This window comes from Mustelus asterias, chromosome 18, assembly GCF_964213995.1.
Source record: "Mustelus asterias chromosome 18, sMusAst1.hap1.1, whole genome shotgun sequence".
NCBI lineage: Eukaryota > Metazoa > Chordata > Chondrichthyes > Carcharhiniformes > Triakidae > Mustelus > Mustelus asterias.
Genome location: NC_135818.1, coordinates 51,141,032 through 51,262,927, shown reverse-complemented (window position 1 = coordinate 51,262,927; position 121,896 = coordinate 51,141,032). Strand labels below are relative to the sequence as shown.

The 121,896-nt window shown below is 43.3% G+C and overlaps 1 protein-coding gene across 4 annotated transcripts; it reads right to left on the bottom strand.

Annotated features, from left to right (window-relative positions):
• Nucleotides 1–7,235: 7,235 nt before the first annotated feature.
• On the bottom strand, nt 7,236–83,917 carry ddhd1b (DDHD domain containing 1b). Of its 4 annotated transcripts, none has more exons than XM_078233913.1 (13): nt 82,787–83,913; nt 71,047–71,220; nt 64,496–64,597; nt 63,249–63,377; nt 61,546–61,693; nt 44,299–44,411; nt 37,660–37,766; nt 30,903–31,162; nt 24,764–24,839; nt 23,229–23,378; nt 19,962–20,235; nt 10,588–10,755; nt 7,236–8,114 (listed from the first exon to the last, which is right to left on the bottom strand). In XM_078233913.1, exons 1-13 carry the CDS (start codon nt 83,319–83,321, stop codon nt 7,909–7,911), a joined length of 2,442 nt encoding a protein of 813 aa, XP_078090039.1. In that variant the 5' UTR covers nt 83,322–83,913; the 3' UTR covers nt 7,236–7,908. The 4 variants fall into 4 exon arrangements, 3 of the variants coding, with proteins under 3 accessions (XP_078090039.1, XP_078090040.1, XP_078090041.1); XM_078233915.1 differs by lacking the exon at nt 7,236–8,114 and adding an exon at nt 10,009–10,148 and having other exon boundaries at nt 82,787–83,915; XR_013500034.1 differs by lacking the exon at nt 7,236–8,114 and adding an exon at nt 15,717–15,858 and having other exon boundaries at nt 10,654–10,755; nt 82,787–83,917.
• Between the last annotated feature and the right edge of the window lie 37,979 nt (nt 83,918–121,896).

The window sequence follows — 121,896 nt, the reverse complement described above, 5'->3', positions numbered from 1 at the left end:
ATGAGATAGCAGAGCCTTTGGCTTTGATCTTTGCGTCCTCACTGTCCACGGGGGTGGTGCCAGAGGACTGGAGACTGGCGAATGTGGTTCCTCTGTTTAAGAAAGGGAAAAGAAATGACCCTGGTAATTATAGGCCGGTTAGTCTTACTTCGGTGGTCGGTAAGTTGATGGAAAAGGTCCTTAGGGATAGGATTTACGACCATTTAGAAAGATGCAGCTTATCCGGGATAGTCAGCACGGATTTGTGAGGGGCAAGTCTTGCCTCACAAATTTGATAGAATTTTTTGAGGAGGGAACTAAGTGTGTCGATGAAGGTAGTGCAGTTGATGTCATATACATGGATTTTAGTAAGGCGTTTGATAAAGTCCCCCACGGTCGGCTTATGAAGAAAGTAAGGATGTGTGGGATAGAGGGAAGTTTGGCCGATTGGATAGGTAACTGGCTATCTAACAGAAGACAGAGGGTGGTGGTGGATGGAAAATTTTCGGACTGGAAACCGGTCACCAGCGGAGTGCCACAGGGATCAGTGCTTGGTTCTCTGCTATTTGTAATTTTTATAAATGACTTGGAGGAGGGGGCTGAAGGGTGGATCAGTAAATTTGCTGATGACACCAAGATTGGTGGAATAGTGGATGAGGTGGAGGGCTGTTGTAGGCTGCAAAGAGATATAGATAGGATGCAGAGCTGGGCTGAAAAATGGCAAATGGAGTTTAACCCTGATAAATGTGAGGTGATTCATTTTGGTAGGACAAATTTAAATGTGGATTACAGGGTTAAAGGTAGGGTTCTGAAGAATGTGGAGGAACAGAGAGATCTTGGGGTTCATATCCATAGATCTCTGAAGGTTGCCACTCAAGTGGATAGAGCCGTGAAGAAGGCCTATAGTGTGTTGGCGTTCATTAACAGGGGGTTTGAGTTTAAGAGCTGTGGGGTTATGCTGCAACTGTACAGGACCTTGGTGAGACCACATTTGGAATATTGTGTGCAGTTCTCGTTACCTCACTACAAGAAGGACGTGGAGACACTGGAAAGAGTGCAAAGGAGATTTACCAGGATGCTGCCTGGTTTGGAGGGTAGGTCTTATGAGGAAAGGTTGAGGGAACTTGGGCTTTTCTCTTTGGAGCGGAGGAGGTTGAGAGGAGACTTGATAGAGGTTTATAAGATGATGAGGGGGATAGATAGAGTGAATGTTCAAAGACTATTTCCTCGGGTGAGTGGAGCGGTAACTAGGGGGCATAGCTATAGGGTTCATGGTGGGAGATATAGGAAGGATGTCCGAGGTAGTTTTTTTACTCAGAGAGTGGTTGGGGTGTGGAATGGACTGCCTGCAGGGATAGTGGAGTCAGAAACTTTAGGAACATTTAAGAAGCTATTGGATAGGCACATGGAGTACTTCGGGATGATAGGGAGGAAATAGCTTGATCTGGGTTTCAGACAAAGCTCGGCACAACATCGTGGGCCGAAGGGCCTGTTCTGTGCTGTACTGTTCTATTTCCACTTCATCCCCATTGATATAGACAGGGGCATGTCCTCCACTGCACTTCCTGAAGTTGATGACTATCTCCTTTGTTGAGATTGTTGTTGCGTCATTTCACCAGATTCTCTCTCTCTTTCCTGTACTCTCTCATCGTTGTTTGAGATCCAACCCACTACAGTGGTGTCATCAGCAAACCTGAAAATGGAGTTGGAGCGGAATTTGACCATACAGTTCTAAGTGTATAAGGAGTATCTTAAAGGGCTGAGGACACAGCCTTGTGGGGCACCGGTGTTGAGGATAATCGTGGAGCTGTCATTGCCTATCCTTACCGATTGCGGTCTGTGGGTTAGGAAGTCTAGGATCCAGTAGCAGAGGGAGGAGCACAGCCCTAGGCCACAGAGTTTTGTAGGGATAATGGTGTTGAAGGTTGAGCTGTAGTCAATAAATAGGAGTCTGACTTAAGTGTCATTATTATCCAGGTGTTCCAGGGTTGAGTATTTTAAGGAACAGTTGTTAGGGCTACAGGACAGGCATGTGCCTGTAAAAAAGGATAGGAAGGGTAGGATTCGAGAACCGTGGATAACCAGGGAAATTGAGGGACTGGTCAAAAAGAAAAGAGAGGTGTATGTTAGGTCCAGGCAACTAAAAACGGAGGAGTACAAAGAAAGTAGGAAAGAACTCAAACGGGGAATTAGAAGGGCAAAAAGGGGTCACGAAATGTCCTTGGCAGACAGGATTAAGGAGAATCCCAAGGCATTTTATTCATACGTTAGGAACAAAAGGGTTGTCAGGGAAAAAAATCGGACCTCTCAGGGACAAAAGTGGGGAATTATGCTTAGAGCCCAAAGAAGTAGGGGAGATCCTAAATGAATACTTTGCGTCGGTATTCACAAAGGAGAGGGATGTGTTGACTGGGAGTGTCTCGGAGGGGAGAGTTGAACCGTTGGAGAAAATCTCCATTACAAGGGAGGAAGTGTTAGGTTTGTTAGAGAATATAAAGACTGACAAATCCTCAGGGCCTGATGGAATCTATCCAAGGCTGCTCAGGGAGACGAGAGATGAAATTGCTGGGCCTCTGACACAAATCTTTGTCTCGTCACTGGACACAGATGAGGTCCCAGAGGATTGGAGGATAGCTAATGTGGTCCCGCTATTTAAGAAGGGTAGGAAGGATAACCCGGGTAATTATAGGCCGGTGAGCTTGACGTCCGTGGTAGGGAAGTTGGTGGAGAGGATTCTTAGAGATAGGATTCTTAGAGATAGGATGTATGCGCATTTAGAAAGGAATAAACTCATTAACGATAGTCAGCATGGTTTTGTGAGAGGGAGGTCAGGCCTCACTAACCTGGTGGAGTTTTTTGAAGAAGTGACCAGAATGGTTGACGAGGGAAGGGCCGTGGATGTCGTCTATATGGACTTTAGTAAAGCGTTTGACAAAGTCCCTCATGGTAGGCTGGTGCAAAAGGTTGGATCTCATGGGATAAAGGGGGAGGTGGCTAGATGGGTGGAGAACTGGCTTGGTCACAGAAGACAGAGGGTGGTAGTGGAAGGGTCTTTTTCCGGCTGGAGGCCTGTGACTAGTGATGTTCCGCAGGGCTCTGTATTGGGTCCTCTGCTGTTTGTGATTTATATAAACAATCTGGTAGAAGGTGTAACTGTGGTGATCAGTAAGTTTGCGGACGACACAAAATTGGCAGGACTTGCAGATAGTGAGGAGCATTGCCAGAGGCTACAGAAGGATATAGATAGGCTGGAAATTTGGGCAAAGAAATGGCAGATGGAGTTCAATCCTGATAAATGCGAAGTGATGCATTTTGGTAGAAATAATGTAGGGAGGAGCTATACGATAAATGGCAGAACCATAAAGGGTGTAGATACGCAGAGGGACCTGGGTGTGCAAGTCCACAGATCCTTGAAGGTGACGTCACAGGTGGAGAAGGTGGTGAAGAAGGCATATGGCATGCTTGCCTTTATAGGACGGGGCATAGAGTATAAAAGTTGGGGTCTGATGTTGCAGATGTATAGAACGTTGGTTCGGCCGCATCTGGAATACTGCGTCCAGTTCTGGTCGCCACACTACCAGAAGGACGTGGAGGCTTTGGAGAGAGTACAGAGGAGGTTTACCAGGATGTTGCCTGGTATGGAGGGGCTTAGTTATGAGGAGAGATTGGGTAAACTGGGGTTGTTCTCCCTGGAAAGACGGAGGATGAGGGGAGACTTAATAGAGGTGTATTAAATTATGAAAGGCATAGATAGGGTGAACGGCGGGAAGCTTTTCCCCAGGTCGGTGGTGACGTTCACGAGGGGTCATCGGTTCAAGGTGAAGGAGGGGGGGAGGTTTAACACAGATATCAGAAGGACATATTTTACACAGAGGGTGGTGAGGGCCTGGAATGCGCTGCCAGGCAAGGTGGTGGAGGCAGACACACTGGGAACGTTTAAGACTTATCTAGATAGCCACATGAACGGAGTGGGAATGGAAGGATACAAAAGAATGGTCTAGTTTGGACCAGGGAGCGGCACCGGCTTGGAGGGCCGAAGGGCCTGTTCCTGTGCTGTATTGTTCTTTGAGTGTAGCGCCAGGGAGATGGCGTCTGCTGTGGCCCTGTTATGGTGAAAGGGAACTGTAGTGGATCCAGGCAATTTGTGGGGGCTGAAGTTGAAACTCAGTTGAACAGAGTTTCGAAACTCAGCCAAACATTTGTAATAATCACAGTTGTCAAAAGATAGCCTTGGAAATGCAAACAATAGAGTCTAATGATGCCTCCTTTTTCTCAACTACACCATATGTTACGTCAATCAAAGTGGTCCAGGAGCAGGTGTCTGTTATTTTACTTGAAATGAAAGCGGCAGATCAGTTTTTTTTGTTAGACTAAAGGGCTGTGGACATTTGACTAAATAATCCAGTGGGATTATTTTCCAATGGGATAAGTATGATAATGCATCTGAACACTTACACAATGCTGATCAATGTAATGGTCAACTTACCTTTACAAGACAGAACACTATAAATCAGTAAAAACACAACAATTTGCAATATATCACCTAAAGTCCAAATGTGAAGCTATCAAAACGTTTAATACTTACCTGTTAGAATGTTCCTTTCTGCTCAGCAGACTTTGCCCAAGTTTCCTAAACTGTCAAACAGGGCGGGTTTTCAAAAGCTTCCCAAAACTCACATTGGGCAGTCAATAGTGACCCTGATAACAGGATCTGCTTGCGGGGTTGCAGCCAGAACCTAACCCCACCTCTTCCCACCTATGGGAAGTTTGAGTGGGCTATTTTTCCAATCGGAAATTCAAAATTGTGGTCCCACACTCATTTTATGTTGCACCCACACCATTCCTTACTCTTTGAGGACATGAAAATCTGGCCAATATAGTGTCATGTTTCACATATATGCTGATATTTGCTCTACCCTTCCACTATCTATATAGTCAGATTGTTTGTCTAACATTCAGTCCAGGAAGAGCTGCAATTTTTTCTAAAGATTGGGAAGAATGAAACCATTGTCTTCACACTAGCCACAAACTTTGTATCTTCGCCAATGATTCCATCCACCGTGCTTGTTGATCCATGTTAGCACTTAGTTCTCCAATGGCTCAAACCTAAAAATTCTCATCTTCATATTTAAATCCCTTCATAGTCTTGCCCCCTTCTTATATCTCCATAACCTCCATAAAACTTCCATGATCACTATGCTCAACTAATGTTGGCTTCTCGTGCACTGCACATTCCTTTTGCTATATATTTGGCAGTCACACCTTCAGCAGTCTAAGTCTTAAGATCTGGAATTCCCACCCTGAACTCCTCTATCCTTCTTTACGTTCTTCCTTAAAATAGTTTCTCTGATCAAACTTCAAGTCAACCCTCATAATATCTGCTTCTTGGGTTCATCAATTTTTAGGCTTCTGTAATGTACCATGGGATCTTTTTTGATATCAAAAGGCACAAAATAAATCGTTAATTGATGAATGTAAATTATTCTTAGACTAAATAGAAGGTGGTTGTACACCTTGTAAATTTAAACCAATTTCATTTGAACATAAAATATACTTAAAAGCAGTAAGTCAACTTTTCTTCTTGATCATTATCTTTGACACATAATAGATTGTTCTTCCAAGCTGGTATCCTTCAGTGATCTGTTCGCGTAGTGCCCAAGGTAAAGATATATTTGCGACTTCTTTCTACAACCAAGTCCAAACTGAAGTTATCATGAATGTATTAAAACTATTCAGCAGAGATAATAAGATATCAAAAGCAACATAGTTAAAGAGACCTTACACAATAGCAACTGATGGTTGGAATTTCTTTCTTCATTACAGGGATGGTTAGTCTAGCAACACATCTGAACGTTGAGCTTCCCCAAAATACTAGTTAGAGCAGCCATTTTGTTCACTGCACCTGCAACACTGAAAGAGGTGTCCACCAAGTTCCATTCCACAGTAAGAAAGTCTCTCTTTACATTTATCAATGGAACAGACTATTTCTGATTTGAGTGAGTCAAGAAGGAAACTTGTAATGATGCCCTCCTGAAACAGTCCGCTTACAAATAATTTTGAATGTGGATTATACATTTTTCAGTCATTGAATGAGACAAGTTAGGAAATTGAGCAATTACATTCATGAGGTTCACTCATCATTTATGGCTACTGGAAACACCAATATCAGAATTTCCCCACACACCACACAGCTAACAAGTTTTAAAATTGGTTATTAGGAACATGGTAGGGATTCTTTGGTAAATACTTTTGCAACGTAACATGGGCAGTTTGAAGTTGGCTAGTTTTAAGATTTGAAGTTCCGGTACATTAATGAACCTTTTAAGTAGTATTGCCAGTCTCAATGCTCACTGGCATTCAGAAATATTTCCAGTTAGAATTATTATGGTGCAAGAAACTAGTGACCACTTCAATGGCTACTTGTCTATTCTTTCCCCCCCCTCACGGATTTCTATTTGTACAAATGCTCAAAAGACATTGCTCAAACCAAATCTAAAAAAGTGATGCAAACATAACTCAGGGATATATCATTTTCTTTATTTTTATTCACAGGATGTGGGTTAGCATTTATTGCCCATCCTTAATTGCCCATGATAAGGTGATGGTGAGCTGTCTTCTTAAACCACTGCAGCCCTTGTCTTTAATGTGGTTACATCTTGTGGTTTCTTAATTCATATGTGCAAGTTCTGAGCATGTTTTGAGTTTAATTGTGAAAGGAGTCTGTTTTATCTTGATTTGGAGATTGTTTGAAATGTGATCTGCGGCTTTGGACTGATTGAAGACACTGAATATGGCACTTGCCGGAAAAGGTTGATGTACATTTCGAAATCAGACAAACTGGATTAGAAGGTTTTAAATTAAAAATGGGAACCAACTGGTTATCTTTGTTGTAAACAGGCCACTGTTCCTCTCATTTGTCAGATAATGATGGCAGATATGTAAAAAATGAGAGAGAGCAAATATTGAAGAGTACAAGGAAGAGTGATCATGTGGTAGGATAAGAAGCAAGATACTAGTTTAGAAATTGTCTCGATTATCGTAGTACCAAAGCTGTTGAATTACAAGGTTAAGGGAGCTGAAAAGTTAACACATTAAAATTCACGAGGGGGAAGCAAGTGGAAGGAGGTTTGAAAGTTGAACAGTTTTACTAAGAACACTAGAAAATGACCTGTAGCTTAGTCCTAATGGTTTTTTTTAAATATAAAAACCTCTCAGCAGCAACATCTGAAATTACACAATATTGACCACATTATTTTATAAAACCACCAGGGCTTTTATTGACTGAAAAAAAAACAACACAAAGCACTGAGAAAATGACAACGCAATGCCTCCTGCACTATACAATAGCACAGTGTAGCTTTCAGTGCTGGCAAAATTAAAAGATATATGAACTAGAACAAAAAAAAAGTGAAAAACATTAGTGATATTGTGTTAACAAAATTATAAGCACCAAATATACATTTTTATACTTCAAATGTGTAAACAGTTCATAGTTAGCCATATTGACTAGCTGTTAGAGGAGGACGAGAGGTTGGAGATATAAAGTGCAAACTTCAAGTCAACATTCATAGTGGGTTATACTCCTAGTACAAAACATTTTAAAGTATTTGTATATAGTTTGCACATTTGAAACATAAATAAAAAAGTTTTTAAAATTATAAGTTCCAGCCTAGGTGTTAATTGCCATATATGTAAAGTAGTACTTTGCATTCCTATTATACAGTGAATAATGACAAACTGTTCAAGGGGTAGGAAAGGAAGATGGTTGACTCAAGTACGAGTACTTTATTTAGAAATCGGTTGATCATACTCCAGTATTCATTGTGGATTCTAGAAAATAAATTTAAAAAAACACAAACAAAATTGTGATTCCCTTAGTTTTTCATTGCACTTTAAGCAGCAGTACCAATAGTCTCTCTAAACAATTCTTCATTTGTACACAGGGTCTCCTGGCATTCTGGTGCTTTCCGATTGGTCTACACTCCCAGGTGGTCTCTGTGTGTACAAAAACGAGAGGAGAAAAAGAGCGACGTCTAGGGATGACCAATAAGAAGTGTGTGATGTTACAGCAGACCAATACCTGCTTTCTACAAGGCCCTCCCGCAGTTCAAAATCAAGGCGATGCTCTAACTCCACTAAACAGAGAGAAAAGAAAATAGTCAATGCTTCAGAATTGGAATAGAAATTCAATAATACAAACTTCACACAAAACTGACACCATTTTCTTACATACATAAGTTGCACGTTACATGCCCATCTAGATCTCAACTACATCTTGCTGGACAAGAGGGATTAAAACCTAACTCACTGAAGACCAGCAAGCTGAATAACTGCATAAGTGATCTCCAAGAGCTGTCCGAACTGCTTAGTTTACTGGAAGTCAGAAAAGACAGAGGCCTCAGCCAACTTTATATTGATATTGTGGCATTTTTCCATCAAGGTATTGTGAAACCCACTTCTTTCAGCACCTTCCATTAACTTTCAACCAGCAGTACAAGACAAAATAAATAAGGCAATAATTCCACTTATATTTTAAAAACTTCAGACAAGCAAAGCTCATTATGTTACCCAATGTGGGTGATTCTCTTGAATGCAAGTTATCCTTCATGTACCAATGCCATTGATCAAGAGCAATGCTTTGACTTGGCTTTGTATTCACAATATCAGCACATTCAACATCACAGAAGCATTCTAAAGCAATATTGGAAACAGGGGCACATTAGGCAATATTACGGCAGACCAAAAGGTTGGTCAAAGAGTTAGGTTTTAAGGAACATCTTAAAGGGAGGGAGAGAGATAAACGGGCAGAGAGATTTAGAATAGGAATTCCTGAGCTTAAGGCCTGGGCAGTTGAAGGCATGGCCATTAGTGGGAGAGCAATTAAAACTGGGAGGTTCAAGATGCCTGGATTAGACAAGTGCAGGTACATCAGGAGAGAATGGGGACTGGACAAGATCAGAGAGATAGGAAGGAGTGAGGACATGGATTATTTTGAAATCAAGGATGAGAATTTTAAAATAAAGACATTGTTTAACCAGAAGCAATGTAGGTCAGCAAACATAGGGATGAAAAGTGAGTAAGTACACTGGCAGCAGAGTTTTGGATTATCTCAATTTTACGGAAGAGTAGAATGTGGGCGGCCAGGCCAGCCAAGAGTGTATCAGAACTGTCAAGTCTACAGATACCAAAAGAATGAGTGAGGGCCATTCTACACCCTACAAGATCCATGTTTGAAGGTCATTTGAAAACGACCATTAAAAAAAAAGCTTTCAAATGAAAAGCAGTCTCACAACACCAGATCAAAGTCCAACAGGTTTATTTGGAATCACAAGCCTTCGGAGCACTGCTCCTTCATCAGGTGATGAAGGAGCAGTGCTCTGAAAGCTCGTGATTCCAAATAAACTTGTTGGACTTTAACCTGGTGTTGTGAGACTTCTTACTGTGCCCATCCCAACCCAACGCCGGCATCTCCACATCAAGTGAAAAGGGCTTAAGCATGATTGATAACCTTAATCACAACCTTTTTTATTTCAAAGACTCAAGGAATGTTCATCAATAGTGATATAACCAACAAAGTAATGCACAGGCAGATTACTTCTGAAGCACTTCTCGCCAATCGGTTCCTATTTCAGCCGTGTTACCTTAATTAACATTTTTCACGTCACTATTTAAATAAAATTGCTGTCACATTTTTAGTGATGTTGTTCAATTTTGTTAGCATAGGCAATTTAGACAGATCGACTCTTTCATAGTAGCATAAAAAAATAGTGCAGTTAACTTACTATTCCCCATATTCAAGCAGGAGGCAGAAGGATCTAAATCCAGAATGGATGTTGTTCAAGGAAAGACATTGAAAAACATGTACCAAAGAGTTAATAAACTAGGGATCATTTCAAACATCAAATGCTTGTTAAGCACTTGATGGGCTAAACCAGCATGTCACTCTTTGGAATGCTCAGAGCTCCCTCGGAACTGTCCTCCGGTTTTTCTAGAAGGGTAGCACTTACAGGTCAAATCTAAATATGGCAGTTTTCCCTTCAGTTCAGAGCAGAGTAGGTTTTGTTCTTCAAAGCTGTCCATCCCATTCTCTCAGTGTCATCGCATGTTTATTTGATCACTGGCCAAACAGGCTGGCAGAAGAGAAGCATGCCACAGTTCAGCTTAGAAGACTGTTGAGAAACAAGCCTGTCACTGGAGGGGTTCATTCAGTTGGATTTGGAGAACACAAAGTTATAGCTATTTCTTTTAGCCCACTATGACCGTAGTATTAAATACTTGAAGCCCAGATTCAGCACGAGACCCAATTTAAACAAAAATATTTCCCCCGTATTCCTTGCAAATTGTCAACTTTGTGACTGCAATTTTCTGGCCCCGACACTGGCAGGCATCGCAACAGGCAGGATGGGAAAATTTGGAGAGCTGTCGACTTTTAGTAGGTCTCCAAATTTTCTCGTTCATCCATGACGATGCCCGCCAGTGTCGGGGCCATAAAATCTCATCCATTGGGAAAACAGATTGAGTAATTACAGTTTATCAAATACAATACAAATTAAGGATAGACATTATTTACTTTGCGAGAAGCTTTAATAAAAACTTTCATATACTAACCTGTACCATACAAAAGACCAGAATTATTGCGTGACAGCACCCTTGGACTGTGCGGAGTTTCAGTTGCTCTCCTCTCTTCTATCACTGTTTCTTCTTCAGCATTGGAACTGGAACGTGTGAATCTTGCAAACAGTATTCCACCAATACCTTTTCCTATGTGTGCAGCTCCTAATGGGAAGGCAAAAATAAGAATTCAGCTGGGAAAGTGTAATACTTATGAAAGACGTGTACAGTCCACACACAAGCTTTTATTGCCCTTGGGAAACCACGCTCACCATTTTCAGTTGCATGTAAAATATTTAGTCGTTAGGCTTAAGCCACGGTTTGGAACCTCACAGATTAAAAGGCTTTGAATTTGAAATGGCCGGTCTGCTCAACACTGAAAGAAAAACATAACATACCAGAAACACTCAGTTTAGGCAGCATCTAGTGAGAGAAAAATAATTTGCGTTTCAAGTCAAATGGTCTGAAATGAAGAAAGGCCATCAACGGGAAATGCTAACTCTGCTTTTCTCTCCACAGATGCTGCCTGAGCTGTTGAGTATTTCCAACATTTTCAGTTTTGTTTTAATTTCAGGTTTTCAGCATCTGCAGGACTTTGCTTTTGTTTCTCTTCCAGTTTCAAAACGGACAGAAGGTCACAAATATTGTAAGTAATCCAGTTGAAGGGTGATATGGTCTGCATTGTTAGGGCAGGCAGATTTAACAGTAGAATAAAAATCAAATGGAAGTCTAAATTTAGATTAAAAACAGAATCATAGAAATGATACCGTGCAGGAAAGGTCCTTTGGCCCATCTGCAACAACACGCGAGAAACACCTGACCTCCCCTCTAATCCTATTTACCAGCAGCTGCCCATAGCCTTGAATGTTTCGACATGCCAAGTGCTCATTCAGGTACGTTTTAAATGATGCGAGTCAAGGTCCTTTTGTTCCACAGAACTTCCTAGTGTCATACTGTTGATTGAATACTTCCTTCTCAAATTACTCCTTCCAAAGGTTACAGGAAAACGTGGGAGAACGGGGTTGAGAAACTTATCAGCCATGATTGAATGCAGAGCAGACTCGATGGGCCGAATTACTTAATTCTGCTCCTATATCTTATGGTCTTAAATTGTATCATCCCTCATCTTTTGGGGTTAAATTCTATCTGCTACTTATCTGCCCATCTTCTTGTAGCCCAAGACACAGTCTCACTGTTAACCACCTGGCCAATTTTTGGTCAAGAACTTCTCAAAAAACGTTGAAATTCAATGTGGATTTCTTTCACCGGCAGAGCCAAGTAGGAATGATAAAAGCTTGATTTTAAAAAAGAATCAAGCCACAGATGGGAGGGCAGAGGCACTTCTTTCTCTACTATTTCTTCCAGTTCTTGATAAAAATGGAGAGGACTCTGTTGTAATTCAACCAAATGCCAGTTTCCCAACACCAACACCCTTTATTGTGCACCAAAGGAAAGGGCCGTGCCTGTAGCTTACAGCCAGGTGGTCTTCACCTCGGGATCTACAAGGCTGGACCAGGTAAAGTTCAGGCTCAATAAGACAGCTCATACTCCATGATGCCCAAGGGGAAAACTATTGATGATCCCTCATGGCCTTGGTGGTCATCATATCAGCCCCCACCCCCCAGGTCCAAGTCTCTTCCAGCATCCCCACTGCGAGATCTTTTCTGTCGCTTTCCGCTTGGTTGGAGGTCCGTTGAAGGCAGGGCTGGGTGAGGCAGTGTAAACCGAACAGGGGACCTTCTCTTTCGGAGGGAGCGCCGCACGGTTACTGATGCGGGTTCCTCCTCTGGTTCCGCTTCAGCCCAGAGGTCCACTTCATCAGCCTCCGTCTCCGAGTATGTACCTTCATACCCAAGGCTGGAAATGAACCCGGGTCCCTGGCGCTGTGAGGCAGCAGTGCTAACTGCTGTGCCAACCGAGAAGGGCTGGATGGATGGATAGTATCAGAAGCTTGATAGAGGGAGAAATAACAGTGGCATCCATAATTACAGTGGGGAGAGGCAATGCCTTCAGCCCATGTGGATGATGGCTAATTCTGGATGGACCAACAGAAGATCCGTGGTCATGATGCAAGATCAGTTCCTGTAATATAAATTCTGGCTTCAGATAATCATAGTACTGGGAAAAATTCTTATCCAGCGTGAACATTTGTTTAAAAAGAATATAAAATTCTTGGAATTGTCAATATTTGTATAACAAATAAATGCTGAATTGGTTACGCAGGGCAGCAGTAAAACCTTTGATTAAAGGCATTCCATAAAAAACAAAGTTTAAACATTCACTCCTTTAGTGGTCGGTAAGAATTCCGAGCTCAATACTGCATTCAAGTTGCTGCTCCAGAACACTGAGCCAGATACTTTTCACACTGGGAGTAGGGCAGAGCATTACTAAATTTAACACCACGAAGCAGGCTGTCAACTGGGAGCTTTATACACTGCAAAATGCTTTTCTCATAATCAAGGATCAGAAATGTTAATCAGTTCTCATTTTGGGGCACAGTTAAATATGAACTGGTTTAATAGAATGAGCACTGACATTCCTAAACTTCCTGATCTCCATTCTTTTGAACTGAACTCATTTAAACAGACACCCATGTCTACAATGCCACCTTGTGGACCAATAGTATAATGGGATCAGATCACTCAGACATGAACACAAGGACCCAAGAATTAGGAGCAGTAGGCCGTTCAGCTCCTTGTGTCTGTTCCATCATTCGATAAGACCATGGCTGATCTGACTGCGGCCTCAACTCCACTTTCCTGCCTGTTCCCCGTAACGTAACCCTGGACTCCCCTGTAGATCAAAAGTCTGTCTAACTCAGTCTTCGACCACATTGAACAAAGAACAATACAGCACAGGAACAGGCCCTTCGGCCCTCCAAGCCCGTGCCACTCCCTGGTCCAAACTAGACCATTCTTTTGTATCCCTCCATTCCCACTCCGTTCATATGGCTGGCTAGATAAGTCTTAAACGTTCCCAGTGTGTCCGCCTCCACCACCTTGCCTGGCAGCGCATTCCAGGCCCCCACCGCCCTCTGTGTAAAATATGTCCTTCTGATATCTGTGTTAAACCTCCCCCCCTTCACCCTGAACCTATGACCCCTCGTGAACGTCACCACCGACCTGGGGAAAAGCTTCCCACTGTTCACCCTATCTATGCCTTTCATAATTTTATACACCTCTATTAAGTCTCCCCTCATCCTCTGTCTTTCCAGGGGTTGTGGGTCTGGAGGCACATATAGGTTAGGCCAGGTAAGGACGTTAGATTTCCTTCCATCAAGAATATTAATAAGTCAGCTTGGGTGAGGAACTCGTTTCACCTTTAATCTCTGGTGCCAGACAGGAAATTTGAAAGGCTTCACCTGGCTCCATCAATCATACATGTCCTTGTCCCTTCCCATCTATTCCAGTCCTATAATCGAACTGATCCTCCAAACTCTCCACCTCTTTCTCAACTTCGTGCACAAGTTCCACCTTTTGTTAAAATCTTACAACGGTGATTGTGCTTTTTGATACCCAAGTACCAAGTTGTAAAATTATCCCCCTAAATCTCTGCTCCTCCAGCTCCTTTTGCTCAGCATCTATTTTGGTCCGACTAAACATCCCCAAACTATCTTGGGTTGTTTTCTACATTTAAGCTGCTTTATAAATGAGTGTTCCTTTGGTAATGGAAAGAATTGCAAAAAACAAAAGATAGCAAAGCATTCTACAAATATGACAGTAAAAGGAGAATTGCTAAATGTGAAAAGGAATCAAAGAGAGGATGGATACTATTAGTGCAGCGCTTAACCTGCACTTTGGATAGGGATAGGAGATAAGGTGCCCTCCGAGGTATATGTAGGCATGGATGTTCAGCAACCTGCAAGATATTGCTGTTCACAATTTGCCCGAGTTTAAAAATTGTATGCATGGCCATTAAAACAAATTTACAGATACCACCCATTGAAATGAGCAGGCCACGCCCAACAAATAACAGTTCGAGAGAACATTAGTAGAAGGTTACTCCTAAAATTGATTATCAGTGAGTAAAGAACAAAAAGCGGTACAGCACAGGAACAGGCCCTTCAGTCCACCAAGTCTTGCTGACACAGATGCCTCTCTGATATTTTCTTGCCTCTCCGTGGTCCATATCCCTCTATCCCCTGCCTATTCATGTATCTATCCAGATGTCTCTTGAACTTGTTATAGAATTTGCTTTCACCACCTCCACTGGCAGCGCGTTCCAGACATTTACCACCCTCTGTGTGAAAGACTTTCCCACTTACATCTCTTTTAAACTTTCCCCCTCTCACTTTCAAACTATGCCCTCGAGTAATTGACCCTTCAACCCTGGGAAAAAGACTCTGACTATCCACTCTTTCCAAGCCTGTCATAATCTTGTAGACCTCTATCAGGTCCTCCCTCAACCTCTGACGCTCCAATGAAAACAATCCAAGTTTGTTCAACTTTTCTTCATAGTCTATATCCTCCAAACCAGGCAACATCCTGGTAAATCTCTTCTACACCCTTAATAATGCATCAACATCCTTCCGGGAGTGTGGTGACCAGAATTGTACACAATACTCCAAATGCAGCCTAACTGAAGTCTTATACAGCTGCAACATGACTTTCCAATTCCTATACTCAATGCCCTGACCGATGAAGGCCAGTATGCCATATGCCTTTTTGACCACCTTATCCACCAGAGTTGCCACCTTCAGGGAACCCTGGATCTGCATGCCTAGATCCCTCTCTGCATGCTAATATCTCTAAGGGCTCTACCAATTACTGTATATTTTCCTACTGCAGTAGACTTTCCAAGTCGGATCACCTCACATTTGTCTGGGTTAAATTCCATCTGCCATCTTTCGGCCCAGTTCTCCAGCTGATTTATATTCTGCTGTATCCTCTGACAATCCTCCTCACTATCTGCTACTCCCCCAATTTTTATATCATCTGCAAATTTACTAATCAGACCACCTGCATTTTCCTCCAAATCATTTATATATATTACAAACTGCAGAGGCCCCAGCACTGAGCCTTGGGGAACACCGCTTGTCACAGACCTCCAGTTAGAAAAGTACCCTTCCACTGCTGCGCTCTGCTCTCTATGCCCAAGCCAGTTTTGTATCCATCTTACCAGCTCACCTTGGATCCCATATGACTTCACCTTCTGGATCAGTCTGCCATGAGGAACCTTATCGATGGGAGATACCACGAGTTAAAGGAATGCATTGGAGTTTTCAAAGAAGGACAAAGTGCCAGGATCTGATGAGATCTATCCAATGATCTGATGGGAATTAGAAAAGGAAATAGTGGAGCCACGAGAAAGTATGCTTCGGGATTCTATTGAAAGAAAATGTATATCAGTGAACTGGAGAGAAATTAATGTAATCTCCATTTTCAAAGAGGAACAGAGCTCCAAAAGATAATTACAGACCCATTAGTTTAACATTCATGGTGTGGAAAATCTTGGCATTTTTAGTTATAAAGATGAAATTGTGGAAAAAGATATGAAACAGTGTAATCAGAAGCCGTCAACACAGAGGGAGTGATGTTTAGAATTGAAAATACCACCAAAATAGGAAGTTAAGTCAATCTGATAGCCAAAGGAAGTTGCAAGGGGATATTGCCAAGATGATAGAATTATTGAACTTTCTATATTTTGGTTAAGCAAAATTAAAGATTTTAATTTGAATAGGAGAAAACTGGGTATAGAAGAACATGATGTGGAGATGCCGGCGTTGGACTGGGGTAAGCACAGTAAGAAGTCTCACAACACCAGGTTAAAGTCCAACAGGTTTATTTGGTAGCAAATACCATAAGAAGAACAGACAGATTTGAAAGTTTAGGTTTACCAATCATTCTCTCAACAGGATAAGATTTAAAATAAGAAAAACAGAAATCCTGGATTTCTAGCAAGAGTTAAGGAACATAAAAGGCAAGATATTAATGGCAAAATAAGACCATAGTTGGAGAGATTACTGCATAGAGAAAGGACACCAAGACCACAGAGATAGTGCATTTTACTCAGGATGCTGGTTATGATGAAGTGGAAGTACAAAAGAAAGATTTGAAATAATTGAGGCAGTATTTGTTGGAACATTGCGAGACAGAGGCCACTTCATCAACAAGAGGCTCATATACTGAAGTGGAGCAGTCAGTTACCTTCGATTGCAATTATGGAAAGAGTAGACTCAGGGCCCGATTTTACCAAAACTTCGTGCTTAATCGTGGTAAAGTTGGGCGTCGGGCCTATACCGCAATCTGCACCCGATTCCGAGCAGACTGCGGCTTTACCGACACCCGATTCGGGCGCGGGTCCGGCCCGTGCCCGAATCGGGCGGCCCGACGATGTAAATGCATTAGCATGCATTTAAATCGACTTAATGAACCGTGTGCCCAACTCTACCACCAAATCCCACTTTACTGTCTTCTGGCCCGATCCGTATCCGCGCCTTTAGCGACCGGCAGAATAAAAGTCCAAAGCAGATTTCTATTTTGCAGGGGAACCTCCGAAGCCCTCCCTGTCCTTGTGAAGTCACCATCCTCATCGACCATCCTTCGCGGACCCCCCCGCTAACCACCACGGCAGACCCCCCCCCCGGGATCGGACCCCCCTGGGAGGCAGGCCCCCCTCGGCAGAGCATACCCCCAACCTACCTCGATCGCTGGTCTCCCTCCACCATCCTTCCTTTAGCAAGATAAGCTGTATGTTCCTCAGCTAGATCCACTTTGGTCAACACAAAGATGGTCCTTCTGCCTTGTGGGTCCATCTGGCTCACTAAGTCAGTTACAATACTGCGTTCAGCATCTACTGAACCATCTTGGATACAAAAGGATAATGAATGGTACTGGTCGAGCTTCCTGGTGCTATCAGTACTGTAACACCAGGAATGGCTGCCGACACGAAGGATATAATCTTTAGCATAAGCAAGGCTTACATGCAGAACCCTAATGCCATTATCCTTTGTATCCAAGATGGTTCAGTAGATGCTGAACGCAGTATTGTAACTGACTTGGTGAGCCAGATGGACCCGTCACCCCCCTCCTCCCCCTCGATGATCTGGGTCAGAGAGCCGCTCTCTCGGCTTTTTTCTCCCCACCCAGGAGCGCTGCTTCGGATTTTTTTCGAACCGCGCATGCACAGTTCAGAGCTCGGATCGGTCCGGCAGTGCTAAGCCCCGCCCTCAGCGTGAATCGGACCGGAGCCGGCAAAACGCGTATGGGCGCGCTGGAAAGAGGATTCCAGGCTCGGATCTATTGGACGCCCGGATTCGGCACTTAGACTCAAAATGGTAAAATCGGGCCCTCAGTCTGCAGGGTGGGAAAGCATAAACTGGCACCAAGGGAAACAGTGCTGCTAAAAAAAATAAAGTATCAATGCACTGCATTTTATGGATAGAATTTATGGTAGCAGCGATACTGAAGTGGCTACAAACATTCTTTATGAGTAGCTTTGGAAAGGGATTTGAAAAGTGTCTTCAGGGAACTCTCAGTACATAAATGAGTCTGTTGGAAAAGATGTTCACAGGACTACTTATGGAGCGACCCAGTCAGGTTTTTAAAATGAAATTTCTATGGGTCTGTGTGGCCAACTGTTGCCTCTTGCCTCCTTTATGTGCTGCTGTGGACTCTGTTCGATCACTTTGCTCCTCTCCTCTTTCACCTCCTCTACATCCATGAGTAGAACTCTTTAAAAGGCAAAGCTGCAAACAAGTGGTGCACAACCTTTAATACTTTAGCTGGACTACATTATAGAGCTTCCTCTCCCCACAGCAAGCCTCAGAATAGACCTCAATGTCATTTGTCTGGTCTAAGGTCATGCTGTTGGTTGCTGGAGTTTATAAATGCACCTGTCATAAGCCATTGTTGCTGAGAGTACTGTTGGCCTCAATTTAGTAACTCCCAGGAAACTGTGCATGTTTTGTTTCGCTACTGAAAAGACAAGACTACACGTATATATATATATATATACACACACACATTATATATATATATATAGCACCTTTCATGTTCCAAACCAATTAAGTTCTTTGAAGTGTAGTCACTGATGTAACCTAGGAAACACAGCAGCCAACCGGGACACCGAGCTGTCACAAAAGCAATGCGATAATGATCTGTTTTGGTGATGTCGATTGAAGGATAAATATTGGTCAGGACAGCAGGGCCAGGATTTTATGGTCCCTCCTGCCCAGTGGGATATTACAGTCTCGCTGAAGTAAAGGGAATTTCAATTGATTGCCAAATGGCCTGCAGGAAAGGTCTTGTGGCATAAATCTCAAATGAATTTTCTCAATTATTGTAGTCACTAAAGCCACGGCTCCTGGGACAAGTGGAGGTTCTAACACACTGGCCTGTATATCCTGATGTAAAATACCAGCAAGCTGTGCCAAAAATGCTTGTGTTTCTGCCTGAACAACCGTATCTTCCTTCCTGGCCCTATCATTCTTTTCCAAAAATCATAAGGGACTGGGTTTTTAAGCCCCTGAAGGGGATGGAAACAGAGGCAGGCGGGCCCAGGATTTTACATCACTGGGGTGGGCAGCAGGGCCACCCGCCTGCAAGTAGAGGGTAGCCTATTAACCCACTTAAAGATCTTAAAGACCCTGCCTGCCTGGGGGGTGAAGAAGGCATCCTATTCCCTTCCCACCCCCCCATCCGCACAATGGTGGTTTAATCTATTTTCATCCTTAAATTTGAAAAGGTTAGAGAGGATGCCTCCATCTTGGTGTGTCCTCTTCCTCACCGAGCTGCAGCAGCATCCTGTTATTGCTTTCAAACTGGGAAGTGGATTATCAGGCCCTGTTTTACAGCAGCATGCACAATGTTATATGGAAAACAAGCAATGAAAGTCACAAAACAGGATGTCTGAAATTAGTATTCGATTTCCTTGTTGCTTAGATTTGCTCTTCTGCCAGTTTATAGCAGAAAATTTTCGTGGGTCGCACAACATGGAGTCCTTCCATTTTTCATTCCTGCCCTAATACCGCAACTCAAAATCATGGTCAGAATTATTCCGAAACACACAGCCGATGGATTTATCAGCTGTACGACTAGAAAACACTAACTTTTTAAAATCACTCAATAGCAAATGCACCAACATACTTGCTGCTCAATGTTCTTATTCTTAAATGATATTCCAGCGAATAAGCAGGTTAATTTAGCTAATTTGCAAATCAGTACGGTAAAAAAAAATCCATTTTGTAGTTGGGACGTAGAAAAATTAACATCTTAGTTATTTTTAATGTTTATAATGCCCTATAACTTTATGATACAAATACATTATATGCTAATAATAAATGCCTTTTAACATCCACTAAAAGAATCACATTTCTTCATTGCCCTCTCCAGCTATTTAAGTTTAAAACAGATATGTTTTTAATATCTCACCCATTATACTTGCTTTTCCTAGGCTGGTTATTGATTCCCCATAGTTTCGTCGAGGCATAACTGGTGAGGTACTTGGACTTGGCATATTGTCCACTTCTGTATGTGAGGTAGATGCTGAGGGAGCCATTGACGGATTCACTGACTCTTTGGCAGGCTTGATATAGGTTGGCCTTACATCATCGTACTTTGTTAAGACAGTTGTGTTGTACCAATGGATTTGGAGGGGTGCAATATTACTGTAATGTTTCAGGATCAGAGGTTCTAGTCGATAGGCCTACAAATAAATTAAGATTTCACACTCGTCAAGTCTCTGACTCTCATCATCTTTTAGTGCTTTGCACACTTAAAATGGCAAAACATTAACGAGAAATTACTAAGCATGAGAACTAGAAATGAGAGTTGAGAAATGGATCAAGTACGAGGTTAAATAGAAGCATAAGAAACTTGTCATCACTACCTATCACAGAAACCACCGAAGCCAAAAAGGCTACTACTTAATTATATTTTATACTTTGCTTTCATCAAGCTAAAACATGTTCATTCAACATATTTAACTTTTGAAATAAGCACGCTTTGCTTTTCATTCACCCATTGCCAATATTATCAATTTTTCCAGTTCAGATGCTGAGGCAAGGAGAGATGGAATACACCGCATTTTTCTTTTTCTTATATTCAGCAGAAAGAAGAATGAGTGTGCCTGCCATTTCACTAAGAATCTCTACTGACAACAAAGAGGGCCATTCATCTAACTTACATTGAAGCCCAGCTTATAAAGTAAAATAAATGCTGAAATTGCTGCGCCATCTGGGAGACAAAAGCTTCCACTTTGGTTTAACTTTTTTATACAAATCAGAGTAAGTAATCAAGAAATGAAATGTTTGGCATTTTTGGGCACATTGTACACATTCCTAGGTCAAATATAGTACAGTTTGATACAGGGTAAAGCTTCCTTTAGTCTGCTTCCATTCCACTCCGTCAGTGTGATATTTGTCTAAATTGCAACCCCAACAATCGGCAATGGGCAGCACAGTGGTTAGCACTGCTGCCCCACAGCGTCAGAGACCCGGGTTCAATTCCGGCCTTGGGTCACTGTGTGGAGTCTGCACGTTTCCTCCAGGTGCTCCAGTTTCCTCCCACTCTCCAAAGATGTCCGAGTTAGGTTGATTGGCCATGTTAAATTGCCCTTTGTGTCAGGGGGACTAGCTAGGGTAAATACATGGGGTTATGGGGATAGGGTCTGAGTGGGATTGTGGTTGGTGCAGATTTGATGGGCTAAATGGCCTCCTTCTGCACTGTGGGGATTCTATAATCATCTATTTTATAGGATTTCACACCAAGATCAAACAAGACTTGCATACCATCAACATGCATCAGATTTGAAACAAGATAAAAGGCCAATATATAATCAGCTGTTCTGCAATGGACTTGTTTCATTTTAGCATACAGAATGTTTTGTGCCACATGACTATTCAATTCCTCTCAGACCCTTTACTATCAATGGTATTTATTTATTTATCAATGGTATTGTGAAGGTCTGGGAGGGAGTTGCTTAAACTTTTGACTGGGAAAGAGGACACAAGAGATGGGAAAGCAATGTAGGTTTGGTGTTATAGCAATCGGGCAAGGACGAGGACCCCAAGGCAGGCAAACAGCAGTTATCCAATCTGTGACGTTCCGAGGAAAATTGAGTGTAATGTCACAGGAAAACAGGTCATTGAATGTAAATATCATGTTGAAAGATTTGTGTAATGTAATTTTATAAATAAAGTATATTTTTGGGAAAAAAGGTTGATTGGTTGGTGAGTATTTTTTCACATTTATCTTTCAAAACACAAATAATTTTAGTAATTTTAAGTTACGTGAGGCTCTCCAATATTGGTAAAGCTTATCAGGTTGACTGGTGAGTATTTCCTTTTTTCCGTAACCAGGATATTTCAATTAGGGTAATAAGAATATAAGCACAGACAAGACTAGAGACAGTAATTAAAATATAACTAGTAAAATAATTAATTACTTAAGCACTATCAAGATGGCAGGACAGGAGATTTGTGGCAGCTGCAGAATGTGGGAGTTCATTTACACCAGCGTGATCCAAGACAAACACATTTACAGTAAATATCTGCAGCAGGAGGAACTTTGGCTCAAGAGTCATTGAGCTGGATGTCAAGTTGAAGACACTGCAACGCATCAGGGAGGGAGAAAGTTACTTGCACACTTTGTTCCAGGAGACAGTCACACTTCTTAGGGCAGAGTCAATGATTGGGGTCCATGGCTAGAGAGAGGAAGGTGTGATTATAAGTGGGGCAGGTATGGGGATCAAGGTAGAAATGGACCGAGCAATTGCCTAATGGGTTTGAGGTTTTTGCGGCTTGTGCAGATGAAAGCAGGGGTTGCAGGGTGGATGGGCAAACTGACTATGGTGCCTTGGTACAGAAAGCCAATCTTGGGGTGGGGGAGAGGGTGGGAAGAATTAATAGGAACGTAGTGGTAGTAGGGGACAATATGATCGGGGACAGACTGCTCTGCAGCCAAAGCACGTGTCAGGAAGGCTGTGTTGCCTGTAGACTGGGAAGGAACTTGCTATTTGGGGGCAGTGGCCGGGGGGGACTATGGTGGTTGGATCCAATTGTTGTGGACCGTGTAGGTACCGAAACGAAGGTTAGAAAGGTTAGAAGGTTAGAAAAAGAGGTTTCTCCTTAGAGAGTATGAACAGCTAGGCACTAAATTAAAAAGCAGAACTTCAAAGGTAAAAATATCTGGATTATTACATGAGCCACAAGCAAATTGGAGTAGGGTAAGTAAGTTTTGAGAGTTAAATGCATGGCTCATAGTTTTGGAGAAATGAGGTTCAATTCGTGAGGCATTGGCAAAGTGGGAGCTGTACCTTTTGGATGGTCTTCATCTGAACTGTGCTGAGACAAGGTGTTATGGGGTAGAGAGGGCTTTAAGCTAAATAGTTGGGGTGAGAGATCAAGTGATGAAGGATGTGATAAATTAAAGAGAGCGGACAAGGCAAAAGAGCAAGATAGCAATAAGAGAATTGATAATCTGAGCGTGGCAGAAAGAGTCAGAGCATTTAAACCTAAGAGTGTGCCAGCGTACAAGGCCAGAGGTTACGAAAATAATAAAAAGACAGAATTAAAGGCGGTCTATCTGAATGTACATGAGGTCGATGAATTGATGGCTCAAATTCATGTAAAAATGTGTAATATAATTGCCATTACGGAGATGTGGTTAAGGTGCAATACATATAGAATGAAAACTCACCACAGGGTCAGTTGGGTGAAATATATTGTACAACCGGCCACAGATACTTCTCGGTAGAATGTGATCCTGATTACCACTATGTTGAGGACGTATGCCACGTAATGCTAGGAAAACAGCTAGAGGGGATCCCATACAGAAGAAATTTTCAACCTGAAATAAATTAAATTTATTGTCTATTTGACAGATAGTATTAAAATTAAACGGCACAAAACAAAAAGCAGAAGAATCTCATTTATTTGGAATTCATATCCTGAAAATTATAATCACAATGATCACAAAAACTCTGCGCTAATATGAAAATTCAGCTGGTTATTTTTCAACATTAGAATAGATACTTCTTTTTTTAATATTTGCATACTCAACATTGGTTCAAGTCTCAAATTTAAATAATCCCAAGAATCCAAAGCAATTTCTTTCTAAGCCAGCTATGATGAATGAACTGCACCATCTAACAAGCGGAAGGACTGTCTGGACTTCTTTGTCATAAGACGGGGTCTGAACTTTCTGTCCCGCAGTGATGAGACACGTCATAGGAGATTAGGCGGCCCAGCCAAAAGTCCATTGATTGTTGGCGAGTCTGGACGATCCTGGCAATGGTCAGGGCCAGAAAATCCCACCCAGAGGTTATTCATTCTGTCCTTTCCACTTGCACATCAAGCCAAACCTTCTCCAAGGCTGCTGCTTTTCCTAGCATATTATTCTAGTTGGAACTAGGACTGGAAACAGGCTCACAACCAATATCAGACTAGCAGCTGAAGTATAAATGTACCAGAAATAATCTGAATTCCATGAATGTCTATGACCTATGTAAAGCTCTAGTTGCGGACGGAGAGAACTCAGAGAATAAAACAATTCAGCTGTTGCTGACGTCTGTAACTGTTATCAGATGGTGCAAAACCGTCATCACTGAGGATTATTTTTAATTAAAGATTTGTTACCTGTGGCTCTGCCTACCAGATTAGGCAGGGAAAGGAAAACATACAGGCTACAGATACTTTTGCCTTAACTGCTGCTTTAAACTCAAACTCAGCAGAGCTGAAATTATGTTTGAGGGGAAAGCATTGCAGGCAGTTTTATTAACACAAACTATCAAAAAACATACACCGTCAAAATACAAAGACATGCTGCACCAGTCACCAAAAGTACAGTGCTGTTGAGAACAATATAAATACATTCTCAAATGAACTTAAATGATTTAGTCTATTTTTTTTACCAATAAGGGACATCCCCTCGATTTTAGTTATGCAAATTTTACATTGCAGGTTAACAAATATTCTTCTCGTGTCTGCGTGGGTTTCCTCCGGGTGCTCCGGTTTCCTCCCACAGTCCAAAGATGTGCGGGTTAGGTTGATTGGCCATGCTAAAATTGCCCTTAGTGTCCTGGGATGTGTGGATTAGTGGGTAAAATATGTAGGGATATGGGGGTAGTGCCTGGGTGGGATTGTGGTCGGTGCAGACTCGATGGGCCGAATGGCCTCTTTCTGTACTGTAGGGTTTCTATGATATTTCTATGATAAATCTACTTCTACACTCACCTTAAATTTCAAAGCAGGTAATCTGAATGGAGCTGATGCTTTTACTTGAAGCAATTGGTGCTCTAATTGTTTTAATCTGTAAAATGAAATTCAAATATCAATGGATGCCACGGTAGAATTGTACTGTAAACAGACATTTTCACAAAAAACAAACATTATAAAAGCACCTCTAATCTTCAGCTGCATTTTTGTTCCCCGGTCCAATTACCATGCCAGAAGGAATAGTTAAAGTTGGATATTAAAATAAATTTATCTGTATCCTTTTCACAGGGATATCAGAGTTGGTAGGCAAATATAATCTGATGCATACTTTTGAAATAGACACGCACGTACACACACACACACAGCCGCCCACCCTAGCCTTTAGGCAACTTCTTAGTAAACTCTAGCTGCATCACTGTTGGCTTCCTATCTCTGACTGACACAGTCTGCAACAATATTTGCGACAACCACCCGCCCACACAGCAAAGTCACAATGTCACGAGAAGAAACTTTGTAGAGCAAGTAAAAATCAAAAAGCACGTCACTCTGGGTCACTTCAATCACCTTATCAATGGCCTGGAGTCAGCATTTAGAAGGAACATCGGAGGTCAGTTGCCAAGTGATGGGGTACATGGCAAAGAGACCTAAAGGAAGCAAACAATTAAAACAAATGGGGGGAAACAGTGGCAATGAGTACCTTTCCCCCACTATCAGATAAAGTGCTACTTTGCGTTACTTATTATAGATTTGTGGCATAGTACCAGATAATTATTTTAACATGTAACCAACTATAATAATTCCAGATGGCAAAGCAAGTCTCAATGTTTATACAGAGGAGACAAGTCAGGAAAGTGAAGGTGGAAGGAGATAAAGGGAAAGAGAGAGAGAGAGAGAGACAAGAATGGATACAAAGTACAAGAGACAGGGACTGCTGAGGGCTGCAATTCAAAAAGAGAGAAATGCCATGATGACGAGATGAATTTTCTTCACTTTTTCTTTTTGAGATCATACAGAATTATACAGAGCACAAGACGATACAGACTAATGCATAGCGATTGTTTTAGAAAGAACTATCCACTTCCTATTCTGTGTCCTTTTCCATATCCTTGTTTTTAAAGAATTTATTCATGGCATTGGGAGGGCACGAGGTTAGCATTTGGTGCCCATCTTCAACTGCCCTTCGAGAAGGCCATCATGAGTCATCTTCAACTGCTGCAGTCCTTGTGGTGCAGATACACCACAGTGCTGTGGGGATTGGAGTTCCAGGTTTTTGGTCTGGTGAGTGAAGGAACAGCAATTCATTGCGAGTCAGGAAGCAGAACCCGCAGGTGGTCATGTTCCTCTATATGTCTGCTGCCCTTGTTCTTCTTGATGGTACAGGTCACGGGTTTGGAAGGTGCCGAAGGAGACTTGCCGAGCTGATGCAGCGTATCTTACGGATAGGACATACTGCTGTCACTCTGGGCAAATGGGGAAGTGTGTGAAAGGTCAAGATGGTGGATTTGGCGCTGAACAAGCCGGTTGTGTTTTCTTGGATGGTGTAACGATTCTTGAGCGTTACTGGAGCTACACCCATCCAGGCAAGTGGAGAATATTTCATCGCTCTTCAGACTGTACCTTGTAGATGGCGGAAAGGCTTTGGGGGCGAGTTATTTGCTGCAGAATAACCAGCCTCTGAATTATTCTTGTAGCCACAGCATGGTTGATCTAGTTAAGGTGCTCTTTAATGGCAACATCATAATTATTGATGGCAGGGATTTAACAATGGTAATGCTGTTGAAAGTCATGGGGAGATGGTGAGATATGGTCGATGCCTGGCACTTGTGTCACTCTCCACTCATCAGCCGAAGATTGATTGTTGTCCAAGTTCTGCTGCACGTGAGCCTGGACTGCTTCAGTATCTGAGGAGTTATAACAGTACTGAACACTGTGTAAGCAAAGGACATTCCCTCTTCTGACATTATGATAGAGGGAAGGTTGTTGATGAAGCAGCTGTAGATGGTCGGGTCTACCCTGAGGGACTCCTCTGGTGATGTCCGGGGGCTGAAATGAATGGACTCTAACAACCACAACCATTTTCTTTTGCTGCATCAAAACTCATCTATATTGGTTTTAAAAGCTTTATTCCCTCCATTTGTACTTCAGGTAGCGCATTGTATGTCCAAACAACACTTAATGTCAAAGCATTTCTAACAACTCCCCATCGCCACCCTCCTTTTCACTCCTTGTTGATCCTCAATTTATGCGCTCTAGATACTGACTAATTGGTCAGTGGAAATAGTTTTTCCATAACTTACATTATTAATATCCTTCATATTTCAAAAATCTGCTTCAGATTTTTTGTTTTAATAAAAAGAACCTCAGTTGCTGTAGGCTAGCTGCGCAGTGCTAAACTGCTCACTGCTCCTGGTATAACTTCAATAAATCCTGCTTTATCATCATGGCCTTCAGGTTAATATCTTCTCCGAGTTCAGAAACAAAGGCCCATTTATAAAACATCTCACATTGCACAAGTTTGCCTTTTTGACAGCTTTATCTACATGTCTACATGTAAATATTGTGCATCTGAATCTCTCTGCTTTGCTGCAGCTTTAAAACTGTTGTTTAGAGTATGTTGACTCCCCATTTCCTCCCAAAATTTAGCCCCACAAAGTCCTCGACATTAAATTTCAGCCAATCTGTCTACATCGTCCTGAAGTTGCATAATTCCCTTCACAGTGCACTTCATCTACAAACTCTTTATCTACAAACCTTGGCCTGGGTTCTCAGGCCTCTGCTCGTGTCAGAATGGATGCAAAAAGGACTTCTAAAAATGACGGTTGAGACCTGACTCAGGGAATCCTGCCCCCATTTCAGTTTCTGTGAATTTTCTGGTGCAGGAAAGGGTGTGGGTAACAAGCCCACACATAGCACTCCCTTCCATTGAGGAGACCCCCTGTAACTTTGATGGAGTTGAGCCAGCCTCTGTAGGGATGCGGTTTATGACTTTTCAGGGGAATCATGAACCATGGAGCAAGTCTACCCCGGAGTTGGGAACCAGAGAATGCCACAGGCATTCAATATTCCCTTTGAAAAAAAACACCCTCTTACTTTCTGATAAAACTGCCAAACACAACCAATGCCTGTGTATTTATTTGGAATCCATTAATCCTTTCCAAATAAATGCACAGGCATTGCAAAAACAGATGATCAAAAAAATAATAAAAATGTCAATGAAGCAAAGTTAGCAGTTTGCTTGCAACTACATAAACAACCACACACAGAACTGAATGCATTTGTTATTGCTGGAGTTCAGCCTAACTTCGATAATGAGGCCATCTATCAATTTTATCAACAAAGGCAAACTGAACAGATAGCCAGATATCTGGCAAAGTGGTTAACATTGCTGCCTCACAGCGCCAGGGACGGAGGTTCAATTCTAGCCTTGGGTGACTGCCTGTGGAGTTTGCATGTTCTTCCTGTGTCTGCATTGGTTCCCTCTGGGTGCTCCATTTCCTCCCACAGTCCAAAGGTGTGCTGGTTAGGTGGATTGGCCATGCTAAATTTCCCCTTAGCGTATAGTTTGGGGAATTAGTGGGGTAAATATGTGGGGATAGGACCTGGGTAAGATACTCTGTTGGAGAGTCAGTGCAGACTCAATGAGCCGAAGGGCCTTGTTCTGCATTGTAGGGATTCTATGATCTATTCTGCCAGATGGACTTGTACTAAATTAATAAATATTTAGTTGAGCTCCAAGACTGACTAAGAGGATCTGTTACAGTCAAAGTGCACTGCTTGCTTTGTTGTAGTGAGTTCTTGCCTTGAAGTGATTTTTCGATGCCTGTGTGTTTATTTGGATAGAATTGGAGATTTCTTAAATGGGACTTTCACTGGCTGTGTTCGACTGACAGTTTTATGTATTTGTAATGGACCATTTTTTAAATAGGATGTTGTTGCCCAATTCATTTTATATTTCCTAAGCATTTCAAAGACTTCCATTGTTACGATATGGCTCTCAAATTCTGTACCTAGTGGATACTGTGTGAGTGGACATGGAAGATGCATGGGAGAGTGAGGGCAAGAGGATGAATAAAGCCCAATCTTTGTCTCAGTAAATGGAAGCAGATCTTCTAACATGTCAGCCTGGCCATCTATCAGCCTTATTTGCCACCTCTGTAGGCAGCAGGCTCGATCCCAGCTCCTGCCCACTCCCGCGACATAAGAAATAGAGTGGATGTTTCCATGACGGAGGTAAAAGGACAGAGCCGGGAAAATTCCCAACTCCAGATACCTGTCTCAAATGAAAATTCGGCCTGTTGATACCATGTTCTCAATGTTCTACTCCAGTATCTTCCTGTGTTGGGAAGGATAATGATTCCAACAGTGTCTTTGGAATCAGTACTTCTTATATTCTAGTCTGAAAAACATCCATTAACCACTACGCTCTGCTTACTGTCCTTTTACCAACTTTCCATTAATGCTGTCATATTCTCTTCAATATTGTAACATCCAAATTTGTAATTAATGCTGTTTTGAAAATGAAAACTGCATCTCCTTTATCCATAGATATTTTCTCAAGGAAGTTGATTGAACTTATCATACAACACTTATCTTTTAAAAATGTATGTTAGTGACCTTTAATTAGTCCACCTCCTTCTACATGGGTTTTAATTTTATTCCACATTATGGTTTCTAGAAGCTGCCCCAGTACAGCTGTTAAGCTGACTAGTCTATCATTATCCAATTTATACTTTCTCCCTTCTTGAATCAATGTAAAACTTGCAAAATTGACCAATCTTCTGGTAGGTACAATTTCCATTTCCTACGATACTTAGAAAACTCTAGTTAAAGCCTCAATTATTTTTTCCTCTCCAATCCTCCTTAACATTCCAATATCAATGCCATCAAGTTCTGGTGCCTTTCTACAGAGTTGCACAAATCATTTCAATCCGGCTGCCTAAACTAGTTATTTCATCTAATTTCTCCATCTCCTCCTGATGGATCCTTCCATTCTGTGAAAAACAAGACAAAGCATTCATCTAGTATCTCTGCTATCCCTGCAAGCTTCATGAAAGATTTCCTTTGTTTCTAGTTGCTTCTAACTTTTCAGCAACAATTCTTTTACTATTTTTGTTGATGACACCCATTTCTGGGGCGAATGCAGAAGCCAAATCTGTGGCTAAGTTGTAGCATTCTCAGCTCTTAGTCAGATGATTGCGGGTTCCAGTCCCACTTCAGAAACTTCAGCACATAATCTTGCCTGCCATTCCAGAGTGGTACTGAAGAACTGCAGCACGGCAGAGGTGCTGTCTTCCTGATGAGGTGTTAAATCACGCCCCAGGGTCTCAGCTGGATGTAAAAGATCAGACTGCTCTATTCCCAGAACAGCGTAGTGAGGAAAAGGACTGGTTCTCCTGGTGTCCTGACTCATGTTTATCCCTCAAGTCAATGTCCAGAAAGAGATGATCTGGTCACTTATTTTCTCACTCTTTCTGGGAGATTGTATTGTGCAAAATGGTTACTATACATCCTACAGGATAAACACACTTCATTGGTTGTTGAGGCTTTTGTGATGTCAGATATCATGAAAGCAACTCAAGAAATACTTCTATCTACTTATTAGACAAGGGACAGGCAAATGACAGCAATGATGGCAGATACCAAGAGTTGGGAGGATTGTCTGAACAGTTGATCTCAAATTCATCTTTACATCAGCCTCAGACATATTTAGACTGATTGAAGTTATTTGTTTCATTTGCAAAGCCAGCACCCAGGTAATGCAGTCTTCACATGTATACATTCTGACTTTAACGATCAAATGCTTTTCTCAGCCTTTTGCCATAAGAAGAAACCAACTACTGCCAGAAGCCAACAAAAAACAAACATGCATTTGACACAAGTAAACAAAGTTCTAGGGTCTTCTCTTCCCTTCCACAGTCTACGTGCCTTTTGGAATTCTGATGATCTTTGCTACATTCTGGTTAAGCAAACAAAGACACAGCCCTTTTCCTACATTGTGCCACATAAACCAAAGATTCAAAAGCATCATTGTCAAAAATCTGAATTAATTCATCAGTATTACACTTCATGCAAGCTTAAGTATCTTTATGCATGTAAATTTGATAACAACGTGGCTAGGCACCATGATTTTAACATTATACCATGCATAAATCCTTACCGTTGTTTGGTCTTGAGAATATCATCCAGTAGCTCACGCTCCTCAAAACTCATGGAAGTCTCTGTCATCTCTTCTTCTTCTTGGACCATTTTGTCAAAAAATCGCACTGGATACCATCCAGTCATAATGTCATATGTGATGACACAGCCCAGCGAGTGGGCTACTATTGAAACCTTGCCGCCTTGCATTTCAAAATCTGGGTTCCGAGAACAGAAAAGCGCATATAACCGATTTAACTCCTGCTGAAGACCTTTCACAATCTGAAACAAGAAAAATATAAAAATATTTAATGATCTACCTAGCTCTCACTATGGTATACATAAAAGCTGGATTAAAAGTATAGCCACATGATGAATAGACATGGAATTTTATGCTAATTTACATTTGGATAATTCGTGCAGATAGCAGACACAGACATGATGGGTCGAATGACTCCCTTCTGTGCTGCAACCATTCTGTAATTCTATGAATTCCATGCATGCCATGTAAGATGCAAATTTATACTGGAATTATAATTGGATTCAAAAAAGCAGTGTATATCCACTTCAAAAGATTCCTACTGCAAGTTGAATAATAGTCAGCACGTGAAGTGCAAGTCGTGCCTCACAAACTGATACAGTGTTACTTCTACTTTTGGCCTAATTCATGAACAGGAAAGATTATTAGAATTATTAGAAGACTATATGAGTTATTGAACTAAATAGGCCGACAAGAGGTGAGGCCACATTGGATTTGGTACTGGGAAATGAACCGGGCCAAGTGTTAGATTTGGTTGTGGGAGAGCACTTTGGAGATAGTGACCACAATTCGGTGTCTTTTGTTATTGCAATGGAGGGGGACAAGGCCGTACGGCAAGGCAAGGTTTACAATTGGGGGAGAGGTAATTATGATGCGATAAGGCAAGAATTAGGGGGCATAAGATGGGAACAGAAACTGTCAGGGAAAGGCACTGATGAAAAGTGGAACTTTTTCAAGGAACAAATACTGGGTGTCTTTGATAGGTATGTTCCTGTCAGGCAGGGAGGAAACGGCCGAGTGAGGGAACCATGGTTCACGAAAGAGGTGGAATGTCTTGTGAAAAGGAAGAGGGAAGCTTATGTAGGGATGAGGAAACAAGGTTCAGATGGCTCGATTGAGGGTTACAAGTTAGCAAGGAATGAGCTGAAAAAGGGGCTTAGGAGAACTAGAAGGGGACATGAGAAGTCCTTGGCGGGTCGGATCAAGGAAAACCCCAAGGCTTTTTACTCTTATGTGAGGAATAAAAGAATGACCAGGGTGAGGTTAGGACCAGTCAAGGACAGTAGTGGGAACTTGTGAATGGAGTCAGTAGAGATAGGCGAGGTGATGAATGAATACTTTTCTTCAGTGTTCACCAAGGAGAGGGGCCATGTTTTTGAGGAAGCGAAGGTGTTACAGGCTAATAGGCTGGAGGAAATAGATGTTCGGAGGGAGGATGTACTGGCAGTTTTGAATAAACTGAAGGTCGATAAGTCCCCTGGGCCTTATGAAATATATCCTAGGATTCTTTGGGAGGCAAGGGATGAGATTGCAGAGCCTTTGGCTTTGATCTTTGGGTCCTCACTTTCCATGGGGATGGTGGCAGAGGACTGGAGAGTGGCGAATGTTGTTCCTCTGTTTAAGAAAGGGAATAGAAATGACCCTGGTAATTATAGACCGGTTAGTCTTACTTCGGTGGTTGGTAAATTGATGGAAAAGGTCCTTAGGGATGGGATTTACGACCATTTAGAAAGATGCGGATTAATCCGGGATAGTCAGCACGGATTCGTGAAGGGCAAGTCGTGCCTCACAAATTTGATTGAATTTTTGAGGAGGTAACTAAGTGTGTTGATGAAGGTAGGGCAGTTGATGTCATATACATGGATTTTAGTAAGGCGTTTGATAAGGTCCCCCATGGTCGGCTTATGATGAAAGTAAGGAGGTGTGGGATAGAGGGAAAGTTGGCCGATTGGATAGGTAACTGGCTATCTGATCGAAGATAGAGGGTGGTGGTGGATGGAAAATTTTCGGACTGGAGGCAGGTTGCTAGCGGAGTGCCACAGGGATCAGTGCTTGGTCCTCTGCTCTTTGTGATTTTTATTAATGACTTAGAGGAGGGGGCTGAAGGGTGGATCAGTAAATTTGCTGATGACACCAGGAGTAGTGGATGAGGTGGAGGGCTGTTGTAGGCTGCAAAGAGACATAGATAGGATGCAAAGCTGGGCTGAAAAATGGCAAATGGAGTTTAGCCCTGATAAATGTGAGGTGATTAATTTTGGTAGGACTAATTTAAATGTGGATTACAGGGTCAAAGGTAGGGTTCTGAAGACTGTGGAGAAACAGAGAGATCTTGGGGTCCATATCCACAGATCTCCAAAGGTTGCCACTCAAGTGGATAGAGCTGTGAAGAAGGCCTATAGTGTGTTAGCTTTTATTAACAGGGGGTTGGAGTTTAAGAGCCGTGGGGTTATGCTGCAACTGTACAGGACCTTGGTGAGACCACATTTGGAATATTGTGTGCAGTTCTGGTCACCTCACTATAAGAAGGATGTGGAAGCGCTGGAAAGAGTGCAGAGGAGATTTACCAGGATGCTGCCTGGTTTGGAGGGTAGGTCTTATGAGGAAAGGTTGAGGGAGCTAGGGCTGTTCTCTCTGGAGCGGAGGAGGCTGAGGGGAGACTTAATAGAGGTTTATAAAATGATGAAGGGGATAGATAGAGTGAACGTTCAAAGACTATTTCCTCGTGTGGATGGAGCTATTACAAGGGGGCATAACTATAGGGTTCATGGTGGGAGATATGGGAAGGATATCAGAGGTAGGTTCTTTACGCAGAGAGTGGTTGGGGTGTGGAATGGACTGCCTGCAGTGATAGTGGAGTCAGACACTTTAGGAACATTTAAGCGGTTATTGGATAGGCACATGGAGCACACCAGGATGATAGGGAGTGGGATAGCTTGATCTTGGTTTCAGATAAAGCTCGGCACAACATCGTGGGCCGAAGGGCCTGTTCTGTGCTGTACTGTTCTATGTTCTATGATGCAGTGAGAAAATTGCTGATCAAGTTACCGATGTGGAATCTGGACTCATGCATGCTGCTTTAAAACAAATTCTGATGAACACTTTAATGTTAAAATTAGTTGATGCATTTTGAAGCTACTGTGGTGATATTACTTAGATGTGAACTATGAGCTGCACAGGGAACTCCTATTTTTAAACATCCAACTTGGGAGTGAAGTTTTACTGCAAAGCTTTATAATCCGTGAATTCACAACCTTCCGGCTTTAGTTTTTGTAAGAATCTCAATTTTTCTCTATTTCAGTGCACCACATTTGTGGGATTTAACACTCCACTGCCAGCAGGTCTGAAGTGGGAGGGAGGCGGGGGGCATACAAGATCCAGTGGCAGCCTTGCCTGCCATATTGATTTGCCAAAGTGGCCAGTAGTACCCACTTAAGGCCTTATACCATTGCCGCTACGATTTAACCAGCAGCAGGAGAGGCTCACGCTAAGCGTCCATGCAGTCAACTTTATCTGCGTGGGCTAGTGGCAGGCAGGATGTGGCCCTTTAACAGGCCCACTAGACTTAATGGGGCACTCACCCCAAGGTACAACCTCCCCAAGATATTTCAACCCTGGCCAGCCACAACAGCCTACCCGCCTTGACCTCATCAAAACCCTCAGACTTAACTCTGGTCCTGGTTTGACAGCAGCTCGCCTTCCTGCATGTGTCACCGCGGTGCTGACAGTGGCCACCGCTCCCGATAGCACTGTCAATATGGAGGCACTGTCAGTGCTGGAAAGCTGCTGGCCTCCAGCTCTGAAGGATGGACATCCTGTTGCTGATGTGCAGAAGTCATGGATGTCTCAAGCCAGTTAATGGCTGGGGACCACAGCGCTCTGTTAAATCCAGCCCTATCTCATCACCTCCTCAACCCCATTGGTCTAGCCCTCCAACCAGTGTTAAAAAGAGTCCCAAAACACCAACCAAACAAAAGCTTTTCAGAATTAACAACAAGGTTACACATCTTCATGCATTAATTACTTGCCTACCAGGAGTTTTGAATGAAAACTATTATTAAGTCATTAACACGGGCAAAATAGGTGCATCTTATGTGCCAATATTAGAGAGATCTAAATCAAACTTCTGATATGCTTTTACCAGAAGCTAGTAGAATCATTGGTAACATCACTGCTGCTGTTGCGTCATAGGGAATTAGAGACAGCATGGAAAGCAGATATACCCACTCCCGCACAAACCAGCATCAGTTCCACCCAAACCCTAATTACTGTCTAACCCCCAAGTCCAAGCTCCACTTACTTTCGTGTGCATGTGGAATCTTAATTGTGTTCTTCCTCCCTCAGTGTCACATGACCTACTGCAATTGGTCTCAAATCTACAGTAGTATTGTATTAAATCTTGCCCTAAATTATGATAAGAGTTCTAATATAACTGTGTAGGAATGCGTGTTAACATTTCATTCATATACAATTTCCACCCATCTCTGCAGCTTGAATTGAAGCAGTTTCCACTTTTATTTACATTCATTCTGCACTTCACCTCATTAGTTGTGTGTAAGATAGGGACATATATGTCTGATAAATCTACAAATGCTACAATTGAAATTCCATCAATTTAATGTCAAGATGCTATTTAAGTGTTTCTTTAAAATATATTCTTAAACACATATAATTTAATTGCTATCCCCATCTGAGCCACGACCCCCCTATCCCCATTTTAAAGTTTAAAAAATGCATTATGAAAATATGATGATGTTATCAGCAATGTAGAGGGGTAAAACCTTGTCTTTTATGGTAGCACCAAAGAGCACATCTATTGATGGGGCATCTGTTAACACATTCCACCCAGTACTTAGTTTCACAGATTTTAATGGTGTTGAATTTTCAATGGTATGTTATAGAGAGAGCAAAAGTTGCTTTTTCTATGAGATGCCTCTACAAAATTTGGCCTGGAATTTGCTTTTGCAGTCAATACCCTACTGAAACTGACAGCAACTTCTGAAGCTTGCACATACGTAGCATAAAGTGGGAAATGTAGAGGATTCTACAATTCTCCAGAGAATGCACTGTTGAAGTCTTCCCATTCAATAATCCCTTAGCAATCAGAGGTGATGAAAATTTCCACTTTGATCCTGTTAGCTTCACTGTAAAAACTTGTTAAATAAGGTTCAACTGGAGCAGCATCCTAATTTCATGATCACTGTTAAACAACTTCACTGGCTAATTTTGTATCTGTGGGATGTCAAATTTCTCCATTATGAATTAAAACAATCCTTCATGTTTTTAATATAACTGTTTTTAGAGTTTATTCTTAATCCAATCATAATTTATTTCACTATTTGAAAATTTAAATTAAAAGGGGCAATATTGATGCTTTTAAATTTGGGGATTTCTATTTCAATGTGATTGGCTGCTTCCCCTGCTTGCTGGCATTACTGCTAATGTGTGCCTGGAGATCTCCTTGGTGTGCCATCAGATTAAAACTGATTATTAAGGGAAATTCCTACCAGAGATATCTTTGGGGTCAACCTTCTTCGAGATTAGCAGCAAATGCCATTGCTCCGTTGCTGACTGCAAAATCTGGCCCTTTTTTTTTAAGACAGCGATACGTGTATTCTGCCTTTATTGCCTATTTACATTGAATGCCATTAGAATACAAGGGGAAAGATGGAATCTTCCAGACTTCACACATTAAACAAAGTGCACTCCATCAACCCAACATGAACCTCAATACGAGGTGCATTTACGAAGTTTCCAGTTCTGCTCAGTTAATTTTAGAGCATTTGTTTCTCTTACACCAAATCAATAAGTGGAAACCTTTTTTCAATTCCAGTTCTATGTTTTTGTAAAAGCTTTAATGTCAGTAAATAATAAAGCTGTATATAGGTAATGAGCCTTTGTCAAATCAGAGACAGGGTCTGTCGCATGATTATGGAACTGCGAAGTTGATGTATGAGATTCATTATATTTCTTGTATTTTTCACGTCAATCTAATTTCGACTGCACCCTGCTATTCCCTGCTTTCTTTCGACATAGCTGCGATATATCATATTGCACATTCCCTGACTTATTACTCTAAACCCAACTGTCCCATCAGTGTGACCTTGCTCACCTTAACCTTGCTCGAAACTCACGCTAGAATATTCAACTTGGATTCTATTATCTTTCAAATGTGTTTATTGACTAATTTTGTCACTTGTCAGGTACTGCCATTTAAGTTGTACAATACTGGTTTATTCAACATTAGCACATGCTAGAATGTTCTTCTCCCTTATTTCTTTATCTTCCTAATGCTTTTCCTCTCAACCTTGCAGCGTTTACATGTTATTAAAATATTCCACAAGGACAAAAATGATGCCAGATATAAACAGCTTGTAAGATAAACAATTAAGGTAGGAAGGCCATACATCATCTGATTGTTGACTTTCAAGCAGTCAAATTGATATCTTTATTTGCTGTACTAATCGGGTGACCAGAGATTTGTTTACAATAGCTGAAAGAATTGCAATCTTAAAAAAATACACACACTATATATATATAAAAAATCAATTCGATTTGCAGCAAAATATAAGTGGCATTCTGTACCCCATAGTCACTAGCAGCAAGTAGAATGCACTTTTGTGTGAAAACTAATGAAATCTAGTATTGTACTCTAAAAAATTAACTCAAAAACCCACATAAATAAACCATGATCATTATGCCTACTTAAAACTATTTACAACAAGATGAGCAATAGACAGACCTCATCCCTGTAAAGGGGGCTAGTGTAGTACATGATGTCCATAGCACTGCTGTTTAACATGTCTCTAAGTCCACGTACTTTATCTGGAGTTATAGATTCAACAGTATCTAGAAACATAGAAAGTTGAAAAAGATCCATTTTCATTAATTCAGCAAGGCAACATTTGAAAATAAATCTCATTCTACCTGAACACTGATGCCACAGATCTAAGGCAACATGTTTGAATCCTGTCCCCAGTGATGCCACTGACTGCCTCCAGCACCTTGCTGAAGCGACCATTCTTCAGCAAACCCCATTGTTGTTCTCATCTGGTACTGGCACACAACACACTTCCAGACAGGAGTGCAACTTGCACTATATGCTCCCTTCCCTTGACCAGAGGTTTCAGTGTCAGTTCTAGGTCCCTCAACATAGCTCAGTTTACTTAGCACGAATGTGGAACTGCCCTTTCCTGGTCTGTACAGCTCAGTATTACAGCAGCATCTACCACTGTGCTAACAGAGGAGTTATACTACGCTTTTTCCAGGTAACAGTTGCCTTTGGTGGGCTGGAGCAAGTCTGATGTCAGCAACCATATGAGAAAACAGTTAAAATTTTCTTTAAAAAAAACAATGAGTTTTAGTAGCAAAAAAGGACACGTTTGTTAGAAGAATAGAATGCCTATTTTTACACTATTATTCAAGTAACACTATTTCTCACTGTTTTAAGAATTCTAAAAGAGATTGCTGCTAATATCAAAATACATGAAAAACAAGGTCCCCAAACTCTGAAAACCAATTACTTGTTAGGCATCAGCCTCGGCAGCGTAATAGCATTCTCAACTCAGTCAGAAATTGTGGGTTTAAACCCCATTCCAGACATTGGAGCACACCATCCAGGCTGACACTCCAGTGCAACACTAAAGTGTGTTGCACTGTCACGGGAACCAGAGTTCGGATGAGACATTAGCAGAGTCTCTGTCTTCCCTCTCAGTTAGATGCAAAAGATCCAAGGCACTACTTTGAAGACCAGCAGGGAGTCTTCCTTGGCCAACATTTATATCCCTCAACCCAAATCAAAAACAGATGACCTACTTATTTCAGATGGTGGGAGCTTGCTTTGTGCAAATTGGCTGTCAGAGTTTCTAATTTACATCAGTGTGCATGCCTCAAAAATATTTCATTTGCTCTAAATTGTTTTGGTACGTAAAAGGCACTATCATAAATGCAAGTCTGTCTTTCTTTTACTTCCTTCCCTTGACTCAAATGTCTATGCGTATTCACAAGTTGAAAAACAATCCAAGTATAAGAACTGGCTACAGTATAGCTAATTCAGCAGCTCATTCTTGTCTAGAGCCAAGGACTGAAAAATAATTTAATCATTGCCAATTGGTTTGATGCGTAGTTGCTCATGTTTATGAAAAAGAGAAAATATATTTCTCTCGATCTTCTTGTAACCGTGGCTGTCTCCCCAATTCTTTGCTTCTCTATTTCCATCTTCTGTTCTGTCTCCCTCTTTTTCTCTTTCGATAGTTGAGACACTTTCTCCTGTTATTGTTACCTGTCTTCCAACCCTTTATCCTTTCTCTCATTCTTTTGTAAATCCTTCTTTCCCACATCTCACTAGATTTCTACTCATGTCATACGATTTGCATTGGTATGTCTAACCAGATTGCATGCCCAGCATTCAAACCGTTCCTGAATATTTTCTGATTGTTTCCTTCTTTACAGTGGGTCACACGGAGTTGGGGGTAGGGTGTTAGCGTGGATTGGGGATTGGCTATCCAACAGGAAGCAGAGAGTCGGAATAAATGGGTGTTTTTCTGGTTGGCAGACGGTAACCAGTGGCGTGCCGCAGGGATCGGTACTGGGGCCTCAACTATTTACCATTTATATAGACGATCTGGAGGAGGGGACTGAGTGTAGGATAACAAAGTTTGCAGACGACACAAAGATAAGTGGAAAAGTGAATCGTGTGGAGGGTGTAGAAGGTCTGCAGAGAGATTTGGACAAGCTGAGTGAGTGGGCGAGGATCTGGCAGATGGAGTATAACGTTGACAAATGCGAGGTTATTCACTTTGGAAGAAATAATAGCAAATTGGATTATCTAAATGGAAAAGAATTACAACATGCGGCTGTGCAGAGAGACCTGGGGGTCCTTGTGCATGAGACGCAAAAACCCAGTCTGCAGGTGCAACAGGTGATCAAGAAGGCAAATGGGATGTTGGCCTATATCGCAAGGGGGATAGAATATAAAAGCAGAGATGTCTTGCTGCATCTGTACAGGGCATTGGTGAGGCCGCAGCTGGAATACTGTGTGCAGTATTGGTCCCCTTATTTGCAGAAGGATATATTGGCCTTGGAGGGAGTGCAGAGAAGGTTCACCAGGTTGATACCAGAGATTAGGGGTGTTGATTATGAGGAGAGACTGAGCAGATTGGGTTTGTACTCGTTGGAATTTAGAAGGCTGAGGGGGGATCTTATAGAGACCTATAAGATAATGAAGGGGCTGGATAGGGTAGAGGTGGAGAGATTCTTTCCACTTAGAAAGGAAACTAGAACTAGAGGGCACAGCCTCAAAATAAAGGGGGGTCAGTTTAGGACAGAGTTGAGGAGGAACTTCTTCTCTCAGAGGGTGGTGAATCTCTGGAATTCTCTGCCCACTGAAGTGGTGGAGGCTACCTCGTTGAATATGTTTAAACTATGGATAGATGGATTCCTGATCGGTAAGGGAATTAGGGGTTATAGGGATCAGGCAGGTAAGTGGAACTGATCCACTTTAGATCAGCCATGATCTTATTGAATGGCGGGGCAGGCTCGAGGGGCTAGATGGCCTACTCCTGCTCCTATTTCTTATGTTCTTACAGCAGCATGGTGGCACAGTGGTTAGCACTGCTGCCTCACAGCACCAGGGACCTGGGTTTGATTCCAGCCTTGGGTGACTGTCTGTGTAGTGTTTGCACATTCTCCCCATGTCTGTGCGGGTTTCTTCCCACAGTCCAAAGATGTGCAGGTTAGGTGGATTGGCCATGCTAAATTGCCCCTTAGTGTCCCAAGATGTGTAGATTAGATGGATTAGCCATGGTGAATGTGCGGGGTTACCGGGATAGGGCGGGGGAAAAAGACCTGGGTAGGACACCCTGGGACCAATTTTACCATTGCGTCGTGTTACTTGGTAAAGACGGGCGTGAGGCCATTAACGCAATCCGGCGTCCACGCAGATGCCCACTTTACCAAAGCCCGAAAATGGCCACGAACTGATTCACGCCCAAAACGGGTGCAATGGCAATTTAAATGCATTTGCATGCATTTAAATTGAATTAATGGACTGTCCCTCCAACTTTACCAGCATTTCCCTCTTTACCATCACATTGGCACGTTGAGATTCGGCGCGAAACAGACCTGCTCAGTCTGTTTCGGGCGCTCCAGCTTCTAAAGAGGTAAGTTCAGAGCTTCCAATGGCTCTCTGACTAGGTCCGATTGTTGTCTGGTGGGGGAGAGGGAAGAGGGAGGCCAGATCATTCTCAGGTTGGGGGGAGGGAGGCCAGATTGTTGTCTGGTGAGGGAGGAGGGCGGGGGGTGCGTGATCGTTGTCTGGTGGGGGAGGGGGGGGGGGGTGGAGACACGGGACGGGATACCAGCAAGTTCAGAAGTAGAAATGGTCTTATTACCATTTCCCAAATTATCTTCTAAACTTGGAAATGCAGCTTTTAGAATTTACTGCAAGTTGACTGTTGCTAAACACAATTGCAACGGTTGTTGAATCAAGCAATGGTCATTTGTACACGCACCAATATGTTTCATTACACAGCTTCAGTAAAGGCCTGGATATGTACCTCTGTGGACTTTGCAAGTACAGGCAGCAGAGAGAAGGGATTCCACAGCTATAATAGTGCACTTGCACTTAATTAGTGAATCTGTCAAAGTACTCGGCTGTGAGTATGTGAAATATACTGGGAGAGGGGCCAGATGGATCTCTGGTGGTGGTGGGGGGTGGGGAATCTACTGCCACTCTGTGGCGATCGGTGAAGGGGAAAGGGGGCGGGTCGCAATCGGTCTGGGTAGTAGGGGGGTGGATAAGGGAGAAAGTTATGTTGTAGGGGTGGGGGTGATGTCTGTGGGGACCATCGCTCCTGGGCCGCTTTATCCATTTTTTGCGGGGCCCGGGATCGATGTGACAGGGGCGCGATTTTCAATTTTTTTTCCCTCACTGCGCACGCGCAGTTCAGAGCTCCGATCGTTTCGGGCGTGCTAAGCCCCGCCCACAGTGCAATTCAGACTCGCAATTTTTTTTTCAGGTTAAGTGCGTATGGGGGAGCCTGAGAGCAGATTTCCAAGTCAGATCTGAATTGCGCCCAGATTCAGCACTTAGAATTAAAATGGTAAAATCGGGCCCTCTGTCAGAGAGTTGATGCAGACTCAATGGACCGAATCATCTCCTTATGCACTACAGGGATTCTATGATTCTAATTCTCATTCGTTTCTTGCAAATCAAGTATTCAAATTTGATTTCTTGTGAACTTTATTTTAATTTGGCTGCTGAGCTACCAGCAGAAGTTTACAAGCATCCACCAGTCTGCTAACTTTCCTCACCAACAGTAATCCTATTTACTTTAAAGGGGCAGGCCATGTTAGGCATAACTGCATCTTAGCAGCAGAATATATTACACGTTACATGATCTAATACTCATGGTCGTAAAATAGCACATCATCTTTCTCACTGAGATCAGTGCCACTGCAAGTGAATTGATCAGGCAATTTGCAAAGATTTGGTTCAAGAATTGCATAGCGAAAGGGATGAGATTGGATTAAATTTGAGCGGCAGGGTGGAACAGTGGTTAGCACTGCTGCCTCACAGCGCCAGGGACTCTGGTTCGATTCCTGGCTTGGGTCACTGTGTGGAGTTTGCACATTCTCCCTGCATCTGCATGAGTTTCCTCTGGGTGCTCCGGTTTCCTCCCACAGTGCAAACATGTGCAGGTTAGGTGGATTGGCCATACTAAATTTGCCCCTGAGTGTCAAGGGGAGCTAGGGTAAATGCATGGGTTATGGGGATAGGGCCTGGGTGGGATTGTGGTTGGGGCAGACTCGATGGTCTGAATGGCCTCCTTCTGCACTGTAGAGATTCTATGATTCTAGGATGAGTGGACCAGGATCTGTCTGTGAATGTTAAAAGAAATAAAATCACTAAAAACAAATATCAGAAAATTTAAAATAAGAGAGACTTCTTATTTATGTAACACCTTAACAGATCGGAGAAAGACCCCAAACACATCACATAAAGGATCTCAAATTCCCCCAACCCAAGAGTGCTGTGACTGCTTGCTCCTTATTTTGTGCATACCAACATCAGTAAGATGACCAATTGATCCATTTCTGGTAGGTATTGTTTGAGAGAGGAATACCAGCTACAATAAACAGAGGAATTTCCTGTAACCAGTGCAAAATACTGTGGATGTTCAAAATCTAAAATAAATACAGAAAATGCTGGAAATACTTAGTAGATTTCGCAGCACTTGTGCAAAAAGATAATTAAAATTTCAGATTCAATGAAAGGTTATTGGCCTGAAACTTTGGGCTGATTTTTGCTACTAAGGTGGGTAGCTCGAGTTGGGAATTGCTGGATTCGACAGAACCATCTCCATATAAGGGAACCTGTCGAACCCTACAGAAAGGCAGGTATGGGATAGACTCTGGCTTGCCCACCCTGGAAGCTAATCGGAGGTGGCCATGGAAGCAGGCAAGGGCCAAGATGGGCTGGTTAGAAGGCCCGACTTGGTTCATTGGGACTTTGCTCCAAGATGTTGGCCCTTTAGCCTTCACGCCCCGTTCATGATCCCTTTATGCCCACTCACCCAGTACACAATATAGAGAACCATTAAGTCATATAATAGCAATGGCAAGTCTTGAAATGCTGAGGAAAATCTTTCAGAAATCTGCTTAAAAACAGAACCCCTGCTGAGCTAATTCAGTTGTCCTGGAACTCAGCCAAGTATTCATAATAAGGTCACCTGGTAACTGCATTAATAGAGACCAATGGCCAAACAACTGCTTCAACAAATGGGCTCATTATGAACTCAAGACTTGGCATTGTTATTATTGAGTGGGCATGGAAGGGGCGTGAGTAAGGCATGCTAAACTTACCTTTCAAAAGGTTCCCGAATCCAGATTATCCAGAGTAGGAGATGCTTACACTCAATAGAGCCAGCCAGGGTGGGAGTACAGGGTGTGAGTACAGGGTGTGGGCTGAAGAAAAATTGTTGGCAGCAGGAATGGAGGCGGGAATTCCAGATTCAAGTCCTTTCCACCACTTCTAAATCCCTCTGGGCTCTACAAATCTAGGTGTTAACTGTTTCCCTCCGCAGATTCCGCCAGATCAATTGAGCATTCCTATAATTCTTCCCTGGTTTTCTGCAGACTTCTTGGCTCAATTCTAATTAGCTTTGAAATTTGAAAGTTTAGAAAACTGGCAGGTGCTTGTAAAACTTCTCTATTTTCTTGTAAACTCATGTTTAATCACATTAGTAGGTTAATGTTTCAATACTATCTACTTTAATGAGGGACGAGAGTAAGTGCTAAAAGACCATACACAAATTCTAATTCAATCCCGATCTACAAGAAGCCATTATCCAAATGGTACCCCCTGTTTACATTTAATTACCCCCATCCAGGCACAGCTTCGACCTCCACTCCACAGGCAGAAACTCAACATATTCCAAATTTGTGGCATAAGGAAAATGCTTTTCTTCAACCTTCCTTGCAGCTTCTCGCATCCTATCAAAGCAGAAGAGAAATAATCTTACATGGAGCTGTGATAAGTGTTAAGATGAAAGCAAACAGACCAAGCTGCTGTCAGTTTAAAATGCTATCTATTTTTAGCTGTTGGCAGGCTTAACGAACAAAAATAAAGTGAAGTACATGAGCTTTATTCTTCCATCACTAATTTGACAAGAATGCAAAAATTGACAAAATGAACTACGTAGATACTTACATACTGCAACTGAAATTATGGTTCAATCTGTTACTATTAAATGTCTGTAAAAGTTGATTGAAGTTCCTCCAGGGTGACTATTTAAAAAGGCAATAATCTCTGGGCTAATGAAAATAAATGTAGGCATCTTTAGACTTTGTTCCAGTGCACCTCGGAAAGAGGCCAGAATGCGTTTCTATGAAAAGCCTGTTTCTTTCTCAAAGACAACAAATACAGAACGGTGGATTTTAAACTCTTTGCCAGTTAGCCAGTGTATTAAACTACATTATGTTTTCAGTAAATAGACTGCTGTTTAAAGTTTACATTGAGAAAAAAAGCATGTGATAGTTTGGTTTTTGTATTCACCCAGGAAAGTGGTGAGATACATATCTTACTGTGTCATTCTGTTCACTCATCTGTCTCATGCAAATAAACTACTTGTTAGTCAAAGGCCAGCATTGATTTGTATGTGTGTGGATATCAAATTCATCTTCTGAATGTGTCCTACAGCTGGTATAGAATGTATACAACTACGTATTCTCTTTTACAATCTCTGTTTCATGCTATTGTCCATTTAGATATTGGGCAGGAAATATTGTACTCCCCCCTCCGTTAAAACCAAAAAGACATTTCAATTGTGTGAAGTACTATTTTTCACTGACAGTCATTTTATAATGAAAACAGTGTACAACCTGCAAAGTAACCACAACACTACAAGAAAACAGCTGACAGAATGGATGCCATCGATTTCTCAGGAATTATATCCAGTACATAGAACATAGAACAGTACAGCACAGAACAGGCCCTTCGGCCCACGATGTTGTGCCGAGCTTTATCTGAAACCAAGATCAAGCTATCCCACTCCCTATCATCCTGGTGTGCTCCATGTGCCTATCCAATAACCGCTTAAATGTTCCTAAAGTGTCTGACTCCACTATCACTGCAGGCAGTCCATTCCACACCCCAACCACTCTCTGCGTAAAGAACCTACCTCTGATATCCTTCCAATATCTCCCACCACAAACCCTATAGTTATGCCCCCTTGTAATAGCTCCATCCACCCGAGGAAATAGTCTTTGAACGTTCACTCTATCTATCCCCAGTACTGAAAGGGGGACACATTTCAGCAGTGCAGAGCCATATAGATTACTTTAACGGATCCTGATCAGAGATAACTCAGGTCCACTGACCAAAGCAACCCTGTTGTAATGGAGAAAAGCTAACACCCATCTCTTGCCAAGTCTCACCTGTTCCTCCTCAAATGTTGTGTGAGAGATCAAATGTCAACTTCCATTTTTTTGTTGAGAAACATTGCATGTAGATTAAGATTTAAAGTTACTAATTTTATAATATTAGATTTCTCGAAAAAACATGATGAACACAGATCAGCATTAAACAACCACTTACAAGAATTTGTTTTAATAAATGGGATGACTACTTCAGTATAGTCTCAGGAGCAGCCTAAGCATTTAACTTTGCTGGATAAAGCTATGGTTATAGAGTTTTGTCTTAAAATCACACTGACAAAATACGTGACACAGTCCAAGTGCAAAGATAGCACTACAATGTGTGATAGTTGGGGAAGGAGTAGATGTATATAGGATTACATAGGCCACCTGACCCAACCAGAGCATGTTGGTGTTTATGCTCCACTTGAGTCCCCTCCTATCTTTTTTCATCTAAATCTATCATTGTAACCGTATAGACTAAGGTCTAGTTTCCCCTTAAATGTATCTATTCGATTCACTTCAAGTACTCCCAATGGTAGTGAGTTCCACATTCTTACCAGCCACTGAGTGAGGTGGTTTCATGGCACCTTCATTGCTAGTCACCCAGAATCCACATGGGCAGATGTCAGGAGGCATGCAGAGATGAAAGAAATAAATTTCTAGCAATCTAACCCAGCTCCCTCTTACACACTTAGGTGAAAAAAAATTCCTATTCATGAAACACATTCAAAGCTTTAACTCTCCTCAGTGCTTAATCTAATAAAAATATTTCACTCAGCCCACACATCAAACTGTGAACTGAGCCCCCGCTGAGATAATACCAGTTTTTGAAACTCGGCCATGCATTCATAATAATAGCCCATGAGAAATGTTAACATTTACTGCAACTGAAAGAACAGATTATATTTCTTTTTCATACCTACACCAGATGACCTGTCAATCAAAGTAGTCTAGCAGATTTTTTTTAAAAGCACCCAGACAGTCTCATAAGAACATAAGAAATAGGAGCAGGAGTAGGCCATCTAGCCCCTCGAGCCTGCCCCGCCATTCAATAAGATCATGGCTGATCTGAAGTGGATCAGTTCCACTTACCCGCCTGATCCCCATAACCGCTAATTCCCTTACCGATCAGGAATCCATCTATCCATGATTTAAACATGTTCAACGAGGTAGCCTCCACCACTTCAGTGGGCAGAGAATTCCAGAGATTCACCACCCTCTGAGAGAAGAAGTTCCTCCTCAACTCTGTCCTAAACTGACCCCCCTTTACTTTGAGGCTGTGCCCTCTAGTTCTAGCTTCCTTTCTAAGTGGAAAGAATCTCTCCACCACTACCCTATCCAGCCCCTTCATTATCTTATCGGTCTCTATAAGATCCCCCTCAGCCTTCTAAATTCCAACGAGTACAAACCCAATCTGCTCAGTCTCTCCTCATAATCAACACCCCTCATCTCTGGTATCTCTTGTTTTCTAGTTTAAACAGCAGGGAATTTTTAAAAACTTCAACTCGTGATACTTAAAAAAGATCTTATCCATCCTTCAAGAGCATTTATGTCGACTCCAGCACCCACACAATGTATTATGTCTTTGGACCAGCCATAGTGGGGTCTGTTTGAACTCAAACACAGAGTTCAAGTGGCAGCAATGATTTTGAGTTTCCCTTCATGTAAATCATGCCTCCCCATGCTGGAAAAATGGGATTTGCTGAAAATGGGGGCACATCCACCCACTATTTTTTAAAATTTCACCGGAGTCAGCTCGGCACTGCAAAAATCCTGCCCCTAGTGCTTGGTTTGCTTTTTAATGATTTTGCTAAGCTGTGGCACAACTTTTGGTCATCAGCATATTTCGACTGTGAGATCCAGTTATTTTTCCGTCTCATCTAGACTTGCACCTTTCTCAATAAATGTACTACCTCACATTTGTGTCGCAATTTGCCAATTATATGCCTATTCTGCAAGTTTATTAAATCCTCCTATAAGTTGTAGAAAATAAAATTATTCTAGTTTCACAAGAAATAAATAAATTGAGAAAGCTAAATTGTGAAGCTGATCTTTGTTCCAGATAGGCTCTGCAAACTAAACATTCCATCCATATATAAACACTGTTTTAAGGATTGCTGGAGGAACGAACAAAAGACAGGAACATGTAGAGATCAGAGACCACCTGAGTATAAAGCGCCAGGAAAATTGGGAGAGGTCAGAATGTGGCATCTCAGTTTACTGCTGCAATTTACATTATTGAGAACAGAAGAATTTTTTTTTAAACACACTGTAGCACACAATGCAGGTAAAACTGCAATGATGTCTATTAATTTCAATATTCTTTCTGCCCGTGTATTTTGGGCATTGGAACTGAGCCTTCATCTCTAGGAGAGGAAATTTCTCATTAAACAGCTGATTTCCCAGAAGAGTGCCCACGAGAGACACAATGAAGATTACAAGCAGAGCAAGTCTGGGATTAGATTTGGGTGAGAATGATGAGCATAAACAGACCGGGATGTCAGAAAGCCAAAGCAGCACTAAAAACATTTGTCCACAGGTACTATTTCAACATCCATCAGATGCACTATACCTAGAACCGCACCCAATTTTTACCGAAGGACCCAAGGAAACTATGAACAAGCTCTGCCATGTCTTATAGAAGATCTTTAGCCAGCATGCTCAATCCGGATGGCATGATCAAGGTTACCGTGAGGCTCAGTTTCCATTCTTTCCAGGCAAGCTATGTGGACAGCTGGAGTGTAGCCGAGTTCAGTGATCATCGCTGCACGATGGATGCTTTGTTCTGAAACCAGTATTTTCATCATTACTGAGCACCACCATTGTGAGGGGCTGCATAATTTTATTGTACTGCTGGCTTTCTACAGCTAAAAAGAATAATTGTATTGGAGAAGTTATTTGGGCCCCAGCTTGTAATACTGTGGTGCTTCCTTCACATCCAGCTGGTCTGAGAGCCCAAGAATTATGCAGTCCAATAATTAGTTCCCCTGCAGCTCCTATGATGCCTTTATTTTTCACCAAACAACAACTGTGCCAGGCTTATCTGACGAAAAAAGCGCAGGAAAACGTGGGACAAGATGGTCCTCTTCAAAATTGGCTAAAGATATCCTGTAAGATATGAACAGTAGTGGAGCGCTGACAATGAAGTCTATGTAACGACCAAAGTAAATGTGAAATATGCCGTTTAATCTATTAAAGCAGAGCTTCTAGATTCTCAGCTGACCAGTTGGTGCATTACATTACAAGCCCAAAGAAGTCAAGATAATAATGGGTCCTGCAGACTCCATAACTTTGCTTTACAAAGGGCCCTACCAATAGAGAAAGAGCAGCAGATTCCAGGAGATGCAACAGTACAGGATGAAGATAGGTCCTGAAGCAAGGATGTGGGCTGGAAAATTAATGTAGCGGACACTGGTACAAAATGTATATTTAGCCAAGTACCATAACTGCCCCTTTTAGGAAGTCTTCTTTGCACTTATACTTAAACACACTGTCTCAAAACAGCAGTAATCGCCCTCCATCATGATCAATGCCCAACTATTGATATGTTGGATGATCCAATGACAGACATTCTTGCTAGAACGAACAAATCAAGCGCACAAACACTGAGTTGAGTGATGTGCAAACAATGTTTGCTCTGCTACAGCCGAGTTCCTTTGGTATATCTACTCATTTTAGGCAAATCAAAGTAATGCAGAAAGAATAAATGCAGCTGATGGCTGCAGGGTTTCTGGTGGTCCTCGCAGGGATTTGGGATAGTGAAAGGTTCTGCTTGTGCCCTTTGCTCCTCAAGTCTTTGTAAACACCTTTGGAACCCGTGCTTGGCTTGGCAACATTTAATTCAAAAGCATTTTTTTCTTCAAGTAAACAGCTAGCTTCCCTTCCAATGCTTTCTCAAACACAAAACTGGCTATCAATTAAAGGTCACAGCTGAATTAGAAAATTAGTACTGTCCTGTTTTCAGTGGGCTAAAATGTGGATTTTCTTCCCAAAGTCAAACAGCAATCTCATTCTCCCCCCTCCCACCACCTCCGTCCCCCCAATATTCAGTAAGCGGAATCATGTGGCTGGGGGGCTGGATGATTATATTCAAATGCATTAAAATCTATCAAAATTAGGTCCTCACCCTTCGTGGGCGTGGACCTCATGACATCACTGGCAAGGGGTGGGAAAAATCAGAAAAGTGACCTCGGCGTTCTCTCTGATGCAAACGCAAGCTGAAAATTGCCCCCATCACGTGTGTACCAAACCATGAGTAAATTCTCCCAGAAAAATTTAGCAGCCCACAGTTTACTTGTGACACCAACAGCAATTTCTAGGCTCTCTTGCAAGGTATGTTGATGTCTTTCTGGAGAAAAAGGAATTACTGCTTGCTAAAACATACTTTTCCATTCAGAGATGTGCATAAAATTTTTACAGAAAGATGTATTCAGAAGGACTGCAATTAAATGTATTTATTAATTAATCGCAGTACCTTTGGTTCAGATCTTTGCTTGTGTGGAATATCTTTGGTGCAATGAGGCAGAGAACACATTGTAACTAAAGGTAAGATTTTGCGCAATATAATTGGTAAATAATAGAAGTATAACAAAAAATATTTGAAATGAGAACAAAAACTTGAATGAATGTGTCACAAGTAACCAACAGCCTGCCTAATCCAGGGATGATGGCAGATATCAGGCACCAAATATTCTTAGTATACAATACAGGTTTAGTACCAGTAGAGGCCAAATTAAAAATTTTGAAAATGTTATACAAATGCAAGTTGTATATTATTCCATTACTTTAATATATGGGTTTTTGCCTGCAGCGTTTGAATTACAAATATCTCCAGAGTCAGATATAATATTCCATTATAATATCACTCATAGGAACGACTGACCCATTTTCAACTGCTATTCACATGGAACCCTTCACCACTTTGGCCTTCAAAGTTCTTGTTTGAATATTTGCTACTACCACCACCACCACCAAGATCTATACCTCCAACTGGACTTCCATGCTCACCACAGCAGCCTGTCTCATCAGCCTGTATTGTATACTTAGAATATTTTGTGCCTGATATCTGCCATCATCCCTGGAGTCGGCACACTGTTGATTACTTGTGACACATTCATTTAAATTTTTGTCATTTCAAATATTGTTGTTATACTTCTATTATTTACAATTATATTGTGTAAAATCTTACCTTTAGTTACAATGTGTCCTCTGCCTCATTGCACCAGAGATATTCCAGCTGACTATTATGCTCGATAGTCAGCTCGGATTCAATAAAGTTTACAAAGCAATGCCATCATTTTCTAGACTTTCTAATCTTTGCCGTTACAGAAATTTCAATCTACTGCAAAACAGTGAATTAATAATTTATCACAAGTGCATCTGGATTAGTCACAAAATAAGCAACGAACATGGCATCTTCACAACTGCAGATCACAAGAACAGCTGAATAATTATTTTCACCAAGGAGGTGGTAATTTTCAATCCACATGATGCATAAATATCAAAGGCCAAAATTCTGCTTTTTTATTTCCCTGGGAAGTTTTGAATATCAGTTTATAGCTACGGGTAACGTTACACTGGACCAAGATTAAAAACAAACTCCAGTAGCTGCTGATAAGTTGGTTATTAAGACAAATTATACATACATCTCAGAGAAAAATCTCTAGATAGCTCAGAAAAATTCAGACTAACTTTGCTTTTTCTTTAAATAAAGGAAGTACTCATGATATAACTGGTAAAACTGGTATGGATCAATCTGTACCATTGATATCTTGGCATGTCAGCGACGATAATATCAGAGGTAATAGTGGATGCGTTAGTGATTATTTATCAAAACTCGTTGCATTCTGGGGTAGTGCCGGTTGATTGGAAAACGGCTAATGTTACGCCGCTGTTTAAAAAAGGAAGGAGACAAAAGGCGGGTAACTATAGGCCGGTCAGCTTAACGTCTGTAGTAGGGAAAATGCTGGAATCCATTATTAAAGAGGAGATAGCAGGGCATCTGGATAGAAATGGTTCGATCAATCAGACGCAGCATGGATTCATGAGGGGAAAGTCGTGCTTGACGAACATGTTGGATTTTTATGAAGATGTGACTAGGGCGGTTGATGGAGGAGAACCGGTGGATGCGGTGTTTTTGGATTTCCAAAAGGCGTTTGATAAGGTGCCCCATAAAAGGCTACTGAAGAAGATTAGGGCACACGGAGTTGGGGGTAGTGTGTTAAAGTGGATTGGGGACTGGCTATCCGACAGGAAGCAAAGAGTCGGAATAAATGGGTGTTTTTCCGGTTGGAGGAAGGTAACTAGTGGCGTGCCGCAGGGATCGGTACTCGGGCCGCAACTATTTACCATTTATATAGATGATCTGGAGGAGGGGACGGAGTGTAGGGTAACGAAGTTTGCAGACGACACAAAGATAAGTGGAAAAGTGAATCGTGTGGAGGACGGAGAAGATCTGCAGAGAGATTTGGACAGGCTGAGTGAGTGGGCGAGGATATGGCAAATGGAGTATAACGTTGAGAAATGTGAGGTTATACACTTTGGAGGAAATAATAACAAATGGGATTACTATCTCAATGGAAACAAATTAAAACATGCTACCGTGCAAAGGGACCTGGGGGTCCTTGTGCATGAGACGCAAAAGCCCAGTCTGCAGGTCCAAGACTTCCGGGAATTTCTTCAGTCAACGAGTAATACAGCTGCAGGCAGCCTAAACAGGAATAGTGAAAATTCCTAGTACACGTACTGTGCCAAAAGTAGGCCATTGTGTCAAGAAGGCAAATGGGATGTTGGCCTATATTGCGAAGGGGATAGAATATAAAAGCAGGGATGTCTTGATGCACCTGTACAGGGCATTGGTGAGGCCGCAGCTGGAATACTGTGTGCAGTATTGGTCCCCTTATATGAGGAAGGATATATTGGCATTGGAGGGAGTGCAGAGAAGGTTCACCAGGTTGATACCGGAGATGAGGGGTTTGGATTATGAGGAGAGGCTGAGGAGATTGGGTTTGTACTCGTTGGAGTTTAGAAGGATGAGGGGGGATCTTATGGAGACTTATAAGATAATGCGGGGGCTGGATAGGGTGGAGGCGGAGAGATTCTTTCCACTTAGTAAGGAAGTTAAAACTAGAGGACACTGCCTCAAAATAAAGGGGGGTCGGTTTAAGACAGAGTTGAGGAGGAACTTCTTCTCCCAGAGGGTGGTGAATCTCTGGAATTCTCTGCCCACTGAGGTGGTGGAGGCTACCTCGCTGAATATGTTTAAAGCGCGGATGGATGGATTCCTGATCGGTAAGGGAATTAAGGGTTATGGGGATCAGGCGGGTAAGTGGTACTGATCCACGTCAGATCAGCCATGATCTTATTGAATGGCGGGGCAGGCTCGAGGGGCTAGATGGCCTACTCCTGCTCCTATTTCTTATGTTCTTATGTTCTTATATGTTCCACCTCTTAGCAACCCAAGGACAACAGCTTGCACTTGCAGAATGCTAACATGTTCCACACTTCAGAGGACTGTACTTAGAAATAAATTCACATGAAAGCAAAGAAAGCGACATTAGGATGGGTGACCAAAAGATTGGTTAAAGAGATAACTTTTTAGAAGGGTCTTAAAAGGAGAAGAGATTTATAGAGAGCATACTGCTTAGAACCTTGGAGGCACAACACCAATGGCACAGGGATTTGGGGATGTTCAAAACACCAGAACAGGAAGAATGTCATTTTCTTGAGGAATTCAGGAGGTTACAGAATAAATTTGGGGTAATGAAAGGATTTCATCATGAGGTCATGAATATTAAACTGGAGGCCTTTGAAGACTGTGAGCCAGTGTAGGTCAGCAAGAACAAGGGTGATGGATGAGCAGGACTTCTTGTGCTATGATATGGGCAGAACAATTTTGTATAGTCTAAAGGTTATCTAAGTGGAAGATGTAAGGTTGGCCAGAACAGCATTGGAATAAATTGAGCACAGAGGCACAGATGGGGGTTTCAGCAGCAGATAAGCTGAGACTGGAGGGAAAATAGATAGTTAAAGTAAGCATTCCATGTGATTATGAGGGCACAGGTTCAGAAGTTCAGCTCTGGGCCAAACAGGATGTTGAGGTTGTGAGCAGTCCTTTTCAACCAGAGTCGGGTGCTTGGAGGGGAATGGAATCTAACGGAGGGAATGTGGCAGGAGCCAAAGAACAATGGCTTCTGTCTTTCCAATATTTAACTGGAGGAAACTGCAGCTCATCTAGGACTCTTGTTAGATATGCAGTCTGGAGTGGATTAGTCAGGATTAACACTAAAAATAGCAAGAGAAATGCGAGCTCACAAAGAACATAGAAAAGTAAAGCTAGAAGAGATATCACAAAGAAACAAAAAAGGTGTATCAAGCATAAGAAAGTAAAGATGAGGAAGAAGTTCAAGCAAAAATAAATAAAAAAAGAAAACAGAAGAATAAAACTGAGGAATAAATGCAAAGCATTATGGTTGAGAGTTATGTTTAACATTATTTGAAGAAGGTATGTAGTTGGAAATTATAATTCCGGGGAGGAAAAGGCAACAGCCTCCCCAAAAGTCCATTCTGCATTTTGAACTGTGTGAAGAACCTTTTGACATAATTCAGAAATGTATTTTCTGCTCTTTTGCATTCCTTATCTCATATTGCAGATTTACCTTTTCCATTGCTTTTCTGGTCTTTTGTGTCTCAAAGCAGATCTGGTACTTACCTCCTTTCAGGACTAAATGCTTCAAGTTTCTCAGCTGCTCTGGATTAGTTCGCATCACGAGAAGCTTAAGGTTTTCCTGGTGTGTTACTGAGAATTGGTCAAGTGTGACCAAAGCATAGACAACTTCCTCACACCTGTACTCTACTGCTTTGTCGACATGGTTCAGCGTTCTGCATGTTTTGTTAGCTGCGCTGCAGTGATTGGACATGTTGAACACCTAGAATCTATTAACCTTTTAGAATTGGATCACTCATGGAATGTGCAAACCACTTACTTTGCCTATCTGTATGCAAGACTTCCATTTAATTTCATTGGCCACTGTTCCATCCACTTATATTTTATTTAGCACTAAGTGTTTGGCAGTTCTCTTATTCACCTTCCCATTTTTCATGTGGTGATCATGTCTTTCCTCAGACTCACCTGCTTCTCGGTGCCTGATGGTCTACAGACGTGGCCAGTTGCATTGAGTTTCTGAATCCAAGCCATTATTGTAAATAGGAAATTGTTCCATAACCTATTGGCATGAATTGCACTTGAATACTAAAGACTTGTTGCTTGAATTCCTCCTGACCTCGCATATCAATATAGAAATTAGATGTTCCTTTTCCAAATTGAAGAGATTTAACAAAATAAAATTTGTGCTTCTGGTAATCTGACTACAGCAATACAGCAGGCATAAAAGCAAAATACTACAGACTGCAAATCTGAAATAAAAACAGAAAATGCTGGATAAACTTAGCAAGTCTGGCAGCATCTGTGGAGGGAGAAACAGTCCAAAGATGTGCGGGTTAGGTTGATTGGCCATGCGAAAGATTGCCCTTAGTGTCCTGAGATGCGTAGGTTGGAGGGATTAGTGGGTAAATGTGTGGGGATATGGGGGTAGGGCCTGGGTGGGTTTGTGGTCGGTGCAGACTCGATGGGCCGAATGGCCTCTTTCTGTGCTATAGGGTTTCTATGTTTCATGTCCATATGGTTCTTCTTCGGAGCTAAAAGAGGGAGAAATGTGATGATGGATATTACACCATAAGAGATGGGTAGTGCAAAATTGAAGGTCAGCGATATGTGTGAGCTAGGAGAGATTGCACAAAGATGTTTGGGGAGCAAGAGAAAGTAAATGTTAATGGCAGTGAGGTAAAGTCGCCACAGTCCCAGATAACCATAAGCTGCTCTCCCCTTTTGTGGGGCACAGCTGACTGGTGGTGATTTAACCCAAGGATCACCACACCTCAGGTGAGGAGCCAAATTGAGAAGGTGGGGCCTTCATGAATAACGTCAGCCAGTACGGGAATTGAACCCATGCTGTTGGCTTCACTCTGTAACACTAACCAACTGAGCTAGTGTAAACAGAGCAATAGAAGATGCTGATAGTGGCATAAAGATAAGACAGCAGAATGTGTTAATAGGAGAACAAAGGTCAGTGCTTAGTGAAGGCAAAATTTAAGAACAGGTGACAGATGGCCCTGCAGCATTTTTTGGATTCAAAAAAAAGGGTCAAAGTGGAGCAGAAAGTCTAAATTTGTTCAACTCAACGTTGAGTCCATAAGGCTGTAACTGGCCTAATCAGAAGATGAGATGTCGTTCCTCCAATTTACGTTCGGCTTCATTGGAACATTGCAGCAGGCCAAGGACGGATATGTGGGCAGGACAGCAAGATGGTGAATTGAAATGGCAAACAACAGGGTCATGCTTCTGGACTGAGCAAAGGTGGTCCATAAAGTGGTCACCCGGTCTGCGTTTAGTCTCCCCAATGCAGAGGAGACCGCATTGGGAGCAATGAATAGAGTAGATCAAATTGAAAGAGGTGCAAATGAAACGCTGCTTGACCTGAAAGGAGTGTTTGGGACCTTAGACAACGAGGAGCTAAATGGGCAGGGGCTGGAGGTGATGGGGGAGTGGACCAGGGTGTCACGGAGGGAGCAGTCCCCACAGAATGCTGACAGGAGAGGTAAGTGATGATGTGTTTTGTGGTGGCGTCATGCTAGGGTTGGCGGAAATGGTAGAGGATAATCCTATGAACATGGAGATTGGTGGGATGGAAAGTGAGTAGAAGGGGAGCCTATCATGGTTCTGGAAGAATGAGAAGGGGTGAGGGCAGACTTGTGGGAGATGGGTTGGACATGGTTGAGTGCTCCATCATGGTGGGAGTGGTGGGGCGGGGGGCACTGTTTTCGAAGGTGAAGGTTGCATCCCTGGAAATGATGCAAAGAAGGGCGAGAAACTGGGAGAATGGGATGGAGTCCTTACAGGAAGCGGGACACATGAGGAGCTGTGGAAGTTGGTGGTGAATATTGGTGGTCAGTCTATCACCAGAAATGGAGACAGAGAGGTCAAGAAAAGGAAGGGAAGTGTCAGAGATGGACCATGTGAAGGTAAGAGAGAGGTGGAAATTGGAAGCAAGGAAAAGATACATTTTTCCAGGTCCAGACAAGAGCATGAAGTGGCACCGATACAGTCATTGATAAGACAGAAAAAGATTTGTAGGAGGGGGCCGGAGTTAGGACCGGAACAAGGAATGTTCCACATAATCCACAAAAAAAAGCAGACATAACTGAGGACGATATAAGTATCCATAGCCACACCTTTTATGTGCAGGAAGTGTAAGTTAAAGGATAAATGGTGGAGTGACAGAACAAGTTCAGCTTGGTAGAGGAGAGTAGCGGCCGACGGGGGTTGTTCAGACCTCTGTTCAACTTCAACTTAATTATTTGTTTGAAGCAATTCAGCAGATCAATGCATAATTTAGACTCTATGGGCACAAAATTCAGACATGGTAGAGCACTTAAGAGGTTGAGAATGGTATCTGGGGCATTGATATGGATGCCCTATTGAAGATATTATCACTGTTGCAAATATGTAAAGTTGGTAGATCATGACATCAATTGGCACATTCCACTGATGTGATGCCAGCGCTGCTATTTTAGAACCCAACATGAACATCTCAAACTCACACAGATGGACATGCATTCTGTAAAAGGAAGGACATCCTGCCAACGCCAGCACTATTTAAAGGGATCAGCAACTATTTGCAGATTAGTTGTCGATTGATTTCAGCAAGCTATTGCTATGAATGTACAAGCATTTGATACTTTCTAGAGTTGGCTAAGCTGTTGAAGTCTGCAAGGAGTGGTGTGGTATGTACTGATGTACTTTGGTCCTGGCTTCAGGGCTTCTGTACAAACCAGTTGCACCCAGATGAGTGAAGCAGTAGACATTCCCTTTTGGGATATAGCAGGACTAGGAGAATGCAAAGCAGGGCAAACAGCTAGAGAAACAAGTAGGCAAAAAAGGACTACTCAGCAGGAGACTATTATCCACATAGGGTGTTCAGGGAGCAATTCTCCTACCTGAATCTACCAAGGAACAGGGTGAGACATCTGCGCTTCAGTAAGGACATCTTCACTGTAATCTGTTACCTGCTGCAACCGCAACTGCAGAACAGAGCAAGGACAGCACTATGAATTGCTGTGAAGGTGAACGTAGCTACGAACTTTTATATCAGTCTCTTTCCAGGTTGGAGTTGAAGATATTTGAAATTTCTGGCTGTTTGCCATCCACTATTCCATGAGGGAGGTTACTGATGCTCTTTTTTCAAAGAGACCTGACTACATTTCATTCTCTGTTGCCAGAGAGCAGGAGGTGGAATGAGTACACAGCTTCATTAGGATTGCAAGTTTCCCCATGGTGTAGAACGGCATTGACCACAATCATGTCACTTTGTAGGTGCCACACCAACTGAGATGTACATGAACAAAAGGAATTCCACTCCTCCAATGTTCAGCTGGTGTGTGAGCAAACATGGGAAATCATGCAGATTAATGTCCTGTATCCTGGCAGCAGTCATGATGCCTTTATTTTGTGGCAGTCTGTTGTACCACTTGCACTTGAGCCACCAGACAAATCAAAGGGTGACTAATAGGCACCAAGGGCTATCCACGGATGACAAAGTTCATGGACTCCTGTGCGCAATAAAAGCACAACTAGATAGCATGAATACAATCATTGCCATGATGCCACATGTGACAGAGCAGAGTACTGGTATGCTGAAACAACTCTTTTGCTTCTTGGGCCGCTCAAGAGGAACCTTGCGGTACTCAGCTGAGTAAGCATCAAGGTTTGTAGTGCTCTGCTGCTTGCTGCGTAACTTTTCTATGAAGCCCGCAGGGCACCTGCCACCAGCTATATGGCAAGAAGGTGAGGAGCTAAAAGAAGGGAGGAAGTAGCTTAAACAGTCCCTTTTTGACAGGACCGTGAACAACTCATCTGACTGATACCAGTAAATGCAACCCCAATTCCCCATTCTCTAACTGTCTCACATCTTACCTTCCCTTCATCACTGATTATGACCAAATGCATGCAGTGATAATGTACAAATAAGTCAGCACAAAATAAACATTCCAAATCAAATTTACCATATTGCACACGAATGCAAGTTAATCATCTTTATGCATTCTTTTCGTACCAGACTTGTGTGCGTGTCTTTGTCTCAGTTTTCCTACGTAGTGCTCCCCGAGTGACTGCAGCATGAAGGAGGCTGCAAACAGAATTGCAGGATGTCCTCACACATCTCTGGCCTGAGAGGTCCAGCTTTGGAGAACATTATCCTGGCATGGGCGCTAGCATGGTTGGCTGGCTGGCTGACAGGCAGCAGGCAACACCTGTGGATTGGGAGAACATATGCTGACAACCTGAGAGATGACAGTAGGTTTGTGCTCTATGGAGTCACTGTCATTCCTCTAGGGCGTTGCCTTGGTATTTCTAGTAATCTGTTTTACTCTTGTGGCACCTTTTGAACACTGATGCCTGCAACCACGATAGCAGATACAAGACAGCTTCTGTCACAATGAAAGCTGAGACATAACCATCAGATGTTACATCATGATCAAATCAAAACTGCATGAATAAAGTTGGTAAGAAGTCTCACCACACCAGGTTAAACTTTAACCTGGTGTTGTGAGACTTCTTACCGTGTTCACCCCAGTCCAACGCCGGCATCTCCACATCATGAATAAAGTTGGCCACCACTGCCACCCTGGAAAGCATGGGCCTTGGACCATCAAGCTCTGCACTAAGCCCTGTGCAACATTGGCACTGGACTCCATGCTCTTGCATGCAGCCTTTCTGGCTGGCCTGCCAATACACTGTGTATTTGTGCTTACCCATCAGCCTTCTTCCTTAGGTTGCCCAGTGTTCATCTGAATCGCTCCAGCAGAACCCATGCATGACCTCGCCCTCTGGCAATCTGGCAGCTATACAACCCTTGCTCTCTGCCCTGACTGCACGTTATTCATATCCTGTGTCTCACCACTAACAGATCATGTCTCCCAGCTATTTTCTTAATTACATGCAGCGTGTATATCTGAATGGTAACTGCGAGTGTGAAATCAAGCAACAATGTTTCTCCATCAGCAATGTCTTGATGCTCTTCCACCATTACCTGGGCAGCTGGTAGTTCTTGATATCAGAAAGGAGAAAGGCACACAGGTAAGATTGTGGTGAGGGGAGCGGGAATGGGAAGGAGTGGGAAACTTGAGGTGCAGGCTTATATCTGCAGCTTGTAATTAAGAGGAGATTGCGGGAGGAGGAGGAAATGAGATGAGGAGGAGGAAAATTTAGGTATGAGGATATCATCACCTTCTATGACTTCAGCCAAGTCGCTGGCCATGTCTTGAGCAATAGCTGATGAAGAAACATTGTTGCTCCAATGATCAGCAGCACCAGGACATGCAGATGTGCCTGCCCACTGCCAGTTAGTACCAATTACATTGGTTATGCATCATAGAATCCTACAGTACAGATGCCATTTGGCCCATCGAGTTTGCACTGACGCAAACAGAGTATCTTACCTAGGCCCTCTCTCCTACCCCATCCCCGTAACCCCACACATTTCCCATGGTTAATGGGACACTGTGGGAGAATTTAGCATGTTGGCTCTATTCTCTCTCCACAGATGCTGTCAGATCTGCTGAGATTTTCCAGCATTTTCTGTTTTTGTTTCAGATTCCAGCATCTGCAGTATTTTGCTTTTTATATGAAGGGCAGACAATATATGCAAGCCATGAAATATGGGTGGGAAGCTTGCACCACTGTTAAGTGACTGAAGGTGAGATGCAGCATGAATGTTATCCTGGTTGATAGAGATCATTCGTTCGTGAGTGATGGGGCTGTGGTGCATTGAGTAATATCAGAGGCTAGGGGGTGCAGTTGGTAGGATAGGGCATTTGAGGAGGAACTAAATTACCGTGGCCACTTGGCTGATATCACTGGATATTTTGCAGCTTTGCAACCAGTTATCTCTTGGCATTGACTGTCGCAGCGACCTTTTCCCACTAACTTCAACTTCTCTGAAGAGCCTTTTGTGGCTACACCCTCCTTTGCACCTTCTGCTTGAAGGCATCTGTCTGAGAACTTTGCAGCATCTTCTCTCATGTCATGCCACTATTCAGTCTTTTTCAACATCAGTGACTTGTACATGAACTTCCAACATCTACGGCAGCCATAATGTACCTCCACTTTAAGGCTAGCTTTAACTCAGTCAAATTTCTCATTATCTTGAGTCCTTCGATGAGACATGCAGCCACTCAACAATGTGGTAAGCATCTGTTGCACATGAGAATCATGATAATGAGCAGGCAGCCTAAATTTGGTGTTTATTAGGCACAGGATAATCGCTCATCCGGAACCCCATGTCCATTTTCAGGAGTGCCCAAATTAGTCCTCTATTTTACTGTACAAGCTAAGAGAGAATATTGTCTCCAAAGTTTGAATGTGTATAGTTATAGGATACCACCAAATTAAACAGACTAACTGACCAAATATTGAACCTTTTGGCCACAGATTACAGTACATTGCTGAAATGAATTTACAATAAAACTTCTAAATCAACATCTATCAGTAACGCATACTGTTCATTACTAAACATTCCACTGAATAGTTTACTTTGGTTAACTGAGAAATGGTTGTTGCAGTAATGGAACAGGTATTTTGAAACACAGTACTTACATGCCTGTGTTTTTGATAATACGACCTTGGTCCATTTTTTGTCCTATTCCATGTACAACAAAGACAATGTGAGTAGGAAGTGGAGGTTTGTCTTCAAGTGAAGACTCTTCTACATATCCTCTATGAAGTCTAGTTCCACTGCTTGATGCTGCATTGACAAAAAAGTAGACAATATTTGTGCACACATAATATAAAACAATACATAAATCTAAGAAGCATAACATGGAAAACGTCAAGCAGTCACACACTGTCAACTACAAAGCTGCACAGTAGCTGTAAGTTTTTAATTGGTAAAGTTACTCAACAAAAAATTAAATAGAAATATAACCAAATAAACACAAGTTTGGGTGGGGATAAGAAATTGCAAAAGAAAGAGGTCACTAATGGGAGCAGTTTATAGCCCCACCCCCATCCCCCACCAGTAGCTACACAGGACAGAGTATACACCAAAAAATAATTAGAGATTGCAAGAAAAGTACAGCAACAATCATGACTTTGATCTTTACATCGATTGGGCAAGTCAAATTGGCAATGGTGGCCTGGAGTATGAGCTTTCCGGACAGTTTCTTGGAATAGTATGTTCTGGAACTGACCAGGTTATTTTGGATCCGGTAATGTGCAATACAGCAGGATTAATTAAGGACCTCATAGTAAGGCAAGAATGACCATAACATGAGAAGGAGAAACGTGGATCCATAATTAGTGTCTTAAGCTTAAACAAAAGGCAATTACAATGGCATGAAGGCAGAGTTGGCTAAAATGGAGTAGGAATATAGGTTAAAAGACAAGATCTTGATGAAGCAGTAGCAGACGTTTAAGAAAATATTGCACAACTCTCAACAATTAGATCTTTCACCGAGGAAGAAAGACTCTACCATCTGTGGCTAATTAGGAGAGGTATCAAATGCAAAGAGAAGGCATACAAAATGCAGAGATTTTTTTAAATGGAGAGAGACTGCAGAATGCTGCACGCGAGGAACCTAGGTGTCCTTGTATATGGATTGCAAAATGTAAGCACACAGGTACAGCAAATAATTAAGAAAATTAATGGAATGTTGACCTTTATTGCAAGGCGGGGGAAATGGAGATCAACAGATGAGCTTCTCAAATGTCTCCATCAGTGTCACTCTGAACTGCTACAAGGTCATATGCAAGAACAGATTTTCAATGAATCTGGTCATAATTTTTTCTGGTTGACTAATCTGTAATCACTGACGGAGGTGCGCAGTTTGGAAGGTGTGAATTAAGGTACTGCAATCCATACCAAACTGGGCAGCTGAAGCTAGCAACAGCCAAGCTGACAAACTCACCCAACTGTTAAGTTTCGCAACTTACATTTGAAAAACGATGCAGCATCAGTAGAAAACCTATTTTGGGAATACTGTCTAATGTTGTGTCAATTTTACAGGTACTGTTTGATTCAGGCTCCTGCTTATAACAAACTTGATGAAAACATTGACTGTGACTAGGGATTGTGAAATAGCCACCAGTCATGCAATCTCATTCCTCTCTCAAAGTAAAAATCAAACTTACATTTTAACAGGGAGAAAAAACATGTTCCAACTCATAATCCCTTAAAAAGTATCTTTAGAAATGAAATTACCATTGCGTAGGCAAGTTTAGCTTATTCAACTTGCTCTCAAAAAATTCAGGTCAACGTTAACATAATTAGTAAAGCTAAATGTTTTTTGACCAAACTGTACCTTTGGAAAATCCCAATTTCTGGGTAACTGTTCTCGCAATTTTGGATGTGGTAGCATCACTGTACAGATAAACCTCATCCACGCTGTACCAGTCCACATGGTTACGGCTGAGCTTTAAACTGTGTATAGCTGTGACCCAGAAACATATTTCAAATATTAATAAAACACAGTACACAGATTTGTCTGCTGTTTGTAAAGACACGCAAAACTTAACTTTGAATTGTGAAAAAGTGGTCAAAGTGCATGCAGTGATTAAGGGACAATCCAAATCTAGAGGTTTATTAGTAAATACAGAGAAGAGGAAACACTTCATGAACTGTTAAATGCTTCCAGGTTTCTTGCACAATAAAATTGCTTTGCCCTTCGGTGGTTTCTCTGGTGGGTGGGAGGTTAAGAGAGACATACTGTCAGGGCCACGTAATCTCCCTTCTACATAGAGTTCAGATTGTCAATACACTTGGACGTGGCAAGATATCAAACAATTTGGATCCAAGACAAACAAGTCTTTTTCAGTCAGCACTGTAATATACAGGAAAGTAATGAATACGTTGCAAGTCTCAAGTTACTGATGATAACTTGTGCAACGGAAGTACGTTTTAGTAAACAATGGCGCTGATTGTTCAATTTTGCCAAAGTCTTCATAGCAGCATAAAATCACTCTCTGCTTATTCATTTTAAACTATAAACCAATTAAACCTCATCAGCCATAAATGATTTCTATCCTAATAGGACCAGCAACATTAAGTGACCAATTATAAACAGTCCTGGTTGAACAGTTCATGATGTGTAACTCTCTGTTTAAGGAATCTATCTTGCTAGTTCAGTAATACTATTTACCCTTGCTACAAGATTCCTAGTGGAGCCATGCACTAAAAGCCAAACAGCATGGCTGGGATTTTCTGGTCCCGCCCACATCGGGACCAAAATTTCCCGCCCTAAGTCAACAGACTTTTGGCTGGTCCGTCAAATTTTCTGTCCCACCCGCGACGATTCCCACTGCGGGTAGGAACAGAAAATCATGTATTAACCTAGATGCCAGGCACAATTTCTTAAAGGTTGCAACTGAAGCACATAATAATGAACTTAGAGAGCAGGTTTTCTATGGGCAGAGCATTGATGGGAGGGCGGGGAAATAATTTCAAATTCAAGAACAGTCTTACTTTGGTTCAGGAGGAGAGGAGTTTAAATACTACTTGAAAAGCTCTTCTAACCAATAGCAAAGCTGTACAGAGTAATCTATACTATACCTTGGCAACGCTTTCTTTTGTTACATGCAGTGGCTGTACTTTCTTTATATCCTCTCCATTTGAACAGAAAGGGAAGGTAGAAGGGAGGGAGTTGGTGGAAAACTAACAAAGCAAAAAAAGTGAACTTCATGGATCTTGTGATCATTCAACTGATCTTCAGAATAAGGTCTCAAAATCAAAATACATTCTAGGTTTTCCAACTAAAAGGTTCTCTGATGTTTACCCACACCAAATTGGTGCACTTATAATCCTAAATTATTTCTAACAAAGTGAGTTGAAAGTTAAGTACAAATTAGATCTTACCTACAAATGACAGAATACAATTTGACATTTGCTGCATGATCTAATGGAGTTTTATGTTCATACTAGGGTTGTCATATTAAGGTTTCAACTATGCAATTTCCAGGTTACCAGCAACTGTCCAGACACTAGTTTCTTGAGAAATCACACAGTTGTTATTGGCAGAGTTCCGTTGGTCTCTACGTTCGACAATAAAGTGGTCAGGTATCATATAATCAGCACAGCAATAGCCAAAATTTAATAATACATCAGTTTAGTTTTTGTTTCAAGACATCTACTGAAAAGCAGAATGAGCAACAAAAAAAAATGTTACAGAAATCACTAATCTTTTCTGTTAGAATATTTTACATCAGGTTATCCATGAGAACCAATTGCTCATTTCTTTCTTTCACTTTCACCAGTAGCCAGGCTTACTCACATCAGTTTAGATGACATTTTATGATACCAAATGCACTATCTACTCATGATGAGAGGTCAAATGACACCAGGTTATAGTCCAACAGGTTTATGTGAAATCACAAGCTTTTGAAATGCTGCTCCTTTGTCAGGTGAAGTGGAGAGGCGCAGGCAGGCACAGAATATATAGGCGGAGTGACAATAGCCCGATACTCACCGACATTTAGGAGTGGCGGACTATCGTCACTCTGCTTATATATTTGTGTCTGCGCGCCTCTCTCCCACTTCATCTGACGAAGGAGCAGCAATCTGAAAGCTTGTGGTTTCAAATAAACCTGTTGTGACTATAACCGGGTGTTGTGTGACCTCTCATCTTGTCCACCCCAGTCGAACACCGGCATCTCCACTTCATTACCTACTCACGTTAGAGATAAGAATTTGCAGTTTTAGAAAAAAACAAATCAGGCTCCAGCAGCAAGCAGTCAGCATTGCATTGGTCATTAATGAAAAATAACAACTCAATTTCTCAATATCTCAGATCCTACGATCCCAGGATTGTAGGTCGGAGTCACAGGGGTAGAAAATGATAGTCCTATCTACAACTGGTGCTTCTTTTCATCATGTTCCCTTTGGGGAATCATGGAATTAACTCCAGGATGCTTTAGTCTTATTTGTAAAACACAATGAAGTTTCATGCAGCACACAAGTGAATAATTATTGGCGTTAGTGATAGAGAAATTGGATAAAAATGTGGAAGTTAAAGACTAAATCAAATAGCTGGATACATCACATACACTCGGAATGTAACTGAAATGTTTATTATGCTAGTCAGTTGTTATCAAGGAACATAACTAAATACTCAAAGCTTTATTCAGCGATTAGTAGCTGCCAACTAAAGTGAGCAAGACATTTGAAAATTTTTATACTTGTCTTATGAGTCAGTTAGAATTCAGAAACTTGCACTAAAATAGGTTGGGTACAGAGTGATAGTCAATAGTGTATTCAATTGAACCTCCCCTATGATTAAGATGAATGAAAACCTGAAGATAACGGTGCTATTAAATATTTGTATACCAAAACCCTACAATTAAGAGCTGTGGTGCATTGTGCTGCGCTCAAGATTCTTCACAAACCACTTCCTCCCAATTTTCTTCCCTTGCTCTTGAAAAATGCCATTTCATACCCTCCAATATCTCAACCAAATGACTAATCTTTATAGGCGACTCGATGGGCTAGTACAGCATTACAGCTGAACCGTTTATAAACACAGATCCACTGACACTATTTGAAGCATCCCTACCAAAACTGCAAGAAATCAAGCAACGCAGCACACAGTGGAATAGATTCTCCATCTTTTCTGACTGTGGTTTAGGTTCACATTGGATAATGTGCTTGACAATAAATACTGATTATATTTGACGCCTACAACAAAGCTGCTATTATCCATATAGCTCTTCAATTCTCCAAGGTAGCTTGGTTAGCACTGCTGCCTCATAGCACCAGGGCACTGGGTTCAATTCTGGCCTTGGGTGACTACGTGGAGTTTGCATGGTCTCTCTGTTTCTGCATGGGTTTCCTCCAGGTGCTCTGATTTCCTCCCATATTACAAAGATGTGCAAGTTAGGTGGATTGACCGTGCTAAATTGCCCTCTGTGTGCAAAGATGTATAGGTTAGGTGAATTAACCAGGGTAAATGTGTTGAGTTACAGGGCTAGGGCAGAGGGAGGGACTGGGAAAAAAAAATCGGTGCAGACTCAATGGACCAATTGGCTTCTTTCTGCACTGATTCCGTGGTTCTATCCTCTCAAAAATGGTTTCAGACCTGGCTTATATATCAGTAGATTTGGCCAAAACTAAACTCCCTTATGTAAGAAAAACAAAAGTTAAACAATGGATATGTTTCCAGCTGCAGTGATCATAACCAAATTAACATTTTGCTTTGTAAAATATGTATTTTGTTTCAAAGCCAAAATTCTGTGCAAATTTGTAAAACAAATTTCACTGATGGCATGCATAGCGTCATGCAGAATTATTCAGAAAACCTTCAAAAGAAACAGCGACAGGGTCCTCCCTGGTTACCAAAGATAAACTGTGACAAGCTTCATTTCAAAAATTACACAGTAGGATGATTAAGTAGCCTGGAAAACCAAGCTTTTAAAACATTTAAAATAACTGTCAACAAGCTGATTAAAGCTATTACTGTGCTGATCATTTGAAATTTGTTCTTATTCAGGTGAATATAAAGTTAAATAAATGGAGACAACCTAGTCTTCCGTATTAAAATACAATTTATCTTTACATTTTGGGTATTACATTTGCTTAAGCTTCCAATTACAGAAAAATCTCCCTCCCACCTTTAAAAGATAGTTGATGACAGACTAGCGATGTGCATGCAAACAGCTAGACAAAACAAATGAAGCATTTTCACAGCATAATTTCACCAACTATCATGCATATCTATTGACAATTTTAAAGAAACTGGTTTGGTTCATGTTGTGTCCATCTTATACTTAAGCACATTTCTTCAATTATGTGGAATCAGTGACTACTTAATCTAAGTCATGCTGCATTTGCACTGCATAGCTTTATTATAATAAGTCTAAAACATATTCAAAACAATTGATGGATGCAGTGAACAAAATGAGGAATTCTTCTGTCTTTAACTATGGCAGAAATTGCAAAACCTGTGGATGACAAACATTTCCATGCAATTGACCACAGTAAGTTTAATTATCACACCGTTTGAGAGGCAAAGAGTGAGTATGAAAATGGACTAGCAGCTAACATAAAAGGGAATCTAAAGTCTTCTATAAACATATAAATGGTAAGTGGGCAGTAAAATGATTGGTGGAGCCAATTAGGGACCTAAATTGAAATCCATGCATGGGACAAAGATAATAAACGAGCACTTTGCATCTGTCTTTACCTTGGAAGAAGACGCTACCAAAAGCATAGTCAAATAAGAGAAAATCTATAAAGAGGGCAATATTAGAAAGATTGGCTGATAAGTCACCAGGACCAGATGATGCATCCAAGGATAGGGAGGGAGGGAAGAATAGAAACAGCAGAGGCATTGGTCACAATTTTCAAATATTCCTTAGGGGCATGGTACCAGAGGACTGGAAAATTGCAAATGTTACACCCTTGTTCAAAATAGGGCGCATGGATAAAGCCAGCAACTGCAGGCTAGCCAGTTTAATCACGGTAGCAGGAAAGCTTTCAGAAGCAATGATCCAGGATACAGTTAGTTGGATAAATGTGGATTAATTCAGGGAAGCCAACATGGATTTAAGGCAATAACGTTTAACCAACTTGACTGGGTGCTTTGATGTGATGACAGAGAGGGTTCATAATGGTAATGCAGTTGACGAGGTGTATTTGGACTTCTGTTAGAATTTTGACTATCCCTTTTATTCAGATGTCACTAAGTTAGAGTCAAGCTATAACGACTTCAAATTTCCACTAAGTACATCAATGATAGACAAATAAATGTGGATATCCACAAAGGTAAAAATGCCATCTCTGCTCTACTCCATTTTGTTTGCAAAATTTTCTTTTTGAATATGGAAAACTTTTCTATGTTTTTTTTCTATGAAAAATTTCCAATTTTCTATGTTCTATGAATACAAGCCTTGACAAAAGTAGTGCTGAGAAGTTACCTTTTTTCATAAAAAGGTCAAATCACACAGCTACAACAACCTAAAAACATACCAGACTTTGAAATCTTCTGCATTCAGGCAAGTGCTTCAGTTAAAAAGTATTAAATCAGTAAAACAGAATCTAAGCATTAGCACTTGTGATACAACCTCAAATCCAGCTTTTTATTGGGTCGGGGTGTCACTGATCTTTATGAAATTTAAAAAGGAACTCCCATTGTGCCATTTTTCTAAACACAAACGCTGAATTCAATAAGTCACTTTGAAAAAATGATTAAAATAACTTCTGGAGGTTATTTATTAAAAGGCACTAAGTCAGTGACAGAAGATAATTCCTGAAATTCGGTGGAAAACTCAACATCTAAATCTGATTTACCAAATTCCACAGGACACTTTGAGTTGATGGTTAGGATTTAAGTACTGAGCATTTATTCCAATGCACAGTTGATTTGATTCATTGGCTGGAGAATTCCGGTCTTTCATGCCCTGCCGCCACCAGCAAGGACAGAGAATTTGGTGCTCATTAAATCTCCGTTCAATGTAGCGGGACCAGAGGATCCTGCTGGTGTGAACAGCTGGAGAATCCCGCCCATAACATTCTAGCTCACAGAAAGAATCCAAAAATAATTTTCCAGTTGAAAGAAACTGCAAAAACAAATTAAGAAGTTCCATGCACCATTTCTTAAGAGATGAAAAAATAGAACAGATGTATAGAAAAGCAGAAAAATAGAATGGACAGTTTGAAATAGACCCTTTTCAAAAGAATTCTATATTTGAATGAAATTCAGTTAAAACTTAGTGAATTGAGACACTAATTGGCTAATTGCTTTACTTAGATTTTTTAAAAATAAAAGTATAGGGCTGATGAGTTGAAGAATCCTTTTAATCAGAACTGAAAGGTCATCAACCCGAAATATCAGCTTTGTTTTTCTTTCCATAGATGCCACATGACCTGCTGAGTATTTTCTGTTCTATGTTTTGTCTACTATAAAATAAAGCAGCATACAAATCAAGCCAATATAATATCTATTGTTAATTCAGTCCAGATTTGGGGAAATTGAAGGAATACACATACTAAAGTCAGTGTAGAATGAAGGAGTGTCATTGTTACTCTCCCAAGTGCTGTTACCACATGACTGGATGTGCAGCAGTGAGAATGAGCTTCTATAAGAAGGCAACAAGACTACCTATACAAGTGATTGACAGCACCCAGTCAGAGAAGGTTTCTGCAGCAGATCTAAATTCTTAACAATACTCATAAGAGGTCAATTATTTGTGATAATATTCCTTTACAAATAGAGCTCTGATGATGAGATTCTAGTAAATCAGTTCTAGTAAATCAATGATATGCTTTTGTTTGCTCTGCAAGGTTAATTCAAAAATCCCCATTTCAGCTTTATTCATTTCATATTTTTAAAATTCTACTCTTGCAAATGTTCTATGTTATTCAAATATTTCTCTGGCCTGTGTGTGTTAAGCTTTCTAGCATGTTGTACTAACCAAACTGAATCAAATGGGGTCAGTTCACTTATTGGCTCAACACTGACAAAGATGCCTGAAAGTACATGAACTTCTGACACAACTGCTTAGAAAGAAGATAAGTAAAAACAAAATTGGAAGGACAGATAGGGAATGCAAGCTGTAATTTATTTTCTAACCTCAAAGGACATTTTTCTGGATAATTACCAAAATATAAGAGGCAAGAAATGTTATTCTTCATTAATTTATTTTAAAATATTAAAATAACTGTTACTGGATTTGAGACAGCATTGGGACACCACCACCTTCAATTTTCCTTCTAAATCACACACTATCCTGACTAGAACTATATCATCATTCCTTCACCATTAATAGGTCATGATCCTGGAATTCCCTCCCTAACAGCGCTCTGGAGGCCAAATGGACAACATTTCAAGGAGGCAGCTCACCGCTGTTTTTTCAAGGGCAATGAGGGATGGACAATTAATGCTGATCTTAGTAGTGATACCGACATCCCACGAGTAAATTTTAAAAAGTTGTTTCTATTGCCTTACATGAAACACATCAATTTCTCGCTTCATCATACATTCAGCAAAGGTCAGGGCTGCAATTCACAAACATGAAATAATACGGCGTACACATAATAAATAACTATTGTGTATTCAAATAGTAAGCAAGGCTGAAAACTTCCAGTCTCTCATTCGACAGGCTTTGTCTTACCATCTTTACTATCCATAGGTTTAGCGACGTCCAGTTCAAACGCATCGTGCATCTGTTCGCCCCGAAAACGTTTTAGGTGTTCAGCTTCAATCAGATCACTGTCTTCCTCTTCCAAAGGTTGCCACGTACCATCAACAAACCACTGGCCACGCATGACTACAATATTATCAGGTTCTGCAAAGTCAAAGACAACACAAGCATAGTTAGTTAATAGTAGAAAGCAAAATTTGCAAAATCTCAGAACACTTCTTTGTAAATATACTACAAAAAAAATCTAAATATTGCAACTGTTTTCATTACAGATGCTGCCTGATCTGCTGGATTTTCTGTTTTTGTTGCAAGTTACTGAAACAATGGTAAGGGAAAGCGAGAAGGAAGAGGGGGAAAAGGCAAACCTGCAACTAGTTTGCGCTGTCCAGAATATTAGACAAAAAAAACAAGACACACATGTAAGTAATTTTCTATCTGTCTCATTATTTCTAAAGAGATCTTATTTTTTTTAGTAAGTGGACTAACATAAGCTGTCAAGTGGTGGGGAGTGATTATTCCATGACTGTATTCCAGCAAGATCAACATTTCATTTCAAGCAAGAGGGTTTCAAAACAAATGCTCTATTTGTGGAGGCAGTACAAGAAATGTTGTTACCAGCTCACTAGGGACTCTGACATCAAGGTGAAAAGTGGGCTACAAGGACATACTTGTCGGCAATGAGACCTGCTTGGTAATTTTACCTCAGGCAGCTTCCTAATTGGTGGGCTGCGGGACCACCGTCCAATTAAGCATTAAAATAAAAGCAAAACACTGCAGAGGCTGGAAATCTGAAATAAAAACAGAAAATGGTGGACAAACTGAGCAGGTGTGGCAGCATCTGTGGAGAGAAAAACGGAGTTATAGTTTCAAATCTGTGTGACTCTTCAGAGTTGAAGAGTCACGTGGTCTCGAAACATTAACCCTGAATAAATTCAATGACCCAGCCCCCAATCCTGGGGAAGAGAATTCTACAAACTAACGACCCTTAAGAGAAAAAAAAAATCTCTCCACCTCAGCCTTAATAAAAAGACCACTAATTCTTACTGTGTTCCCTAGTTATAGAAACATTCTCCCAGTGTCTAACCTATCAAATCCCCTCAGGATCTTATATGTTTCAATAAGATCACCACCCAAAAAATGAGGGAAGCAATTAAGAGCTGGAAGAAAAGGTACAGAAGGGCCTGGAAATTCCTGGCTCAGCCCACCCACCTCAGGGGAAATGGGGCCGGATTCAGGTTTCTGACAGGAAGCAACTCACATCCTTCATAGAATCCTCACAGTGCAAAGGAGGCCATTCAACCCATCGAGTCTGCACTAATTTTTTGACAGAGCTTCTTACCCAGACTCACCCACACCCTATCCCTGTAACCCCACACATTTACCATGGCTAATCCCCCTAACCTACAAATCTTTGGGCACTAAGAGGCAATTTAGCATGGCCAATCCACCGAACCTGCACATTTCTGCACGGTAGGAGGAAACTGGAGCAGCCGGAGGAAACCCACACAGACACGGGGAGAACATGCAAACTCCACCCAAGGCCGGGATTGAACCTGGATCCCTGGCGCCATGATGCAGCAGTATTAACCACTGTGCGCTGCCAGAAGTCATATAACCAACGAATGGGGTCAGAAATCCCGGAATTGGGGCATGCACATGGGCGGCACAATGGTTAGCACTGCTGCCTCAGCACCAGGGACCCGGGTTCAATTCCAGCCTTGAGTGACTGTGTGTGGAGTTTGCACGTTCTCTCCATGTCTATGTGGGTTTCCTCTGGGTGCTCTGGTTTGCTCCCCTGGTGCAAAGATGTGCAGGTTCGGTGTATTGGCCATGCTAAATTGCCCCATAGTGTCCAAAGATGAGCAGGTTAAGTGGATGAACCATAACCCCTTAGTGCCCCAGGATGTGTAGGTTAGGGGGATTAGTGGGAAAATATGTCGGATTACAGGGATATGGCCTGGGTGGGATGCTCTGTCAAAGATTTGGTGCAAATCTAATGGGCTGAATGGCCTTGACAGGGCTCCTATGATTCTATGAAAGGGCTCCGTAGTCAACCCTGCTCAGTGAAAATCCAGGTCCTAGTGTCCGGGGTCTGAGTTATGGAAAACGATGAGAGAAATTAGGATTTTCATTGGGGAAAGAGGTGTTGGGAAGGCAACCTCATGAGGATTGGTGGAAGTGATTCTTGAAATGCTGCCATCTGTTGTGGTGAACCTTGCCAAAAAGTAGTGAAAAGAGCATTTAAAAGGTGCAATGTTTAGTCGTCAAGGTTATAACATAACTTGAATGAATCCACGAGGAAGTATATAAAATAACAAATGGTACAAGAAAAGTTAATCTACAAATGCTGCTTTAAAATAAAGAATGGGAGTGGAATTTGAGAGGGAAAAACAATTCTTGCGATATAAGAATTACTAGAAAGGCCACCATTTGTTGTTGCCCATCCCCTAGAAGGTGATAGTGAGCTGCCCTCTGAAACTCTGTAGTAGTTTGACACAATTGAGTGGCTCAGTAGGCTACTTTGGCAGAGGTTAAGAGACAACCATGTCAGCATGGGACTGGAGTCACATGTAGCCCAAGCTGGGTAACTAAGAATGGGCACTAAATACTGGTCTTGCTGATGGCAACCATATACCCAGAAAGGGTTAAAAACTTAGGCTAAACCTAGATGCACTCAATTTGTGAATACCACAACACAATATCTGGTCATCATGTCACCCAATTGTTTAAAAAATACAGAATAGATGGTGTTCAGGAAACTTCCAAGATTACCAATAATTTCCCCACTCCCCCCTGGTATTTTTGGCACCGATGTGGAATAGACGGAAAGCTACGGTTTCATTTGGGAGTGGGAGGTGAAAAAGGCAAGAGTCAAAAGAACTTATAATTTTGTAAACTAGATCACAGGAGGAGTGTACAAGAAATCAAAGGGTTGAAGACTAGTATTAAAACTTGACAGATCAAACATCGCAAAAGGCAAGTAAATATGATCCTCAAGCAGCACAGATGGTCAGCAGAGAAACATATGAATAAGCTCCCAAAACAAGCAGCAAGGACCTATTTCAAAGTAAACAAATCCTTTTGAAGGTCATGACACATCTGGGAGGTTCCAGCATAACAGCAGAGGTTGATAATGCAAATCAATAGTAACTTTGAAGTCTATACATTAACTAGATTTAGAAACACAAATGTGAATCCAATCGGAGAGTTTCCCTTCAAACCTTCTCAAAGCAGCAAGCTCCCTTAGAATCAAAGAAGGAGGCCATTTGGCCCATTGAGTCTGCACCGACTCTCCGACAGAGCATCTTTACCCAGGCCTCCAGCCACCCATCCCCATAACCCTGCACATTTGCCATGGCTAAGCCTTCGAACCTACACATCTTTGGACACTAAGGGGCAATTTAGCATGGTCAATCCACCTAACCTGCACATCTTTGTACTGTGGGAGGAAACTGGAGCACCAGGAGGAAACCCACGCAGCCACATGATAAATATTTATTTAAGAAATGGGGGTTGGAGGAAAATACAAGCTTTTTAAATTTTTGCACGTATGTGTGCTTTATCAAACTGAAAGACAAGCACATTTTGATAATCAGATGATTCATGCACATACATTTTATGCCTAACTGACCCTTCTACATTTGGCCATTTAAGTAGTGTAAAAGGAGTACTTCACATTAGGTACTGACCCCCTCTGATCATTTATTATTCTTTTCATCCCCAGTATGTGATCTTTGTATGCTAATAAGGCTTACAAAAACTGAGGTTTTCTGGACTTAGTAGCTTGACATTTCAGTGCAGCTACATAGATTGGTGCCAGTAGAATCACGATCATGGTTGTTGAACAGCAGATAGTATTCCTACTATCCCTTTATAGCACATAGGCTTAGAGTATATACGGAGCGAACTAAGCAGAGTGAACTAAAACCTTTTAACAATACCACCACAATTTGCCAGGCATCAAAACTGAATTCTTAGCTTGGCAAAATCAATTGCTGCATTAGACACACCAATAATTCACAAACAGCTAAAAGATATTAATATATGCAAGACCAATAGTGATGACTTGTACTTGTTAATGCGTTCACAATAATATCCAAAGTGCTTTTAATGAATATTTGAATATTTACAGAAACATCTGATCAGAATTTTCTTCCCTACGCCCATTCTGAAAGAACTCTATTTAAATACAGTGGGTTCATCCAACTTCTGTTATAACCTTAATGACAGAACACTGCACCTCTTTTGATGCTCTTTTCAGTACCTTTCTTTGCTAATACCACCACACATATAGCAACATTTCAAAAACGTAAAGAATCATTTCCACCAATTATCGTCACTATCTTATTTTTCTACTTAGGCAATGAGTTTTACCTCCTGAAACCAAAGACTCTGTTTCCTTCCCTACACATGCACCAACCCACACAGACTCCAAATCTAATTTCAAACACCAGTCATCCTTTACATTCCCTCACACGAATGCATCAAATTATGGGTCATTTTCTACTGGGTATGCACTCTCAAAAATTGAATGATATCCACAAAAAACACTTACATATACCTAGGTCAGATTTAAGTCCATGTAGCAAGTTGAAAAACCAATCTTGCAACGATCAACAGAAGAATATTTTAAAAAGTACTCTGCAGCCCCTTAAGCCAGCTCCACCATTCAATATGATCACAAATGATGCCCTACTTCCTGCCCACTCCCCATATCCTTGTTCTGAGAAATAACAGTGATGGAAAGGCGATATATTTCCAAGTCAGGATGGTGAGTGGCTTACAGAGGAACTCCCATGTGGTGGTGTTCCCATGTGTCTGCTACCCTTTGTCTTTCTAGATGCTAGAAGTCCTGGGTTTGGAAGGTGCTGCCCAAGGAGCCTTACTATGTGAATCTTGTAGATGGTACACACTGCTGCCAGTGTTCAGTGGTAGAGGGGAATGAACGTTTGTGGAAAGGGTGCCAATCAAGCCGGCTGCTTTGTCCTGGATGGTGTCAAGCTTCTTCAGTGTTGGAGGAGCTGCGCCCATCCAGACAAGTGGACAGTATTCCATCACATTCCTGACTTTTGCCTTTTAGATGGTGGACAGGCTTTGGGGAGTCAGGTGAGTTACTCGCTGCAGAATTCCTAGCCTCTGACAGGACCTTGTAGCCACACAGTATTGATATGACTTGTCCAGCTCAGTTTCTGGTAACCTGCAGGATGTGCTGCAGTTGCATTCAACCTACAACCAGTGTTCTAGATTCCCTAACTAGGTAAAACAATCTCTCAGTTTCTACCCTGTCAAGCCTCTTCAGTATGTCTGTACGTTTCCATAAAATCACATCTCATTTTCGAGAATGCAGAGGCCCAATTAATTGTGCAGGAGACCAAAAGTGAGCTTCCCGACAGCAGGATAAAACTACAGAATTAAGTTGGCGGATACTAAGCTTCTTGACTGCAAGCATCAGGAACCTCTTTTTAATATGTTTCCATGTAATGCATCACATTAAAAGTTAATCCTACCAGAATTAAATGTACCTTTCCAAACAATAAGTGAGTAACATGCGCCTTCAGATTCATAACTGCTTCAGAATGGCATGCAGCAGGCGAGGTAGCCTTCATGCCCATTGGTCAAAAGTGCTCGGAGCAGGAAGAAGGTCCTCCTGCACCCATCCTTGGAAACAGGGTCGCCTACCTTTCCCAGAAGGCCTGGAGGAGAACCTATAGGGAAGTATCTCTGAAACCTGGGGCGACTCTTTGTCTGCGCTTGGACACTTGTCACTTTTGTAAGCGGTGCCAGCAGCTCCAGGGATTGAGGGGGAGTGGCGGCAGTTCCAGGGATTGGGTGGAGGGTGGCATAAGGGGTAAAAAGGGAAGGAGGTAGCAGCATTTCCAGTGATCAATGATAGTTGGAGCAGATCCAGGTGGCAGTGGAAAGAGGATGGCAGTAGTTCACAAATCCCCTCAGACAGTGAATGAATGCCTGTCTGGGTGCCCTTTAAATTTGCTATCGGTGCTTCGAGCTTCGTGAGATAATGGTAAGGGCATCGACTTCCTGCCTGTCACATGATTGGCTGTGCTTCTCAAACCTAATTGGCTGGCGATGTGTGATCACGCATGGACGAGTGCAGATGCTGTGCACTCCTAGTCCTTCTGGCAACAACTTCACCAGTACCAGCAGTTTCCACCCCTATTTGCTCTCTAAATGGCCCAAAAGCAAAATGTGTACGAGAAGCATTAGGGCTAGTATTGTGTCCCACCAGAGAATGAACAGATACCTTTCTGCTTCTGACAGAAAAAATGCTACTTGAGTAAGGATAAATCTTACAAGAGAAAAGAAAATACAAAATGAACTCTCTCTCTCTCTCTGATACTTTATTATAAATATATTTGACTAAATTTCAGCCACTTTGGGGGTCAAGTTTAAGTTTGTTTTCAGCACCATCCTGCTGGAAATGGTCAAGCTAGGGCAAAGACTGGAAAATTGTGAACGCAAGGATGATGCACCCATATCACTTACGCTTGAGCTTTCAACGGTCTTTTATACTTGAAGATTCAATTTGTTGGATTAGGCACCGCCCACAAAACCTACATGCTTCAGAGTGGAATTTTTTACATTTGCATTATCATCACCTTTTGGTTTTAGTTGCAGCAATCCAGTGCCCACAGAGGTGGTGAACGTCATTGTTGTGCCATCACTGGAATTACTATGGCAGAACTGGATTCAATTCAATTTCTACATCTGATTTTCAAATGTAATGAGTCAAGGAAAAAACTTCCAATTTCTCAGCACAGATGCCTTCAGTTTATCTACTAAAAATGTTGTGGCAGATCATCAAAGCCAACTGGTTTAGTTAGTAACGTGTTTAAATTTAACAGACGGGCAACTGTTAGAAAACCCCTTTATCCAATATGCATCTAATTCCTAGAAGGAACATTGTTACTGTACAGGGAGAATTGGAGCGTGCCATACTCTTCAAATAGCTGACTGTCATTCTGGACAACACATTAACTTTGCACTCAGCATGTATACTATGCAATAGCAAATTTTTGTGATGCATACGTTTCAATTATTTACTTGAGCACTGCAAGCTTCTTCTGACAGATGTAATCATTGAAGCATGATTCCAAGTCAAAGTTGCATCACTGCATCCACCTGTCTACTAATTTTAACAAATGTTATGCAAGACAATTAATGTAACAATGCCCAGTTAAAAACAGCTGGTGCGTGACAAGAGGAGACATATGGTTTATTGTCATTTCTACATTCTCCTCATAAATATGCACCACATACATTTAGAAATTGTAATCTCCTCTGCCCCACAATTTGGAGTGTCTTTTTACAAAGCTTACAGAATGTTATTAAACCTTACTTCCAAGTTAAAAGCTGCTAAGGTAACTAACAACTGATATACGTTAAGAAAAAAATCATACTAAACTTACAGTAAAGTACAAAATATCCTGAAGTTTTTTCTATACTGTTAGAATGCCAATTAATTAAAGCAACAAATGCTATTCCGTGACCACTAATTTGAAGGTAACATACAATTTATATCCATCTTGACCTCTCACACATGTCCATGGTACACTTATGTTCAGACATTTCACTTTTTAAACACCCCTTTCACTTTATTTTTAAACACTCCGCCTGTCCTAACTCAACCACCTTATGCTTAGTATCTTCAATTTTCATTTGAACTCTCATTGCCCTGTCTCCTTCAGCTTCACCATCACAATAAACTAACACATCCTTGGCCACCATCCTCAATTTCTTCATTTCAAGAGCTTGCAACCTTGAACATCTCCACCAGAGCAATTTTCTAAAATCACTCAACTTCTTATCCATCTTAATTCCTCCACCTTAATCTTCCAAATCTGCAAAATATGACCAGTTTATTCCCTTCCAAATGTCCCCTTAACTAGCCCTCCCCTAATCTGTCCCTCATCCTGACAATGACATCTCTTAACTGGACCCATAAATGTCTGGCCATTACCTTTAATATCTCCATTCTTCCATAGATTCCAGATGACCTCCCATCCCTATATTTCTAAAAATATAGGGACGAGAGATCTTCTAAAAAGAACCCCTACGTGTTTTGTAGTCCATGGCTGATGGACAATTTCAGAGCAGACTAACACCACCAGATCCATTTTCACAAAGTTAATCAGCAACACCACCCCTCCTCTACTTAAAGTCCTCATATTACTACCTCAACTTCCTCCGACTGTTCTTCACCCCCTGACATTAAATGTAAGGAGCTTGCGTACCTTTATTTCTAAAAGCAGAACCACCCACATGGCCTCCCTACAGTGCAGAATGAGGCCTTTCGACCCATTGAGCTTACACCGACAACAATCCCACACAGGCCCTATCCCCGTAATCCCACGTATCTATCCTGTTAATCCCCCTGACACTATGGGGCAATTTAACATGGCCAATCAACCTAACCCGCACATCTTTGGACTGTGGGAGGAAACCGGAGCACCCAGAGGAAACCCACACGGACACAAGGAGAAAATGCAAACTCCACACAGGCAGTCATCCGAGGCCGGAATCGAACCCAGGTCCCTGGTGCTGTAAGGCAGCAGTATTAATCACTGTGCCACCATCCTCTGCCCCTCCACCTCCTCTGTCCTCTCCATCACACTAGATCTTCCACATTGGTACTCAGATTCCAGCAGTCAAATTCAGACTTCCATAGACCTGGAATCTAATTGCATCTGCTATTAGTTAGACATACCCTTGTTTAGGTTTTTACACCTATGCATGGCAAGTTGCCACAAGTGTGAGCTTTCAATGGCACTAGAAGTAACAGGGCATCAGGGACCCAAGTGGTGCAACGGTGCATCGTGTTAACCAATTGAAAGATTATGAAATTATCTGTACAAGGAAGGAGGTGCAACTTAAAAGTGGGCGAAATCAATATCAGATACAAAAAGAGAAATAAAGAGAGGTAGAGGAAGATTGAATGAGAAAAGGCAAATGACATTTCGAAAATCTTCCACAATTAAAATCTGAAGGAATAAGACTCCAAGTCTGTGAATGCAATTTTCAGTGCCAGACAGATTGGTAATTAACTTTTACAACATCACTAAAAGAGTATTTAAACTGGAACAGACAAAACTTAATTCTGTGGCAAGTTTATTAACAGTGCACCATTTAAAGCATCTCAATGGCAGACATGCCATTTTCGCAAAGCCAGCAGCAGTAATATTACTAAGACAAGAAACGTTTGGATATTTGAGTCTTATCATACATTTGCCCACCTCCTGAAGTTGCTGCACTATTTGCACATAACTAATATTGAGCACCATTGATTCACCATTATTTTAACAGCAAAGTCTAGACCATTTTCTCTCTCAACTATCCCCCTATCCAACTCCTAGTTACTCACACAAACATAGCATCATTAATTTCTCCCTTCCTTCTTACAGCAGGGTTAATATTCAATTTCACTGCTTGGGTAGTAACTCACAGAACTAATCATATACCCATTATAAAGCCCAGTTATCGTTTCCATCGAAATCAATGGGATGAGAATAGGGCTGGTTCCACAACAGATAGCGATCTTCACCATCAGATTACCATTTAAGCAGCAAAGTTAAAAATTAAGCCTGCTTAGCGTCTCCAATCTCTTAATGCTTTAATGCTCCTTAATGCTTCAATAGTCTGAGTCAGAAGGTTGTGCATTAAGTCCCACTTCGTGACTTTTGTACAAAAGTAAAGGCTGACACCCCAATGTAGCACTGAGCAAGCATCAACCTTTGGATGAGACATTAAACAAAGTTACTGTTTGTCTCCTCATGGGGGAACAAAAAAATTCCAGTACACTATTTCAAGAAGTAGTGGGGGAGTTAGTTCTCTATGATGTCCTTGCCAACATTTACCCCTCAATCACCATTTAAAAATTCTAATTATTCAAATACTATTTGTGTGATCTTGCTGAACACAAGTTGATTTTCATTCCACCTACACAACAACAATGACTACACTTTAAGAGTATTAAATTAGTTGTAAAGTGCTATGAGACATCTAGAGGCCATGAAAGGTGCTTTTTAAAAACAATTCTCTTTTTCTTTGTTGCCACCTAAATAAATATTCTGATCTCCAAACAATTCTCTCTCACCTACAACACAGACTACTTTCATTCCATCTATTTGTGAAGTGTCTTGAAGAGCCATATTCTGTTAAGGTGCTAAGCAAATGCAAGTTGTTGTCTTAGTCAAAATCACTAATGTCATGCACATGTTGTTACACTTATGCTCCCTACTATATTCAAGACTTTTTCCACCAACTGTCTTCGGTGGTTCTTCACCATACTGTGCTCTCATAGCTGCACATAGTTAGTGTAGCCCTAAATTTCAACATTTTAAAAATTCTGTTATTGTACAATCATCTCCACTATACCTAGAGCTTCACTGTTGGTAGCATCGCATCAATCATTTATATTAACCTTTCCGCAGCATCACTCAAAATGAGCCATCTTTGACATATATACTGCCCACCACTATCAAAACTGATTCAATGTTGCTACACTGTCAATGTAAGAGGTGTCTTCCCATGCCATCTTTTTGATGCCTATCACCACTAACCTTTGATCCTGACTTGGTCAGCTCTTCCATGCTTCCCTCAGACTAAAGCATGTGGCACAAAACCATGACCTTAATTTGATCCTGAACTAAGCTTTTTAGCCCCATAACTGACCAGTTGTCATTCCTCAAAGCTCAGCAAAATCACTGCAAGATCTTGTAGAAGTTTAAATCCTATTTTGCTTTACTATCTGGAAGAGCTCCTTCAGCTTTGTGCTCCTGATTCCCAGAGTGTTGACTGTTGCCCACTTCTGCTACAGCAACATTGTTGATGATTATACCCTTGCTCCCTGGGATTCTCTCAACTAAGCCATGTTGCCATCTTCAAAAGTGCAGTTTCTTCCAACAACTGAGGGAGCACCATATAAATTTCTGATAATTAACGTCAACTTTGTATTACCTAAAAATTGCGTGTGTTATGTTTGGAGCTCCATCATTAATAACTTGAAGAGGTAATTTAAAGAAAAGGGTTATGCTTCTACACAACACCTTATCAGTGTTAACTGAAACTCTGAACCTCAATAAAACATCTAGAAATCAGGGTTGCGAAATGGAACAGTAAATGGCTTGAAGAGGTAATTTTTAAAAAGGGTTATGCTTCTACGCAGCATCTTATCAGTGTTCATTGAAACTCCAGAAAATGTTAAATAAAACATTTAGAAATCAGGGGTATGAACTGGAACAGTAAATGGTTTTCTAAAGGAGGGCAGGTGCGTTTATGGTTGAGAACCATAGTAGTGGGTTAGCTGCTGCTTCACAACACCAGGGACCCGGGTTCGATTCCCGGCTTGGGTCACTGTCCTGTGCGGAGTCTGCACGTTCTACCCGTGTCTGCGTGGGTTTCCTCCGGGTGCTCTGGTTTCCTTACACAGTCTGAAAGATATGCTGATTAGGTGCACGGGCCGTGCTAAATTCTACCTCAGTGTACCCGAACAGGCGCTGGAGTGTGGTGACTAGGGGATTTTCACAGTAACTTCACTGCAGTGACTTGTGACACTAAATAAATAAAAAAATCTCTTCCAGAAGCAAAGGGGCAGCTTATAGGCAGGTCAGTCTTGTTTAACCCAGCTGTTGATTTTTCTTCGCTGTGCAAGGGGGAAGGCAGGTTTTTGGACAGGGGAAGAAGCGACACTCACGGTACCAATAGACAGGGTAACAGCCCTTGTCCACCACGTTGACTTCATAGAGGCCTCCGCGGACACAGACGGTCTTGACGGTGTCCAGGCTGGAGTCGGTGGCCACGGCCTTGCTGTACTCCCGGTACATGAGCTCGATTCGCAGCGAGTCGTAGCCGATGAAGGGTTTCCAGGTCTTGCGGTCCTCCTTGTAAAACCAGCGGACCTCCTCGGAGCCCAGCTCCCCCACCACGTCGTAGCGGTGCCGGACGCTGCTGGCGCGGCTCCGCTTGCGGTTGACCGAGGTGTCGCTGCCGCTGAAGTCGGCCTCCTCGCCCTCCAGGTAAGGCAGCGAGGCCTCCGACTCGGCCGTGAACAGGTCGAAGGTCTCCTCGCTCAGCGAGCGGTACATCTCCAGGCCGAAGCGGCCCGAGCGCCGGCGCCGGTGCTGCTGCGGTGAGGTGCCGGGCGAGGAGCGGGTGGACGGCGGCTTCTCATCGCTCGACGCCGCTTGCTGCTGAGGCGGCGGCAGGGGTGGTGGTGGCGGCGGTTCCATGCTGCGCCCAGGCCTCTCCGCCCGCCCGCCGGCCAGTCCAGCCCGGCCTGCCCTGCCCTCGGAAGGCTGGCTCCTTAGGAAGCTGCTCCTACTCGGACTCCGCCTTCCCGCCGCTCATCAGGCGGAGAGGGAGGGACCGAGCGGGGTGGGGTGGCCAGCCGGCCGGCCTCAGTGAGCTCCCTGCCGGGTGGGCGGCTCTCTCTCTCCCCCCAACCCTCTCCTCAGACACGCTGCTTCTCTCCTCGGCCTCGAACTGTCACAGTGCTGCCGGCAGCGAGTCCCTCTCTCTCTCTCCCCACTTCCCGCCGCTCGGCCCCCGGCCACAGCCCGCGTCACAACGCCGCACGTCAGCCCCTGGAGACAGACACAGGCCGGCCCGGGATCCCCGGGCTGGGCTGGGCTCCCCGGGCCGGGACTCAGCCTCCCCACGTTAGTTCAGGGACCGGGAGCTCACACCACACCCAGACAGGACTCTGTTGGATCTCCCGCCTGGACCGAGAGTCCGTCCGGCTGCCTGCTGGGAACCAGGCCCCGTTACCTAGGGGATTCGGATAGACCGGCTTGCGTGGGCCGAGTGGCCTGTGACATTCCGTGAGTGAGAGCAATCCTGAGGATGGATCATTTCCACCTACAATAAGTACACCTGACTGAATTAACTTCTGAAAATCTTACTATAGATCCTTGATTTTATTTCTTGGCTTTAAAAAATTTCATTTGCAAATTAAAGACTTTATTTATAATTACTCTACCTGGAAAGATGATGTGAATCAATTTTATTCTTACGGCCAGGCCATCATTATTGCCTTTAGAAATTGGTGAACCATCTTCTACATTTCGGAATCACAAATTGCTCTTGGTCATGATTAAGCCAGACTGACCAAGCACAACACATTATCTTCTCCAACTAGATAGGTGAATGACAATCTCTTCCTTCCATGCAAGGGTGAAGTGCCCAATTTTGAGACATTGGAACTCCAAGAAAATGTGTTGGTTATGTCATTTTTAGATCTACTATGAGATTCTTTCCCTATGTATTGATCATTTGAGTCCCCCAAAAGTGAGTAAAATTATACTTCACGTGAAAAATATTAGTGCCGGTAGGTGGAAGGAATGTTATTTTGAACCATGTGGTACTTTGAATCATTGGTCTTTTAGCACAGCTAAAATTTTGTTCTGCAACAGTTCAGTTATATAATTCAAGCTTGTTTAAAACTTTACTTACCAAAATGATACCACAATAGTTTCCACAACAGGTGGGGTGGCACGGTTGTTCAGTGGCTAGCACTGTTGCCTCACAGCGCCAGGAACCTGGGTTCGATTCCTGGCTTGGGTCACTGTCTGTGTGGAGTTTGCACATTCTTCTCGTGTCTGCTTGGATTTCCTCCCACAGTCCAAAGATGTGTGGCTTGGGTTGATTGGCCATAGTAAATTGTCCCTTGGTGTCAGGGGGACTGGCGGGGACTGGTGCATGAAGTTACAGGGATGGGGGCTGGGTGGGATTGAAGTTGGTGTGGACTCAATGGGCCGAATGGCCTCCTTCTGCACTGCAGGGATTCTATGAACAGGTCTAGTTGCATGTTTCTTAAGGAAGAGGCTGATCTTGTCCTTGAGTTCCCTGCCTATTGGTGATATCGCAGCCAGGTTGTGACATGTGGTGTTGGATCCCAATTCCCCCAGGGGGGGGGGGGGGGGGGTGGTGGGGAGGTGTTGTGGCTCATGGAATCTTACAAACACAAGAGGTGATACTCAGTTTATGAGAATACTTGAGTGCGATGGTGTTATAATGAAGTTCATATGACTGAAACCTTGCTCACATTCTGCAGTGCTGCTTGGAATTGCTTGTGTACAATTTAGCAATGGTCGTAAATCCTGGGGTAAATAACAGAAAATGCTGGATTAACTCGGGTCTGGCAGCATCTGTGGAGAGAGAGAAACGCAGTCTTTTGAGTCTATTGTGTTGTCCAGCTTCCTCAACATATTTTCTGAATGCAGGTATTATAGAATTAGGTGACAATTTAAACAGCTTATAGATAAGATATTGCTGATTCTCCACAACCTGGTTGTGTTAAGAATTTGGGAAAGTTAAAGCTGAACTTGAGATGAAAACAACATAACAGCCAAGTACAAAACTAACAGACATCGCGAGGAATGAAATGTGATTTACTCAGTAACAAAATTAGCAAGCATCTGGAGAACTTGAGTGAATTGCTCTATCAGTAAAAAATGTTTATCAGAGATCAGTGAATCTATACAATGGATGACTTATGAAAGCAAGGAATGAGAAAATCCACAGGGTGGCATATCAAAGCATCCTCACTAGAAAGCAGGCTAATGCTCCAGAAGCCACTGTCCATCTAATAGCCAGGCAGGCCAAAACCTTCAGAGAGGCCAGTTCCATCCAACATTTAGAGCCATGGCAGATTGCAGATATTCTCCTCTAAAAGGTGGAGTTTCATACATTTGCTGAACCAGCAAAATACAGTTTCCCAGATCTGGTCATTTAAGCTGTATTGGGTGGTAACTATGAGCTGGATTTGACTTATTAAATTAAAGTGGATGTTGTTGGGAAAAGGGGTGTCTTAGTGAGTTCAGGAACATGGGTATATTTTGGGAGCAAGAGGTAATTTCAGACCAAGATCGCAAGAAACTCTAAAGAGTTGTGAACATAGCCCAATCCATCGCGAAACCAGCCTCCCATCTACTGACTCCGTCTACGCTTCCTGCTGCCTTGGAAAAGCAGCCGGCATAATCAAGGTTCCCATGCACCGTGGGCATACATTCTTCCACCTTCTTCCGTCAGGAAAAAGATATAAAAGTCTGAGATCAAGTACCAACTGACTCAAGAACAGGTTCTTCCTGGCTGCCATCAGACTTTTGAATGACCTACCTTATTCTCTACACCCTGGCTATGACTGTAACATACATTCTGCACCCTCCCCTTTCCTTCGCCCCGATGTACTCTATGAACAGTATACTTTGTATGGTGCACAAGAAACATATATCAATACATGTGATGATAAAGCAGATAAAAGTCTTTATTATTAAATGTACTTAAGTGTCAGAGTGCATATAGTCTTCTTACCTTTAATAAATCTTTATTAATTGTTTTCATAAAGATTGGGTTGTACATTGCTCCTCACATTAGTCCAAACAAATATACACCACTACGAGCCAGTGTTTCAAGGTGGGACACTCTCCCATGTAATATCAGTGGAGTTTGTAACAAGTAGCCTTGGTCAAGAATGTGCAATTGGTTAATCAGCGATGTTTAACTGGATTGGCTTCAGATGCTAAATGAGAATCTTTCAATGACATGGTTGTGAACATTTGATTTTCTAAAAAGCAAGATGGGTAAGAAACTACTGAACCTCACTGTTGCTCTCTAATGAAAATGTTCCCTGTGTGATGGCAACTTTGGCCTTGGGTTCTTGTGCCAGGTCGTTCTTTCAGTCCACACAAGATGTATATGCTGTGAAGGATCAGTTTGTCTGCGTGCACAATTGTGTGTTTCTGGGAACATGCTGAGTTCATGTAATGTGTCATACATCACAACTAAGTCTAAGAGAAACTATCAAAGAAATTCTCTTCAATAGATCCTCGTAGGCTTTCCTGTCAGGCGCAGACCTTGTTTCGTCTTTCGTTGCTAGTTCAAAATGGGCAGAACTCTCTGGCTGTGCTGGTCTAAAAGCCAGAAATTCCCACCTCACTATCAATGGTGTTTCACGTTCTCTGCAACCCACCTGCTAAAATTCCAGTGACAGGTGGGATGGGAGAATTCTGGCCAATGCGCCGCACAGCCAACAGTGTTCAAAATGAACTTGCCACCCACCAGGCGCTTAATGTGGCCTATTTTGGAAATTTGTTTTAATTCAGCAGTGCATTTTGCAAGTTGTCTCTGAGAGGTGATCTGTTCTACACAGAGTACAATTTGTCCATAAATTAATGGAAACAGTTCACTCCACTAACTTCTGTCATCAAATCACTCTTTGCAAGTTCTAATCTATGATTTAGACTGACAAATAATAATGTCTGGGTATTGCACTGAGTCTGTTAGCTACATCTGATTTGGTGCCCGGTGTAACACTCGCTTCGTCATTAGCAGATGCTACAAGATGCTACTTCAGAAGGCGTCATCAAAACCAGATGTCTTGAGACATTCAAGAAGTTACGTAACTATTGTATCAACTTTTTAATTTGAAAGTTCAGTTAAATCTAGAAGTGTCAGTCATATTTCCTATTACTTTCACACTTCAGGTAGACTGCTGGAGTAGTTTTGCAATAAGAATTGCAATTTTACCCTTTTTATTACTTTGATATACTGGCAAAGTTTCTTCCTCATCTCGGTAGCTATGTGGTGACTAATTTCTGCAGCACCAACAGGGATGCAACCCAATTCCCATGTCAGCACCATTTTTTGCTTTGGAGTTCCAGCAAGCCAGAGTGAGGTCTGTTGTTTTGAGCCGAGTAATATACAGAATAGAAAATTACAAGTTGCCTTTAGATTTGAATTCAGATTGTCTCAAATTTTTCCAGGACTGTTTTTGTTTTTTCAGCAACATGTTATGCAGTAATGTGAGCTTTCAACAGTTTGTGTTCTGCAATTTTTTTCTCAGATTTCAAACATGCACTTTGGTGGATCCATTGTAGTCACACTGGCACAAAATTCATAAATTCTAAATCCCTTGGATGTAAAGAGTGATAGGTTATCAATATTTACACACACTTCACACCCAGGATTTTCGTCCTTGTAGTCTATCCAAGGATATGTCTCTTTTTTAAAAATTTCCTTTTCCACATATCTTCTTGGAATACGAACCTGCCATTGTATCAAGATCTGTTTCAATATTACATTGTGTGGTCAGTTTTGAATCTGAGGCAGTTGCAGCACTCAAGTTCTCCCCTCCATTATCACTCAGTTTGACAGTACTTGAATGTCCAGTCTCAACAAAAGGAGGTTCTGCTTTTTTGTTTTGCAATCATTGTGTTGTTATCAGGCCCAGCTATGCTACAGATTTATGAAGCGGGTTACTGGCCTCAGGGCCAACTCACAAAGCAAAATGCCTTGGTATGATTTGGAAATCACCAACTTTAGAGAATAAATTAAAACTGACCTCCTTATCTTCTCTTGCATTTTTAGTTTTACATCATATCTATAATTTATTTCAAAATAAATTATGAAGCTGCTGAGTCACTATTTTATTTACACAAATAATTAAGGGGGTTGTCTTTTCAGTTGAACATTTTTCTCTCTACTTGGGTCTTGGTGTGAAATGCAATACCTGTCCCACAACCACGATTTTCTTGACGTTTATGATCAGGGAGAACAAGTTGCAAACATGGAAGAAACAGTCCGTGAGTCTTGCTAGCTGAGTTGCCAGGTGGGTGACTAGTGCAGCATTCTCTGATCACGGCGTGATGTATTTTTGTCTTTGCTCTCAAGTTTTGATTTTTGTAGATTTTTGCTGTCTGACCTATAGCTGAAGGGCAGCAAAAGATCAGGAGTATGGAGAACATGCCAAACAGACTGGGGCCTATGACACACGGGCTCAGACATGTCCACATGATGATGGTGTACCCAAGGGCTATCTGTATGGTGAGATAGCTGGGGCCTGATGATCAGTGGAATGCCCAAAACTCCTCTTTAAGGATGCTTGCAAATGTGACATAAGGCCCCACAATATTGATTATTGCACTTGGAAGCCTCTAGTTGACAACAGAAGAAAATGGTGAATCTTCCCTTGGGCTGGCGTACGCCACAACATTGACCACGGGCTGTAGTGGCTTGGCAACAGGTGCCAATGCTGAAAGCAACAACACTTGGAAACTTCGTATGCGGCACTTGTGGTCAAACCTTGATTGGCTTCTTGAGCCATCAACAAAGAGGCTCAATATGAAGACTTGTCATCCAAAACGGATGGTTTGCTGCATGTCCACCACCTTCCATAGATGGAACATTACTGATGTTGACAGAAACCCTTAAGTTCATGTTGGGATGGATTAAACTATTGCAGGCATTGACGGCTGTTCAGCACCTCTCCCAAGAGAATCATAAAAGCCCTACAGTGCGGAAGGAGGCCATTCGCCCCATTGAGTCTGCACCGACAAAAATCCCACCTCGGCCTTACCCCCACTATACAACACATTTACCCCACTAATCCCTCTAACCTATGCATCGCAGAACACTAAGGGGCAATTTAGCATAGCCAATCAACCTAACCCACACCTTTGGACTGTGGGAGGAAACTGGAGCACCCGGAGGAAACCCACGCAGACACGGGGAGAACATGCAAACTCTACACCGACAGTGACCAAAAATTTGCTTTCATATTGACAATACTTGTTAATCAGAAAATATTCCAATGTGTTTGATAAAAGCAGTATCAAAAATAAAAACAAAATATTATCTACAGCAGATGAGGGTGTATCCATTGAAAAACAGCAGCGGTCAATGTCTTTGGCTTTTCCTCAGGATAAAAAAAAAGGATACTAAGCAGAAGGAGATATTAGTGGAGTTTGATATTAAATGGATTTTAAGAAAAGAATGGAGGTGGAGAGGTAGCAGATTTAGAGAGGCGATTCCAATGTGTAGGTTTAGTAGCTGAAGGCACAGCAGCCAAAGGTGAGGAAAATGAGAAAATCATAAGATGTAGGAGCAGAGGTAGGCCATTCAGTCCATCGTCTCTGCTCTGCCATTGAGTGAGATCATGACTGACCTGATATGATAATCCTCAACTCCACTTTCCCACCTTCTCCCCATAAACCTTGATTTCCTTACTGAATAAAATCTGTCTATCTCAGCCTTGTACTTAACCTGGCCTCCACAGCCCTTTGTGGTAAAGAATTCCACAGGTCCACTACCTTCTGAGAAGGAATCCCTCCTTAACTCTGTCTTAAATGGTTGATCACTGACTCTGCGATTATGGCCTCTGGTTCTAGTCTCTTCACATATGGGAAACAACCACGCAGCATCTATGCTGTCAAGCCTTCTGAGAATTCTATATGTCTCTAAGGTCGCCTCTCATTCTTCTAAACTCCAGTGTGTACAAGCCCAACCTACTCCACCTCTCCTCATAAGAAAATCCCTCCATTCCCAGGATCAACCTAGTGAACCTTCTCTGATTTGCCTCCAGTACCACTATATCTTTCCTTAAATAAGGGGACCAAAACTGTTCACCACAGTATTCAAGTGTGGCCCAACTAGTGCCTTGTATAGTTTTAGCAAGACTTCCCTATTATACTCCATTCCCTTTGAAATAAAGGCTAACGTTCCATATGCCTTCCCTATTACCTGCTGAACTTGCATGCTAGCTTTTATGATTTATGCACGAGGGACTCCCAAATTCCTCTGTGCTGCAGCTTTCTGCTGTCTTTCGCCATTTTAATAATATTCAGCTCCTTTATTCTTCCTACCCAAGTGCATAACTTCACATTTTCCTACATTTATATTCCATTTCCCCTGTTAATGCCCACTCAGGGGGAGACAGTGGCAGAGTGATATTGTCACTGAACGAATAATCCAGAGATGCAGGGTAATGTTCTGGGGACATTATCTCACCATGACAGATATTGAAATTTGAATTCGGTAAAAATCTGCAATTAAAAGACTAATGATGACCATGAAACCATTGTCGATTGTCATAAACACCCACCTGGTTTACTAATGTCCTTGAGGGAAGGAAATCTGCTATCCTTACCTGGTCTGGCCAACATATGGGTGGTACGGTGACACAGTGGTTAGCACTGCTGCATCACAGCGTCAGGGACCCGGGTTCGATTCCTGGCTTGGGTCACTGTCTGTGTGGAGTTTGCACATTCTCCCCGAGTCTGCGTGGGTTTCGTCTGGGTGCTCTGGTTTCCTCCCACAGTCCAAAGATATGCAGGTTAGGTGGATTGGCCATGCTAAATTGCCCCTTAGTGACAGGGGACTAGCTAGGGTAAATGCATGGGGTTATGGGGATAAGACCTGGGTGGGATTGTGTGCAGACCCGATAGGCCAAATGGCCTCCTTCTGCACTGTAGGATTCTATGATAATATGACTCAATAATATGGTTGACTTGTAGCTAGCATCTGAAATGACTGAGCAAGATACTCCAGTTCAGGACAATTAGGGATGGGCAATAAATGCAGGCCCAGCCAGCGAAACCCACATCCCATGACTAAATTTTTAAAAAACTTAACATGTCTGTATCCCTCTGTTGACTCTTCAGGCGGAATTTTTCGAGACTTTTTTTAAGTGTCCTGCTAGCGTGAGAATGGGAGAGTTCGTGATCCGTTTTTTGAGTAAGTTTTCACACCCAATCTTATGCACTTCTCTGAAATGATGGGCTAGTCAGTTTCTAGCCGGAGAGGCTGTGGGCTGGGCTTAATCGGCCAACCAGCCTGCAGAGGGAGGCATTGCGAATGTGTGGACCTCTGATGCTGCACATGCACATTAACAGTAGCAGGGGTCGGACAAACAGAGAGAGCTGTCAGGCCCTTGCTACTGCAGGCAACCTCAACCGGTAATCTCTCCCACTCCCCCCACAATTGCGGGGGCCCGCCGCCCGAGATGCTGCCCCCCTCCACCGCCTAGACTGATTGCGGCTCTCATTCCCTCCCTCATCGATCGCAGGCAGAGTGGCAGCGGGTCTCTCTCCCCCCGCGCCCCCCCCCCCTGCAATTGGCCCTGCCCCTGGCACTGCCTGGTGGGTGGTACCAAGGTGCCCAGCGGGCATTGCCCAGGTGCCAGGGTTGCATCTTCACACAGCAACCTTTAAACGTACCGTACAAGAGCATACTTCTGTATTTCCTTTTCCCATGTTTTCTGCCTAAAGACAGGTCTGAGCCACAGTGTCACAACCCTCCAACCCGGGTGGAGCAAAGAGGCAGGTACCAAATCCTCACCTGCCAGAATGAGGATTGAACCATGTGCTTTTGACAGCAATCTGATTCCCACTGACCATTGAGCCAACACCCCCCCCATCTACCACCCAACCCCTCTTCCCCCCCCCCCCCCCCCCCGATCCTTTTCCACAGAACAGTAGTCGAACAATCAATACCTTATTTTTGAGTGGGGTTATTCTATCATAGAAACTACTATCCTTCCCCAATTGGTCTATGACTATCCTTCAACAGTTTTTGAGATCCTTAAGAAACACAACTCTAAGTATGTCCAATGTGGTGCCAGAAATCCTGTTCCAGACAGATGAGGGTTCTTGGTGCACCATGCGCTAAGTGCTATTAGAATATTCACATTTGTTGATCTTGCATTTTCAGACAAACGTAACTTGTGGCTCTGCTAATGCAGTGTTTGTGAAGCACATTATTGGCTCCAATGTTTTTCTCCAAAGCTATTATCTGTCAGCTGATGGGAGATGTTGCAATTTGAGCAAGTGTGGTGTGCGTGGTTTCCAACTTAGCATCATTGTCGCTGCGGCTGAAAGACACTGTACGTCCTGTAAATTCATTTCCAAACACTGCTGAGATTTCAGTTTCAGTTCCACATAATTTTCACACTTTGACTATTAACTGTTTAATCACTTACATGGGCTTGATTTCACTTTGGAGAGATAGAAAAGCAAATTATTAATAAGCATCATCTGTGCTTTCTGTTGCCGGTTTTTGGAATCCAGATTAATTGTTTTTTAAAAACAGCTTATTTAATTTACTCAGCAGTTATCATTGTCAGTCTATCATGTTGGCTCGAAACATAATGAAGTATCTTCTACTTAATGTAAACAGAGATTTGGGATGGAGGCAGAGGTGGATGGGGTGGGAACTCTCCACTGGTTGGAGTCATCCCTAGCACAAAGGAAGGTGGCATGGTTGTTGGAGGCTATCATACTGGTCCCAGAGTTTTTAAAATTCTTTTGCAGGATGTGGTTGTTGCTGACTCAGCATTTATTGCCCATAAGAACATAAGAAATAGGAGCAGGAGTAGGCCATCTAGCCCCTCGAGCCTGCCCCGCCATTCAATAAGATCATGGCTGATCTGAAGTGGATCAGTTCCACTTACCCGCCTGATCCCCATAACCCCTAATTCCCTTACCGATCAAGAATCAATCTATCCGTGATTTAAACATATTTAACGAGGTAGCCTCCACCACTTCAGTGGGCAGAGAATTCCAGAGATTCACCACCCTCTGAGAGAAGAAATTCCTCCTCAACTCTGTCCTAAACTGACCCCCCCCCCTTTATTTTGAGGCTGTGCCCCCTAGTTCTAGCTTCCTTTCTAAGTGGAAAGAATCTCTCCACCTCTACCCTATCCAGCCCCTTCATTATCTTATAGGTCTCTATAAGATCCCCCCTCAGCCTTCTAAATTCCAACGAGTACAAACCCAATCTGCTCAGTCTCTCCGTATAATCAACACCCCTCATCTCTGGTATCAACCTGGTGAACCTTCTCTGCACTCCCTCCAAGGCCAATATATCCTTACGCAAATAAGGGGACCAATATTGCACACAGTATTCCAGCTGCGGTCTCACCAATGCCCTGTACAGATGCAGCAAGACATCTCTGCTTTTATATTCTATCCCCCTTGTGATATAGGCCAACATCCTATTTGCCTTCTTGATCACCTGTTGCACCTGCAGACTGGGTTTTTGCGTCTCATGCACAAGGACCCCCAGGTCCCTTTGCACAGTAGCATGTTGTAATTTTTTCCATTTAGATAATAATCCAATTTGCTATTATTTCCTCCAAAGTGAATAACCTCACATTTGCCAACGTTATACTCCATCTGCCAGATCCTCGCCCACTCACTCAGCCTGTCCAAATCTCTCTGCAGACCTTCTACGCCCTCCACACGATTCATTTTTCCACTTATCTTTGTGTCGTCTGCAAACTTTGTTACCCTACACTCCGTCCCCTCCTCCAGATGGTCTATATAAATGGTAAATAGTTGAGGCCCCAGTACCGATCCCTGCGGCACGCCACTAGTTGCCATCCGCCAACCAGAAAAGCACCCATTTATTCCGACTCTCTGCTTCCTGTCGGATAGCCAATCCCCAATCCATGCTAACACCCTACCCCCAACTCCATGTGACCCAATCTTCTTCAGCAACCTTTTGTGAGGCACCTTATCAAAAGCCTTTTGGAAATCCAAAAACACCGCATCCACCAGTTCCCCTCCGTCAACCGCACTAGTCACATCTTCATAAAAATCCAACAAGTTCATCAAGCACGACTTTCCCTTCATGAATCCATGCTGCGTCTGCTTAATCGAACCATTCTTATCCAGATGGCCTGCTATTTCTTCTTTAATGATGGATTCCAGCATTTTCCCAACTACAGACGTTAAGCTAACCGGCCTGTAGTTACCCGCCTTTTGTCTATTTCCTTTTTTAAACAGCGGCGTAACATTAGCCGTTTTCCAATCCGCCGGCACTACCCCAGAATCCAATGAATTTTGATAAATAACCACTAACGCATCCGCTATTACCTCTTGACATTTCTTTTAGTACCCTGGGATGCATTCCATCCGGGCCCGGGGACTTGTCCACCTTCAGTCCCGTTAGTCTACCAAGCACTGCCTCCCTGGTAACATTAATTGTATTGAGTACCTCTCCTCCTCCCAACCCTCTATCGTTAATATTCGGTAAACCATTTGTGTCTTCCACTGTGAAGACCGACACAAATAACTTATTTAAAGTTTCAGCCATTTCCTCATTTCCCACTATTAAATCCCCCCTCTCGTCCTCCAAGGGTCCAACATTCACTCTTGCCACTCTATTCCTTTTTATATATTTGTAAAAGCTTTTACTATCATTTTTTATATTTAGAGCTAGCCTAGCTTCATAACCTATCTTTCCTTTCTTTATCGCTTTCTTAGTCGTTCTTTGTTGTTTCTTAAAGTTTTCCCAATCTTCCGATTCTCCACTATTTTTGGCCACTCTGTACACATCGGTCTTTAATTTAATACTCTCCTTAATTTCCTTCGTTATCCACGGCTGGCTATCCCTTTTCTTACAGTCCTTCTTTATCACCGGAATATATTGTTGCTGTGTACTGAAAAGGATCTCCTTAAAAATGCTCCACTGTTCCTCAGCTGTCCTACCTACCAGTCTGCTCTCCCAGTCCACCTTAGCCAATTCAGCCCTCATCCTATCGTACTTCCCTCTGTTCAAACAGAGGACACTGGTATGGGACCCTACTTTCTCCTCTTCCATTTGTATCAGAAATTCGACCATATTGTGATCACTTGACCCAAGAGGGTCCTTCACAAGAACATCCTTAATTCTACCTACCTCGTTACACATTACCAGATCTAAGATAACTCGTTCCCTCGTTGGTTCTGTAACATACTGTTCAAGGTAACTATCCCGACAGCATTCTAAGAACTCTTCCTCCATCCCACCCCTTCCAACTTGAGTCAGCCAATCAATATGCAGGTTGAAGTCCCCCATGATTATTGCCGTTCCGTTTTTGCACGCATCCATTATTTGCTTGTTTATAGCCCTCCCCACCTCAACATTATTATAGCCATCCCTAATTGCTTTTGATAAGATGATAATGGTGAGCTGCCTTCTTGACCTGCTCCAGTGCATGTGGTGTAAGTACATCCACAGTGCTGTTGGGAAGGGAGTTCCAGAATTTTGACCCAGCAACAATGAAGGAATGGCAATATAGTTCCAAGTCAGGACGGTGTGTAGCTCATGTTGTGGGGGAGCAGGGTGCGGGGTACTTATAGGCAGTGGTGTTTCCATGTGTCTGTTAACCTTGTCTTTCTAAGTAGTAGAAGCCATGGGTTTGGATGGTGCTGTCAAAGGAGCCTTGGTGAATTGCTGCAGGGCATCTTGTACTTTGTATGCACTGCTGTCACTGTGTGTCAATAGTGAAGGAAGTCAGTGTTGAAAATGGTAGATAGGATGCCAATCAAGCAGGCTGCTTTGACCTGGACGGGGTTGAGCTTCTTCAGTGTTGTTGAAGAATATTCATCACACTCCTGAATTGTGCCTTATAGATGGAGGGCAGGTTTTGGGGAGTCAGGAGGGGAGTTATGCCACAAAATTCCTAGCCTCTGACCTGCTCTTGTAGCCCTTTACCTCTTCTATGCTCACCATCCAAGGTCCAAAACATTCATTCCTGGTTAAGCAGTGTTTCACTTGCACCTCTTTCAATTTGGTCTATTGTATTCGCTGCTCCCAATGTGGTCCCCTCTATATCGGAGAGACCAAGCGTAGACAGGGTGATCGCTTTGCTGAGCACCTTCGGTCAGTGCACAATCTGGATCCTGACCTTCCGGTTGCTTTCCATTTTAACACACAATTCTGCTCCCATGCCCTCATGTCTGTCTTTGGCTTGCTGCAATGTTCCAGTGAAGCTCAACGCAAACTGGAGGAACAGCATCTCATCTCCGTGGCACAGTGGTTAGCACTGCTGCCTCACAGCTCCAGGGACCTGGGTTCGATTCCCGGCTTGGGTCAATGTCTGTGTGGAGTTTGCACGTTCTCCCCGTGTCTGCGTGGGTTTCCTCCGGGTGCTCCGATTTCCTCCCACAGTTCAAAGATGTGCAGGTTAGGTGCATTGGCCATGCTAAATTGCCCCGTGGTGTCCCGGGATGTGTAGGTTAGAGGGATTAGTGGGGATAGAGCCTGGAGTGGGATTATTGTTGGTGTAGACTCGATGGGCTGAATGACCTCCTTCTGTACTGTAGGGTTTCTAAGATTCTATGATATGATTCTGGCTCGGCACTTTACAACCTTCTGGTCTCAACATTGAATTGAACAACTTCAGATGATTTGCTCTACCCCACCTCGGCCCCTTTGTTTTCATTCTATTTTATTTAATTTTTTACTGTTCTCGACCTTTTAGTTCTTTATTGTCTTTCTTCATTCTTCTTCTCCCCCCCCCCCCGCCACTCTTTCCCCCTACTTTATCCCCCTTCCCTTACATTTTCTTCCCCTTTTTCTTGTTTTACCTCTGACACATCCATCTTCCGACCCCCTCCCCTAACATCTTCATCTGTCACAGTTTACAGCTTTTCTGCCGTGTGGCCAGTCACACCCTTTATTCTCTCTGTGGACAGCCGTTAGCAGTCTTTCCCCTGGTTTCTGTAGCTATGACTCATCTTTCATTCCCTCATCCTGCAATATAAATATCTCCCCCTTTCTATGCCTTTTAGCTTTGATGTGGAGATGCCGGCGTTGGACTGGGATGCTCCGAAAGCTTATGGTATTTGCTACCAAATAAACCTGTTGGACTTTAACCTGGTGTTGTGAGACTTTTAGCTTTGACACAGGGTCATCTGGACTTGCAACGTCATCTCTTTTTTCTCCTTACAGATGCTGCCCGACCTGCTGAGATTTTCCAGCATTTTCTCTTTTGGCTTGTAGCCACAGTATGTATATGGCTGGTCTGGTTCAGTTTCTGGTAGTGGAATCCGCGGTGGTGCATGATTTCCTTCCTGTTCTTTCCTTCACTGCTGTTACCCTGCCTCATCATCAAGGCATCGTGACTCAAAGCATGAAGCAGCTTGATGGGCAAGTGGTCGCCATTTTCAACGGTTTGTGGCACGCTTCTTCCAGACATTAGAGTCAATTTCCCCAGCATCCACAGTGTTAGGTCCATCAAAATTGATTTTGCAGGAGTTCTGCCTAAATACTTGTGGGCTGGAATTTTACCGACTGCCCGCTACAGGAATCTGAGCTGGCGAGTAGGGGAACATGGAAATGTCCGTTGACCTCGGGTGGGATTTTACGGTTTCAGGATGAGCGAGGCCCTAAAATCCCGCCCGTGAAGTTTATTTCAAGAAAAACACAAGTGTTTGTTTGATAGCCCTGGAGATATCCGCCGCACACTCACACAGCGTATTCCACATCATAGCCACTTATTGCATAAAAATGTTTCCCTCATGCTACCTCTAGATCTTGGTGTCCTCTTGTTCACAATCCTTTGGTCAAAATGAACAGTTTCTCCCAACTCTTAACCAGATTCCTCTGCGTCTACAACACTGGAACCTACTGTGGCTTATCATCACCTTCTCTAGGGTAATTAGGGATAGGCAATAAATGTTGCCCTCGCCGTGACACTAACATCCTAAGAACTAATTACACCCTCAGCCCTTGTTTGGAAGTGCTGCTTCATTCACTGCCTTGCATGCATTCATCCCACTAAAAGGATCATATGATATGCAATTGTATCTGTCCGCACCTCATTATCGACTGTAAACTGACACCTGGCTTTTATTACATCTCATGGCAGCCAAATGGTATCATCACTTTATGCACTACAGAACATCTCAATAGCAGCAGAAAGACTGACAACAGGTGGTGGACCCAAACCTGAAATTGCTCGCCCCTTAGAAGAAAGAAGCTATTCATGTTCTCAGAGTGGAAAATGAGGAGTTGGAGATGGTGGAACAGAAAGGCAGGTTGCAGCTACAGATGTGTGCTGGACTTTTTCTGCTCTCCTCATCCTACTGTAACTTGCATTGCTTTCCCACGCACTATATCATGGCACTATTGTATTCTGCTTTACAGCAACCCATTCTAGCATCGCTTCCTCTTTTTCCATTTCAGGTGTTCTCATAGGGGAAACAGAGGAGCCTTTTCAGCAGCCCCAGGATGCCTGATATCACTCAGCCTAGCAATCAGCGCAGTGCTACACAAATGACAGCTTCACCAAGGACTACAAGCCCCATGGTGAAGTAAGGGGATGGGGAATCTTTTCTGATCATATCGATAACTGATTACAAAACAGATTTTGGTTATGGGTGGGGAGAAGGAAAAGTAAAAAGGGAAATAAAAATACTTTTGCTCAAAGAGAATCTTGCAAATCAACTATGAGGGTTAGGACATAAATAGCTCAATAAATATCTTTGGGAGGGAAGAATAACATTATTTGTTTCGTTATTGAGATGTGTGAAGTTGTAGGTAAATCGTATTACAACTTATCTGTGAGGCCTGAATATTTCAGTTTCATTAGCCTGAGTAACATTTTTAAACTTGTGTCATACTTTGAAATTCTTTCCATTGAAACACTTGGAGATATTTCTGAGAGACACATTAAGGCAATTTGGAAGTGTTGACTTTGTTCTCTTGTGAGTCGTGATCTATTGCTAAGATACATTTGCATTACTATATCCCTGGACAAGTGCTGTCACAATAGGACTGCAGGAAGAATCTGAAATAGTGGGCAGGATTTTTCTCCCACTCTGTGGTGTGTTTTGCGGTGGTGGGAAGCAGTGCGTGTTTGCTGGCGGCGAGATCTTATGGTCCTTTTTTATTTATTAGTGTCACAAGCAGGCTTACATTAACACTGTAATGAGGCTACTGTGAAAATCCCGTAGTCACCAGACTCCAGCGCCTGTTCAGGTACACTGAGGGAGAATTTAGCATGGCCAGTGGACCTAACCAGCACTTCTTTCAGACTGTGAGAGGAAACCGGAGCACCCAGAGGAAACCCACGCAGACACGGGGAGAACATGCAAACTCCGCACAGACAGTGATCCAAGCCAGGAATCCAACCCAGGTCCCTGGCACTGTGAGGCAGCAGTGCTAACCACTGTGCCACTGTGCTGCCCCTGCTGTTGTTAACAGAGTTCCCCAGTGAATGCACCATCACTGCTGGGAAACCCGTGGCCAGGTGATCGTTGGTAGGACTGTAACATCCCACACGGGAACAAGATTTTGGCGTATATTAATCACACCTCTCTGCAATGGGCAGGTGGTTTAAAGATGCTAAATCTCAATGTGGCCCAGCCCCCCACACAGTGCTTGCTGCTGTTTGTATAGTGGCAGGTTGTGTGGCCTGTCTTGAGTGGCAGACATCTCACACTCCCATAGTGCAGTTAGGAGTCTGATTTTAAATTCAATTTATCAAGTGAACGTTACCTCATTAGGAACGATTATCTATGTAACATTCATTGGGCAAACTGTTTTCAGGACACCCTTCGTCCCCTAAAGTATTTGACAAATGGAATTCCATATCCATTGCTTTCACAAGAGCTGGTGTGCCTACAGCTGAAGTACTTTTAACAACCCTTTTATAAGGTTGGGACTTTCTCTGAAAAAGGTAAAATGCAGCAGCTGGCATAAAAAAAACAGCGCACCCTTGCACAACTCAGCTTTGTAAAGATCCAGGTAACAAATGGCATCCAAAGGGAGAAAGAATGCAGCATCCAAATTTAGTGATGCCTCACTGGAGCACTTGGATGTAGTGGAGGCCTGCTGCAATGTCCGCTACCCTTGCTCTGGCCACAGGAGCTCCAGAAAGATCACCAATCCACCTTGGGAGGCAGTTGCAGCGGTGGCCAGTGCCAGTGCCCTGCAGAAGAGGTCAGCCACCCAGAGCAGGAAGGGAATGAATGATCTCCTGTGTTCTGTCAGGGTAAGTCAACTATTACAGCATCTCAACTCGCACACTCACGAGCCCATCACAGATTCACAAGGATCTCGCTCCCTGCCATCTCAAGGGGCATCACTCCTCACCCTCACCCAGCCTCACATCTCCATCTGGCCTCATCTCCCCCAGTGTTTTTGTCCTTATCCTATCGATGGTACCACTTGCCACCCATGCCATCCCGATCATGCCTATCGCGTGCGTCTTGTTCACGCTCTCCATCTATCTTCATGCAGGCTAAGTTGGCTCCAATCAGAAAGAGGTACCACACCGGCGGAGGAATTGCCGAGATCAGGTTCTTTCGGACTTTGAAAACAGAGCCACCCAACTGGCCGGTGAAGATGTGGACCATTCCTGTACTCACGGTGAGGTCAGCAATGCATATCCGTGAGGATCCTGCACTTCAACATCCATCAGACAACCATACTGTGAGTGATGTTTCCTGTTTCACAGTCCCATTCCATGCATTAATTATCTCTTCTTTCTTTCACAGGCACTTCTGAAAAGCTGCTGAGATCAGCCAGGATCCAAGCCATCGACTCCAGCCTCGACGAGACCTTGGAAGAGGATTCTGAGTAGAGCAACATTTGAAGACACATCAGTGCTCACCCACACCCTCCACTTGTGTAGAGTTACACATAGAGTCATAGAGTCGCACAGCACTGAAAAAACCCTTCAGCCCATTGAGTCTGCACCGATAATAACTACTGCTAATGGCGCGCTAATCGCATTTCCAGCACTTGTCCCATATCCTTCAATGTTATGATGGTTCAAGTGCTCATCCAAATATTTTTTAAAGTTTATAAGGTTTCTGGTCTCCACTACCTTCCCAAATCCCCTCTGAATCTCCTGCCCATTACCCTAAAAGTATAACACCCCCCCCCCCCCCTCGTGACTGACCCCCTCAACCAAGGGGAACAGCTGCTTCCTGTTCACCCTGCCCATACTCCTTATAATCTTATACACCTCAATCATGTCTCTGCTCTAAAGAAACCAATCCAAGCCTATCCAGTCTCTCCTTATGGCTCAAATGCTCCATCCCAGGCAACATCCTGGTGAATCTCCTCTCGTGCAATCATATCTTTCCTATAGTGAGGTGACCTGAACTGCACACAGTTCTCCAGCTGTGACCTAACCAACGTTCCGTACAGCTCCAACATTACCTCCTTGCTCTGATACTCTATGCCACAACTGATAGAAAGTAAGTGTCCCATATGCCTTCTTAACTATCCTATTCACCTGCTCTGCCGCCTTCAAGAATCTGAATAAGTACCCCAAGATCCATCTGTTCCTCTGATTTTCCTAGCGTCCTGCCATTCATTAAATGCATCACAATGGGACCTAATTCTAGAGTAGCCTCAGGCTCGCAAACTGTTGAACACAGCGCATAATCTAATCCACAGCAGGTGGAGGCAGGGACATCGCAGGCTGCCAGCATTCAGAGCACAGCTAGCAGCCAGGACTCTGCTGAGTCTGAGCCAGATGATGAGCCTCCAGAGTTGGTCCTAAATCAGTTGCTGGAGCTCTAACAATGAGAGAACATTAGGAATGTCGACTGTACTTCTCAGATTGCAAGGCACAATGGAGGAGTCCATCCACCTTACAGCATGCCGATGCACTAAGGCCAATACTGGTAGGATGGTGGCTGCCATAGGAGACCTTGGTTCAGGACATCAGTCCTGCTTTGCTGCACGATCTGCACTCTATTAATGCAGCCCTTGGTAGCAACCATCAGTGTCAATGTGAGAGATTGGGTGGGTCATCCCAACTCACTCCAGCTGCACCCAACTCACTGCAGCTGCCCCCTTCTCCTCAAGAAGTCAGCCAGGGCTCTCGGGCACCCACTGGGAGGAGCACCAGCAGCTTGAGATCCTGGGGCCATGACCCAGGTGACTTCGGGAGTGTCCAGCTGATCCAAATCTCCTCTTCCTGTGACTCCTTCAGTTTCAGTTCCCCGGGCCAAGTGAGTGCACCTGTCCCACAGCAGGACACCCAAAGGGCTTTACCCTTCAGAGGACGCCCACCAAGGTAATCACAGACAACAGAGTGTAGAAGTTGGCAGGCTACCTCCACCTCCGCTGTGGATGTCGGGGGAACACCAAGATGTAATGGAGATGTCCATTACATCTTGGTGTTGGTTGGACAATGTGAGCATAGGTGTTAACGTTTGTACATAATGTTAACAAATGTAAATACTCTTGCAGTCATTTCATGTCACCTTGTCCATGCTTCTTATGAGGAGCTGTGTTAATGTTGATCAGGTATGAAACCTTGCACACACTAATGGCAATTGCCTGTGTCGCGGTCTCTCATTGTGCAGTGTGTTACCATCTGACAACAGTTAGTGCCTCATCTTAATGTCACTCTCCATATCAAAATTGCCTGCGGATTAATGTAAAGTGTGATTACTCTGCAGGGTCCCAGGATGTGCTTTATTGGCATTGTACCACCGAGGCAGTGATATCCTCACATCTCACCTGCATTCATGAAAGGTGAAGATATCCAAAAGACCGGTGCGAGGGCTCCCGTTTTCACGCTGTCCTGACACTTAGAAACTTTTTAGGAAAATCGCCTCCATAGTGTTTAAGGGAAGAGAAGGATCGTACTCTCAAACTCCATCTTCTTGCTGTCTCCTGGCAGGGTCTGCATGATATGAGGCTCTTCACAGAGTTTATGTGCACTGCCCTCAGCCAGACAGGTGTCCAACGCTCACAGATGTAATGTGATTTCAGCTAAAAGTCAGAGCACCTTGCCACCGCAAGTTGACAAATGGCACACTTGTGTGCACGCGTTGAGATGTCCAACTTTGAATGGCTGCAACCCAGAAATTGTGACTATTGCGGGGAGAAGGATCTCTTCACTAAGTTGGTGTTTGTCCCATCGCCTTGACTCTTCAACAGCTTACTGATGCAGCTTCCGAATGGTAATCTCTGAAGCTCACAGCAGCCTTTAGACATGCACAGGAATTACACATTGTTGTTTCTCACGATGTGTTGAGGAGCAATGGGATAGGAGCAAGTATGGGATAAACCAGAACAGAGCTCCTCATTAGCAAAGACATGTGTCCTTGAGGGTTTCATGCTCTCTGATCATCTTTTAAGGGTGAGGCTGGCCACGTGGACACACTGGTTGTGCGCCAGAGATGCTTCTTAATGTCATGCAGTGTCTGACTTCGTCATTCTCAGATGCTCCACCTCCATTATAGAGTTGGGATAATGCAACTCGGGAACCCTAACTGAAACTGCCAGATGAGAGTGTCATTTCAGGGAATGTGCCACATCCGACTGACTCATCTGTAAGTGCAGTCACACCACCAGCATTTCATTGGTTCGCTTGTCCCAAGTATAATGTTTCTGTCTCACCATTGATGTAATACATTATGCATGGCTGCCTTGGTCATGGTGGATCTCATTGAGGAGCCTTGCCAGATTGAAGACATGTGGCTAATATCCCACTCATGAACATGCAAGTGCTTGTGCGTGTTATAAAGTGCTGTTGAAACTGGGATGCTGGATGAATGTGTAAGCATTTTCTGATGTCTGACACTGGGATGACCTCCTCCAGGTAGCACATCATGTCAGCACTGACATGTGGTCTTGAGGCTTCCTCATCCTTCAAAGCATCAGGGCAATGTGAGCAAACTGTACAATGATACTGTATCATCTGGAAGTGCATGGCTGAAATTGGCAAGTAGCAATGATTGTTTTCATGCTGGCCCATGATGGAGGAGACTTGTCCAGGAGGGTCCTCAGTGCATTACATCATCCTCCTTGTGGAATCTGCTGGCAATGAGGGAGTTGCGAGGACACCTGCCTTACCTGGCCAGTGCAGTGGCCTCTTCACCTGCCTCAACTTCCAGGCTTTTATCACTTTCGGTATCCTCCTCATGAGGGATGTGCAGCTCCTCCATTTCCTCATCTTCCTGGTCTTCCCACCTTTATAGCACCAGGTTGTGCAGCACGCAGCAAACCACAATACTGTGTGATACCTTCTGGGAAGTGTACTGGAGTGCTCATTCCAATCTCTCCAGGCATTGGAACTGCATTTTCAGGGTCCCTATGATGTGTTCCACCTAAGTCCGGATTGTGGCATAAGCCTTGTTGTATCTTCTCTTAGCAGGAGTCAGAGGCTACTGCAAGGGTGTCATTAACCACATCCATTGTGGATAGCCCCTTGTCCTCCAAAAAGCCAACCCTGCACCCTGTGTGGTCCCTGGAAGATGTTAAGGATCTGAGACCTACTGAGGATGTATAAGTCATGGATGTTCCCAAGGTATCTGGCGCAAACCTGCGTGATAAATTCTACCTCAGTGTACCTGAACAGGAGCTGGAATATGGCGACTAGGGGATTTTCACAGTAACTTCATTGCAGTGTTAATGTAAGCCTACTTGTGACTAATAAATAAACTTTAAACTTTAACTTCTTTGTTATGATTGCATATCCGCTGAACACTGAGTGAATTGCGGTTGACATACTCGTCTGCTCAGGAGCTTTTGGAGCCATGTGAGTGCAGTCAATGGCATAGGGAAGCTAGGAAGTGAGTACCACTGAGCACCAACCCCCAGGGTGCAGGGGGGAATCTCAGTTGCTGCCATGGTGCGGGATGGGGAGGGGGGCTTGCATGGTTGCAGGGGTTTGGGGGGGCCGGTTGGCGATCCCCAGGTTGGGGTTCGCCGCTGGCTTTGGGCTTGTGTTGCTTGCATTTCCTGTGGCTGCTGAACGATCCCCGAGGGGATGATTCTGAGATTGACACCCAACCCCACTGGTGTCGCTCTGATTACCCTGCCACCTGTCTGCTGGACAGGCTCTGTGGTTTCTGCCGACATTACATCCCAGGCCCCACAAACTGTAACAAGAACCAGGACTAGCAGCTGTTTCCCCAACCAAGGGAGCTCTGCAGATGTTAACAAGGCTCCTCACACTGCATGGACTCTACAGTGTTCCCTACAATGGGAACACATTTTGTGATAGTCACAAGGGTGTTTCTCCTTCATCTGTCTGAATGGCAAGCCATTCCGGGAAGCGACTGCTCCAGACGTCCAGGTGGGTGCACTCATGTCTGTGCTTCAGGAGTTACCAATGCGGGCCCCCTCACGTCGGTTATGGTGTTGGGTTGCCAGCATCCAGAGTGATGGGGACACTGGTGGTTGGGAGGGAGTGAGGGTCCAGGTTGGATAACTTTACTGACTCTCTTCACACCCTTCCCCCACCTAAGGAATAATGTATTTTTCTTTGAAGCCAATAGACCTGGCAGTGATTCCCTCACTGCTGAGGAGGAGGTCACAGCAGGAGGACAAGGGGCTGACGGTCTGCAGTGGGGCACGGCTGCCCATCGGCCTGAGGACGTTGGAGACGCAGACCCTGTCTATACAGGACCTGCATGTCGTTCAATGGGCAACCGGATGCCGTGTGCCACCGCAGACTGCGTCTCAGTAAGGAGACAGCACGGCACTTGTGCCAGGTCCACGAGCAGGATACACCTTTCCGGTGGCAGCGAAGGCCATGGCGGCCCTCAACCTCTACTCCACTAGATCATTCCAGGCTTTCAGCAGAGACCTCTGCGTCATCTCCCAGTCCTCTGTGCACAAGTGTGTCAGTGAGGTGACAGATATCCTGTACGCCTGGGCAGCCAACTACATCAACTTTGACATGGACCAGGCCCAACAGGAAGCTCGGGCTGTACACTTTGCCTCTATTGCCGGGATGCCCCTTGTGTGCAGGGGGCTATAGATGCCACGCACATCGTCCTGCAGACCCTTCATTAACAGGAAGGAGTTCCACTCTATGAACATTCGGATTGCGTGTGGCCACCTTCTGAACCTCATGCATGTGTGTGCATGCCACCCAGGGAGTGTGCACGATGGCTTCATCATGCAGAGCTCGGACATCCCCAGAGTCTTCGAGGACCACCTTGCCCTCCATGAGCTACTGGAATGGCTCATGGGGAACAAGGGCCAGCTGCTGAGGTCATGACTGATGACGCCAGAGATCAAGGCAGTGATCCGTTCTAATGATGCCCACACTGCCACCTGGTCCATCATTGAGCAGCTCTTAAGAATGCGGTTTGTTGCCAGACTGCTCTGGCAGTGCCCTCCAGTACAGCCCCCTGAGGGTCTTCCACATTATTGTGGACTGCTGTGCACTCCACTACCTGGTGCAGAAGCGGGTAGACATCCTGGAGAAGGGGACCAGGTGGACTACGCTGAGGAGAAGGAGGAGAACCAGGAAGACGTGGACAACAAGGCCGAGGAGAAGCTGGAGGACAGGCGGCAGCAAGGGTCCAGCAGGGTGGAATGGCAAAGGAGACTCTAATCATCACAAGGTTCTCCCTATAGGAGGCGTAGAGTCCACCAGGTCCTAACCCCCACTCTCCCACCACCCCCGGGAGCTTTCAACCACCCACCCATTGTCCACATCACCTGCCATGGGTCCCATTGACATCTCACCAGGGTGATGGGCCTGGGTTGGCCGAGTTAGTGAGTTACTGGCCCAGGCAGGATGGTGATGATGACTGGCTATACGACACACTGGGATGCTGTCCTGGTGCCACACAGGTCTGACTCCTACCTGTTCACTGACTGCACGTTGGCAGCCAGGCCCATGCCTTTGTGAGGGTTGGGGGCACCATTGTCTGGTTCAATGCCTCAGGACTTGATGGGGGTGGCGGGGGTGGGGGGAGGGGGGGATTGTGGGAGGAGTGTTGGGGGTGGTTGGTCCTAGGGTTCAGTGGGTGAGGAGGATTCCATATCAGGTTGTCTGTCACTGTGGGCCTACAGGGCTCTGCCTCCTGGGACTGTTTGGAGTGAGCCCTTGGAGAACCACTGCAGTCAGGGTCTGGCACAGGTGCTCTCACCGTGCTCCCTTGGTGACCCTATGACTTCTTAACCTTACGTGCCATACTACTTTGTCTAGGTGCCCCCCCTCCTCCCAGGATGCATATCAAGAGGTGAAGGCGGTCAGCTGTGTTCCATGCCCCATGGCCTGTGATGCCCTTGTTTGGGGCTCCCAGGGGGCTGGGACCTGGAGGGCCCCAGCCAACTTTCTGTGTCACAGATATAGCTGTACCATCCTGTTCATCCCACTGCCTGTGAGATGCACCCCAGTATCAGGAAGGATGGATTCAGAATGGCTGGGGAGGGCCAGAGTGGAAGGCCCCAGCATAGGCTCCAGCACTTCCTCCTCCCTTGGGGTGCCCATGGGCTCCTGGGACACTCCATGGGATGGCAGAGCAGCTGGAGTGAGCTCCAGAGGCCTCTGCGTCACCTGGTTCTGCCAGTCCTGGAGGGCCAACAATGTCTGCCCCATGGTGTGCATGCCCTCCGCGATAGCCCTTTGAGACTCAGCCAAGCTTTGGATCCCCTCAGCAAATGCCCTCTGAGACTGGGCTGTGCTCTCAAAGCTCACAGCCATGACTTGCTGTTTCTTCAGCCATGGTCCTCAGTGACTCGGCAATGCCTTAAACCCTGCTATCCATGGTGACTATTTCCTACCCTGGACTTTCCACCACGGTCACCACCCTTGCAGTGTGGCCTGGGTGCCAAACAATGCCGGCACCATCCCCTGCAGCTGAAGGCTGTGGGACTCCTCCAAGCGGCCTTGCAGTTGCTGGAGTGTTGCTGATAGCCCCACCTGCAATCCTCGGCTCTGCCTCTGCATCTCCAGCAGCTTTGGGACAACTGATTCCAGCAGCCCTGCACCAGGCTCGGGGCTAGCTCTCTCCTTGGCTCCGGGTGACCTCTGCGTGCCCGGGCCCTCGGACGTTCCCACCTCCATCTGATGTTTATCAATGGCTGTGCGGCGCTCACCAAAAAGTGCCCGAGAAGCCTCACCACTAGCGTGTCCCACCGAGGTGACTGTATCTGTGCTGGTGGATGGTGCGGGTGACGCCCGTATTGAATGTTGGGTGCTTTCCTCAAAGGTGTTGGTGGAGCTTTCCTCCAAGGTGTCGACTGGGGTCTCCGGGGAGGTGCCGACTCCTGAGAGCCCGGCTTCATCAGATTCTGCTCCTGCAAAAGACAAATGGTTCAGTGCAAGGGGGTGACAAAGTAACTGGGCAGACTGCAACTTGAGATAGGTCATGTTAATAAAGTTTTAGTGGATCCTCGCTTCTGTGGTGCACCCCGACCTGGCTGTTGGTCACAGATCTATCATCTGACCCCCTGACAGCTCCATCGCACACTCCTCGAAAGCGGTTAGGATTCACAGCTCGGGGATCCCTCTCCGGTCTTCGCCCGCTTCCTGTGATTATGGGTCATCATCTCCTGCAGGGACAGAAGGGGGGATTGAAAGCCTAATGGCTGGAAGAGTGCAGGGTGCTGGGTATACTGGGGCTGGGGTCTGTCGGGGCTGTGCCTCGGCAGGCAGGGGTTGTGACAGGGGTTGCCAGAGGGGGAGGCAGGTGCCACGGGGTGTTGGGAGGCCGCGGGTTGTGTGAGGGAGTGGCTCGACATAGACATTGCAGGCGTGACGGACTGGATGTTTGGCAGGATGGGATGGACACTCACCCTTGCTCCCCGAACAAGGTAAATCATTTCTTTTCTGCACTGGGCACAGTCCTTCGTGCTAGTGCATGGGCACTGACTGCCGCTGCCACCGCTTCCCAGGCAACATTGCCAGCCTGACCTGTGGGCCACTGCCGACTGTCCTGGGGGAAGAATATTGTCCTCCCCTCCTCCACATGTCCTAGGCCGGCCCAGCTCCCCCTCCGTAAACTGTGGAGAGCGGCATGATGGCACAGTGGTTAACACTGCTGCCTCACAGCGCCAGGGACCTGGGTTTGATTCCTGGCTTGGGCCACTGTCTGTGTGGAGTTTGCACGTTCTCCCCGTGTCTGCGGTCCAGAGATGTGCGGGTTAGGTTGATTGGCCGTGCTAAAGAACAAAGAACAAAGAACAGTACAGCACAGGAAACAGGCCCTTCGGCCCTCCAAGCCTGTGCCGCTCCTTGGTCCAACTAGACCAATCGTTTGTATCCCTCCATTCCCAGGCTGCTCATGTGACTATCCAGGTAAGTCTTAAACGATGTCAGCGTGCCTGCCTCCACCACCCTACTTGGCAGCGCATTCCAGGCCCCCACCACCCTCTGTGTAAAAAACGTCCCTCTGATGTCTGAGTTATACCTCGCCCCTCTCAGCTTGAGCCCGCGACCCCTCGTGATCGTGCCCCTTAGTGTCCTGGGATGTGTAGGTTAGAGAGATTAGTGGGGTAAATACGAGGGGTTATGGGGATAGGGCCTGGGTGGGATTGTTGTCAGTGCAGACTCAATGGGCTGAATGGCCTCCTCCTGCACTGTGGGTTTCTATGGTTTAAGCTCTGTGAGGTGCCATCTTTCTGGCATCACTGACTGTGTGTGCATCGTTAGTGTATAAATGGAGCTCCCCCTGCTTAATGGTGCACAGCTGCTGCCACTTTGGGTGAGTCAGGTGCCTGGAGCCTCCACAATGGCGTGAATTGCATGGAGGCTCTTCCATTGCACTGAGTGTCGAAAGATTGCAATGCAGTGTGCCGAAAAGACTGGTGCAAAAAACTCCTGTTTTCTCGCTGTTCCAACACTCAGAAATTTTTGGAGAAGGTTCTACCCTCGGTCATTTTTTGGGAAAATTCTGCCAAAATCTTTGCATGAACTATCCATGCCAGTGCAGTTGTAACATTTTGGCTGTTGAGATTTTCATCAGTCACCTTGTGATTCCTTTTACAGGAGTCCATTGCTGAAATTGCTTCCAGCTGCAGTGTTCATAACCACAATGTTCATGTTTCATATGTCTCTGAAGTCATATGAAACAAGTCAAACTAACACCCCCACACCCGCCCTGGCACCCATTATCAGTCAAAAACAGCCAGTGCCTATCTATTTCTCCATGACTTTATCTACAATCACCCTTTTAAAAAAATTAATTCATGGGACCTGGGCATCGCTGGTTGGGCCAGCATTTATTGCCCATCCCTAGTTGCCCTTGGAGGGTAGTTGAGAGTCAACCACATTGCTGTGGCTCTGGAATCACATGTAGGCCAGACCGGGTAAGGATGGCAGATTTCCTTCCCTAAAGGACATTTGTGAACCAGATGGGTTTTTCCAACAATCAACAATGGTTTCATGGGCATCAGTAGATTCTTAATTCCATTTTTTAATTGAATTCAAATTCTACCAGCTGCCGTGGCAGGATTCGAACCCGGATCCCCAGAAAATTAGCTGAGTTTCTGGATTAACAGTCTAGCAATAATACCAATAGGTCATTGCCTCTCCTCTTTTGTCCTTATCATGTATTATTCCTGTTGAAAGATTAAATCTGGTTGCCATGTCTATAAAGTGTGAAAATATTTCTGTCTTTGCCCCAGACTTTCAGATGCATGCCAACTGGCCCATTAAAGTCACAGCTTACAATAGGCACCCTTCCTTTTTTTAAAAACATATTTCACATTTTGATTTTATCTCTGTGACGAGCCTTGTGTACTCCTCATTAATCACACTTGCATCCTTTGGCAGGATTTTTATTCTATGACGAGAAGGGTGTGCAAATTGTGCAGCCTTAAGGCAATTTTCTTTCTTTTCTCTCTGATTCTTATCACCTGATGCTATCTTTATCATTCTGATTGGAAACGTCAGGTTTTGCTCAGGGAATAAAATAATGCCCTGGTTCGGTAAACTTCTGAATCACTGACATTCCAAAGATAGTTGCTTTAACGTGCTCCATTTCCAGTTTTATTTTGTGCCATTTTCATGGAAGGGTAACATAATAGCAAAGACATCTCATCAGCACGAATAAAGTGGCTTATTCCAGCTATTTTGCATGGAATCACCATTCTTTTTAGTAAATGCAATGTGTTGTCATCCCCGAACTTAAAGCAACTGAGGTTTTTATGTTCTTGACCTTACATTTATCCTCATCATTGAGTGAATCTTGAGGTGGCTCAGTGGTTAGCACTGCTGCTTCACAGCACCAGGGACCTGGGTTCAATTCCTGGCTTGGGTCACTGTCTGCGTGGAGTCTGCATGTCCTCCCCATGTCTGCGTGGGTTTCCTCTGGGTACTCTGGTTTCCTCCCAAGTCTGAAAGACGTCCTGGTTAGGTGCATTGACCCAAACAGGCACTGGAGTGTGGCGACTGGGGGAATTTCACAGTAACTTCATTGCAGTGTTAATGTAAGCCTATTTCTGACTAATAAATAAACTTTAACTTTACTTTGAATCTACATGACACTTAAGCCAATCTGTTCCACACATTGTTGAAGTACAACACTAACTAACAATTAAATGAATCTCTGACTAATATACTCATCACCACACCAAAGCTTCTTGTGGTTAATATAATTATTTCAGAATGATCGTCAATTTAACCTTCAGCCTCCAAATTCTCTGTCATGCATTCACTCCGACAGCCCTGAAGTTCCGCTTTGGGCAGTTCACTGTGTAACAATAATTGAATCACATGTGAAGCGTCTGTTAACTGTTTCCTGGAGGTTCCCGGAATCCATTCGCCTACTCTCACTGCTCCAATCTTGTCATCTGCTGTGGTAGTCATGATGTGGAGATGCCGGTGTTGGACTGGGGTAAACACAGTAAGAAGTTTATCAACACCAGGTTAAAGTCCAACAGGTTTATTTGGTAGCAAAAGCCACACAAGCTTTCGGAGCCTTAAGCCCCCTTCTTCAGGTGAGTGGGAATTCTGTTCACAAACAGGGCATATAAAGACACAGACTCAATTTACATGAATAATGGTGGGAATGCGAATACTTACAACTAATCAAGTCTTTAAGAAACAAACAACATGAGTGGAGAGAGCACCAAGACAGGCTAAAAAGGTGTGTATTGTCTCCAGACAAGACAGCCAGTGAAACTCTGCAGGTCCAGGCAAACTGTGGGGGTTACAAATAGTGTGACATGAACCCAATATCCCGGTTGAGGCCGTCCTCGTGTGTGCGGAACTTGGCTATCAGTTTCTGCTCAGCGACTCTGTGCCGTCGTGTGTCGCGAAGGCCACCTACCTGATGTTGTCTACCTGATATGCTGCAGGAAAGGATGTCCCGAGGCATGGTACATTGGGGAAACTATGCAGACGCTGCGACAACGGATGAATGAACACCGCTCGACAATCACCAGGCAAGACTGTTCTCTTCCTGTTGGGGAGCACTTCAACGGTCACGGGCATTCGGCCTCTGATATTCGGGTAAGCGTTCTCCAAGGCGGCCTTCGCGACACATGACGGCGCAGAGTCGCTGAGCTGAAACTGATAGCCAAGTTCCGCACACACGAGGACGGCCACAACCGGGATATTGGGTTCATGTCACACTATTTGTAACCCCCACAGTTTGCCTGGACCTGCAGAGTTTCACTGGCTGTCTTGTCTGGAGACAATACACATCTTTTTAGCCTGTCTTGATGCTCTCTCCACTCACGTTGTTTGTTTCTTAAAGACTTGATCAGCTGTAAGTATTCGCATTCCAACCATTATTCATGTAAATTGAGTCTGTGTCTTTATATGCCCTGTTTGTGAACAGAATTCCCACTCACCTGAAGAAGGGGCTTGGAGCTCCGAAAGCTTGTGTGGCTTTTGCTACCAAATAAACCTGTTGGACTTTAACCTGGTGTTGTTAAACTTCTTAATCTGCTGTGGTATCCAGACCTGCTAAAAGTACTCACATCTTCAGTCCTTCTGTTTGTAACTCTTCCTTTGTACTGGTGCCTGCATCCAGTATTTGAATGATCTCAAAATGCCGCAACAATTGAGTACTCTGTGCTTTGTGACACTGCAGAATGTCCCATTTCTGCCATCAAAGCTGCTGGAACTGACCGTTTTCCCAGGAATATTTTTCAAGGCGGAATGCATCTGTTCCAGAAGAGAGTCTGTTTCCGAGAACTGAACGTTAGTTACGATCAAAAGCCTGGGATATGCGCCACCTTGGCACAATCCAGTAATTTAATCTCCAAATTCCAATTAGCCCATGAGACCGAAGAGAAGAGCCAAACCTTCCTCAATATCCAACTGATGGGCTTCCAGCTCACGGTGTCAAAGTGTTTCCTCTTTGATGGGATGCAGCACACATCCACATATCACAGCTTCCCTGGTGGTGGAGGGTGCAAACAACAGGAAACCCCATTGACAGCGGGGAGACTTCGCTGCTGGCCTCTGGCGGGGAGATCTTAGAATCTTAGAAACCCTACAGCACAGAGAGAGGCCATTCGGCCCATCGAGTCTGCACCGACCACAATCCCACCCAGGCCCTACCCCCATATCCCTACATATTTACCCACTAATCCCTCTAACCTACGCATCCCAGGACACTAAGGGCAATCAACCTAACCCGCACATCTTTGGGCTGTGGGAGGAAACCGGAGCACCCGGAGGAAACACACGCAGACACGAAGAGAATGTGCAAACTCCACACAGACAGCGACCCGAGCCGGGAATCGAACCCAGGTCCCTGGAGCTGTGAAGCAGCAGTGCTAACCACTTCGCAGCAGACTTCGCTGCTGGCCTCTGGCAGGCTGCTTCCACTGCACAAAACATGTTATCGTGAAGGGGGGGATGGAAAAACTGCCCTTAATTTCCACCTTTAGGCAACTGTTTCTCTGTTGTCATGTTAAACCTTTTACCGCCAGTTAGTGAAGGAGGAGACCAGAAGTCAATCTTTTACTCAGTTTTAGAGTTATTCACAAAGTTAAACGGCATAAATAACTGAATTGAATATTCTGTTCAGTTCTGCCCAGGGGTTAGTTTAGATTTTAGGATCAATGCATATCACTGAAATAAGATGGGCCAAATGGCCTTCCACGTCAGTAATTATTTTGTGTTCTGGTGATATCTTGCTAGCTGTTTATCACTGACATGCTTTTTCTCATGCAGTTCTATGTATAGAGTTACATGTTATGACTGGGAGCTTCTGAAGAACTATCCAGCATAACATTTAGTCATATCTAACGGTACCATCAGGCCAGCAGTCACTACTCTCTGCTGATATTGAACCATCTACTGAAGTTTCAATTCTGTCCGCAATTGCAGATGTGTGGGTGCCGCCAGGTAGGTACAGGGCATGCCTCTCATACATCCAAGCCTGCTTGGCACCCATTTGGTGATTTTCTTGTTCTCAATATCTCAAATAGGGGAAATCCCCCACTGGGAATCTCCGTGGTGTGAGTAATGGTGATGCAGATGGAAGGCATTGGAAGTAAGTCTCGTGAGGACGTAGATGCCAGAAGAAAAAATAATAGGGAAACAAGACAACTATAGCTTCAAAACTGATGCAATAATCTTCTGGCCTGATAAATTTAGTGACCTATGTGCCCAACGTAGTATTCCTGAATGCTAACTGATGATTGGTATCCAATTAACGTGCTGCTTGAATGGTATAAAGACTGGAAAATAACATAGGCAGTGAATACACCTCTCATGAATCATTGACTTCTAATTCACAAGCACTTGTCTGTTTCAAATTTAAATTTCTTCCACCCATTCATTTGGCTACTGGAAAAGTACTTATTTGTGTCGTGGGTCTCCACTTAATTTTCCTATACATTACACCCTATAAAATGGATTTGCCTGGGCTATTATAGACAGGAAAGTTAGCTTTGGTGTCCCTGGATACACAAATTATTTGCTACTGAAGTGTTCATTGTATCCGTTCTTTTTAACTCCCTTTATTTTAGATGCTGGTGGAATTTGTGAGGCAGTGCAGGGCGTGTAAAACGAGTAATGAAACCCATAATTGTACTTGCAGTTCTAAATGGTGATGAGATTTTCTTTTGCCTTCAGTACCTTATGCCATCTGTCCCATTGTTACCAAAGAAAAGCGCATGGATAAATATTCAGATTCAGTGACATCATTGAGTATGAGACCAACATGCCATTTATCCACATGCAAAGATGCTTGGAAAATTGTGAAGCCACATTGTGCTGGGACAAAAATAGTTTTATATTGTGTCAATTGTCTCAAATATAAAACACTGATGAAGTTACATTTTGAACTGTAGTGTGCCTGTGTGGTTGTAATTGTGTAATGACACGCGCTTGCATTACATAATTGCAGTCTTTAATTGGTGCTAGGACAGCATACATCAGATGATCACCATTGGTGATATTGCATGAATAACTTGTACTCCTTTTTGGCCAAGAATAGTTCATGGATGTGGGGAGATACAGAAATGATATTTCCTCTGGTGAGGGAATTCAGTAAAAGTTTTAACAACACCAGGTTAAAGTCCAACAGGTTTATTTGGTAGCAAACACCATAAGCTTTCGGAGCGCTGCTCCTTCGTCAGATGGAGTGGAAATGTGCTCTCAAACAGGGCACAGAGACACAAAATCAAGTTACAGAATACTGATTAGAATGCGAATCCCTACAGCCAGCCAGGTCTTAAAGATACAGACAATGTGGGTGGACTCTCCACATCATGACAGAGGGAATTCAGAACAAGGGTGACACAATCTTAAAGGTGTGGCCATTCAGTAGCGAAATTTGAAAGCATTTTTTCAGACAAAGGATAGTTAAATACAGAATTCTTTACCAAAAAGATCACGGATCACAATTTTCAAGACTGAGATGATCAGATTTTTATTAGGTAGAAGTATCAAAAAGTATAAATCGAAGACAGATAAATCAAGTTGAAGTTCAAATTCGATCATTGAACAGTCCTGAGAGGTTGAATGTCTGCTCCAGTTCTAACGGAGAAATAGGTATTATAAAAATATCTTTCATAGTTTGTGGACGTCACTGGCAAGGCCAGCATTTTTGACCAACCCAAGTTTCCTTTGAGCAGGTGGTGAGCCACTTTCTTGAACTGCTATAGTCCAAGGGGAGATGGTGGCGTAGAAACTGGATTAGTAGTCCAGAGACCCAAGTAAATGTTCTGGGGACCCGGGTTCAAATCCCACCATGGCAGATGATGATATTCAAATTCAATAGAAAATCTGGAATTAAAAGTTTGATGATGAACATAAAACCATTGCTGATGTCATAAAAACCCACCTAATTCAGTAATGTCCTTTAGGGAAGGAAATCTGCTGTTCTTACCCGTTCTGGTCTACATGCAGCTTCAGATCCACAACAGTGCAGTTGACTCTCAAATACCCTCTGAAATGGAGGGCAGTTAGGGATGGGCAATAAATGCTGGCCCAGCCAGCAATGCCCACATCCCATAAATGATTCAAAAACAAATCTGCCAGTGACCAGAAATCAGATTTCTGCAGGAAAACAAGGCGGTGTGTCTGTTGTTTGTAGGTAGAGATTTCTCAGCCACGGTTCTTTGTCTGATAGGACTGTAACATTGACTCCTGTGTCCAATTTAAAGTTTGTGAGATGGCCAATAACCAACATGTCCACATTCCAGAATGAAAATCCAGGATCTTTGACCTCACCCAAGAAGCATGATAGTGTGTCCCCTTGGTGTGGTGTCTCGACCTCGTGAATCCTCTTAGGATTCTGTGCATTTTGGTGTAATGGCTTTACACCACTTCCCAAAGTGTCCTATTCGGTTACACTGAAAACATTGGGTTGAAATTGACAGGCTTTGATCACTCCTGTGGGGGCACTTTGCTCCACATTGCTGACATGATGGCTCGACTGGTCAGTTAGGGCATTTCTTCATTTGTCTGGAATGTCTCTGTTCTCGTGCCGTTTCACTAGCTGGGCGGTGGAGTTTACTTTATACCATGATTTGCTTTCTCCTCTTAAGATAGATCTGTGCTGCAAACGGATTTCAGATCGCCTGAAATCTGGATGGCTTTCTGAAGGCTTCCTTCGCTTGAAGGATGTTGGAGAGTGCATCATCTGCCACTCCTACAACGACTCTATCCCTGATTAGCTGGGGTTTCAGGTCACCATAATCACAGCCTTCTGTCGTTCCGACAGCTCATTAATGAACAAGTCAGAGGGTGGTGAATGTCTGAAATGTGCTGCCGGGGAGGTGGGGGGAGCAGATATGATAGCAGCATTTAAGGGGTATCTAGACGAATGCATGAATAGGATGGGAAAAGAAGGATACAGACTCCGTAAGTGCATACAATTTTAGTTTAGGCAAGCATCCTGATCGGCGCAGGCTTGGAGGGCCGAAGAGCCTGTTCCTTTGCTGTACTGTTCTTTGTTCACAACCCTTTGTAGTTTCTTGCGGTCTTGGTCAGAGCAGGAGCCATACAAGGACATGTCATCCATTACGTTTCTTGAAATCGATGACTAGCTCCTTCTACTGACATTGAGGGAGAGGTTAGTGTCGTTGCACCAATTCACCAGATTCTGTCTCTTTGGTAGGTTTTATGAAGGTATTTGTAGTCTCAGATAGTTCAACAGTAAGTATTTATTAACTACTAGAAACAACATACATAGATAATGTAAAAGTCCAAACTAGGAGCTGCCTCCATGCTTACTCCTACACATGGCTCTGTCTAACACTACACTGCCTAGGTACGGTTCATGTGTCCTCTTACATAAATGTGTGGGCAGTACTGTACTCAGCCTCACATTAATATTTTATGTGCCAGACCCTTATACTACAATAAGCAGCTCCGTTAGATCACCCTTCAACTATCTAAGCTCAACAGCACACTATTGATCTTGACAAACTTTTGTGTTTGCAGATTAACTGCGATCATCATTTACCTCTTGGTGCTTCCAGATCCGTTTATATTAAGTCCAGCAGCTCATATCTGTTTTTAAAGTGGTAAATTTAAGTAATTCAAAGTAACTTGTCACTGTGTAACTCGACATTCTGGCAGTAGGAGAAAGGGAATGCTGAGTAGCACAAGGCTACAATCCTCCAGTCCTGCACTTGTAAAACATGCACCCCATTACCAATTTGTTCTTCAACTCATCAGGGAGCACTCAGTCTGGAGAAGCTTCAGTACAGGAAATACTGACTGCGCTGAATTTCACAGATGCTGTGTGAAAAGGAACTTCTGGCGTGCTAGATAATGAGGGCAGGTGAACTCGGAGTCTTTGGAGCAGACGCATATTCATTTATTGCAAAAAGAAATATCTAACCTAAAGGAGTGTGGAAATATAAAGATAATTTATTACCCCTTGTGCTTTAGACAATAAAGTTAAGTCATAAACTACAGCTTTTTTAGTGTAATGCTACTGCGCCTGAACCTTAGTCAGCCCAACTTTGCTACAAAGCCGTAGCATTACATTTAAAATCCCTTTTTAATCCTGTAACATTCTGTGCAAAATAAAATACTTTATATATTTATTTTTATCCAATTTCCCCCCCCCCGCCCCTTGAGGAACTGACCACCACCACATTAGCCAAAGGAACATAGAGGTTTACAGCCCAGAGTCAGCCCATTGAGTCTTTGCTGGATAACCCAAGACTAATCTGATGTTCCTGCTGTCTCAACACAGCCATGTATTTTGTTCTAGTTCAAACATTTTTCCAAGATTCCTATTAAAGATGCAATGTTATCTGCCTCAACCATTCCCAGATTTGCCTGAGTACTAATGCACTTCCTTTCTCTTTCAGCTTTTCCCCCGTTATATGGGATTGTCACCTTGCTGAGTGTTTGCTCCTTCCTACCAACCACCACTTTTAGACCTGGTGGCTGGTTTTCCAGCCTGATGCCTTACCGACCGCTAAGCCTCCCCATTTACCTGGACTGGGGACCAGCACTGATACCCAATGTACCAATAACTAGGTTTCTATTGTGCTGGAGCCCCAATTGTGCAAACCCAGTAGAACTATGGTTAAGCTTGCCCAATTTGCAGACACCCCTGAATAGACATCGCTGAATTTTGTAATGTAAACCCTGCTCCGTTTTTAAGTAGACTACAAGCGTCAAAAGAAAAGTCCAAAGAGCATGGCCCGTTGTACGCAGCTAGGGAACTTAAATAATGTGAGGGAGCAGCTCTCAAAAGGGCACAGCTTTCTAATAAAGGGACAGTTATGATGACATAAAAGTAGACGAGTTGTCCACAATGCTACAATGGAGACAGATAGACAGCATTGATCCCTTTGGTGTTGAAAAATTGGGAGGTGCCACAACAAAGGAAAGTGACCCTTTTCTCAACTGAAGACCATTGATTTGTAAAAGCAAAGGCACCAACTGTATGGAAGGAGATCAAGATCAAGTTAATGTGGTCACACAGTTTCCTCATATCTAACTGCAAATGAGGGTTGGTTTCTGGTATCTGGAGGAAGATGACACTAGCTGGTGCAGTGATATTATCACGGTAACCTTCATTTCGATTGGACAGCAGGTGAGACAACTTTATGACAGTTTGTTTTGAGAAGTGGGAGGTACTGAAGATTGGACGCTGCACATTTTAGAGTCTTGAGGAATGTGAAAAAAATGTCACGGGCACTGTACCTGCCTTTACTGGCCCTTATTTGACTTCAGTTCTTCATTTCAACTATGCTGCACATTTGAAAGAAAAACTCTCATCGTGACTTCTTTTAATGGTGAAGCAGTTCATCTATGAACTGCCAAGGGGCAATCCTACTTTCTTGTCCTACTGGTCGGTGAATGGGGCGAGCACGAGAGGCAGAAAATTGGACTCGTGCCCGATTTCTCACCTCTCGCGATCTTACTGGGCATGGATATTCAACATGATTAGACACATGCTCAAAAATGGAGTCAGACTGATTTCAATATTTAAATATATTTTAAATAGAATTTAAATATAATTAGTGAGCCCGGGACGTTATTGTCCTCACCAGCGAGGATCACGTATGGTGCCCATCAATGGGGACTTGAGGTGATGGCCTCGCCGGTAGGACCAGAGGCCATCACCTCAAGGCCCCCTGGGAGCAAGTGCCCTTTGTGCAGTGCCATCCTGGTACTGCCAGCTTGGCACAGCCCACTGGGCACCAGGCATTGCCAAGGGAGTGAGGCCTCTGGGGCAGGGCCTAAGGGGGGCATGGCCATGATGGAGCGGGACCTAAAGGGAGGTGGGGGAGGCTGCACACTCTGCAACTGGCAATCGGCCGGGGTAGACGTTGGGGGTCCAGGTGGTGATCGACTGGGCTGGGGTGGGTGGTTCAGGCGACAATCGACCAGGCTGGGAGAGGGGTGGTTGGGTGGCAATCAACTAGGCTGGGGGGTGTTCTGGCGGTGATTGATTGAGCCTGGGGGGAGACACGAGATATCTGAGGGCAAGGGGGGGTGGGTGCCTGACAGATCTCTCTCTGTTCTGTTGCACAGAACAGCAGAGAGAAATCTGTGCATGCGCAATTGTGCCCTCTAGTGTGAGTAGCAGGCTTTCTGTGATCTTAGGCCCCTCCCCCTCCTGGTGGGAAACAGATAGTGCATCGGTTTTTGCACAAAGCGGCGTAAGATTTGAAACTCGCCCAAAAAGTGGATCTGAAACTCTCCAGTGTTCACGCTCGTTCGGCACTTTGAATTTGTTTGGTTAGATTGCCTCCCCCCCTCTCTCCTGCCACCTACCCCCCCCACCCTTTTTGTTCTTCCTGCCAATCACCATTTAATAATATGAAGAGGGCAAGCTGAGGACCTGTTTCACTCTGGCCTCCACTAGCACTACTAGAAGCAACAGCAAGGAAAAACTGGTCCACCTTGTGAGGAAACAGTGAGGAACCATTTTTGCCTCTGGCTCTCGTGAGGAGAATCACAGGCTACAGTCTGGAGGCTTCCATTCCATAGCACACTGTGTTCATGTAACATTTTGTTGTGTTATCGTGCTGTTATCATGCTGCACTATTATTACTTTCTGAACTGTATAACATATCTCACCCTGAAAAATAATTACTTAACTTTAAGTGGGGTTGCGATTGGATTCACTTACTTTGATCATAAAGGTTGCTCCTACATTACAATAGTGACAACCCTTCAAAAAATACTTCACTTGGCTGTAAAATACTTTGGGATGTCCTGAGCTTGTGAAAGGCACTATATAAATGCAAGTTTTTTTTGATGGTCCTATTATTTCTGCAATGTTGACAACTCTGCATCATTTGGCTTCTTCACATAAACTTTAGCAAGTCTTAAAGTTAAAGCATGCATTTCGTTCATAAGAGAAATGGTTCTTGAAATAAAATATCAATATTTTCAATGTTATGTAGAAATTTAGGGGGGCGATCCTCCCAAAAATGTTCCAAGTGCTCAATTTGTGGGAAAACTGATGTAAATCACGATTTTTTTCTCAGTGCAACTCCGAACAAGAATCTCCCACACTCTGTGCAATGCAGAGGTCACAATCGTGAATGTCATTAAAAGCTCGGGAAGTGGGGCCTGTTCACGCCGGAGTCTGACAGTTCTGGAACTCTGCGCATGCGCAGTGGCCCCAAACTGTCAGCCTGTGGTTTGCTGGCCAGCTT

What these genes read in the sequence shown, in the direction of transcription:
- ddhd1b (XM_078233913.1), bottom strand. Translation starts at nt 83,321, where the DNA reads ATGGAACCGCCGCCACCACCACCCCTGCCGCCGCCTCAGCAGCAAGCG. An exon ending in ACCTATGGATAGTAAAGATG is followed by an intron (nt 64,598 to 71,046) that starts GTAAGACAAAGC and finishes TTGCTTTGTTAG; the next exon opens with TTTTCCACCAACTCCCTCCC. An exon ending in AGGAAAAGCAAGTATAATGG is followed by an intron (nt 10,756 to 19,961) that starts GTGAGATATTAA and finishes CCTTCCCATTAG; the next exon opens with GAGCTGCACACATAGGAAAA.